General features: G+C 34.9%; 1 pseudogene; it reads left to right on the top strand.

The window, feature by feature from the left end:
• The first annotated feature begins 69,937 nt into the window (after positions 1-69,937).
• LOC131039714 (phosphoenolpyruvate carboxykinase (ATP) 1-like) lies at positions 69,938-103,959 on the top strand (annotated as a pseudogene).
• Positions 103,960-144,179: the final 40,220 nt, after the last annotated feature.

The following is a 144,179-nucleotide window of genomic DNA, read 5'->3' as shown; positions in this document are numbered from 1 at the left end:
TAGAAGGAATGATTGCAGGGTGCCAATAGGAAGCTTCGCCCTCTGCGTTATGGGCCATACACAATCATCAAGCAAGTTGGTGATAATGCTTTTGAGCTTAATTTACCCCCATTCTGGGTCTTCATCCAGTCTTCAATGTGGAACTCTTGAAGCCATATTTTCCTCCACTATTAGATGTTGCAAAAATAATTTCCACTACAAAATTGAATCCAGGTGCAACTTCTCCATTCCAATGTGATCAGATTGTGGACACCATGGTGAAAACACTCAAACAACAATAGATCTATCTATACAAAGTGGTTCGAGCAGGGCATATCGCTCAAAAAGGAAAGTGGTTTACCAAGGAGCAACTTCAACTCTGTTTCCCTCATCTCATTCTAAGTGTTGATGCACTAGAGCCCATTGCTCTTGAAGGGGGGAGTAATGATCATAAGCAAATTTGAAATATTTATATATATATTTTTTAGTTTTTCTATATGTTAGTAATTGTCATTTTTGAAGGCCTTTGGGGCATTTTCAGCCCTTGAAAGTTTGGCTTGTCCTTTTAGAACGTTGCCGTAATTTCGAGTCTGAGTAGACAGTCATGCCTAGTTAAAGTTAGGACAAACTTTCATATAGTTTTTTGAAATTTTCATAGTTTTAGATTTTATTATGTAATAAACAGATGTGATTGTTGGGTTTCAATTCTCAAGGGGTTTTTGTGGCCCTTGGAATCTCATGAACTACTATATGTTGAATTTTTGAATTGAATAGATCACTTTTTGGCTTGCTTCAATTCTGTGTTATCTTGTTCGTCCACAATACCGCAGGTTCTCACTTCGGTGTTGTCGTCCGAATCCATAATTTGGATCATTCTTTGTGTTATCTTTCTTTTTTTTATCTTTATATTTTCTTGATTCTCTTCACTAAAATAGAATGGGATAGTTTGGGATATGAAATGGATTTTGAGTAATAATCTTCAAAAACTAATTTTTCTAGTAAATTTTCTTGTCTCTGATTTTTTTTCTTCTTTTAGCTCTTTACAATGCCCTGGCATTTTACAACATCATTTTTTTCTCTTCAGAATGTCTACATTTTCATTGTGAAGCGTCTTACTCTACTATCTCCAATATTTTATGTATTTGGACTCTTTGTATTTTCAAAGCAATCCCCAAGCTTTTCTTTTAAGAATTGTGGATTTATTTGTTAGCATATGCATTTTCATTGAATCTAAAAATACTCAAAACCTTGAATTTTTTGTTATATTTTAACTCTTTTTTGGAAAAGAAATAAAACCTCTTTCCATTGCTTATTAATTTGAATTGAAATCTATTCTTATTCTTAGTTATTAAATACTATTTTCTTGTCATCTTCTAGCCTACATTTCATAAATTTTAAATTTCTAAGGGTTTGTTGTGATATATTTATTTTGTCATTTTCTATACTATTTTGGTTCACTAACATTTATAAATTTGTTTTCTATTCTTTCTTGGTTTATTCTTAATGATTCCCTTTCCTCCTTATAGGAAAGATAATACTATTGTCTACTTATATATTCTCTAATAAGATTTGCATTCTTTCTTTGGCACATTGGAGTCTCAACATATCCTTATTTACCATCCACACACTTTAATAGAAAATATATTTTTATAGACTAGATGTATATATATTTTTATCACATAGAAAATTAATGATAATTATTTAGGTCTAGTTTAGTGTTAGTTGTGACAACTTTTTCCTATATGCATTTAGGTTAGACACATGGAAATGTAATCATATGTATCCATATACCTAGACACAAATAAGATATACACATATGTTCCATTTTGTTTTGACTTCATGTGGAGTTTGAAATACAAATATAGAGGCTTGATCATTTTGGCACACTCATATGTAGTCACCTCTTTCCCCCTTATCCTAGATGTAGGATATTTTGTGAATCTTCTTCTTTGTATTTAATAGTTTTCTATTTCTATAATTCCCTTGTATTTTAGCTACATTATTTAATTTAATTTAATACATATTTATATTGTGTAATGTTCTATTATTCTAGTATTTAGTTTTATACCCCTTATGTTTTCACCATTTCTATCTATGGGATTTTCGATCACTACTTGTTCATTTTTATTTTCTTCTAACTTCATATGAAAATACAACTATGAGACCAAAACAATGACAATTTATTCTACAACATTGATTTTTTAAAAAATATTCTATTGCTTTAATTTCTACATCTTCTCCAATCTTATTCCATATTACTTACATGTTCAATGCTATAAACTTTCTTTTTATTATGTATTCAAAATTTAAGTATCTTAATCCATTTTCCATTTCTATAAAACTCAACTCTCAGCTTCTATTGTGTGTTTAATTAAATTAATTCATCACAATAGGCATGTGCTGCAATATTTCTCTCTACTAGTGCACAAGAGAATCTTTATAGACATAAACTTGGACTTCCATCCCATTTTACATGCTCATGAGTACATCAATAGCATATTTGGTCAAATTTTTAGAATCTATTAGAAGCAAAAATGCATGGCCTTGTTTTGCCTTGTATATACACCCCATTTTTTTTCAAAATGTGGAGCCCCTTTATTTTTTTACTTTGATTTTTATTTATTTTTGATCAAGTTCCTTCCTTCATCTTGTTCCTTCCCTTAGTCATGGAGAAATGTACTTCAATACTAAGCAATAGCTAAGTTCCACATGTTCCAAATTTTTTGTTATTTGTAGGATGTTTGACCTTTTTTTGTTGAAAGAATTTCAAATTTTAAAATTTTGTGGAAATACACATGTATCAAGAAGATCTAGATATCACGTCCTAATGTATTGAAATCCTAAGGTATTTTCCTTTCCTACAATCCCCCCTTTATTTGACAAGTGTTCAAAATCCTTGAGAGGCAAATTTTTGTAAAAAAATGATATAGAATCAAACATCAAATGTGCAAAAATTGAACATCTAGTCTTCATGCTCACTTCCACGTCATTTTCCCATAAAATGAATAAATATCCTTAAAAAAATTATTGATGTAATTTTAATGCCTTACTAGACATTAAATTTATATATCTAAAATTATCTTAAAATCTAATCATTTCTTGAAAAGTTTTCTTATTTCATGTTAGTTATTAAGACCTAGCATTGAACTTGACTTGTTTATCCTTGATTTTCTTAAAGTCTTGTAGGTTAGCAATTAGCATGTCTACAAAATCTTGAACTGATCCAAATATGCAATGCCCCTATCTAAAAACTTGAGCAAAAATACTATTATAAAAAACAATTTAAAACTAGATACAAATCAAAACATTACTTGAATGACCACTAAACACAACTTGATGACATCAAGTTTACCATGCCATCACTATTACACGAAGAGGCGTCCTCTACAACGCCAACAAAGAGATTGAGAGTTTGATCAGTTGTTGGTATTTTCTATTTCAATGAATTGTTCCATCTGTAGTTTAAGCATTTCGATGATTTCTTGATAATATATCGCAATTTTCTATATACATATTTATTTCAATAGGTCGCTTCAATATTCCATATTCTCTAGTAATCAATTCAATTCTGGTTCACTTCAGCATGTAGTTAAATAGTAAAAATGGACGCGCAACATTAATGATGGCTCCACTATCTGTATTGTTTCCTACTTCTTGATGGAAGCTTTTTTGCTTGCTTTCTGAGACTGCACATAACTCTCGCACCAACCTAAAGCATGCCCATTCATCTTCAACCAAAGCGTAAAAGAGATTCTTCTCATAAAAAACAAAACCTGTCATGAGGTTTCTAAGTGCATTCTCTCCAAACACTGCATACCCAAAACAACCACTAAGCAAATAGATCGAAGAATGCAAATCTTTGTTAGAGAAAACATGGAAGCTTTCTTCACAATTTTGTTTTCTGGAGGTTCTGATTTTAAAGTATCTTGCATGATAGTATGATAAATCTAGAATCATTTGTGCGAATTGGTCAGTCTTAACCACACTAGAGAATGTCAGTTAATTTTGAGTGTTTAACACTTTTAAGTGTAGAAGTGTATTCTTTGTGTGACTACACACATTAAACAATATATTAAGTCTAGAAAATGTCAGTCAATTCTAACTGTTTAACACTTTTGAACTTAAAAATGTAAGCTTAATATGTATGATTGATTTAAACCATTCCGTACAAATTAAATTGTAAAAATTTATTTATTTATTTATTTTTTTGACAATAATAGAATATAGATATCCAAATACTATGTTGCCAATACCTTGGACGACCAACCAAGCTTTCTGTGATGTGGAAATTGTTGTGCTCGAGCTTATTCCAGCATACTTACATAAAACTTTCCATTTTCTACAATTTCCAAGATTTTTGAGTCTCGTGAGAAACGGACAAGGTTAGCACATCTAACCTGGTCATATAGACTCTAATAAAATAAGAGAGTATGATAAAAAGAATACCAGCTACTTTTTCCATGCCAAGATCCAGTCTTATTGTTGCGTAGAAGGTTGACATTATTGAAAGAACCCAAAATTTATGAAAGTTGTTGTTTGAGATAGGATAAGTTGTGTCATTTCAAAAATGATCATGAAGGTGGTTTCTGAAATTGGCATGGATAGTCATATGTCCATTCTTGTGATTGCAATTGGATTTATTGATTTCTCTCCAATGTTAGGATCCAATTAGATCAGCTGTCAAAAAAATCACAAAGTTCTGCTGGCAAAGTGTTAAGTCATTACGTTGCAGAAATGGGCAGTGAAAATATATATTTGAGAATATTACTTAGATAAAACAACACAGTATACATGTTACCAAAAATGTGACTGCAAGTGAAAAAAAAAGTAGTAGTAGTTTGAATAGAGTAACAATACACAACATTATTTTTTTTTCAGCTTCATTGTTGACAGTTAATAAATAATAATAAAAAAAAAAATCGTGGTCCTGTCTTACTGTTTCTATTGTTCAGAGAAAAAAAAATTAATATGAACTTCTGGATTTGATTGTGTGAATTTTTTTGCATCAATCAATCACACTCTGTGATCCATCATCAGAATGAAAGTAAAGAAAGAATACAAGAAGAAATTAACCGGAAAGAAGTCCATATCCAGAAGAGGCTCAAACATATCGAAATGGTTAGTTTCTCATTTTTAAGGATTTCTGGATAACACCTGTCCGTCTGCACTTGTGGTTTTCAGTTTGTGTGGTTTGACATTTTGTGTGGTTTGACATTTTGTCAATCACTTGACATGCATTCATCATGTAGTCTAATTTTTTCCTGAGTTTATATTTTATGTTTGTCTGATTGCAATATGGGTTCTGAAATTGTTTGCCTTGATCTTGTTGTTCCAAATATAACAGTGAAAACCACGATAATATTGCAGCATATAATAGCAGAAAAAATTGAAGAGTTTGTTGATAATTTGTTTTCAGACAGCATAAAAACTGAAAAAATCTGTTTCTTTTGTATTCTCAACATTGTATCACAAAATAATGTCATTACAACATACCCCAATAGTGCAGTACATAACAGCAGCGTTGCTGGTCCATGTGGGCTTTCTAACCCTAGTCACCACCATGAAATCTTAGTCTCAGCTTGACCTCCTTAAATGCTATCTCCAGCTCCAAAATCGCAAAGTCTTATAGATGCCAAAATCTCCTTAATATCCTGCGATTCCTCCCAACAGCAATGGCACCTGGTATTGCAGCCACAACTACTTCTGCGATAATAACAATAGTGCTCTCCCACCGTGTAGATGTAACAACAGATTCAACTATGGGTAGCCAGCATAAGAATGTTATGACCTCTTTAACTGTCTATCCTAATCAATGTAATACATTATACTAACAAAGGATAGACGTCTTCAGCTATGAACAACCTCCACAGTGATATAAATCAGACATTCACTACTCTGAAAAACCCTTCAACACATACCAAGTAGTAACGCCCAGCTCACACCCTTGTCTCAGAATAGTAAATGAACTTATTTGAAGGTCCTGATAATGTATTTCTTAAGAAAATTATTTGAGTTCACACATATTCAAATTATTCACAACTTATTTATCCAGCATAAAAGTAGAAACTATCTAAATCAATTCAGTTTGATTTTTATTATATTAATTTACACTTTTAGATTATGTATTTTTATATTTATTATATTTATTTACATAATTTATAATAATTAATTGCGAAAGCCTGGAAAGAGATTCGAACCAAAGACGCTCGTGACATTACCGTCACGCTGCGGGGTGAACCCTAATTAATTATTATATTTTTTATTACCACTGTTTTATTGTAGAACAATTAATTATTATATATATATTTATTGAGAGACTTGTGTACATGGTATGCAAATATTGGATTAGCAAGAAGAGGACTAAGACATAAACTAATATTTGTTCTTTGAGCAAAGACTAAATTAATTTCAAATGCTCAAGCCTACCCCATAATAAGTTGCCTCATAATATTAATTTTTAAAAGCATTAAAATTAATTTTAAAGAAGCATTAATTAGTTTTAATTAAATGTTACAGTATTTATTATTTTTTAAATAATTTTAAATTTTTATCAAAATTTTAGAATTATTTACTATATATTTCTTTTTATTATTCCTTTTCAGACATATAAATTGAAAGCACATTTATCAGTTTTTAATAGTCTATAATGGTGATGACTGCTTTTTATCATGTTGTATGAATTATTTAATGGTTCATTTATTGCTAGAAAATGGCTCAATTGCTTAAATTTGTCTAAACCATTTTTTTTTTTTAATGGGCATCTCTAATTTTTATTTTTTTTACCATGTAGAAATTGTAAAAAAATTTCACATAGCCAAAAAAATTCTTCATTTTTTCATCAAAGAGGGTTTTGTTGCACTCTAAGGTTCGTGAATTTCTAAGCTTTGCTAATATGAATGTTTATTTCAAATTAACAAGGCAATGCCAATTCTTATTTGGTAGGAAATGCTGCCCGATGGATACGATTGAGATTTTCTAAATGAACATAAAAAAAATAATGTTTATATATAATCTGGAAGGCAATACCGCCAAATGGATGTACTTGAAATTTTGCAAATGAATATAGAAAATTAGAATGTCTTCTATTTCTTATGTGGAAGGTAACATCGTGAGATGGATGCAAATGTAAATTTCTTATCTGGAAGGCAATGTGGCTAGATGGATGTACTTGCAATTTTGCAAACGAATATAGAAACTAGAATATTTTTTATTTCTTATCTCAAAGGCAATACCACCAAATGGATGCAAATGCAAAATTTTTATCTAGAAGACAATGCTGCTAGATGGATGTGATTGTAATTTTGTAAATAAATACATGAAAGTAAAAATAAATAAATAAATTCTTAACTATGTTGCTTTTTATCAATATAATTGTTAACCTTTTCTCTACCATTGTATGCTCTCATCTTGCCCTTCAACCCTAGATCTCGATGATAAGAAAGTGTTAGTTAATAAGGGAAGCAAGTCAATTTAGTTTTTTAAATTCAAATTTCTTTGATACCAACTATGGTGCAACTAAGACATAAGTTTGAATCATAGGAGCAAAGAAGACAACATCAACAAGTATACCAAATATATTATCAAAGAGACTATCGTAGATGACAATGAGAACAAATGACAGGTGTAGAACAAGGAAAAAGACACAATGAAGCTAATAGAGAGAGATATGCTAGAAGAAGGGAAAAGATAATAGTGGAACAATTGGAAGTTGAAAACAGAGATGAAGGAAACATGCATAGAAATAGTCATCAAACAAAATCTGAACAAATATCTCATTCTGAAACACAAGAAAGACAACAATCAAGTGAGAGACAAAATCATCCATCTGACATAAATATTGAGTTGAATCTTAAAAATGAAAATTCAAGATCAATAGAACATGTTCCAAAAACACCACAACATCAGAGTCAATTAGAAATGAATGTAGGTGTTCAAGGTAGTGTATAAAACATACCAAATCCAAATGGTTTACTTCAATCTGAATTCAAAAGATTCTAAATGCAGTTTAGACATCAATTAGACAGATTTAGAACCCCAAACACGTGTTACATTTATCAAGAATCTTAGATCTTGGAATCAAAGTATCTCGAACCTCTGAAGGTCTTATATGCAACAAATGTTGACAAGAAAGAGGAAATCATAGGTTCACCTTGAAATAATATGGATCTCGGTCCACAACCAAAGGAGCTTGCAAAATTGACTCAAGTAGAGAAGATGTTGATTGCATGTGTTAGCCTAATACTACTTGAGTTACACATGCAACATGTGGTCAATATAAATATGAAGGACACACTATAATTTTTCCCCAAAATGTAGAGCATATTTCAAATATTTTACCACATACAATAGATCATTTTCCAATTATTATTGTTAGAAGAAGGGATCAACACGACACAAATTATAACTTTACAATCAATAGGGATCATGTGTATAAAGCTCTCAAATACAAAGTAGAGAATACAAATTTTTACTTAGATGTTAGAATTGATGAAAATGCTCTCAATGAGTTGCCAAGGAATTATGATGAAAACATTTTTAACAAATTGAAAATAGTGTAGATGGAATTTGGTTAAGATGTATATGAAATCATATTTGTTGGTCAGTCATGGAGATATATGAAGTCAATATATATAATTGAGCACGTAATGTCAATGGCTTCAAGACCACCTCATGCCCAAACAGAAATAGAATTAATCCATTCATGGGTTAATAACCTTGATGCAAATCCAACTACATTGATTGATTGGCCAAGTATTGGTGCATCTCCAATCAATGAATATGTCACATTAGGGTTACTTGATATGGCATTTCCAACATCGTTTCCCAATGGTATATGTGACTAGATAGAACCAAGAATGAAACAAGTGCATCTACATGAATTAGCGAAGAATCTATTGTGGTATAAGGATCATCATTTTGGTCAACATCCAAGACTTAGATATTTTATGATGAACATGATAATGATACACCATGCACAAAATTCATTTGCATTTTTTACAAAAAAAAGAAGTTTTGGAGACATGCTTATCACTAGTTATGTTAGCATATGGAAAACATGCCACAGTCCCATCTAGATGATATGCTGATGCGGTTTGGAACAAAATTGAGGGGTACCAGATCATAATGGGCAAAATGTCATGCATACTTAAAATACAGTGCTTCGCCAAATTGGCTCTCCCACAATAATCTTCATATTAAGTGTAGCAGATATGTATTGGCCTAATTTGCATGCATCCCCAACTACTTCACAAGAAGCTCCAAATTGGAGAGAGAAATTTTTTATTAACTATCCTTATATAGTTGCACATTAAACGCACTTAAGGCATACAATATTCAGAAAATAAATTCTAGAAAAAAGAATGAATGTCAAAGATTATTGGTGTAGATATGAGTGGCAACATAGGAGTTCACCACATGCGCATGAATTTGTATGGAACCACATGTGCATGGATTCATATGGATCAATGGAGTACCCAATATGGACAACATTGACTGGTCAAATGAGGAGGAACAAAAAAGTGCTAAGACATATTTCCATTATATTTTTCATGCATGGAATCCTAAAGAAGATCCACATCAACGAAATATATAGGCATGTTCATAAATATTTATATATACATATCTAATCTTATAAGACATGAGATATTTATAGCTAATGATATAATTGATATATCAATGTTTTCTATTTTCAATTGTAGGCATTCCAAAATTTTCCTCAACATCCATGTCTCAATTTAAATACAATACAACTTGTAGATATGGATATTGATCATGACTATGAAAAGATACTAAACTATGTAGAAAGACACATAGTCTGTAGGAGGGTGCATGCTTATGAAAAAAAGGAAGGATTATTTCCAGGTAATTATTTCATCAAGTAATATTTTTATATCAAAATTATATATTAACTACTTAAGCAAGGAAATGAAATATATGATTAGTTTATATTAATTATAGGTATAATGTTCCTTGGCCATTGAATCCGAGGGGAACAAAATGTTGGATATTGTTGGTCATTGCTGCTGCTAGGATATGTTGTTGTCATTGATGTCAACATATTCCTGAAGATTGGGAAAATCCTATGATCCAATTTGCAATGTTGTTTTGTTGATAACTGTTTTGTAGAGTTTAGTATATCCTCCGATATATTCTAGTGTGATAAGATCTTGTGCTGATATTTTGGGATATTGTTTGGGATGGTCTTATGTATCTTTTTTTCAGATGGATCGTGATTTTGTGCTCTGCAAGTTATCTTTCTTCGTGACAGTTGCTGATTGGTTATGTTCTTGAGCTTTCAGACGTTGAAAGATGAAGATTTGATAAGTGGTGTTGGTGCAGCTATTCTTGATGATTCTAACGTGCTTGTTGGTGTTTCCTAGTTGTGTCCTATTTGTTTTTGTCATCTGTATTGATTGTTGTGCGAGTTTTTGGTGGTTTCTATGAACCGATGATGATTTTCATGTTATGCGGTTTTTTCCTGGTGGTGTAGCGTGTTGCGGTTGATCTTGGCATGATTTCCGGTGGAGTTGTGTGTTTGGAAATTTGATTTAGGTCCATGCTATGCTATGTAAATCATTATATTGGTTTGGTGGTTGATCTTTGTATTGTGTGATGTAATTTTGTAATTGTGGGTTGAGGGTTTAGCCGACCTTATTATCAAGGTTGATGAACTATATATATAGGTGTTATATTCATGTAATTTAGGTGTCGATGTTGTGTCTGCGTTATCAGAGAGTGGTGTATGTGCGATCAAGAGATTTATCCTTCGGTGAAGTGTTGAGAAGAGATTGGTGTTGTAGAGCAGACAATTGTGCTTAACTGAAAGTGTAATCAGGCATTTGCAGATGCTATTCTTTCAGTTCATTTCTTTCGGATTGTAGTCTGAATCTTGTTGTAAGTTAGTGAGACTTCCTTGAGGGTTGTAACCTTCTGGGCCATTATCTTTTGAGTAGTGAGCTCTAGGCAGTGTGACTGAATGCATGTGGATTCCCCATTGTAATCTTTTCACATACTACTGCAGAGTATCATCTTACTATGGGTAGGTTCCCACCTTGGTTTTTCCCTTAACCAATTTTTCCACGTCAAAATCTTGGAGTTGTGTGTTGTGCCTTCAATTTTCTTATCTGTCTTATTACTGCAGTTTATTTGATCTATTTTTGTAGTTAAATTTGATGATCCAGTGAAGACTGATTCACCCCCCCTCTTAGTCTTTCTTCTTGGTTGCTACTAACAATTGGTATCAGAGTTAGATCCTCTGGTAAAAGCTTAAGCGCTTAAGGAGATTGGGGATAACAACTCAAGGTGTTATCTTTAAGAAGGACAGTTCGAGATTTGATGGAAGTAACTATGTTATATGGAAGAACCAGATGGAAGAACACTTGAAATGTCTTGGAGAAGATTAGTGGAAGATTACAAAGAATGCTTATACTGTTCCTCCGAATGGACCGACTACTCTGGATGAGATCAAGGAAGCTGAACATAATATTAGAGCGAATGAATCATTGCTTAGTGCCCTGACTGATTCTGAGATGACAAATGTAATGGGACTTCAGACCACACATGAGATTTGGGAGAAGCTTGAGATCTTGTATGAAGGTGATAAAGAAGTGAAAGTTGCTAATTTTTAGAGTTTAAAAGGAAAATATCAGATGTTGAAGATGGGAGATGATGAGAACATACACTCTTTCATGGCTAAGGTGAATGATCCTGTCCTAGGTATCAAATGTGCTGGTGGAACCATTGAGGAAGATGAAATTGTTGCTAAGGTGCTGAGATCTTTGCCTCCTACTTATAAACATAAGGTTGCTTCTATTGATGAGATCCAAAGTGTGACTACAATGACAAGAGATATGCTAGTTGGAAAGATTGCTGCATTTGAGATGAGAAAATTTGGAGAATCACATGGAAAGTCTGAGACAAAATTTAGAGCATCTACATCTGTATCTGGTAAGTAGAAGTATGATCCTGATGAGTGTAGAATATCCATATATGAAAGAGAGAGAAGAGAGATGGAAGAGCAAGAAATATAGTTGGATGAGCTTGAAGCATTGATTGCTCGAAGATTGCCTAAAGGAGCCGGTAAGTATGATGGAAAGTTGCCTTTGAAATGTTTCTCTTGCAATAAGATAGGTCAATTTGCTTCTAGATGCCCATAGATAATGGCTAAGTATGACATGCATGATAAGCTTGATAAGCATGATAGGAATGATAGATATGAAAAGTGTGAGAAGTATGATAAGCCTTACAAACCTAACTGGAAGTATAGGAATCAAAAGAACTGTTATTATGCTACTGATGAGGATGTTACAGATGAAGAATCAGAAGGAGATGAAGTTGTGTTTATTGCCATTAAAGAAGATAGACCTGTACATGTTGATTCCACAAGATACACTATTAAGGAGAAAGCTTTAGCCGCTAAAGTTGAAGAGAAGGATGAATGGGTAATTGACAACGGTTGTTCACATCATACGACCAGTGGTAAAATAAAATTTGTGAGTATGGAAAGAGATGATGATGGAATAGTCAGATTTGGAGATGACAAAGCCTATGTGATCTGTGGGGGAGGTTCTATTTCTTTTGATGGTAAGCATAGCACTGATGATGTCTTGTATGTTGAAGGTTTGAAGCATAATCTTTTGAGTGTTGGACAGATGGTTGATAAAGGTTATGATCTACAATTCAAGGATGGAAAATGCAAGATCCTAAATGCCTCTAGTATAGAGATTGCATATGGAACTAAGACTGAAGGTAACATTTTTCATTTGAATGTTGGTGAAGAAAGTTGTTTGATTGCTTAGATTGATGGGAGTTGGTTGTGGCATAGGAGAATGTGTCATGTAAATTTTGATTCAATGATTAAGATCTATTCTACACAAGTTGTTAGAGATCTACCTAAGATTGTTAAGCCTGCTAATCTAGTATGTAAGGAATGCCAGTTGGGTAAGCAAATAATAATTTCTTTTAAGAGAAAGCAATATACATCAGATAGACTGCTAGATCCTGTGCATATTGACCTATGTGGACATACAAATGTCAGAAGTGTGCAGGGTGATAGATATTTTATGTTGCACTAATTGATGATTATTCTAGGATGATGTGGGTTGCCTTTTTGAAGGAGAAATCAGAAGCGTTGGACAAATTCAAGATATTTCAAAGCAAAGGTTGAGACTGAGTCTATATTGATGGTGAAGTGTTTGAGATCTGATAGAGGTGGAGAATTATGTTTTGGTGAGTTCAATACATTATGTGAGAAGAATGGGATTAGAAGACAATTATCTTCTCTTAGAACCCCTCAAAAGAATGGAGTTGTTGAAGGGAAGAATAGATCTATCTTGGATGCTGCAAGGACAATGTTGATTGAAGGAAATGTTTTGAAGATCTACTGGAGAGAAGCCATTAGCACTATTGTTTACACATTCAACATAGTTCATATCAAAGGTGATACTAGTAAGACCCCTTATGAGCTTTGGTTTGGTAATGTTCCTACTATGAGTTATTTCAAATTATTTGGTAGAAAATGTTATATCAAGAGAGATGAGGATATAGGAAAGTTTGATGCTAGAAGTGATGAAGGAATTTTATTGGGATATTCTACAAAGAGAAAAGCCTACTGGTGCTATAATAAGAGACTGAGAAAGATAGTGGAAAGTGCAAATGTGAAGGTGGATGAGAACCTTGGGAAAGAGATAGAAGCATGTGGTTATGATGACATACAACATGTTGTTTTAGCTCCTATTCAGATTGAAGTGCCTAAGTAGAATGATCCGGTAGAAATAGCTAACTCAGATGTTGTTGCTGCCGGTGAAGAGGTGCAGGAACCTGAAAATCAGAACAATTAGAAGACTTCAAAGTATGTAAGATTGAATCATTCTAAAAATTAGATTATTGGTTATACGAATAAAGGTGTAATGACTAGAAGAAGGTTAGTTGCTGAAGAAGTATGTTTGATTTCTAAAGTAGAACCTAAAGATGTTGTCGAAGATTTTAAAGATGAAAATTGGATGAGAGATATGGAAGAAGAACTAGATCAAATTGAAAATAATAACACATTGGAACTTGTGCCTAGACCTAAGGATAAGAATGTTATTGGTACTAAATGGGTATTCAGAAACAAATTGAATGAAGGCGATGAAGATGTAAGAAATAAAGCTAGATTGGTTTGCAAAGGATATTCTCAAAAAGAAGGAATTGATTATGAAGAGACTTTTGCTCTGGTGGCCAGACTTGATGCTATTAAACTATTACTTTCTTATGCTGCTTATAAATATTTCAAGGTATATCAGATGGATGTCAAATCTACCTTTTTGAATGGTGAGCTAGAGGAAGAAGTCTACATTGAGCAACCTGATGGATTTTCATTGTCAGATGATGGAGACATGGTATGTAAGTTGAAGAAAGCTCTTTATGGATTGAAACAAGCCCCTAGAGCCTGGTATGCTAGACTAGATAAGTATTTATTGAAATTGGGATTTAGTAAAGGTGTTGCTTATAGTAATCTATACTTTAAGATAGAAAGTGATAACATCCCGATTGTTGAAGTCTTTGTTGATGATATTATCTTTGGAGGTGATGATGACTTGAGCATGGGTGAACTCACAATAATGGTTCCCATTTTTTTGCCACTTTTGACACTGAGATGAATGTTTTAAAAATAATCTTCAACTTCCAAAAACTATAACTTTTAAACTATTAATAATTTGAAGATGATGTAAATTAGTGATTTGTAGCATTTTGTCTGTAAATTCTATATATATTTTTTTCAATTTTTAAATTTTTTTTTCCATCTCCCTTGAAAAGTAGTTTTTTACAACAAACTACATTTTTTAAGAGTGATGTGCCTCTCGAAATGCATAACTTTTATTCTATAAATGATAAAACCTCAATTCTTTTGAATTTTGGTTTGTAACATCAATATCCAAGGCTTGCTATTGCTTTGATAGTGATATGTTGAATATTTTTTATTTTATTAAGTTTTGAAGTTCGACTAATTATATTTTAGATATAGGTGTACATTTCAAGACATAACTTGTTGTATATATATATTAAAATTCATTTTTTTTGTTAGAAAGAAGACATCAATACCTAGGGCATAGATATTTTTCAGAATTTTTTGAATTAGTTTACTATTTTTTCCAATGCGTTGAACAAAGAAATTCATGTTTGGGAAAATTTCTTCAAGGATTACCATACTAAATTTTGGGTTGTCAAGATCATTCCATTTTAGCCTTCAACCAGAGGTTTGAAGGCCTAAAATCTGCAAAAAATTGTAGAAAGTTTCAGAGAAGTTTAAAAAAAGGGTTCGAACAAAGGGGGGTTCAAGCGAACCCCCCCTTTTTAGGGGTGTTCAAATGAAGGGGGGTTCGAGTGAACCCCCCCAATATAATTAAAAATTGACATAAACAAGCGTTAAAGACGGTTCACTCAAAAGAGAGGGTTTGAGCGAAGTGGGGGGTTCGAGCAAACCCCAAAGGGTAGTTCATTTGAACACCCCCACTTCGCTTAAAACCCCTTAGAAGTTTTTTTTCTACCATCACATTTTTCCTTTGTGGGTGAAAGTGGGAACCATTATTGTGAACTCACCTGCATGAAGTTTGCCGGTGATATGTAAATTTTTTTTGAGATGTCTATGATTGGTGAGATGAAATTTTTCTTAGGTTTGCAGATTTCACAGACTGAAAAAGGTATATTCATATCTCAAACTAAGTATGTGAAGGAACTGCTGAAGAAATTTGGGTTAGATGACTCCAAACTGGTTGGAACTCCTATGGTGACTAGTTGTAAATTGTCTAAGAATGACAAATCTCTGAAATCTAATTAGAGTTTGTACAGATCTATGGTTGGTGGATTGCTATATCTTACTTAGACTAGGCCGGATATTATGCATGCTATGTGCATGGTTGCTAGATATCAAGCTGATATGAAAGAAAGTCATGTCACTACTATGAAGAGGATATTCAGATACCTAAAAGGAACTGTAGATTATGGTTTGTGATATCCGAGGAATGATGATTTCATACTATGTGCCTACACTGATGCTGATTGGGCTAGTGATGTTGATGATCGAAAGATAACTACCGGTGGATCATTCTTTTTGGGTAATAAATTGGTTTCATGGGCTAGTAAGAAACAAGATTTAGTGTCCTTATCTACTGCTGAAGCTGAGTACATTGCTACTACTAGTAATTGCACTTAGGTAGTTTGGATAAAGCAAATGTTGAAGGATATCAAAGTTATCTATGATGAGCCTACTATTATATAATGTGATAATTCTAGTGCTATTAACATGTCAAAGAATATGGTGCAACATTCAAAGACTAAGCATATGCCAATCAAATATCATTACTTGAGAGAGCAAGTCAGTGAGGAGAAGATGAAGCTGGAGTATGTATCTACAAAGGAACAAATAGTTGACATTTTCACTAAGACTTTGCCTATAGATACATTTGTCTATTTGAGAGACAAGTTAGGGGTATCCACCCCTCCTGATGAGAACTAGGTGCATTGAGTTGTCTCAATCCGGTGGACTTCACTGTCTTATCCTTTTATCCGGATTGATGACTTGGTGCTACTCCTCTGGTGGAGTAGTATGTGTTTTAGGGGGAGAGATTCATGTGATTCATGTTTCTATTCTAAGAGAGAGAGAGTTTGGTTTTCTATTTTGAGATCTTTGGCATTATTGTCAAAGGGGGAGAGAGATCATGTGAAAAACTTCTTTATACATCTTGATTTTAGGGGGAATTTGTTGGAGATATCTTCTTACTTTGCATTTATTGTTTTTCACATTCATATGTTGCCATCAATGCCAAAGGGGGAGATTGTTTGATATTGTTGGTCATTTCTACTACTAGGATATGTTGTTGTCATTGATGTCAACATCTTCCTGTGTATTGCTCTGATGTGTGCAGATTGGGAAGATCTTATGATCTGGTTTGTAGTGTTGTTTTATTGATCATTGTTTTGCAGAGTTCAGTATATCCTATGATATATTCAGATGTGATCAGATCTTGTGCTGAGATTTTGGGATATTGTTTAGGATGGTCTTGTTAGTCCCCACCGATGCTGAGAGGAGAGGGGTGAATCGACACTTAATCAAAATTTCACAATTTAACTTTTATCTTAAATCTTCATTCATCTAAGATCCAACAATATACTTAATCATTGAAGTAAAATATGCAACCACGAAAAGTTGACAGTGACACCAAGGAGTTATCTCGTGGAAACCCAATAGGGAGAAAACCACGGTGTGAGTAGGAACTCACAAAATTTGCACTCTTCTAGAGTCCGCCCGGTTAAGAGCCATCCCTGTTAGGAGATTACAAAGACACTGTTAGGTAACACTCGGTTAAAGGGATTTATGTTGCAGTTGTTAGAAAGCAACAAATGGATGATCTGTTGAATTAGCTACTAATAGCTTGATCAGACCTCAATATGCATTCCACTCAATACACACTGGTTGTGTCTTCTCTGCACAACACCGGTTTCCTTCTTACACCTTCGGCTATTCACTCAATCAGTCACCTATCCCTCAGCACTGCACTCTGCCAGTCCTCTAACCTTTGGCTCTGCACTCTGTCAGTCCTATATTCTTTGGCTCTACCCTCAGCTGATTCTCTATCCTTCGACTTTGCACTTAGTTAGTTCTCTGTTCTTTAGCTCTGCACTCAACCGGTTCTCTGTCTATTGACTCTGCACTTAGTCAATCTACCTCACACACACACTCAACTGTGCTAACACCTCTTAGCACTTCCTTTCACTCTTATCTTCACCTTGGATCGCCTTCAACAAGATTTTCTTGTTTCAAATTTCATGATCAAATTTTTTTGAAAGAGCTCAAGAACTCTTTATACATTTTCTATTGACACCTTTAGGCATATCCTCAATCAAATCAATCAAAGATTCCAATTTCAAAATCTCCCACTCTTTCTCTACGTGCCTTGCAGAAATTCTGCCAAGTGTTCAACCAACTCTACCATCGCATCTCCCAAAGATAGAAACTTCTGAGTCATGTTCAAAACTGAAGAATCCACATGTAATAATGCTTGACTACATGATAACTGAAAGTTAACCTTACCAACAAATGTTTTGGCGTAGACACAAGCTTACCAACTCATCCTTTGCCACCACAACTGAATAACTGATCACTGCTCCGAGATTTATGGTGATCACTTGTCTTCCTTCTATCATTCATGTGTACCGGTATGCAACTACACTTCTTATATTACCGGTTCATCTTTTGATTGCCGGTTTGTTGTGCTAGCACCAAGTCTCTTCCCCTGTTTACCAGTGAGTTATCGATTGGTTAGAGAAAACAATTTTTCTTGCCTGAGTCACCTTTTGTGACTTCACCATCATCAAAGTGACTGATCTTTCTGAATGATAAATCAGTTGACTTACTTTATCTTTCCTTGAGTTGAAGTACCCTTTGATCATTCAATACCAATGTTGTTTCCATTCATTATTGCTTACTGAAAAGCAACACCACTTTACCTATACCACTTCACCGATTAAGTGTTGGACATCAATGACAAACCTTAGCACATATACCGGTTTTGTAGATTGACCGGTTTGTCAATGCCAACAATCCACCAATCTCCCCCTTTGGCATTGATGGCAAACACTTTAAAATTTGGCTAGTTAGATGCATGATTATTCATCTTTGTAATAGTTGAGTCATTCTTCCCTAAGTGAAGAATATCTCCCCCTGTCACTGATATCTGCCAATGCTCAAACACTCTTAATATATTCTGCCAATGCTTAAACACACTTAACATATCTCCCCCTTTTACAACAATGCCAAAGAGTCCATTCTGAACACTTACAAGATTGATCCCCCTAACTGGAATAGTTCACACTCATCAATCTATTTGTTTTCATTTAATTTTTTTTGAAATTATACCATATTGATGTAGAACCCTGTTTGCTTACTTTACTGAATGGAGGGGCATAACCCCAAGCTTACCTCTGAGATAGTCAAAGGTGTCCTTCTATAGTGGCTTGGTGAATATATTAGCCACCTTCTCTTTTGTTGGTATGTACTCCAACATCACTTCCTTTTCTTGAACTTGTTCCCTTAGATAGTGATATTTGATGTCTATATGCTTCATTTTGGAGTGCATCACCGAGTTCTTAGATATGTCAATGGCACTGGTGTTGTCACAATGAATCACTACCAGTCCAACCACCTATTCTTAAATTCCTTCCAGCAGTTGTTTGATCCAAACTATCCGTGTGTAGTTAATTGCAACAGCTACATACTCAACCTCAGTTGTAGATTGAGATATGTAGTTTTGTTTCTTACTTGTCCAAGATACAATCCTTTCTCTGAGAAAGAATGCTCCTCCACTGGTTCTCTTCATGTCATCGATGTTTCTAGCCCAATCTGAATCATTGAAGACACTTAAACTAAAGTCTCCTTTATGTGGATACCAGAGACCATACTCATCAGTCCCCTTTAGGTATCTGAATATTCTTTTGACTGCCATCATGTGAGTTTCTTTCGGATTTGCAAAAAATATGGCAACCAAGCCAACAACTTGTGCTATGTCCAGTCTGCTATGTACTACATACTGTAATTTACCAATCATGGACCGGTAAAGTGTCTCATTCACTTCTTCAACCTCATCATGTTTAGATAGCTTGCAACCTGTAACCATTGGAGTTCCAACAAGTTTGTAATCTTCCATTCTGAAAGTCTTAAGAATTTCTCTTATGTACTTAGTCTGACTGATAAAGATGCCATTCTGTAATTGAGAGACTTGTAGGCCAATAAAAAAACTTAATTTCACCAATCATGGACATCTCAAATTCTTGCTGCATTTGTCCTGCAAAGCCTTTTCTCATCTCATCATCTCCCCCAAAGATGATGTCATCTACAAAGATATCAGCAATTAGGTGTTTTCCTTCAACTCCACTCATCAGATACAAGTTATTGTTATCACTGGTTCTTTTGAACCCAATGTTTAGCATATATGAGTGTAACCTCTCATACCAAGCTCTCGGTGCTTGTTTCAGCCCATACAGAGCCTTCTGCAACCTGCATACCATATTCCTCCCATCTTTAGATGCAAACCCTTCCAATTTCTCTATGTATACTTCTTCCTCTAACACCCCATTTAAGAATGTCTATTTGACATCCATTTGGTATACTTTAAACCTTTTATAAGCAGCATAGGCTAGCAAAATTTTGACCCCTTCCAGTCTGGCTACCGGTGCGAAGGTTTCTCCATAGTCCAAACCTTCTTCTTGAGCATAGCCCATACAGACCAATCTTGCCTTGTTTCTTATTACCTTACCAGTTTCATCCATCTTATTTCTGAACACCCACTTGGTGCCTATTACATTTTAATTTTCCGCTCTGGGTACTAGAGTCCATGTATCATTTTTCTCTATTTGCTCAAGTTCTTCCTCCATTGCTTTGAACCAGTCATCATCTTTCAGAGCTTCCTTTGTTGTTTTGGGCTCAAAAATGGAGAGAATACACTCATTCTATCTTGCTCTTCTTTCGGTTAGAACTCCTACATCCTTGTCACTGATGATATCTTCTGTAGAGTGATTATTTCTGACATATTTATCCAATACTGGTTCACTCCTTGGAGCTTCTTCTACCGATTGTGTAGGTTCTATTTGATAGGCTTCTTTATTAGCCGCTTCAATAGGATCTTCTTCAGTAGGTTCCACCAATACATTGTACTTGAACCCTTTATAGTCCTCCGGTTCACTCTTACTGTCCTATTCATTTTTCTTAGAGTACTCATCTACTCTGACATTTGCACTTTCCACAATCTTATCGGTCCTTTTGTTTAGACACTGATATGCCTTGCTCTTTGTTGAGTAACCTAAGAAGGTTCCCTCATCACTCTTGGGATCAAATTTTCCAGTGTACTTGTCCCTTTTGATGTAGCACCTACTTCCAAATACTTTGAAATAGTAAACATTAGGTGAGTAACCACTCCATAATTCATAGGGAGTTTTGTTTGTCCCCTTCTTTACCTATATCTAGTTCAGAGTGTATACAACAATGCTTATTGCTTCTCTCCAAAAGGTATGTGGGATATCCTTCTATATCATTAGAGTTCTGGCACAATCAATGAGAGTTCTGTTTCTTCTTTTAGCAACTCCATTTTGCTGAGGGGTTCTGGGTGTAGACATTTGTCTCATGATTCTCTGTTCCTTACAGGAGTTCATAAACTCTTGAGAGGTGAAATCTCCTCCTCTGTCTGATATTAGGCACTTCATATTCTTACCGGTTCCTCTTTCTACTCAAGCCTTAAACACTTTAAACATGTGAAAAGCTTCTGATTTTTCTTTTAAGAATATAACCCACATCATTCTTGAGAATTCATCCACAAATAATATAAAATACCGGTCTCCATAGAAACTCTTGGTTCTCATGGGACCACACAGGTCTATGTGAACTAAGTCTAGCACACTTTCATATGAGAAATTTTTATTGTTGAAGCTGGACCTAGTCAACTTCCCTAGTTGACACTCTTTGCACATAACATTTTTAGGTTTTACTATGCTAGGCATACCTCTTACAAATTTTGCCTTACTGACTTTAGCTATGCTATCAAAATTAACATGACACAATATTTTGTGCCATAACCAGCTGTCTTCTACCTTAGCCACTAGAGAATTACCTATGGTGGTGTCTAGATGAAACAAATTGCCTCTTGACTGTTTACCAGTGGCAATTAAACTTCCAGATTTGTCATTTATTTTACATATCCCTTTATTGAACTCTAACCAGTATCCTTTATTGTTAAGTTGTGCAACATTTAATAAGCTATACTTTAATCCTTCTACCCAAAAGACCATCACAATTTGTCTTATCATTCAAGGCTATAGACCCCTTACCTCTTAGTGCACATGGGGCATCATTTCCGAACCTCACTGTTCCTCCATTGCAATCCTCCATGCTGAGGAATTTTTTTCTGTCACCAGTCATGTGATGAGTGCAACCACTGTCGATCACCAATTCTCCACACCAGTTTGTGCTAGAAATCAATGCCATATCTCCTTCCTCTGTGTTGTCCTCTTTGACTACCACAAAAGCAATACCATCTTCATCAGATCTCTCTAATTCTTCATCAGTGACTCCTTCTTCTGCAAGATAACATTCCTTCTTGCTCTTGTCTCTGTAACTTCTGAAATTGTCCTTCCCATCTCTATCATTGTCAGGGCATCTTGAAGCAATATGACCTATCTTATTACAGGAGAAGCACTTTAAGGGTAATTTACCTTTGTATTTACCTTTACCTCTTGGAAATCTTCTTGCCAGTAGAGCTTCAATTTCATCTTGCTCCTATTCCTCAAAGAGAAGATTGTCACTCTCATGGGAATGACCAGTTCTGGTAGTAGAGCTACTACCAATTTCTTTCCTTCTCCATGTGGAAGCATACATCATGGATGCTTTGAAAGCAACATCAATCTTTGATATGCTGTTATCATAATTTCTCAATTCAACAGCGGTCAATTTACCAATCAGTGAGTCAATAGTTACACTGATTGTTCCCAAGGATCTAAGTTTCTGGATAGCAGAAACCCTTATGGCATATTATGGTAGTAGAGTTCTCAGGATTTTTCTAACCACATCATCCTCCTCGAGTTTTCCTCCTGCAATTTTAATGGAGTTTACTACATCCTTTATCCTCTTACTGTACTACTCTATGTTTTCACTTTCTTGCATTCTCATCTCATCATATTTTCCTCTCAAGCTGTCTACTTTGGCCTTTTGAACATGGAGATCTCCCCCATAGAATGTCTTTAGCTTATTCCATATCTGAAAATCTATTTTCAAATCTTGTACTTCAACAAATTCATTATCTGAAAGAGTGCTAACAATCAAATCCATAGAAGAAGTATTATCTTGCCTTTCCTATATCTGGTCTAGAGTAAGAGTCCCTGAAGGTTCATTGTATTCTGTGATCACATGGTTCCAGTAGTGTTCACCTAGGGATCTTATATATAGTTTCATTCTTCCACACCATAAGGTGTAGTTCTCCTTTGAGAACTTAGGGCCCTCCTTACGCATCATCTTAAGCCAGTTAAGCTTCTTTTGATTCTAGGGACCTGATTCTCTAATACCAATTGTTAGTCCCAATCGATGCTGAGAGGGGAGGGGTGAATCAACACTTTCCAGAAGATTCCAATTTCAAAATCTCCCACTCTTTCTCTGTGCGCCTTGCAACAATTCTGCCAAGTGTTCAACCAACTCTGCCACTGCATCTCCCAAAGATAGAAACTTCTGAGTCATGTTCAACCAAATAAATGCGAACTAGAGAATCCACATATAATCATGATTGACTGCATGGTAACTGAAAGTTAACCTTACGAACAAATTTTTTGGCGTAGACACAAGTTTATCAACTCATCCTTTGCCATTGCAACTGAATATCCGATCATTGCTCCAAGATTTATGGTGATCACCTATCTTCCTTCTATCATACCAGTGTGCTGATATGCAACTGCACTTCTTATATTACCAGTTCATCTTTTGATTGCCAATTTATTGTGCTAGCACCAAGTCTCTTCCCCTATTCACTAGTGAGTTACTGGTTGGTTAGAGAAAACAAGTTTTCTTGCCTGAGTCACCTTTTATGACTTCACCATCATCAAAGTGACCGATCTTCCTGAATGATAGATCAATTGACTTACTTTATCTTTCCTTGAGCTGAAGTACCCTTTTATCATTCAATACCAATGTTATTTCCATTCATTATTGCTTACTGAAAAGCAACACCACTTTACCTATACCACTTCATTGGTTAGTGTCTTCACTAGTAAGTGTTGGACATCAATGACAAACCTTATCACATATACTGGTTTTCTAGATTGACCAGTTTTGTCAATGCCAACAATCCAACAGGTCTTGTGTATCTTCACTTCAGATGGATCATAATTTGGTGCTCCGCAAGTTATCTTTCTTCATGACAGTTGCTGATTGATTATGTTATTGAGCTTTTAGACATTGACAGATGAAGATTTGATGTGGTGTTGGTGCAACTGTTCCTAATGATTCTAACGTGCTTGCTGGTTTTTCCTAGTAATTTCCTATTTGATTTGGTGATCCGCATTGATCGATGTTCAACTTTTTGGTGGTTTCTATGAACCGATGATGATTTTCATGTTATGCAGTTTTTTCCTAGTGGTGTAGCGTGTTGTGGTTGATCTTGACATGATTTCTGGTGGAGTTGTGCATTTGGGAATTTGATTTAGGTCCATTCTATGCTATTTAAATCATTATATTGGTCCGATGGTTGATCTTTGTATCGTGTGATGTAATTTTGTAATTATGGGTTAAGGGTTTAGTCGACCTTGTTATCAAGGTTGATGAACTGTATATATAGGTGTTATATTCATGTAATTTAGGTGTCGATGTTGTGTCTACGTTATCAGAGAGTAGTGTATGTGTGATCAAGAGATTTATCCTTGGGTGAAGTGTTGATGAGAGATTGGTGTTGTAGAGCAGATAATTGTGCTTAACCGAAAGTGTAATCAGGCATTTGTAGATGCTATTCTTTCAGTCCATTTCTTTCGGATTGTAGTCTGGATCAAGAGATTTATCCTTCGGTGAAGTGTTGAGGAGAGATTGGTGTTGCAGAGCAGACAATTGTTCTTAACCGAAATTGTAATCAGGCATTTGCAGATGCTATTATTTTAGTTTGTTTCTTCTGAATTGTACTCTGAATCTTGTTGTAAGTCAGTGAGACTTCCTTGAGGGTTTTATCCTCCGGTCCATTACCTTTTGAGCAGTGAGCTCTAGGCAATATGCCTGAATGCATGTGCATTCCCCATTGTAATATTTTCACATACTACTGTAGAGTATCATCTTACTATGATTAGGTTCCCATCATGGTTTTTCCCTTAACTGGGTTTTCCATGTCAAAATCTTGGTGTTGTGTGTTGTGCCTTAAATTTTATTATCTGTCTTATTATTGCAGTTTATCAGATCTATTTTTGTAGTTAAATTTGCTGATCCAGTGAAGACTGATTCACCTCCCCCCTCTTAGTCTTTCTTCTTGGTTGCTGCTAACACAAAATTATATGAAGGCATAGAAATAGGTGAGAAAAACTTTGAACCTGCAAGAAATGATGTTGTTGGAACCTATAAATAGCATACACCTTTGCAAGTATTATGCTTAAGTTAATATGGTCCTGATAACAAAACAAAAAAATTGATATATGTTCCTTAAAAAAAAACAAAAAAAATGATATATGATCTTGAAAAAAGAACCAAAAAAATTGATATATGATCTTGAAAAAAGAAAAAAAAATCCAGATATATGGATCTTGAAAACAATAAATAAATAGTAAAGAAAAATCATTCACCCTCTTGTGAAAAGTTGGCAAACAAGCACATTGGGTAAGCATCGTTGTGAAAATCTGGCAAACAGATGCCACATGTAGCAAGTCATTGCTCCATCATTTATCGCCATTCTATTTGAATCTTAATTATATCCGTGATAAATTTTCCATCCATCTTGTAAGTTAACTCCCTTTTCATCCTACTGTCATAGTTTGGAACTAGTCGATATTTAATTATCTTTTATAATGCATAAACCAGTTTTGTATATAACCTCTTTCGGTCATTGTATATAGTTTCATGTAGATTGGGGGTATCTTTTTATCATGATCAATAGATGGAGTATTTTTCTTTCTATTTGAATGGGGAATGACACCTATACATAACTTAAAATGTCTTGAAAAATCCTAAAAATTGTAAAATATCTTGAAAAAAATCCTAAAAAATTGTAAAATGTCCTTAAAAAATGTCATGTAAAAATTACCAAAAACTTTCAAAAAATGATCCTGAAGAAATCTCCAAAAACATTGAAAATAATCAAAATCCAGAAAAAATAGAAAACAATAAAAAAAATCCAAAAACAATCAATTTTCAATCCATCAATAAACTCGTCCTTTGCAACAGACATATATTTTAAGCAAAAATAGATGGAAAACTTGTAACACCGTGCTTATCAAATCACATATCAACATACAATCTATCAATCAGATCAACATGTCAGACATATCAACTTGTCGCATCTATCGATCAATCAACCTATCAACTTGTCCTCTGTTTGACTACCATTTGTCTTATACAGCGTGCAATATACTCGAAACTAGATTGTGTCAATATTATACGACGTATTTCATTCCCGAAACCAAACATCATGATCATCCTATCAAACACAAACACAAACTATCAACTTTGAGAACAAGATCATAATGGATGTTGGCTCGCTTGGTCTAGTGAGCCTTATCTTTTCTTGATTTATCTATGGTCATGTTCCTATGCTACTCGAGGATATCACTAAGTGATGAGAGTGGGTAGGATGGTTTGTGACCTTTTTTATTATTGTCTTATGTTTGTGGGATGTTGTTCATGATGTTCTAAAACATGTATGTCTTGGTTGTTTTTGTTGGTTCCATCACTTTGTGACTATTGCACATACCTCGATCCTTGACATGCAAACCAATTTTTTAGAGCACACCATGGAGGCATTCCTTGTCTACAATGAATATCTATCCCATTTGCAAAAGGATAACATTATCGCTTTGACCATATATATGTCACAATGAGATGTATATGTTTTTGCCATATTAAAATAAAGCTCTCTATTGCCAAAGGTGCACAAAAGAAAGAAAAGTTCCATCATTCTATCAATATTTTTTTTGTTTGATTCTTTCTAGACTAATCTTCTCTTCCATCAATCTAGTCAGTCTCTCAATCATGTACTCTAGTACCCAAAAATCTTTGAACACAAAAATGCATCCCGCATCCACAACATGTTAGTACACATGCATATCATAAATCAATCATTCATTTCATTTTTCAAACATATGTTAGTAATATTTTTCATAGAAAATCATAATGCATCCAACTATCAAAACATCACAAAACATATAGAATTTGCATATGTCATATATATCATCAAAATGTATCAGAGTACATAATCCCAATGTCTATCTCAAAATGAGGCTCACAAGATCAGTATAACATCAAAAAGAAAAAAGTTTCTACAACGAGAATACCAATTATCAAAAGGAAAGTCTCATAGGGTGCTCCCTTGATCCTCCTGGTCTCGTCTCTTTCCTGAGTATGAAACTCCTCTTGTACCTTGTCCTATTTGTCTAGCTAGTCCTACCACTCCTGTGTTGCTTTGTGTCCTACGCGAATGAGTGCTTCTCTGTGATCTCCCCTAGCTTTGAACTGCTACCAAGGATGGTGCTCTCTAATCTAATGGTAACACTTCCTCATATAGGAACCTCCAATAACAGATCTCGTTAGAGTGATTCCTCATCTGGGCAAAAGCCTTGTGCATAGTCATGTCCTGTAACCCATCAATAAAATCATGAACTCTCTCATCTACTCTTTGTGCACTAGTTGTCACTGTGTCTCAATAAGCTACCAATGAATCTCTCTCTGCTGCCCACTGATCCCTCTCTACCTTGAGCATATCTCACTCTACCAATAGTATCACTTTGTTGACACTCAACTAATCCCTCTTTATTGTCACTCTCTCCATGTTTGTTGTCATAGTTGTCCTCTCGGCATCCCAAGCTGCCCTATCCTACTGAAAAGAGGCTATGCATCTCTCTAATCCTCCAATGTGCTCTCACTGATAGATCTAACCTCTCCTCACATAGCCCCATCATCCAAGATATGCTCAACATCATCTCCAATTGCTACATCCTGCATTGACTCATTTGACACTGCTTGCATGCCATCATACTATTGATTTGGCTAATCCTCATCATCCTTCTCATAATCCTCATTGTCGCCATCATCATCATCTCCTGGCTCATTTCTCCCCTCTATGTCGGCTCTGCGACCACGTCTCCTTCGATGACGACCTCAAACTAGAACCCTCAGAATAGGAATTTCTGAATGTGTCAAAGGAATAGGTTTGTACTTTGTAAACCATTTGTCATATGCCTTAGTGGTACCTGCATCTATCACATCCACACCTGCACCCCACTGCCTAGGTTGTAACTTCTCAAACTCTGAATAGGATACATGCAGTAGGATAGCTAGCCCCCAATCTTCTATCTCTCTCTTGGATCATGCATAGTAGGCCATACCTGTAGGAATATCTCGTCTCTCCCCAAACTAACTATTGGATTTAGGGATCACTGAGAGGGGAGGGGTGAATTAGTGATCTACCGGTTAATAGATTTTCAGACAAATTTTAACCACCAGAAGCAAACACTTAAAATTGAATCGCAAAAACATGAAGCAAACAACCACAAGATCATTACACCAAATTTTACGTGGAAACCCAAATGGGAAAATTCACGGTTGGATTTGAACCCATGATATTATTCCACTATGGTCAGTAGAAAAACAATAATACAAAATGGGAATGCACATGCATTCAGGCACACCACCTAGAGATCAATGCTCAATTACAATAACCCAGAAGGCTACAACCCTCAGGGAAGTCTCACTAACTTACAAAGTTGTTATAGTGATGAATTACAATGTATCAACTCTGAAATAACATTTACTATGCCTGGATGAGTTCTGGTTAAGTGCAAGACACTGACTGGATCACCTTCTTTGTTCTACTCTATTATGCTCTGTACACTGTCTCAGTCAGCTACCAGATCAAGAATGCGCATGTGAAACTATGCCAAAACGGATTCTTGATCTCCTCTCACTTGCATACAATCACATCATACATAAAAAAGATCACCCATACCAAGCTTATATACCGGTACCCAAAAAAATAGATCATACATCATGTCGGTTTGAAGTTGTAATGTGTAGTCATAGGTTGGCTTGACCGGATCCAAAAAGATAAGTGTAGATCACCAAAATAGTGTGTCTAAGTCGGCCCAATCAACAACAACACAATTCAATGCACCACAATCACCAGAATGCATCCAGACCCAAAAATGCTTAGTTCTTCTTGGAATACCGATTAACACCTACTTCCGTATAGGAAGAATCATGACCACCAGAATGAATCTCCATGAAGAGTTGCCATCAATGACAACCCTAAACCAAAACTCAGTCACTGGAAACCACCAAAGATCACTAGATGAGTGTCGATTGCCAACAATCTCCCCCTTTGGTATTGATGGCAACACTCGTGAAAAATGACTAAGTGTTGAGCACTGAACATCGGTTCAAAAGAATCATAAGAATATTTAAGGCTCCCCCTTAGACAAATAATTCCCCTATCCAAGACTGTACATTTTTCATCGTTGCTCTCCCCCTTTGACAACAATGCCAAAGATGGGGTGTTGTCTAAAATTGATATATAGATGATAAACACTTTACAAATACTTGAAGAGGTTAGCATAAACATTCTTCAAAAATCCAAGGTGAGTATCCCACCCACTCTTTAAGTTGTCCAAAACGGTGATAAATGCATTAAATACAATAGCATTAATTTCTAGCTCTCTTAAATTTGATGATACAGGTCGTGCCATCTCCTTCATACAATCCACCTTATTACTTAATATAGTGTCTAATCAGGTGGCAATCAGGTTCCAGAGTTCACCTACTTTTCTCAAAATTTTCTCCTTATCCGCTTGAAGGCTTGAGATATGATCATTTAAGGCTATAATTTGTCCTTCAATACTCTGGGTTAGAGTTGCATTGGGATCAAAGGACTAAGAAATGCCAGCAAGCTTGCCCTGGCAAATACCTATTTGCTTATCAACATCAATAGTGAACTTAGGCAAAATGAGACAAGATTTATACAATTTACCAGCTTCTGACAATGCATCATAAATAATCTACAATCTCTTATTCATTGTCACCCTATCATCTTCAATCATCTTCCAGAATGTTTGTTTCCTAACATCCTTGAACTTATCCAAAACTTTATGTGAAGCCGTCTTCTCCAAAGAATAAAAACTGGTATTTACACTGTTAATTAACTGTAACAATTTACCGGAGGGGCTGTTATTTGAATCTATTTGTACATTAGGGGTCACCTTCTGTAAAACATCTATAGACATCAAAATTATCTTTTTATCTTAAGTCTCTGATTTCACTAGATCTTGGTTGGCCTGGGATTGCACAACAACTGCGAGCATAAGCTTCTTAGCAGGAGACATCTTCCCAAGATCAACAAAACCATCAAGATTAATGGGAATTTGAGGTGGGGTCCCTATAAATGGAGGAGTGACAATTGTCAGAGTAGCTATACTTTTGACTTTGTCAACCTCAACAACCTTAGCTTTTGCTGTCACATCATCCTTCTTTTCTCCCTTATCCCCTTTATCTACTATACCGATGTCGCCACTTGGTGCAATATCAACCTATTAGATCTTAGGGGCTATAGAGCTATCTACCACCAGAGGAGCATCACCGGTCTCTGCATCAAGTAGTGTATTATCTTGGTCTTCCAGTTGATCCTTAGTCTAAGTCTCAACCTTCTGACTTCCGAAAACACCTTGCCTATCTATAGGCTGAGATGGCTTGAATGCATCCTTGTACAGAGGGTCATTTGCAATTATCTTCTTCCATATCTCTTTTGTGTCTTTCCTTACCTCCTCTACATTTCCAATCATCAATCTATTGATCCTGTTTTTACTTCTAAATTCCCTTTTATCTACTTCTTCAATAAGCCTCTTTGCTTCATCATGAGTAATACAAGTACATACATTTACTAGCTCTATATCCTTCATTTTCCTATCAATCTTGCTTGCAGTCATCCTTCTAGCATCTATCAAACTATACAAATCCTTTGGAATGGTCTTTTCTAATTCAATTAATGTTTTACTAAAATTGTGCAAGTACAACCATTTCCTCAACTTTTCTCTTATCTCCTTCATCAAAATTTTCAAAGTATGCTCCAAGATTCTTCAAATTGCCATCCACTATTATTTCATCTATCAACTGATCTGCTAATAGTGGAGGAGAAATTGTGTACCTACCTTGTATGTTGCCAGACTCAAGGTCTTTGTTGAGCTGAATTTTGACCTGTCTACCTCTTTCGGATCTTCCGGTAGGAGCAGGATCAAATTTTGCTTTCTTGGATTGTTTAGCTCCACCAGTCTACGGCTTCCTCACCACTCTCACAAATTCTCCTTTCTTCTTGGCCTTTCCTGCCTCCTCCTCAAACTCAGTTTCTGAGGCTACTGGAGATACTACAACATAGGTTCTTTTTGGCTTCTCCTTTTGCTTTAGCACACCTTTTCCGGATGGGCTAGGTTTTGCAGGTTGTTCTACCAGAGTAGGAGTAGACTAAGTCTCCTTCTGCACATATTTTTGCCTTTCTTTCTTCACTTCCTCCTTGGTGAAACCCATATGAGCATCCACGTCCTCTACCATCTTAGTAACCTTTCTTTTCTGGGCAGGAACAATAAATTGCGTATGCAGACTGAGGTCTTTCTCCTTGTATGTGCCAAATCTCCCTTCCTTGGGATTCACTGATTGACTCAGAAGGTGTTGAGCATACACCTCAAGTGTAACAGAGTCAACTTCATACCCCATGGGCATGATCCATATTATTCGGGGGTCCACTGCTTCCTTTAGACATTGATCCTTGTCTACTATGAAGCAAATGGTTTGCTCATATTTTTCAACTACCTCCTTAGTAATCCTTTCCTTTCTCTTCATTGCAGCTTGGAAGGTTTTGAAATATACCCAGAGGACAAATATCCTCATGGTTGCATCTCCAAATCCCCATAGTCCTTCCTTGATCTGCATGGCCACCGGCTATCATAGGCCTATTGGACCTTACCTTTGATACTAGGTATCTCATTCAAGAAGTACAATGTTAGGTAAATAAGAAGTGTTCCATATTTGTGTGCTTCTTTTCCTACTTGATCTTTTTTAGATTACTCAACAATTCATTAAGAAGTGCAGTGCATAGTTCAAACCTTTTATCATCCTTGAGCATTTGGTACACAAAGTAAATAGCAATACCAGATATAAAGTTGTACTAGGTGGACTAGTAAACCTTGTATCCGACTACCATTGATGCAAACTTCACATCTAGTACGCAAAGTAAATAGCAATACCAGATATAAAGTTGTACTAGGTGGACTAGTAAACCTTGTATCCGACTACCATTGATGCCAACTTCACATCATTCTCCAAAATATCATTAACATTCATGGTCGTGCTGTTAAATTTGGATCTTGTGGTGGCTTTGACGGTGCCATTTGACACATTCCTCAAACTGGGCACATCACCAATTTTTGCTAGACCAGTTACAATACGAATCGTCTGCTTGGTGATTTTGTGCGGCCTATCAAGCCAAATGAACTCATCATGCACACACTAAGAATGTAGTGGATCCATTCAGTCTCATCAAACAATGAAAAATGCATGAATTGTGAGAAACCCTTGTCTTGAAGAACCTTGAATTCAGATTTGAGATTTCCCAAACCGTCAACCAAATGCTTGGTGTATAAGTCCAACATGTCTGCGTTTCCAACCTCTTCAAGGTCACTATGAATATAGACCCTGATATCCTCGTTATGCAGCAAGCCGTAGGGCACTGATGAAAATGCACCTTCTAGATTGTCCTCAATTAATTTTAAAGGGTGTTTCTTGAAGACTGGATGAGCCCTATCCTTAATCTCAAGTACCAGAGGAGTCACAATACCAGAAACTAAACCCATTTCAAATCCTAGGGTTTGTGAAAATTGAAAGTCTGAACAGATAAATACCTTTGCTTCACAACCGGGGGCTAAAATTCACTTGGGAGTCGTAGAAATCGCCAAATTGCTTTATTCTCTTCTCTGCTCTACTCTCTTGATCACATTGTGACAAATGAAGCTTCAAAATGCATTTTTATCCTTCTAAAACCTAATTTTCCATTGTAATAAATGCGGCAACCAGTTATCATGATCTTCATGAAATTACACATCGGAGCACCAAATCTTTCTGAAACTGTCGGATACCATCTATACACATGATTCAATCCTTTTGCAACCTTCCTGAATCAATTGTAGATGACCAAAGAGGGGGTTCTTATATTCTGCTTGAAAAGCTCCCCCTAAGGCATAAAACCCTAGTTACCAGATGAAGATCTTGCACCGGATTCGGGTGCAGACCAATTGTCACCTCTGGATTCATCCTTTCTTACCCACATCTTCTCATGATTCTCCTTGATCTCTTCCACTTTCACTTTTCCTTTCTCATTGGAGGTACTCCTGTCTACCAGAGCACTGCTCTTGCTTCTGTAGTACTTTGCAATGTGACTGGTTTTGTTGCATGCTCAACAAACAACATTATTTTTCTTAGGGATGGAGTTCATTTGATTTGGTCTTATCCCGCACTAGTTAGAGATATGCTCAAACATTCCACAAGCATAGCATCTTTTGTTTTGAAAATTATTCATTACTGCTCTACACACATTTGACTTGTGACCAAAATTATTGCATATGAAACACTCACCGATAAAGGTAGGAATATTATTCATGTTGTTCATTCCATTATTCATCCTACTTTTGCATTGATTCACCATATGACCAAACTTGTTGTAAGTAAAGAATGTACCATTGAATTTATGAGCATTAGGTTGTCTTATTGGAGGATTCTTTCTTTTCTTCTGATAAGGTTTTGTATTTCCTTGTCCAGATCTAGAGGATTCACCTTTCCCAAATTCAAGTCCTCGCATGTCCTTTCCATGTCTCTGATTTTCCAGCATTTCATCAAGCCTTGTTGAGATAGCTTTGAGTTTGTCTTTGTATTCATTAGCAATAGAAAGTTCATCCCTTAAGGTAGCAATCTGTCTTTCAAGTTCTTGATCATTATTCATTGACCGTGTCATCTCAAGCTTCAATTGATCATTCTCATAGGTAAGTCTGAAGCATTCATATGCTCTTTCTTTCAATGATAGTGCTAGATTCTCTTCATTCTTCTTCCAGTCCTCAATTTCCTTAGTCAACCTCATCACAATGGATTGCATCTCATTCTTCAAAACAACATTCTCTCTTTCAAGCTTGTCAACTTCATAAGCTTTATCCTGGTATTCCATGATCTGATCTTCTTTCTCCTTTAACTTGTCCATTAATTCCTTCCTCTTTTCTCTAGAAACATTTGCTTGATCCTTCAGGTCATTAACGAAATCATCAGCAACATTCAGATTCTTCTTCAAGGTACAAATCTCATTTCTAGATGCATCAAGATCCTCAAGTGCCACACCAAGTTGTCTCTAAATACCAGAATCCATTGAATCAGTCTCCCAAACCTTCCTCAAGCGGTTAGGCTTCTTAAGAGGAACTAGGATCTGATACCAATTATTGGATTTAGGGATCACTGAGAGGGGGGGTATGAATCAATGATCTACCAGTTAATAGATTTTCAGACTTAACTTTTAACCACCAGAAGCAAACACTTAAAACTGAAATGCAAAAACATGAAGCAAAGAACCAGAAGATCATAACACCAGATTTTTATGTGGAAACCCAAATGGGAAAAACCATAGTGGAATTTGAACCCACAATATTATTCCACTATGGCTAGTAGCAAAATAATATTACAAAATGGGAATGCACAGGCATTTAGGCACACCGCCTAGAGCTCACTGCTCAATTACAATAACCCAGAAGGCTACAACCCTTAGGGAAGTCTCATTGAATTACAAAGCTATTATAGTGATGAATTACAATGTATGAACTCTAAAATAACATCTACTATGCTTGGATGAGTTCTGGTTAAGTGCAAAACATTTATTGGATCACCTTCTTTGTTCTTCTCTGTTCTACCCTGTACACTGTCTCAGTTAGCTACCGGATTAAGAATGCACACGTAAAACTATGCCAAAATGAATTCTTGATCTTCTCTCACTCGCATACAATCATATCATACATAAAAAAGATTGCCTATACCAAGATTATATACTAATACCCAGAAAAATAGATCATACATCATGTCGGCCTGAAGGTGTAACGTGTAGTTATAAGTTGGCTTGATCGGATCCAAAAAGATAAGTGCAGATCACCAAAATAGTATGTCTAAGTCAACCCAATCAACAACAACACGATTCAATGCACCGCAATCACCAGAAATCACTACCTCTGTACCCTCTCTAGTATTTGCATCTCAAAGACCCTTTTTCTCATCATCACTCACCCTATCAATTACCTCTCCTATATACAATAAGGAAGATGCTTATCATCATCTAACCAACCCTCACACTCTCTGTAGGGTCTCCAAATGAAATTTCTTAAGCACTGTAATTGATGTCTCTAGAATAGAGTAAATCCTATTGGTCCTTGTGCTAAGACCCATCATAGCAGTATACATATGGTAACCTAGGTCTTACATGCCTCTCTAGTATAGGCCAACTTATCGCAATGTGCTCAAATGCCCACACTTGTAGTAGCGTCATCCCATAGTTGAGTTTCAACATCTCTCTGTATACTATTTGATGCAGATAGAAGTATAACATGCCTAACATGCATGGTCCCCAAGGAAATACCATTACCTCTAGCACCATGCACTCTAACACTCATCCCCATCCATTAGGAAATCTATGTCCTCTCTTGTTTGGTGCAACGAAACCTGCTATAATCACTCTAATCGCAGTCACCAACCTAAGATGCTGAGCCACCATAGTCTCCCATTTGATCTCGTAGTCCACAATGCATAACTCATCTGCATCTACCTCAAATAGACAACTCAAATCCTTTCTACCTTTAGCTGGCTCATTCATTGCTAACACTCCATGAATAGAAATCCTTAGGATGTATCACACATCCTCTAGGGTAACTGTTGCCTCCCTCGTTGGTAGATGAAATGAGTTTGAGTGCCACTTCTTTGCTAATGTTGTAATTAGTCCCCTATTTACCCTTATTACAAGCATGTATGTGATATGATGTAACCCTATACATAACAAACACATCCTCTCCCATTCCTCCAGTTGATGATGTAATGCAAGACATGAAGGACGACTCTCGTGAGTCTGCAAAGGTAGTAAGTCAACCTACATCATGATAGTAGTAGAATCCATTTTCAGTTCTGTTGGATCCCCTTTCCTATCTATCCTTGTGCTAAGGTTGCATTTTGACCTCTTATTTGGTCCCATGGTGTCGCATTCATCCCTTCTCCACCCATTGACTTGCTTTGACCTGGTTTACCCGTTATTGCTTGGTTTTGCCCGGTTTATCCTAATTTTCTGATCTTCATTTGAATCTTCTCATTTTCTATCAAACCTTCCCCTTCTTTCCAATTTCACCTATTTTGACCCAAATTGACTTAATTTGACCTACTTAAGGTCTTCAAACGTCAGTTTTACTAATTTGTCTTTTTTAGGTTTAATTAATTCTTTAATTAATTGCCTTCCCTTTTTGCTAATTGTTCTTCTTTAATCTTTCATCAAACCCTTCCCCTTTTTATATTTATCCCCTTTAATTAAATAATTTTAATTAATTAATTAAAGGTTCATTTCATAACCTATAGCTGAATAATTTATTTAAATTATTCAATTATCTAATTATGTCTTCGAAATTAAATAAATATCTTTATTTATTTATTTATTTAATTATCTTCTCATATGAGGATAATATCTTCTTTTTTCAAATTTTAATTGAAAATATCCTCTTGATTTTTGAAAATGGCAATATTATCTCAAGATTCGTCTTTGATTTTTAAAAGACTTGATTTTTGGAAATATCTCATTATTTTTCAATTTTAAATTCGAAAATGAGGTATGCATCCCCCCAAAAATATGCTTTTTTCTTTTTTATCACTTTTTCCTTCATCTCCTTCATCCTTCCTTGAATGGTAGCTCTATTGTGCGTTCAATCTGGTCCGTCCACCTGATCAAAAATCTTTTCGATCTTGCTCATCTGTCGAGTCTTCGGTTTTCTATAAATTGATACCTCTCCTTTAATCAAATCATCTAACTTTTGAGCAATTTCATTGTATCAATTTATCAATTGATCTAGTTTTCAAGTAGTTTCATTCTGTCAATTTATTTAGCAATCATCTAGCTTAATTACTATTATTTTGGCGAAACAATCTTTCAATTTTAATAATTAATATTGCATATTCATGCATTCCTAGTAAATCTAGCACATCAGTTCCTTGCTTTCATCTATTTCATGCACCTGGAACAATGAGAGTGACATAACATCATTAGAGATGAAAATAAGAGCAACAGGGTTTCATTGAAGATTCGAGGTTTGCATTTGTGTTTTCATTTCATTTTTTTTTAATGGTCCTATTGGTTAGATTAGGAAGGTTTTAGCATGCAATTCTAGTTTCGTAATTAGCTTAGATTCAATTGTGTGCGCTTTGGTTTTCAAACTAACTAACCCTCTCTTTCCTACGTCTACATGTATCAATAAAGGTATCAATGGAGAAGTGATAGCTTTAAATCATCTATGCATATATAGTGAGATAGAGTGATAGAGATATAAGGATATGTAGAGAGAGGGGGAGAGGGAGATAGAGATAGGAAGTGATATATAGAGAGGGAAAGAGAGTGATGTATATATAAAGAGAGATATAAAAATAGGAGGGAGAGGTATATATTGGAAGACAAAGATAGAGGGATCAAGAGTGTGATAAAATGATATAGATAGGGAGGGATAAACAAAGTGTGGATAATGAGACCATAAATTGTCTCATATTTAACCCATTAAAATCATCTATTTCTTCTTAGTGGATTTGAGTAATGATTGAAAGTTCTTTAGCTTGTTTAAGGTAGAATATTTAAAGTAGATATTTGATTTATTTTTAGTAAATAAATGTGATTCAAAATGATTCTAATATGTCTCCATGAGTGTGGAAGATGTTACAATGCAGATGAATGAGTTATTAAATAACTCATGACAAGAAGAAGCTTCAAAAACACTTGCAGCAGAGGGCTCCAAACATCAACTCTAGACAACTCCAAACATTGTAGAAGGATTTGAAGATATTAAGAGAAGAATCTTGAAGACTCCCAATATACTCCATCAATCATGCAAAATCATGGAGCATCAGTCATTCCTAAATCAATGGGCAAAGTATTTATTTCCTACAAGTTGCAGTTGCACACTACACTATGTTATCTTTCTCCAGCAAAGATAACTCAAGTTATCAAAGCACTCCAATGTAATTTAATTATTGTAGAATATTATTCATGATGATATAAAATTATTGGTCAACTGAATTGAAGAATAATTCTTTCATTCATGTTGAGAACTTGAGACTTCCTAAAAATCAGGTGCCCAAAAATTGTGAAAAATGCAGTCTTAGTAAAATAACCATATCTCCCTTGTTTCTTAATGAAATTGAAAAATTCAAAAGGTTATGGAAAGTATACTTGAAGGGATAAAACCACTTTTGAGGGTTTGACAAGATTCAGAATAATGAAGGAGCAGTTTGCTTCAGAAAGTGACAGACAGATTGGCAGGATGAAGGACAACAGTGTTAGTTTTCTCAATGTTTTGTAAATGCCTCGTTCAAAAGTGGATTTTGGATCCACATTCTTATTGGATTGGTTGGGTAGAGATGAAATGAAAATTCTATAAATATATTATAATCAATCAAGCAAATGGGGGGGGGGATTAGAAAGGCTTGTTTTAGCCTAAGGAAATAGGATAGTATAGTTTCATTTCCAACAATGTATTTTCTAGAATTTCTTAGAGTAAATTTGAATTCAAGCAAGTATTTTATTTCCAAAAAGTGTGAATTAGTTTATCTTTTTCAATTCATGCAAGTGTTCCTTAAATTAGCCTTTCCTTTCATGCAAGTGTGCCTTAGATTACCTTTCCTTTCCTGCAATTTAGAATAGACTGTCAAATGAGTTTTCTCAATTCTATATTGTATATAGCCATGGACACTGCCTTGGATTGATAAATTAAATGATGAGGATTACAACGACCCCATCAGTGTGTGTGTGTGTGTGTGTGAGTGAGAGAGTGAGAGAGAGAGAGAGAGAGAGAGAGAGAGAGAGAGAGAGAGAGAGAGAGAGAGAGAGAGAGAAACATGGTGTATGTGTATGAGAGAGAGATATTGAGATAGAGAGATATATATATATTGAGGGGAGAGAGAGAGAGATAATAATAGAATTATACCGATGATGATTATTGTACTTACTCACTATTATAGAATGAAATAAATAAAATAATTATAATAATATTATTATTTAAAACATAAATTTACATTATATAAATACAATTAAAATATACAATAAAAAATTATTTATATAGAATTTAATTATTTTTTATTTATTTAAATAATAAGATATTTTAAAAAATATATAAAAAAATTAAATAAATAATAGTAATTGTTATTCTTAAAACTTAAAATTTAAAATCAGCATTGTTTGTAAAATATTTTTTTAATACTTTATTGTAAATATACTTATAAAATGATTAAATAATTTTTAATAACATGTATACAACCTCATTTTAACATCATAATTGTATTTTACATATAAAATATTGTACGACCATCAAATTTAGACCCTATTTCTTCTTTCAATAAAAAAAAAATATAAATTTAGACCTTGTTCACCATCACAATTTTCTTATGAAAAAATAATGAAAAGAATATAAGTATAAACATAATAATATGATCATTGTTATGAATTTTAAATAACAATTTTATTAAATAATATTTTTATTAAATTTTTCACATATATATATAAATAAAATAAATTATTTCTATGTTATAAATATTCTGCTTTATAGTGCTATTGCCTGGTGATGGTAAAAAATAGATTATCAATTTCATATAAAAGAACATCTTCAATGTAATTAATGAAAAATTATTTATTTTTTCTATTTAATAAATAAATAATAGTTGTATCCAAAATGAAAAGTAAATAATTAAGACACAATTTTTTTATATGTTGCATACCAAGAAAAAGAATAGACATAAATAAACTGGCCAAAAGAGACAGGAAATACAATATCCAATTGGCCAAAAATTTAAAAAATCCAATGTGACCAACCCCTCTGTCATGGCTGTATCCTCTGTCACCACCTCCACAACCACTCGCCCTGGTGTCACTGAAATAAAATATATATCTGTAAGTAGACTACACAACAAACTGAACAGACCAATCTCATTAACAATTTTAAGATTGTTCCATTTATCATCATAACAACATATTTTGTTGAATAGAAGGCAACAGAAACATAATCCAAGCAGTTGACAGAATTGATTTTCTTGCTAGTGAAATTAGTGCTAAATTCATTTGAAATATCTTCGGAACTTACGTAGAATGATCATTGTTTTTGATAGAGGTAAGTAAGAGGGCTGTAATTTTGCTGATGTTCTGCTGACAGTTGGCTTGCCACTGTTTCCTTGTTCTCTCCTGGGTCAGGCCCCTTGTTTTAGCTGCTACTAATATCAAAAACATTGTGTATCATCAATTTTTCAAGTTACTTGTAATAGTTGGTATAATTTTTTACTGTTATATAACATTCAAAAGATTGTTTATAGTTCTGTATGTTTTCATATGAATGTTTCAAATTATATTTAAATATTTAATTTAATGATAGATCATTTAATCTGATTTCAAATATCAATCTAAAAACATATAATTGATTCCAAAAAGAATCTTTTGAATGCTTTATGTTGATAAACTCAAAGTATTCGATTAATAATATACCCACACCTTATGTTTGCCCAATAGAATATGGTAAGCATTAAACTAAATAATTTTGGATTTGCTTGGAATGCAATTAGATTAATAACACATTGGAAAGATTAATAGTTAGTATAATGAGTATAATCGTAATGAAGGAAGACTTTGATAAGCTTTGAGATCATCTAGGTGTCATAAAATTTATGTGAAGCAAGTGATTTTCCTGTTGTGTTTCTGCGTGCTTTCACGTGTGTAATGTTCCAGACAAAAACAAAGTAGCCATTCTTAAACTGGCTTCTCTGCAATATTCCCAGCTTCTGAAAGTATTTTAAAAGCAATATGGCAGTTACAAATTCCCAAAAAAATTGTCGTGCTTGCACATGCAAAGCACAGTCGAACAGAGAAAAGAACTGACATTTAAACAGAGAAAAGAACTGACATTGATGATCCAGTAAGACAAAAGACAGAAATAATCATAACGACAGCAGAGTAGTTGTGTTATCAGACACGACCAAGGGTAAAGAGCATGAAAAAGGCCGCCTTAAAGTTATGTTCTCGTTGGATTTTATTATAATAAGTGTTTTTGATCAGAGTTATGAATTGGAAGGGGTTTTGAAAGGATTCTAGAATCTTGAATCGCTGAAAGTCATCTACAACATGGAGTTAGAATCAATAACAAAACTGATCAATAAACTAGAAAGGTCATTGAGAGACAATCAACAGCCAAACCAACAATCAAATGTTTGAATCCAAACCTCTCGAAAGAACTTTGAAGAGGAGTTAAAAGCTTGATCAATTTGGATCCTTCTAATTTTTTTCAAAAAAGATTCAACCAAACTCAAAGCTTTTGGTTTTGTCTTATCCTTATAGGGAGAACCCCTTAAGACCCCAATGGGCCTAACAGTTGCAATGTCTAACTCCTTACCTCTTTTCAAAGGACTCACAACACTTTTGCACTTTAAGGAAGACCTTTGAGTTTTTCCTATAGGACTCTTAGTTGTAGAGCCCCAATCCTTTCCTTTGTTCCTCCTTGCAAAACACACGAATGTGAAAAGTGCCCAACCATATGGCCCTGAAGAAGATCTACGAGGAGGACTCAAACTATTTTTTGCACATAGACAACAAATTTGGAGCATAATTTAATAGTTTTTGGTAAACAAACACACAAATCTAAAAATCAAACATTTAATATATTTCATGACATTATCAATAGCTAAAAATAGACCAAGAATATCAGCAATACTTAAAAAGACCAAACACTTAGAAACTGACCAAAAACATTCCATCTCGTTAGAGCCCAGTTTCTTCTAGTTGGTTATGAAAGACTCACCATTGAAATAAAACATAATCAATTTTGATAGAGTAGGAAGTGACTATTGATAATATCATGCATAGCCCACAATAAATGTCATGTATTTAATTGTAAATCATGATGAAAATTAGGATTTGAGTTAGAATCATTATACATTAAAAATGAAATGACAATTACAAGGGCACAAATAACACATTATTTGTATGAAGAAAATATTCTGGTAAAAGCCCCTCTAATGAAGAAAAAATTGTTACCTTTGAATTTTTCCTATTGCATTGACAGAGATGGGAAAGCATACTAATTTACTTGAATTTGAAGTTCAAAATGAACAAACTAAATTAAAAAATGTAAATAGAAAAGAATAAGTACTTGACACCAAAATGTTGGGCTCATTGGCTAAGACACTATCACAATGCTCTATTATCCCTCTCATGCATTGATAGAGATGGGAAAAACAATGCTAATTTACTTAAATTTGAAGAACAAAATTCACAAACTAAATTAAAAAATACAAATAGCAAAGAGTAAGGAACTTGACACCAAAAGATGGAGCTCACTAACTATGATAGACGTGAGAAAGACAATGCTAATGTACTTGAATTTAAGTATAAAATTGACAAACTAAATTAAAAAATAAAAATATCAAAGAGTAAGGAACTTGACACCAAAAGATAGAGGCCACTTGCTAAAACACTATCACATTGCTCTATCGTCCTTCTCATGCATTGTGTCCCAATCTCATGTTGTTATTCAAAAAAGTTGTGAAATCTAAAATTTCTATTAAATTTCAAACTTACATACACAATACAACATAAAGACAACAAAAGCAACAAACAAGAGGATACTTAATAAGATGAAATGATGAAAATTAATCTAATCTATGTATTATGAAAAAAATGACAACAAAGGAATTAGATGATGTAAACAACTATGTGAATTGATCCCTGAGAAACTAGTAAGATCAGAAGAGATAAGATTTGGTATTGCTAAGGAGATTTAAACAAATGGTCAAGCCATTCTAAAATCTTTTGGGCTCCATACCTAGCCAAGATGTAGAAAATGAAAAACCATTGTGTGTTAAGTGTGTCTAGGAATTGAAAGAACAATGATAATAAAAAATGGTATTAAAAAATAGAGTGATAGCAACAAGGAGAATTTATCCCAATGTGCTGGGGACACTACAAAAAGGTGTTGGAAAAATGTGCAATATGTTGTCATTGATGTCAACCTACCATTGACGACAACCTATCATTCTTGTATCTAGAGATGGATTAGTGTAGTTGAAGAGGTTGAGAAATGGTTTGAGATTAACATGATTTATTGATATGGTTTGACACAAAGGAAGACATGGAATTAGTAGCATGTTTGAGAGAAATGGTTTGACATAGATAGAGACATGAAATCAACATGATTTAGGACAAGCAAGATAGTCTTAAAGGCCAACATATGTACATTCATAACTTAAGATTACCGTAAGATAGCTCGAAAGCATGGTATGTACGTGGTTAAGCTAGTAACACATAGTTCATGCTTTGGATGAGTGATTCAATCACATTAATTGGTTTTTGCATGATTCAAGTTAGATGAATGACAATCGAGTCTTTGTTCATGCTTGTGTTGTTGAGAGAATTTGTCTAAGGCATAAGCAATGTATTTCCTATGACAGAGTATCTAATTTTTGATCAGCAATTGTCTACACTATAATATTTGGCCCTACAGTTCTAGATTAAGCTTGTAGGTCATCAAGGAGGTTATTTCTAGTTTTTCAAGTCACAGTATCTTCTACAACAAAAGTTAGGAATGTCTATTCTCTGGATTGCTAAAACAAAGTTAATTGTCTCAGTTTAGCTTATCTGAATGCTCTATGTTCCTCCAGAATAATAGATATGGTTGTGCGGACTTGGGGATATGATCAAGGAGGTATAATATTTCACTTGTGCAATTTTTAGATTATTTGTTGTACCACAAAAGAATATCCAAAGTGTTAGTAAGTTACAATTAGACCGGAATGCTCTTTTTTCATTAGTTCAATGGGTTTCTCTACTTGTGCAAGAACTTTATGATCGGATACTTCAAGAGATGGTAGTAGTGATATTTTTCATAGTCTACAATGCTCACATCTTGATCCACATGATGTTTTTGGTCTCTCCTTGGTGGAACAAAGGACTATAGTTGATAGTTTTGGGAAAGTTGTTGTACTTGGGCCAATAGCCCTATTTCTTTCACTTGTAGTTTGATCCAGATCAATTATATTTGCCTTGGAGGATATGAACTATAATGTTTTTGGTCCATGTTATGCCTTAGGGTTGATTTGAAACTCATTCTATTTCATTTTGTATGTGTTTGGTGCTGACCTATGTAGTATCACATGTTTCATCTAAAGGTCATATTAGGGCCAACCTAGTTGGAGTTTTGAGATGATGCAGAGGGTATATATTGAAGATAAAATCATTCTATATGTATTTCAATCAACTTAGATGGACTAAGTGTGTGAAAAAGGGACTGCAACATCCACATATGACAAATGCATTCCTTATAGTAGTTCAAGTTCATGTTTTTCATTGTAGTCATGTATACTACACTGAGATAGTGAATCTCTCTAGCATGTCTTTGTATATTGCTCAACAAGTCCATCAGGGAGTAGTGAGCTTCCTTAGGTGGTGATCCTTAAAATAATATCATAATAAACTGTTCATATAATGTAAGTTTATTCTCACTGTGGTTTTTCCCTCACTGGATTTTCCATGAAAAAACTTGGTGTCCTTGTGTGCATTATCGTGGTACATTCTTTGCTTTTAGTTCTTCCTTTCTAAAATATGATTTGAAGTTCAATTAACAAATGAAATTGTCTAAGTTTATGTAAAGACCGATTCCCCTCCCAGTCTCCAGGTGTGTTCAACAATTGGTATCAAAGCAAGGTTCCTAGATAATAGTCTAACAACTGAGGTAGATCTTGCATTTGAACACGTGGGAAATGAAGTAGTGTTGAATGATATAATTATTTCAAAATTAGATTTAGAGACAATGAAACCTAAAGGTTGGGACATTAATCCAAATGATTGTGAAGTAGATCTTGAAGGAGAACTCCAATCTTCTCTTGAAGACGTGGACATTGCAAGGGTAGAGTAAAAAGAATACAAGATCTAATTCATTAAGGTGGAAAAGATAATTGTTAAAACAAAAGCTCAGATTGAAGGAAGCAAAAAAATGTGAAGACAAACTCAAGAAGGTAGAAGATGGAGCTCTCAACCTAAAAGTTCAAGTTTAAGAAGGCAAGAAGATTGTTGTCTATTTGGATTCCAAGCTTCATGACAAATCTACAAAATGCACTAAGCTTGAAGAATAAGTTTTTTTCCTAAGGAAAGAATTAGACGAGATCAAAGCTCAGGTGAAAAAAGTTCTACAATACAAAAAGAGTACTGACATTCTTGATGAGATAATTGGACTTCAAAGCCTTTAAAAGACATGGGTGGTCTTGGTTTTGAAAAAGGGGAGTTCACTCTAAAACAAATATGGCTGAAAATATGGTTGAGAAGGAAGAAACTAAACATGATTAATCAAAGAAGATAAAAGGAGGGAAGAATAACATCACATAAGTCTAGAACTAGAGCAAGAACTTTAGAAAACCTACTCCTAAACAAACTACTCCAACTAGGTCCTCTCAATATTTCAATAGTAATTCCTATTCTTGTAATAGGAATTTTATTAATGTTCTCTCTCTTTTTTTTTCTATGCATTATCTCATTACTTTCCCATGTGACTCAAAATATCAATTTTAATATCATCCAATAAATTAAAGGTAATTATCACTTGGTGACTTATGTGGTAGAATGTGAAGCTTGACCTCCAATCCCATGATATGCCCTAGTAGTTCAAGACCTTGAATAGATTCTCTAATTTTTTTTTTGAATTTGCTTAAAACTCAAAGTGGAAACATCACATTCACCAATAAGATCAAGATCTCCCATATAGTTGTTGTAAAGGAGGGGATTCACTACTCTCAAGACAAGGAGGTCTCAAGGAGAAAATAGCCCTTGGCTTCCTCAAATATTTTACCAAAATGATTAAGAGAACTAATTAAAGAATGCTTGTACAATTAGATTAAATCTACACCAAGTTTAAAGCAAAGAGTAAACTAAATTTTCTTAATAACACATAAATATAATAAGATATATATATTTAAAATATAGTTTAAAAAAGTACAAAAACTATATATTTTAATACCAGATAGTTTTTCTCTTGGTCTCATATGCTAGTGTGTCATGAGAATATATGTGTGCTTGTGTTGCCATTTTGACAAAGATAACTAGTAAGATCCCATACAATAGAAACTAGTCCGCCAAACTTGTTCATAGGGGTTTGGTTTAGTCAAACCATCGCTTTGATGTTTCCACCTCCATGGAAATGACATAAAAAAATAGATGTATGATAGAAACAAACCCCATTGTAGAGGAAAAATCTATTATGATAAATAATAGATAATAGATGAGATCATAAATAATAGACAACAAATGAATAGCAAGAGAACATTAGCAGTAGCCTTTGGCTCGTCTCTTGAGAAAATAAACTTGATGAGATTACAAGTGAGAGGAATCTTGACTGTTGTATCTAAGACGTGAGAGAAATTTGGTGGAGCTTCACTATGTGAGAGAAAGAGAGAAGAGAACCAAGAATTTGTAAAAATAAGGAAAAGAGATGATTGTGTTCAACCAAGTGGGTAGGAGGAGTCATTGCAAGTGCATTTGGTTTCTATGATACATGTAGAGGGAAAACTATGTGAAATATTCCAATTTGATCGAGACGTTAGCGCGTCACACAAACATTTGAATGTTGCGACTCTGCCCAACCAAATTATTATGAAAATAAAATTGTAGTCTACTAACAGTTTATCATTGCCACCTATGGGATCATAATCATGAAATCTTGATCATAGTTTTTTCTCATAAGTGCAGCGGGTGTAATGCATAAGTGTGAAATTGACATAGGGTGCAATTTGTGACTCTAAAGTTATCTTGAATATTTTTGTTTGATTCCAAATGAGTTTTCCTAGATCATTGAAGACTAAACAAGAACATATGCATGAATTCTTCCAATGCATCTCCCTCTTTTTGTGACATTCAAAATATCTTCTCTAACTTCCTTAGTTTTGTAGAAATCTTGATACTTTTTCAAGAGCTATTCTTTATGTCATCTCTATTTTTGGTCGTGTTTTATTTAGGTCCCATGAACAAACACAATGTTGAACCTTTAAGCGTCTATGAAAAATTATAAGCATAATTTTGATAATCATATCTATGAACAATGCATAGAATTTTAATTAAAAAATTGGATCTTTGATTAAAAATTCATAAAAAATTGAAGAGTTAAATATACAGTATTCTTCATAAATGTGTTTTCTTAAGGGAAATTAATCCAAATTTTGAAAGTTATTAAGAAATTATTATTTAGGGTTGTATTATCATGGTTTGATTAAACTCATGTTAAAATATTCTAATATTTTTCAAAAAGGATCAAACGCCTTTGCTAAGGGTGGTAAAAAAATTCATGGAATGTACTTGGTTTTTTCAAATTTTTCAAATGACAACCACTTTGGATCAAGCTTTAATGTTGCACATCTAAACTCATTTCTAAAATATAGAATCTATAATTTTTAACTGTCTTCTTGAATAATAATTTAAAGTTGATCTCTATTATCAACACATTTATTATTTGTAATTCTTCTAAAAAGGGAGAATAATTTGTGAGCGAAGAATTAAAACCTTCTAAATCATACTCTTATTCATATGTCTTGTCCCTAGACGATTCAAATGTTTCGATAGTATCAATCACACACTTAAATAGATCTAGTTTATTTGGTTCCTTTTATATTGTTCTAGAGCAAGTTGTCTTTGCTTTAATACTCTTAATGGATTTCTTGTTTTTGATGTTATTACACCATGACTAACAAAATATTGTTTGATCATCTCTGGCATGAACATCCATATAAATGAGCCATGCTAAACAATGCAACCAAGAAATATATACCAAAATAAGGTTAGTCATAATCTGTATTTTATCTTGGACTACTAATTCTAAATTTGTGAAATTTGCACTTTAAGTATTCGACATCATCTATGATAATTAAGGTTAAATTATTAGATATAGGTATGAATTTTATTAGTTATACCTTAAATTGAATAGATCAAAAGCTAACTCAAATATCTAGAATTTCAAATTATAAAATAAATGTGGCTGAATAGAATCCTATGTTATCTCGAGACATAACCCATGATTTATCAAGATAAAGTACATGCAAAAGAGCCACATGTAATTGGACTAGTGCATTATCATGAATGTAGCTATAGAGCTTAATAATAGACATAAACAAAAATAAAGTTTTACAAAAGAATACATATAAAAAGTTGCAAGTAACTAAAATTAATAATATTTTGCAATCACATAATATAATATTATGCAATAACCTTTGTGCGACTATGGCATAGCGCGAGCGCCATGGGTTTGGTGTAAGCACTGGATGAATCAGCACGAGCGCTAGGGAGGTTTGAAAGATGAAGAATTTGATAAGTATAGGTGTAGGGAATGGCATAGGGGGTATCATGAATGCATTGAGAATAGGATAAGGGGAGGGTTAAGAAGAATGACGACAAGGGATAATGAAGTGGTTTGCATGAATACAGGCGGATTCAGGACCGTTGGCATCGAAGGAGCACTGGCCAGCGACTATGAGGCTTTACAGGTGGTTAGGGGTAGACAAGCTCAAGATATTGAGCGTTGTAGGATTGCATTTTGTCGGCCAATGACCGAGGATCAGAGTGCATACCACTATGATGACTGTGCTAGTGGAGAGGTGGGATAACATGACTTGTACCTTCCATTTGCCTACATGAGAGGCGACAGTGACACTCTTAGACGTATGGAGGATCTTGAAGACCCCATTCACGACGTGATTCTCGAGTACAGGCTAGATGCGACAGACTTCTATCTTCGGGAGGTTTGCGAGTGGGACACACTGCCTATGATGGATAGGAGCCAAATGCATTTAGGTAGAGTGATGGAGATCTGACACATTCCTCGCTTGGTACTTGTGATCAGTGGATTACTGAATGGATGGGTGGTGCCTAATCTGGGAGGGCATGGATTTCCTATTGGGTGGAGCAGGTCTTTATATTATATGGTACATGATTGCGTGGAGTATGGCTGGGGAGCAGTGATGCTTGCTCAATTATATCATGATATGCACCTTGTTGTATACAAAGATTATGCAAGTCTATCAGCAGGGGTTACCTTACTGCATATATGGGCGTGGGAGCACATTGCAGTGACTCAACCACTCGAGGTACAGGACATACGACCTCGATGACCTTACATTGACCGATATATGGTCCTGCTTCATTATACATGGATAGGAGCTATATGGTTTTGGCGCTACATTTTTTATGAGCTCATGGAGTTTACATGGCGACCATTTTTGGATAGTGAGTGGTGGAGGGGAGACTGGTAGTTGCATTGGGTAGGTGTGGAGATGTAGCTTTTTGGGCGGTCAGTGTATGTGATGGAGTATTGTGCACCATATAGGGTAGCGTGACAGTTCGGTGAGGTATATGATATAGTAGGAGACATACCATTATATTTGTGAACTACATAGGAGGTGTGGAGGTGGGGGCAGACAATGAGTTCGCTAGAGGGGAGGACTAGTTTTTAGATTGCAGCTTACTTGGTATGGGATGAGCGGAGGGGTGCGGGGGAGGATCCAAGCATGACAAGGGGATATAGGAGTTGGTGGGAGGCACACAAACCAGTGTGGTTGACCATTCCAGGGGTGTTGGAGGATGATGAGGTACAATCGGCTATGGACAAGATAGTCAGAGGGGAGGAGGATGCACTTGGGGATAGGGCTTTGGCGGGAAGAGGCAGGCGTGTCATGAGGTAGAGGAGAGGGGTGGTACTAGGGAGGGGGCCACAAGTGGCCATTCCAGCATAGGTATAGGTGGCTGCAGCAGTGATAGGACAAGCTACAGGGGAGGGGGAGGTTGGAGGAGATGAGGCAGTGCTGATGGATATTCCTGATATGCAGGCATAAGATGCAAGAGTGGAGGGTGGTGGCGGAGTTTCTCAGTCAGATTTTGACAGGCTACTGTAGGAGAGGGATGCTGCCAAAGTGAGATTAGACTCGCTTGTGGATGAGCTACAGGTGGAGAGGGTGAGGAGGGAGAGTTTGCAGGCAGAGGCAGGGAGGTTACAGTGGGAGGTTGATGATTTGACAGAGAGCCTGTAGACGAATAGAACGAAGGTGGATGATTTGTGGAGGGAGGGAGAGGAAGTAGAGAGGATGTTGGAGGAGGTGAGGACAGGGACTGCTATTGGGGACCTATAGAGAAAAATACAACATCAGGATGAGGATCTAGAGGGGCTGCGGGTGAGGGTACATAGAGCAGAGGCAGATGTTACTTGCTTGCAGGGGGAGAGGGAAACAACACGATAGATGCTAGTCCTCGTAGGGCTAGGACATATGTATTTTGATACTATGTAGTAGCGGGAGAGGGTGGAGAGGGAAGGATGGGAGGCTACATATTATAGAGGATTATATCATGGGGTGGTCCTAGCAAATCAGAGATCAGCATCATACATAGAGAGTGTACGTTCTCATAGGACCCACAACCAGCATTCGACACAGAGCCAACATACAGGCAGATTGGTGGGTATGAGACTACCTAAGACATGGGGAGCAAAGGGATCTAGAGGAGGAGGAGGGGATGAGGAGGGTGCTGGAGAGTTAGGAGGGGAGAGTTAGCTCCATTTGTTATCATGTTTTTTTTTACCCTTCGGGGTGGCCATTGTACTATGGCTGTTATATTCATTTTATGAGAGGCATATATATATGATTTTGGCAGCGCTTATGCATGCATGTACTTTATTATGAATATTATTTATTGTTTTATGATGTGATTCATTGATGATGATTATGAATGTATTGTGTTGACCTATTTGTGATGTAGGATGGATGTTTTTGCATGCGTATATTTATGATGTGTTACTGACACTTTGGTGGATGTAGGATGGTTATCGATATATGCATATGTTTATGATATATTACTGTAAAGTGGAAAATTGGATCCTAGTGACTCCCCACCTAGGAGAGAAAGGAAGCCACTAGGATGATTTTTACTTGGGATCTATTTTACATTGGGAAACAAGGATGTGAATTCTGAGTGGATTGCAAGTGGTTGATGTGTGATTTACCCTCTTTTGTAAATGAGAAAGTTGACTTATTGACTATGTGGAAAAGAGAGAGGAAATGAGTGAAATGAAGTGCTACCAGTTCAGGATTGCGTTGTAACTTTGGATCTGAGCTAATTAAACTGATGCAGATCTGCCTTACAAATTTGGAAAAAATTCGTCGGGACCGTGGCAGGAATGTACATGGTCTCCCACAAAATCTGCGAAACAAAAAGGGTTCTTCCATCTCTGCAAATGAAGCCCAAACCCGCAATTACAACTACGCACCTGCAACCTACACACATAAAAGAGAAGAAAAGGGGGTTGTGGATAGGGGTTTGCCTCAATCAAACCCCGGTTGAGGAATCAACCTAGAAAGAAAGCAATTGCAAATGCTTGAAATTAAACAATGGAAATGTATACCTTGTAGATCTACAACTTGTTGATGATGATTGCTTTGCTTCTTGAATGTAATAATAAATGTTGTATGAAATGGCATGTGACATGACAAAACCCTAACACACACACATACTTTGCAAATGAATATTGTAATGTTGCTCCAATGGATGAATGAAGAAGACTTGAATGCTTGATGATTACCTTGAAATCTTGTATCTTCTCCTTATGCTCTCTATCTCTTATCCCTTGTTATCCATCTATCTATCATCCATCCTTGAATGAGGGTATTGAATTCCATTTTATACATTCCTTAAGGATTAAATTTCAACCACCAAAGGCCGATAAAGAGGAATAACAAACCCCAAAGATAAGAGATGCATAGGAGATTGGGCAGCTCGCACATAGGACCACCCTAAGAGGTGGGGACAGGGGCACCACACACTGTCCTAGGTGGACAGGGTCACCACGCCCCTATCCTGTCCTATTTCAAGGCCTGGACAGGGTCTAAAGTAGACACAAAACATGAAGGAGGAAGAGAGAAGGGTTAGAAATGCAGAAATAGGTCATGGTTAAGGAAGGAGATGTCGTTGCCAAGGCGAGTGATGCAGAGCATCATGAAAACATCAACCAAATAACCATTATCAAATCTTCTCCATATATCATGCATTAAAATTGAATGATTTAAACCCTTCATCTATTCATTTCTTGCAAATGAAAACCAAGAATTTGTCCAAACTGTGAAATTTACTCTATTCTGGTCATGAAATTACAGTCATGAACAATCATTAATAAATCCTAAAATATAAATCATCCAGACAATCGCGCCAGTCAGATTCTAGAAATGGTAGTTATAAAAGTTTTCTCCAAATTATAGAAAGATCCAACGGTTAAATACGAAGTTATGATGATTTTTCCAAAACTGGTCGCCGTGAATCAGGGTTTTGGGTAGTTCCAAACAGTTTTCACCAAAACATTCATAACTTTCTCAAAACTGAATGAAATAAACTCAAACCAAAAGAAATGGAAACATTATTCAATATAATACACTATAATTATAGAAATACACTTATTTCCAGGCTTTACATGGCCGTACCAGGCCTGGAAACAAGAGAAAAACTTCCAAGATCACAAAACAAGAGATTGAAAACAATGAAAATATGATACCAAAATGTTTCCAATGCTTTCCAATTCCTTCTCCAACTTTTACATCCACTTATGAACGACCATTATAGAGGTTTTATAGCCTTTTAATCTTCACATGGAATTTACAACTACCCAACTTCCTCTTATGACCATACAACTTCCTATTTTGATCTTTTTACAACTTTTGAAAAGTTGCATTTTACAACTTTTACAACTTTTGACTCAAATGACTTTAAACCTTCAAAATAACCTTCAAAACATATTAGGATGGAATAATAATGTATTTTTGTCACCATTTTATCCCTCCAAGGATATTTTATACAAATTTTACCAAATGACTAATTCAAGACCTTATTAGGACAACTTGGACAACTCATTACAATGGGCTCTTTTAGCCTTACATATTGATTCATATTGACTCAAAATGACATTACAAATGAAAATGTAATTGAATACTTATGAATTGATTTTTATCCTCTTATAGACTCTTTTTATGCCTTTGTGTTAGGTGCTCCTGCACCAGCGAGGACCCCAAATGTGGTTAAAATTGCAGGGGTCACAATTTTATGACACTACAATTATTGACATTTTGATGGATGTAGGATGGTTGTCTATGTGGATGCATATGTTTTGGGATTTATGATGTATATATATACTTGTATGATGTGTTATTTTGTATTTTCTGATGATTTTGAGAATACATAATGTGATTTTAATGGATTAATGTATAATGCATATACAAAAGAATCTATAATGAAATGAGCATGTACACTATAATGGATAACCTATAAAATGAGAAATGCAACAAAATTTGGAATGCAAACTAGGTGATAAGCACACCGTACAAAATAAAAATGAATAATGCCACAAAATTTGAAATATAACCTAAATGATGGATAAAAGATGAATAATGCAATAAAATTTGAGATGCAAATTAAATGATTAATGATGGATAAATGATGGATAAGAAATGATTAACATAACAAAATTTAAGATGCAACTTAAATGATGGATAAAAAATGAATAATGCAACAATCACAAGATTAATGAGTAATGCACCTATATGAATAATGAAAAATTTATTTGAGAATATGCCAATCATAATAGAATGACCTTAGGTAGGATAAAAGAATAGGGGGGGGGGAATTGAGGACTCCACGGGAATGCCAGATGGGGAGAATTGAGGACTCGATGGAAATGAAAGATGGGAATGATGGGAGGGGTTTGTGCACAAAAGATGTGGAGATCCAACCTAGTTTAATATTTCCCTAGGTAACCCACATCATTGATTATAGGAACCAAGATGCCATGAGAAACCCAAGGCATGGACTGACTTGCAGACAAGCGGGAATTCCCTACACACAACTATGCAACTGTTGAGAAACATAAATACAAAGTTGTGGGTACATGCAAGGAAACCTTTAAAAACATAGATATCCCTTGTACATGACAAGGTAAGTGTTGACAAACACTAGTACCAGGTCGCAGGTTTGTACAAGAGAGATCCCAAACATGTCATACTATGAAAACATGCCCCACTATACACCCATCACAAACCTACCAGGATATGGATGATCCGGGCAATCGAAGATAGGAGTAGTCGTAGGGAAAAATATGCAAGTTAAAATAAAAACCCAAAAATCAGACAAGTCACGCACACATGACCAACTAACACCTCTTACGAAGAGTAGGATCAGGTTAAAGATTAAAATTGCAGGCAAGGGAAGGATTCATCCCAAGGGCAGAGGATAAGATGGATAATATTGACTAGGAAATTGACCAGATAACCATGAGGACTAACCTACAGACATAAGACTAACACTAAGACTTGATGAAGCTCATATGGAGGCACAAGATTAGAATGCGGGGAAAAGATCAGTGTGAGGGGATAGCGATCAGTTTGATGGGCTAAAAGCTCAATTTAATGGGTTGATCCTTATTCATGATTCAGGCAAAGAATCATCATCATGCATGTGATCATTCTATTGGGTGTGGGTGAGTGGATGAGGGGATGGTGTTCATGCTGGGATGAAGGGGAGAACTGGTGACAGACGAGATGATGGATGCAGAGGCAAATATGGATATATGATGGGTGAGCGGTGGAGACTGAGTCTGATCTAATAGATGATGGATCGAAATTATTTACCTTGACACCTGTGCATAGTTTTTCACCAAGGTACTTGCCCATAGTGCCACAACGTGTTTTTCACTGATGGATGAATTATTATTTTTCTTTTCTTTTGTCCTTTTTTTTTTGTATTATTTTTCTTGATTTTTTTGATTTTTTTGATTTTTTGATTTCTTAAAGACAATTGGCGACCTTCTGAGGACTAGGTATAGAATCTATTCAGGTGCATGATGTCATAGGCTCATCTAGGGGATCTCCTTCGGGAGTAGCCAACTGATATGCCCTTGATCCATACTTTGTTGTGATTACATAAGGTCCAAGCCAATTGGGCTCGAACTTGGCTTTCCTCTCTCTCTTTCTTGGAGGTTTTTCTAATTTTCCATGAGGACAAGATCACCAACTTGAAATTCTTGGGTTTTGACTTTCTTGTTGTAAGTCAAGCGTAGGTGATTCTGATATACTTGAAGATGGTTTAAGGCCTTGAGGCGCCTTTCATCCAACAATTCTAGCTCTTGCAGTCTGGCAACTCTATATTCCTCATCGGGGAGGATATTCTACAACGACACCCTTAGGGAGGGGATTTAGATCTCAAGAGGGAGGACAAATTTAGATCCAAAGATGAGGGAATATGGAGTGGTGCTTGTGGGTGTGCAGATGGAGGTACGCTAGTCCCACAGAGCAGGATGGAGTTAGAGGTGCCAATCACGACCAACTTCATTGACTGTCTTTTTAAGGATTTTGATTAAGGTTTTATTAGAGGCCTTAGCTTGATCGTTACCTTGTGGGTATTAGGGAGTGGAGAAGTGGTGCTGGATATCAAACTTCTGACAGATCTCTTTAACATCCTAATTTTTGAAAGGTCTACCATTATCTATGATAATTGTAGACACCCAAAATTGTCATGTCTAATTAAATAAATATTTTATTTATTTAATTATCTAAGCCTAATTCTTCTATTAATTAAAAAAATCTTTATTTATTTAATTAATTCATTTATTCTCTTCTAGCCTTATTTCTCATTTAAATAAATACATTTATTTATTTAAATTATCCTTTTCCTAAATTAAATAAATATTTTTTATTTATTTAATTATCCTACTTCTTCTATTAATTAAATAAATCTTTATTTATTTAATTAATTCATTATCTTTTTCTACACATGACACATGTCATTCATCTCTTAATTCCTACACTACCTACCTCTTTCATTATTTTGGAATTTCTTTTACCTACCCTCTAATCCTAGCCGACCTCTCTTTTTACACCTCTCAATCTTATCCCTCCATTTCATATTGTGTCTTCTATTTAAGAAGATGCTTTCTTCATTGTCAAACCCTAATCACTCATGCTAATGACTAATCTTGAAGACTTGGCTACACTACGATCCTACTTGCAACCACATTCCGTTCTTTGTTGAGCTCTTGTGCATATAAAAATCTGAGAGCAAATATATCAAGCAAGATCAATGGAGATAGGAAGAATGGAGATCAAAACCCTATTGGACATGTGATGGTATAATCTTTGTGATTTTGAGTTATTTTGCATTGTCTTAGGTAATCTTCATATGTTATGGTGGATCTTTGTTGATTGTTAGGCTAGGGTTTTGTGGTTGGATTCATTTAGCCTTTCAATATTGTTATTATTGTTGTCCATTTTCACCATATACAGATCTCTTTAACATCCTAATTTTTGAAAGGTCTACCATTATCTATGATAATAACCTTGGGGATTCCATATCGGTAGATTAAATAGTTCAGGATGAATTTAGAGATCTGTTTACTAGTGGTGAAGGTAAGAGAGATGGCCTCCACCCACTTGGTGAAGTATTCAGTGGTGGTAATGATAAATTTATGACCATTGGAGGATGCAGGGTGGATTTTGCCTATGAGATTAAGCCCCCACTGTGAGAAGGGCTAAGGTGTGATAAAAGGCTGCAGATATTGTGATGGAGCATAGATTTTCTCGCCATGCTTCTAGCAAGGGATACATTTCTTCACATAATTATATGAATCTACTTCCATTGTAGGCTAGTATCTTGTTCGCAAGAGTTTTTAGCCAAAGTGAGACCACTTGAGTGTGCGCCATAGATACCTTTGTGCACTTCATGTAGTGCCTATTCAGCCTCTTGTTTGTCTAGACACCTTAAGAGGGAACCATCAAAATGCCTTTTGAATAGGGTGTCTCCAAGGATAGTATAGTGGGTACATCGAAGGATAAAGGTTTGTTGTTGGGTTTTGGTGAGGTGTGGGGTAATAGTGTTATCTCTTAGGTAAGCAAAGGTCTCCTGATACCAAGGGGATTCGAGACCAATGAGTTTGCACAACATTTCAGACTCTGGTAGGTCATATGCCAGTATGAAGAGTTGCTCGACCAAAAACTCACATTTGTGACTATGTGCCACCATTTAAAAGAGGGAACCAATAGACACCATTGCATCTGCAACTTTGTTGTTGGTGCGTGAAATCTGATCAAATTTGATTGTTTTAAAATGTGGCTTGAGGTCCTCAACCATCTCGCGATAAGGAAGAAGCTTGTCATCTTTTGTTTGATATTCATCATTAACTTGTTTAATGACAAGTTGGGAATCTCCATAGACATGTAATTCCAATAACTTCCATTGGATAGCCAGACAGAGTCCAGTGATTAGTTCTTCATATTCTACAATATTATTAGTGCATGCAAAGGCTATCTTGTATGATTTAGGGATACAATCTCCTTGGGGTGAGATCAATAGTATGCCTACCCCCGATCCATTTTGGGTGCAAGAAATTTCAAAGTATAACTGCCATGTGGAGGATGTAGTGACAGTCATTATGAATTCATCTGGAAATTCTGTGAGGATTGGGTGATCACCGAGGAGCAGAGCATCAACTAGTTGGTATGCTATTACTTGTCCTTTGATTGATTTTCTATCCACATATTCAATGTCAAATTCACTTACTAACATGAACTATTTAGTAGTTCTTCCAGTGAGAGTAGCCTTTGATAAGAGGTACTTGAGAGGGTCGATCTTAGCAATCAATTTTGTTTTATTGTTAAGTATGTAGTGTCAAAGTTTTTATGTGATGAAGATAAGTGCTAAGCATTCTCTTTCAATGGGGGTATAATTGAGATCATACCCTACTAATGCACGACTGATATAATATATAGCATGCTCTTTTCCCGGATCATTTGTCTGTGCCAACAATGCCCCCAATGCCACTACATTAACTGATATGTATAAAAGAAGTGGTTGTCCTGGAATAGGAGGCATAAGAACCGAAGGTGACGTAAGATATTCTTTGAGTTTCTCAAAAGCCTTCTGACATAGGCAGTCCCATTTGAATTTGGTATCCTTGCATAATAGATGTGCAAATGGATGACATTTGTCTGCAAGCTGTGAGATGAAGCGCCTGATGGATTGAAGCTTTCCTTGGAGGCTGCACAACTATTTGAGAGTCTTTGGGGGAGGCTTTCCATGATAACTTTCACCTTTGTAGGATCAACCTCCATTCCTTTGCGAGAAACGATAAAACCTATTTATTTCCTAGATGTGACGCCAAAGACACATTTCTTGGGATTTAGGCGCAGCTTGTATTTTTCCAATCTCTCAAAAATTTGCCTTAGGATAGGGATGCACTCATGTCTTATCTTGGATTTTCCTAGAAGATCATCTACGTAATCCTCCATGATTTTATGCAAAGGTCATGTAAAATTATTGTCATTGCTTATTGGTATGTAGCTCTAGCATTCTTGAGACCAAAAGGCATGACTTGATAACAAAAGGTGCCCCATGGTGTTGTGAATGTTGTTTTGTGTTGGTCTTCCTCTGTGATCCTGATTTGATTATATCCATAAAATCCATCCATAAGTGATAACATTTCATGTCCTGCTGTGAGGTGTACAATCATGTCTATGTTCGGGAGTGGGAAATCATCCTTAGGGCAACCTTTATTCAAATTTCGGAAATCAGTGCAAATGTGGATGCCCCCAGTAGGTTTGCCAATAGGTACAACGTTGGATACCCATTTAGGATAGTCTATTGGTTTTATGAATCCAACATCCAACATATTTTGAGGCTCTGCTTTGAAGAGGAGTGTAATGTGTAGATGCATCTTGCATAATTTCTACTTTAATGGTTTCGCATCTGGATGGACAACAAGATTGTGAAGTACCAAGCTGGGATCTAGGCTTGGCATGTGAGCATATGACTAGGTAAAGTTGATCTTTGTTTCTATGAAAAAATTGATAAAGTTTTGTCTCTGTTGATCCGTCAAGGACTTGGCAATGAGCACGTTCTTTGGGGTGTCTTCAATGCCCACATTGATAATGTTTGTTTCCTCTATCAGTAAAGTTGACCTATCTTGTTGAGGAGGAACAATGGTAGGGAGGTCAAGTCCCTCATCCTCAAGTGCCTGATCTAGATTTTCACTTTCGGATACGCCCTTTGTTTTTACTTTTTCCTCATCCAAAGGTGCCTTGGACAGGTTTTCACCTAGGGAATCATGATTTTCCTTTTTATTATGTTTTTTGCGACTAAGGGCATTGACCTGACTACCTAAGTATCATTTTTCATGTAATTGAATCCCATGAACTTTGTTGTGGTCTTCTAAGTTGCACATAGTCAAGATAGTCATGAGAGAACTGTCATCGACACAGATGTCTAAAGCGGGTTTGTCTCGTTGGTCCAAGTCTATAAGCTCGGGATGAACAAGTTGTAGCTCACGTGGGGTGGAAAGGGTTACAAGGGTGATGACATTGATGTGGGTGTCTAAGAAGATGCCATCTTCGTACTCAAAAGGCATTTCATGGAATTCCTCTTCATTAGAGTCTTCGACATCCAAGGAAGGACTTGAAGGGGTGCCAGTGATAGTGATATTAGGTACTGGAGTATAACCCAAGCCCCTATTATACTTGTATGAGATGGGATTTATCGGTGCTTTGATTCCTTTCTCTTCCACCCCCAGGATGTGTCCTTTATAATCCATCTTCTCCACTATGGCTGATGCTTTTGGATACATCTTCTTGGGTATTTTTTCTCAGTCTTCATCTTCTTCACGGTACAACCATGAAGAAAAATTTCTCTCAAGGCTTTCCTCATCAAGTGGACCCCATTGCTTGAAGGTAGTATCCTTACATTGTATAACAGGTTTCTAATCTTTTTTGATTTCTTTGGGCTTTCCAAATGACTTAGGAGACAAGGGGAGATTGGCTATTAACAAGACATCCTCAAGTTTCTATTCTCCACAACCATTGTCTAGGATCTTGACTTTGGGCTCTATTTGAGATGAGGTGGAGGTGGCTTTGGATGCATCAGATGGGGGAGTTGGAATGGGTAATGGTATGGATGTTTCCCTTCTAGGAGCTTGCAATACTGAAAGGGTTGTGGATCACCTTTGATAGTGATTTCTCTACCATTGAAGTGAAATACAATGCATTAATGGTAAGTGGAAGGAATGGCTTGAAGGGGATGAATCCACGGGCATCCAAGGAGAATGTTATAGGGGAGATCAAGATCCAGAATTTGGCAAGGGGTCTCAATTGTAATAGGGCCCACTTGAAGAGGCAAAGTGATCATTTCTTTGGAAACCCTTTCTTCATCACCATAGGCTTTGATTGTGATTCATTATGACGTATCAACCAAGTCCTCAGAAAGCCCCAATTTCTTTATTAACTTATATGTACAAAGATTGAGTCCAGATCCACCATCTGTCAAGATGCATTTAACCTTGTCTTTCTGGATAAGGGCTTCAATATGCAATGGTTTATTATGATCATCATCAGCAAGAGCGTCATTAGAGGTGAAAAAAAGGTGTTGTTGGGTAGCAAGGTTTTCAATGAGTGCTTGGAATTGGGAAGCATTGATGTTCTCAGGGACATGTGACTCAAGGAGGGATTGTTCCAAAATGTCCTTGTGGATAGGGGAGGTCTTGAGGAGCTCTAGGATGGATATGTGTGTGGGTCTTCCCAAGATGGTGAAGGAGATCATATCGATAGGTGGATGATATGGGGGGAGGGTTTAGTGGAGGAGGGGATCCTTTGATAGTTACTCTCCCACGACGTGTAGTTACATTGCAGCCATTCTAAGAGTGGGAAGTGAAAGGTGTGGTGCTTTGAATGACTATCTTAGAAGGGTTATGTCTGCTTACTAGTTGAGGAGGGGCATGATCACCCTGAACAATGATCCTAGGTCTTCTTTGGGAGGGGGGAGGATTAGTTCCCTGGATAGTGATGACATTGACATGGTTATCTGCAGGTTCAATGCAACCCACCAATAAGTCAAAGTTGGTTATATGATTGGTAAAATCGTAGTTCACAACATTAGATGATGAGACCTTGCCTTTGTCATGCTTGGGGAAAGGTTCCTGGTACATCTTGAGTTTGTCATTATTGTTACCAAGATTTACTGTTGCTACCTCAATATCACCCTTATCAATGAGCTCTTATATGTAGTTCTTCAGTTTCATACACTTTCATGTATCATGCCCATTGATACGATGATAATCAAAATACTCATTCTCATTATACCACCTAGGTTTGGGTTGATTAGATCAAATGGGTGAGTTATTGGAAAGATGACCACACCTGCCTGGACAAGCTTTTGGAACACAACCTCAATGGGCTCAATAAGGGGAGTTTACTCTCTTGGAGTCTGATTATTAGACCGGGCTGGTCACCCCTAAACCGAGACATTTTTGGGAGGCCTCTGAGATTGATTTTGATTGTTTTAATGAGTATTGAATTGATGATTAGTGGTGGTGGGCTTTGGAGGAGCAGCCACAGTATGAACCTACTTTGCATTAGTGACACCATTGTTGACTATGTTCTTGTTTTTAGACCAAAATTTTGGTTTGTCATTGTGATAAGAAGTATTCTGACTTGATTTTTTATAATTATTTAGGGTACCTTCCTCTAATAAGACACGTTCAAGGACTAGGCCCTTATCAGTCAAATTTTGGAAATACTTCATGCACTAAGATGTCAAGGGTTTTGCTAGTTTAGGCACTATATTTTTTGAAATAATTCAATTTGGTGTTGTTTTGGCATATCCCACTAGAATTGTTTGATAAGGTGTTGCCACCTATGTAGGAAGTTAGCAAAATTTTCCCTAGGCCTCTGTTTCATGTTACAAAGGTCCATCATGGAAACATCATTGACAATGTTATAAGCATAGTGGGCCACAAACTTTTCTGCTAAGTCCGGGAAGGAGGTGATAGAACCTCAGGGCAAGGACAAGAACCATGCAAGAGCATCTCCCGTGAGACTCTTAGGGAAGAGCCTACAAAGATATAAATCACTATAGGAGAATTCTTGGCATAAGATATGAAACTCACGAACATTGTCTCGGGGTTCCCCTTGATCCTCATACTTTGTGAACTTAGGCATCTCAAACCCTGGTGGGTAAGGTGCAATTGATATCGAAGGATCATAAGCACAAGGACAAAATTCCTCAAACGAATAAGGTTTTCTCTTGTTAGTCCCTTCATGTTTTTGATGATGTTTTTCATGTCTTGAATTTACTTGATTATATCATGTTGCGGATCTTGGACATGATGGACTATGTTTTCCCTGAGTATCTAGTGAGCCATGGGAGGTATACCACCACCATTAATATATTGATATGATGCATAAGCGAGAATGTGAGTTGTGATGATCGATGTAATGGGGACTTGAGTGATGATTGGTTGCGACCCGCAAGTTGTTGTGACGAGAGGAAGTGAAGCATGGATGAAATTAGTGGCATTGTTGAGAGGAATGGATGATTGTGGAATAGAGACATGTGGTCGGGTAGAAGAAGATAGCATAGAATCATGTTGGAGAATAGACATGATCAGATTGGAAAAGGGTATAAATGTCAAGAAGGAAGAAGGTTGGATGGAAGCTATGAGGATAGATACCATGCACACTATTGATTGGGGTTGAATGATAGGCGGAGGTGCGATTGATTAGGGTTGAATGATAGGCATAATGATGTGAGTAGGAGCAAAGTCTCATTGTAGTTGTTGATTGAGAATGGATCTATCGAAGGGTGAAGGCAAGCTCCATTTTCAATAAGAGTCTTTAGAAGACCACTAGGATTATGTCGGATGAATTTATCCATCATTTCTTGATTGTAAGAATCTTCTAGGAATGTTCACACTTCCATGGAGAGGTCATCTTGATCAACCATGTTAGGGTCCCCTTGTGGTTGTGGATCTTGGATATAGGGTTGCACACTTTTCCCTTGCATAGGATCTTGATATAGGACACTAATGTCTGACATGCCATATTGTTGTTCAACCATCTTCTTCTTTTGAGATCGAGTTGTGACGATGCAAGAATAATCTTGGGAAAATTTATTGGAAGAAAGGTTTTGATGAAAGGACTTAGCTAGGATTTTGGATTTTTATGTGATTTGGATTTGATGAAGTTGAATAGAATGATTGATGGGGTCCTTGGATTAGGACAAGTGTTTGATTAAGATTGGACCTTAGTCCTTTGATGAGGATTTTAGGTGGGGGATGTTGATGAAACCACAAGCAAGGTGACAACCAAGTTGGGTAAAATTTAGACCTTAGGATAATGATCAAAGTCTCTCTTCTACTAAGGATTGACTAATGATCCTAAGAAAAACAAAGACATAGGATAGGAGTCTTGATCAACTCAAAAGATGAGGCAAAGGTACTTGGGAGAGATTCTTTCCTAAGCACCAAAACCAAATGATTAATTGATTAAAGATGAGGTCTAAATAAAACTTCACAAGGTATAAAACCTTAGAGTGAGGTTGATTTGATTGAAGGATGATTGATTAAGGATTGATTTGATTGAAGATGATTGATTAAGGATGATTGATGTGATAAGTCCTTAGAAAGTGTTAGTGATGAAAGATCAAAGGAGGCGATAATGATGACTAGAAGGACTTGATGATTAGATTATCCTTGGAATGGAAATGACTCAATAAGTGATAGGTTCGGATGGAAAATTGTATGAAGGTATGCGACCACCTCGATTTTGACAATAGTTGGTATTGAAAGACAAGCCTGATCCTTGGTGTAGGGTGCGAACTCTTAGTTAATCACTAGAATCAAACTCATTGCTATGACCATGAATATAATCATGATATCGGTTCAAAAAGGTCCTATGTTTGAGCAAGAGTTTGCAGTTGGTATACCAAAACTTGAATGACGTCTAATGAGTTGTGCTTGTGTGAGATTCTTTTTCTTGATTGGATGCGAAAGTGACTTCTTAGGATGTTTATACAACTTAGGCGTGTGATACATGAGATGGATGAAGTTTCAATGTAGTTTTGACTTGTTGGAAAATTTGGACTTGAGTGTGACTTGGACTTAACTAAGGTTGACTCAAAATTTGACTAAGATATGAATAAGACAAAACTAGGACATGACTAGGATGACAACTTGTACATGATTCGGGTATCACTAGGATATGACTTAAGGATGACTAAGGACTATGACTTGGAATATGCTTGAATTGGATTATAATGTGACAAAGGTTGCCTTAGGCTTGGACTATAATGATGACTAGGATAGACTAATTCTACTCTTGACAAGAAGACATAGAAAACACATTAGCCATTGATGCAAATAGAGACTCCAAGCACAACACGCTATCCTAGGAATTTGGTTGAGGAGGAAAACCTTTGCTTGCTGACTTAGGTACACACCCAATATCTAATCAGAATACGGTCTTTGAGTCTCACGCAATAGATTCTCAATGTCGTATTAGCAAACTCCAAACCCTAATGTGGGCACGATATGACAAGTCTCTTGAGGGACTTACTATCTCCTTGCACAAAGATTATCCACCTTTCAGAGGTGAACTGGGTAGCTTCTATTCCTAGATTTCTTAGTAAGGGTTTCCGTTCGAAGAATAACCTTTGTAGTAACGCAAGCGTGATTGAGGCCTATAGCCCAACAAAGTATCAAGCACAATAGTAGTCACGCAAGTGTGATTTAGACCTCAATGTCCCTACAAAGTGCTTGATATGAGAGTAAACTCATATAGCTCTGTCCTCTGAGATTTTCATCTAAAAAGGTGATTTGATCATAGTGAGTTGGAATGCTCGGGTTCAGCTGTACTCACTTGGGTCATTCCCCTCTCACCAATGCCTATGATAGTGTGCCAGGAAAATCGAGAGGGTAGGCCCGCTAAAGGTAAAAAGCATGCAAACAAAATGAAAATAAAACATGGAAGACAAGTGGTTAATTCCTTTAAACAAAACCAAGTGTTATCTAACTAGAAAAAAAATGCACACAAGAACTAATCTAGTGGGAATATTGTCTTCTATACAATGTCCTGCAAAGAAAATAGATTAGTAGTCTTAAGTTAGGCCTTGGTCCGCTCGGATGAAGTCTGCAAAACTCAAAAATCTGATCAGTAACACAAAATTATGCAGATACAACACTCATGTTGTTCTGAAGACACTAGCGCCAAACCGCTCGTGCTTGCACTAAATCAGAGATAGTGGAAAAATCGACAAACAGTAAACAAAAATAAAAATTTAGCAGACATAAAGTAAAACCAGCAGTCACGCTGTTCTGCAGTTGGTTGCACGCTAGAGACAAAAAAATGTTAGCGATCAACAACAAATTTAAAAATTCAATTTTTTAAAAAGATGCGGGAGATTCTCTAAGGCGCTCATGCTATTCGCAAAGCTCTTGCGCTAAAACAATCTTAGCAAAAGAAAAAACTGAACAAAACAGGCTAACTAATTTTTATTTTTATTTTTAGGTGAATTTATCCTTTTTATATATTTTTTAATAACTAGTTAGAAAAGAAGAAAGGAGAATGAGTGAAAATAAGAATAGGGAAGTGAATGGAGTGAGGTTGTAGGCGGACATGCTATTCCCACAATGCTCACATTGAAATAAAGATTGTTTGAAGGAAAATTCAAATTTGTAGGTGGTCACGCAACCTGAATCACTCGTGCTAAAACTGTATCACTCGCACTAATATTTGACCTTCCACAAAAAATCACAGAAACTTCAAAAAATATGTTAAATTAGGGACGTGGGTCCCACCGGGCATGCCAAAATGAAGCAAGGTAAAATGGTGGAAGGAAATAACACAATTAAAGAGCAACAAGAACACACAATCAATCAAATAACCAAGTTATACCTTCATCTTTACCTTCTCCTTCAAATAGAGTGGGATGAGGTTGAAGTAGCACCCCTTCCCCAACTTGATTTGATGTGCTCCTTGATTGAATGTGGTGGCTCTCCAATTTTGCACAAAGATGATTAAAAGGGATGATGGGATGAATGTGTTGAAGATGAAATGGAGATGCAAAGTGGATGTTGAAATGACTAAGTGGTGAATGGGTGGAAATTTTTTTATAGTCTAGTTGCTTGGATGGATTTTTGGGCTCAAAATGGGAGCATAAACTTACTAAACTTGGAGACGATCAATGAAGGGGTGGAGTCCCCAATTTATAGAAGAAAGGGAGAAGAACTGAAGGGCTAGGATTGATCCAAGATGGAGGGCCAATATTGCATGGGAGCCCACAAATGGATCAAGAGAGGCTGATATGACAAGTGTGGAATCCAAGAGATATGTCATAAAGACATTTCTTGTCTCCACACTCCTCAAGGTTCATTGGGAAGGCTTCCCAATGCACCTAGGAAAGACAAAAGGAATAAAATATTCCTAGGATGATGTGAAGGAGGATTTAAAATTCTCCAAAAGGGGAGCATGGGGATTTGAAGAATAAAAAAGAATTAAAAATTCCTTGGGTGAAGGGATACATAGAGGAATATAGGAAAAGAACATTTAAGGAAGGTAGTTGGATGAAAGGATAAGGAGATCTAGCCTAGAAGGGCTAGGGGTTGACTTTGTGGCTAATCATGGGGATTAGCCACTAGCAACCCATTAGAAGAGTGATTAGAAGAGATTAGAAGAGAGATTAGGTGGGATTAGAGAAAATGGGATTTGTGGGAGGATTTGACTAGGAGAGAGAATGAGTAGAGATAATTAAAAATTGAGGAATAATGCTAAGTAGGATTAAAAGAGTTTATAGAAGAATTAATTAGACTAATGATGGATTAGAAAAAGGCGATTTGTAGGAATCACAAGGATTAATTAATTAATTAAAAAGGGGGGAATTAGGAAGAATTAATTTTGATTGCCTTAGAAGAAGAATGGAAAAATGATTTATTAAATAAATCAATCATTGGACTATAGTGACAACATTAATTAGATTAAATTTAATTAATATTGAGAAGAATAAGGATTGACATAATTAAATAAATTAATTATGTGGGAGAGTTAAATTAATTAAAATAATTAATTTAAGTGTCTACAAACATAAATACCAATTGTGACACTACAACATATTCAAATGTTAATCCATAACAATCAAAAGAAATTACAAATAAATTTGTCAAACTATCTGCATTCATGTTTGAAATCATCAAATCTAAGCTAATTAGGCTAAAATGAAGAATCACAAAAATCCTTAACTAATCAAGCTAATTTTAAACACAAAGGAATGAAATAAATGAAAGAAGTGAAAGAATTAAACTAATTAAACTCCCTATTCTCCATTTGTGCTTCCATTTTTCTTCTCCATTGTTGTTGGTGTAGGTGGCTCTCAGGTATTGCACCTGATTTCCTGCATAAGATGGACAACAATTTTGAAGACTATGATTCTCTTTTTTGGATTCTAGCTTGAATTGAGAAAATGAGGTTGAATTTATAGATTTTCAATACAAAGGAGGTGAGAATCTGAACTCAAGTGTTGATTGATAGACAACTGAAATTGATTGACCCGTTAACTCATTATTATTGATCTGTAAGCAGGGTTGACTTGAGGAGTCAACTAGATAGATTGGCTAGTGAACTGAATAGACTAGTCAGTTGATTGAGTTGATGAATCAAATGACTGAATTGATTGGAGAGATAAGTGGATTGATTGATCAGTAGACTGAATAAATGGATTAGTCAGAAAAAGGTGATTTGAGAGTTAAAAAGGGTGATTGATGAGTTCATTGAGTTAACTGATTAAATAACTAATTTAATCAATCAGTTCTGATTTTAGCATGTGCTGTAGGATTTTGAAATTGAATTTGATTTTCATTTTCAATTTGGATTTGAATTGGGACTTTCGAATGCTGAAATGCACATGAAATTAACTGAAATTCACATTTGGTGAAATGTTAATTTGGAAGAAATAAAATTAATTGGAATTAAGTGAAATTCGAATTTGGGAGAAAATGAAATGAAATTATAATTTGGGGATTGGAAAAATTAAATTAAATAATTTAAATGAAATTATTTAATCATAGGAAATTGAATTAATTAAATAATAAAGATTATTTAACTAAGGAAAATGTCACAATTATTTAATTAATATTTGAGATATGGTTAATTGATTAGATGATGAATTGATAGAAATAGAATAATCAGAAGTGCTAAAGGGTGATGATTAGAAGAAATAGTTAGTTTAATCAAATAATTAAAGAATTACTTAATTAAATAGATGAATAATTAGCATAGGATCAATGAGACATTTTTAAGTGTCTACACTATCCACTCAAGATAAATAGAATAAACATAAATTAGAGGGTGCTTCTTAATTGGTTGACCCAATGAATGGGTCATGTCTCACTATTTAGTGTTATAAATTCACTTACATATAAAGGGCTAGAATAATTTCACACTTTCATATTTTTTTCCATACATATATAAAAAATATTATAATGTTATGCGTATTTTTATCCTTTCTATGAGGTTTTCTGAGCCTCCAAGGTTCTCGTTGAAAACTAGTTCAACCTTCATCATCAAATGATTTTAATTCAATATAGTTAGATACTAATGCAAAATATTCTAGTACAAGTAAATTTAAATGAGTAAATCTTATTTTTTACTAATTGTTTTCTTATAAACTTATTAAGCATATCATAATGCCTCTCAAGCAATTCTACTAGCATAAAAAGAGCTTTAACTATGAAGTAAAAGAAAAAAAGATTAGTTCAATAAAAAGGAAGAAAATAAGATCATTTTGGAATTCATCATATGGAAGACACACATACATGCAATGAATCTATATGATTAGAAAAGTTGTGTTTGAATGTTAATTTCTTGCAAAAGATTGTAAAAATAGATTATGATAATCAGAGCGCAAAATCTTTAAAAAACAAATCTACTTATCACGATTGGACAAAACATTTTGGTGTAATATTATTTTTTTAAATTCATGATTGAAAATAAAAATTATTGTTATAGAAAATATATTGCTTTGGTGAAATTGTTGATTCATTAATGAAGTTTGTTTAATATCAATAAGTTTTGTTGTTATAGGAAATCAATTGAAATATCTAAATTTACTAATTGATTTTATTTATGTAATCCATGAAAGTATTGAAATGGTAGATTGTTGGGTATGTTTGGTATAGGTTACATATTCTATACCCTTTATAGCCTATGCACCCTACCACAATTGAGGTGTAGTAGGAAAAGTAGGATGGATAAAAAGAAATGGTTTATATGGGTATTTTTTTATTCATAAAATTGTTTTCACTGTATTGTAATATCACATATTATTAGTTCCTGCTTGCAGGAAACTATAGCGAAGGCATCTAATGGTAAACAATGATTAATCTTTCCCCTTTCACCCAATCAACATGCCTGAAAACTTTGCATAGTTTTATTTTCCATTATGTGCTATCAAGAAGTTGCTCATTTTTTAACGAAAATTTTTGTGAAATGTATTTTGGCAATCTCTGATTCATATTGCACACGGTTGGAAAATGCATTCAGAGTTATTCATAGGTTCCCATAAGAGAGAACCCACGATTAACAAAGGCAACAGATCTTGGGGTATTCACTTCTGAAAATTACAGGGCAGGGAAGATGCGTGGCTTGCATGCAAAACAGAATACATGTCTTATCTATGTTTTCACATTTTCTATTATAGTTATTAGATCTATTAAAATTCCTTTGAGACTCACCATTTTCAGTGGGTAGCGGCGCCTCTAAGACATAGTAAGAAACTGAGAATGTATATTATCAGTGTGGTTAATTGATTCGGTCTCAGCATCTACTTATTATGGCGAAGGAGGAAATGGATGGAAGGCAACCTCTGCAACCTTGTACAGAGACTCTGATGCTCTCGACATCATGGGTAAAAAGACATAAATTCCTTTGGTTTTTTTATTCATATTTAGTGACGGTCTTTCCTGGAGACAACAGTTTCATTGAGGCATTCTGTCAAACAGTTTACATGCCCTGTCAATGCTTCCACATTCTGTAGAGGTGTTAAAATGTTTTATGTTATGTCGTATGCTATTCAGTGCTTCTCTTGCATCCCTGACGAGGGAAAAGGGGCCCCAAATGATTCATGGAGATCCAGAAACGAAAAAGGCAAGAGGACAGCCTCTCAAGTCCTTAATTTCTCCCAAACCCACCATTAGTGACAGTTCTCTAAAGCTCACCCATGTTCTCTATAATATTTCTCCTCCAGGTGAAATTCCATTTATTTGTATTAATTGTTTATTTAGATATAAGATCATGGATTAAATAAGTTATTGTTGACAATTTGTGTGTGTGGGATTTGTGTTGTTTAATAAAACTTTATGAGCAGGCTATAAAGTATGAGAAATGGTCCTTCATCACTTGTACTGGTGCTCAAGCTACCATGTTTGGTGCAAAAACATGCAGATCACCAAAAGACAAAAGGGTTGTGAGGGAAGAGACATCTGAATAGGGTCTATGGTGGGGAAGGTATAAACATGAAATGATGTTTTTTTATATTTATGTAGAAATGTTCTTTTAAAAACTGTATTTTTATCAAAGTTTTGGATGACACACTTTGATCTATTATTATTGATAGAAAAAAAATGTTTAACAACTTTTTTACACAAATCCAATGGCTATTGTTATTATTCTATGATGAATGTCATTCCAAAGGTTGATATAAAAATTTATTCTATGATGACTGTCATTCCAAAGGTTGATATAAAAATTTCTGCAATTTTTAAAAAAATTCTATATGGAGATTAAATTTTGTGGAAAAAAATTACCTTATGATGGATCAGAAGTGCAATTCTCATGTTACTCAAAATGTTTTGTAAAATCCTATCAGATTTGTTTATCAATATTTTAGGTGACATTTTATGGTAAATTATTAAGATAATAATCACAAATTTTATAGCCATTATTTTGATGATATATTTTGATATGTAATTCAAAATATACTTTTATTTTCATGATGACAGTTCACAAAATGTAATCGAAAATGTCAATTACAATCATCTAACAAATAATGAACAAATCTCATCATTCTTAATGCTGATGGTCGACCATGATATACAATGCAAAACATTTTGTTATCTATATGATGATAAAAAATGAAGCATGATCTATTAGTTCATATTACTGAAAATCATATTTTGATGAAAATCTTATGTTTCTTTTCATCGGTCTATTCAATTATCTGTTCTAGTGATTATACTGAATATATTGAGCATTATAACATGTCTACTCTTAGAAATTTTTGTATTACAATTCTACTATATTATCTAATATCTTATGCTTTTAGTGGTTCTCCAAACATTGAGATGGATGAACAAACATTTTTGGTCAACAGAGGGAGAACTGTTGATTATCTGAATTCATTGGACAAGGATGGGATTGTTAACTAATTAATGCATTGAGTTCAATCTAGGAATTTGATTCCTCATGGAAGATTTCCTAGGCAATGAATGCTAAGGATAAATGTGATTATTTTCTCTTTGAATCAGGTGTTTGTGAATGATCATTTCCTCAACTGGGATCCAGAGCACAGGTTAAAAGTGAGGATTATCTTTGCAAGAGCCTATCATTCCCTCTTCATGCATAACATGTAAGAGTCCAATGCAGTGAGATGATTTTAAAATTGCCCAAAACAACTCCTTTCAAAGATTCATTTAAAAACTATTTAGACTTTACCTCCATACAGTTGTGAATATATAAAATATTCTTTGCTTTCATGCAGTTCATTCTAGAATAGCTAAATTTTACCACCATATAATCATAAATATATAAAACAATTCTACATGGCCATCTCTATTGTGGCTTAAATATAATCTCCTAAAATTGAACTATCTTGGATCTTTTGTTCTAATCTAATCATCCATTTACATGTTGATCTAATTGAATGCATGTCTAGGTCAATTGATTGCAAAGAAGGCCTTTAGTTTGCATTTTTTAAGAATTAGAATTTTGATGTTGTACTTGTGCTGAGATGATATATTCAAGTGTATCCGACCAACACCAGAAGAATTGGGGAACTTTGGTGTACCAGATTTCACCATCTACAATGCAGGTCAATTCCCATGCAACCGATACACACACTACATGACCTCATCCAAAAGCATAGATCTCAACTTGAAACGTAGAGAAACGGTGATCCTTGGCACTCAATATGATGGGGAGATGAAGAAGGGCCTCTTCTCAGTCATGCACTACCTCATGCCAAAGAGAGGGATACTCTCATTGCACTCTGGATGTAACATGGGCAAGGAAGGAGATGTTACACTTTTCTTTGGATTGTCAAGTATGTACATATTTTGTTTAAAAACCTCATTCCCTATGTACTCTATGATTTAATAAACAAAAGTCTAGTGTTTTGTATTATCAAAGTCTTCTAGTAACCGAATTTACTAAAATATAGTGGTTCTGTAATATAGGAACTGGAAAGACAACTCTTTCTACAGACCATCAGAGGGAACTCATAGGAGATGACGAGCATTGTTGGAGTAATAATGGTGTGTCTAATATTGAAGGAGGATGCTATGAAAAATTCATTGACCTGTCAGAGGAGAAGGAGCCTGACATTTGGAATGCCATTAAGTTTGGAACAGGTAGCATACTAATCCTACCAAAGATTTAATGAAGGCTTGATGTTTCTTATTCTAGTAGGTTGATTAATAGCATAGGCAAAAGAGGATTCTGACAAAGGCTATGGAATTTGGATAACACCTGTCAGTTGCATAGTTCACGTGCTTTGTCTATGCTTCCACATTTTGCATTCATGTCTACAAAAGAAGTTGCAACTAATAATCCCCCTTCATGTTCTTGAAGCACCCATTTTGGCAGAGGCAGGCTGCCAAGGTTCTTAAAAATAGAATAAACGTTGCAAGAAGTGGGAAAACCGAGGTATAAAATGAAATTTATGAAATATTTTTATTATGGTATAAATTTGAATCTTTTTATTGTGGTGATCTAATGTGTGAAATTATTTTATTGTGATTTAAAATTTTGAATCATTCATTTTGAAACTTTGATAAGCATTTACAGTCATAAATTAATTGAAAGCTGAGGGTGATTTAATTGAATGCTTGTATACAATCTGTGTCATTTGAACTTGTTTGTATATACATTAATAAGTAAGGCCTTGAAATAGAAAACTTTACAATTGAGATCTAAGCATACACATACATTCTAAGTGACAACAAAAATGCTTTTTATGTGTTGTTAATGGTAAGTAACATGTTTCTTCAGGTCTCTTCTAATAAAGCATCAAAATTACCTCTTACAAAGGACTTTCATTTGGAAGATATTCTCTTTCTTTAAAATCAAAAAATAAATTTAGGTTTCTTTGTTTCAAGAAATTTGTTAGCTTACATTTTGGTTAAATTCTGTTTTGAATCAAGAACACGACTCACAGAGCACCAAAAATTCGCAATGGTGTTGTGGCTATGTCTATAAGTTCAAAAGATGATTTTACTATTGAAGTGCTAAGATCCACATGCATAGAGTCCCTTCTATTCTTGATATTAAAAAAAGGAAATTGCCCATACTACAGGTGCAACTCTTATCAAACAAATTTTGTGTATATGTATTGAGTAGATATTGCATATGCTGACATTTGTCATCTTCCTCATTAATTCTGATAGTTGCATTTATAAAATAAAAATCTTTTTGATCTTCCTACTGCTGCACCACACCAAACAAGTACAGTTCTGGCCATTGCTCGATAGGAACTTCGCTGCTTGCAGCTCTTGTTTTTCTATATCAATTTGTTCTTATCAATATATATGTGCATAGATACATGTTAAGCATTAGTATCAATTATATTATTGCATAGTGACTAGTTGGGTTACCACAATATGTGTATTTTTTTCTTTAGGTTTTTCAAAAGTATTTTCTACTATAATTCACTTAAAAAAAATAATGGTAGTCTCACAATAAAAGAGCATTCCAAACATATAATATTGTTATGTGGTGAAGTTATCCTAGACTAACAAAGTATTAACCTAGGTCAAATCCTTATCCCATACAATACTAGAAATGTAAGTGGGCTTAGCTATTGTCTAGGAGGAAGATCTAAGATGACTTAGAATTCATATCTTTGTTGTGTTATTAGTAGTTGAGGATTTGGTTGGGTGTATGCAATAAGCTAGGCTAAATAAGACTAAATTGAATAATTTTAACAAAATGCATGAAATACAAAAAAAAAGTATAGAAGAGGAAGGGAAATTTACAAATCAAATAGAAAGAACTTGATGCTGAAATATAGTGTTGATTGGGTAGGAAAAAAGTGTCAGGTGCTAGTTTCCCAAGGCTATTTTGATTAGAGTTAGTGCCAAAAATAGAATCATTAGGGATTTGGGTTTTTTTCTTCAAAATTTTGGGCAAAAGTTTCTATACACTAGCTTATAGCTCTAGTGTCACCATCTACTCTATCTGCATGTGTTGCTGTCATGATTAAAATATTTTAGATATACACTTGTACACATCAAAGAGGGAAAAATGTTATATTTTCTAGGGGCTTGCTTTAGTCAAACCCTATGTTGGTGTTCCTACATCTAAAAAGGTAATAATGATGATGATAACAATCATATGCTCCTTTAGGACCAGAGGTATGGAGATAATAAAAATGATAATGATTACCTTAGGCATTAAGCCATTGCTTGAATCTCATGCAAGGTGATGGTGACTTTCTCTCATGAGGTATTGCAATAGGTTAGTACACCATGATAATAATGATAAACCATAAAAAAATAGATGACAATTGATAGAAGATCATTGTATGTTTGATAATGCCTCCATACTTCTTAGCTTGATTTATCTTAAATTCTAGGGCTTGAGAGAGAGATCTTCTTAGAGGGAACTGTAAATGAGAAAGGTAGTTGCTTTTATATGCAACTAACAAATTTTCACAAATAATTATTTGGGAGAGGCCAACAACAAGGTCATGTTCGTTAAGGGCATAAAGCTGACATCGAAACTTTCAAAGTTATGTCCAAATCAGGAGGACACTAGCACTGGGTGAGCGTAGTGTCCTACCCTATTTTACATTTCAAAGGTAGGAACTATAGGATGTGACCAAGTTTGCTAATCAAGGCACAAGACATGCACATTTTCTCTTGATCAATCACACACACTAAAATAGGTGCTAAACATATCATGAAATTATGAAGGTTAATATTTTTATGATGGTACAAATATAATTTATGTTAAACCGAATCCCAATTTTGAAAAAGACTTGTACATGTCTTTATGTGATAATTATAAGTAAAATAATAATGATTCTATTTAAGATAATTAGATGTTTAAAAATATATTCTTTAGTAAAAATTATTTTAAAATACAATAAATTTCATATTTGATTGTACTTTAATGCATTAAATTAAAAATCTTAATACTCACCTTGATTCTATAAATATATAGATCCATCCATCTTATAACTCAAGTAAGAAATTTTCATTTCTTCTTCACTTTCTTATTTTTCTTACCATGATAACACCACATAAATGAATCTTAAATCTTTAACAAAATGACAAACAAGAATATAATATCAACAAGGTTACCAATAAGAAAGAAACCTAATATTTATAATGGGCAAACCTCTAAATTCCATCATAATTGTAAATGATACAAGTGAACTTAATCATTATCATACCATGCAATAAATGAATAGCTTATAAATTCCTATATTCTACCAAATATGGTTAATAATAACTGATCGATAATACATTCACAATTGATAAGGTTTTGCTAGTTTTCCTTTGTTAATGATCTAATAAAATGTTCCCAAATTGTTAGGTTACTTGGCACATCAATGTTATGTAATGAATGATGAGATAAATGTTTATATTTTTTAAACAAATTTAAAGCAAATGAGTTTACAATTTAAACATTTGTAAATTATATCAATAAAAAATATTTCTTTCACTCTAACCAAATGTAGAAAAAAAAATATGGTACCTCGCAAATCTTTTTTTAAAGAAAATTATTGTTCATTTATATATGTGAAGCAGTCTGAAGGGGCAACGCAACTGGTTAAGGGCTTTGGGTTCATCCCATATAGGTCCCGAGATCGATTCTTTCTGCTTCAAGTTAAATGGTGTGTGGTTCGTTCAAGTCAGGCTGCCACTTCCAGTGGAGTAGTCTCGCCTTAGCTTGCCTCCTCCTCCCCCAAAACCTAGCAAAAAAGTAAGACCAAGGCTAGGGTGGTGGAGATCATGGGGCTGAGTCGCTAGTCTACGCGACATTCGATATAGTTGGGGACACCATTGGGTCACAAAAAAAAACTATATATATATATGTCAAGTAAGATCTTTGTATAAAATAAACTATAATAATTTCTTATGAGTTTAAATCTTGATGATAAATTAATCGATGACGATTCTAGTAATATTGAAAATGGCAAAATTATATGACCTAAGTTTGTATAGGGTCAACACCCTGATTTTGCTACTTTTATAATAAAAATAATGACAATGCTTAAATTTTACATGCTTTAGAGAAAGTCAATTTATAAGACTTGAGTAAAATGTTATTAAAAAAAAATTATTACACCTTTTTTCCATAGTGTAATCTTATAATTGTTTTATCTATTAAAAACTTTTTTATCTTTAAAATATCCCCAACCAAAAATCTCAAAAAAGAAAGTAACAAATCAATGAAATTTTAAAATAGTATATAATTAATCGAATAATCCAAAATCATAAAATTAAAAGAAATAATTTTTAACACTTTATTTGTTCAAATATAATCTAAATGTCAAAATATTGTATTCATGTTCCTAAAACAATTATTGTGATGAACATTTGAATTCTTTATAAGATCTCCAAAATTTATTTAATTAATCTTTATTTTAAATCTCAAAAACCTACTTATGATTTTAAATATCTATGTAAATACATATGATATTGATATCAACAAAAGAAAATAAACTTTGTCTTCCACTCCATTTAAAATAATATTGTTTACATTATTTTTTCAAATATTTTTAAGAGTATCTATCTATCAACTTCATCATCCAAAATTCTACTTAACAAACTCATATACAAATAAAGTACAATAAATCATGTATGTTTTCCTTAAAATAATGAATACTACAACCTTATAATAATTATTCTTAAAAATGGTAGGTACTAAATATATCAATATGTTTTCAAGAAATATTAAATAATGTTATACCATAATAATTTGTCAATATAGAAATATTTGACATTAAAATTTTTAATATTCTAAACTTAAAGTTAATTTGGCAAATTAGTCTACCAAAATCATTTCGATTATGACTATAAAGTAGTATATCAATCTCTAGATTTTTATTACAATAACGAAAAATTATAACAATCATGTACAAACACTATAATCTTATAATAATTATTCTTTAAAATAGTAGGTAATGAATATATCGATATTTAAAAAAAAAAAGTATTAAATAATGTTGTATTACAATAATTTGTCAATATAAAAGTATTAGATATTAAAATATTTAATATTTTACATTTAGAATTAATTTGGAAAATTAGTCTACCAAAATCACCTCGATTACGAATGTGAAGTAGCATACCATCTCAAGATCTTCACTAAAATAACAGAAAACCATACATATTGAGAATTAATTTTACATCAAGAAAGAGATCAACTTTTATAATCTTACAAAACAATACAACAATACCTGATACTTCCTATAAACCTACATAACAATACAATAAAACCTTATCTATCTCATCTATTATATATAAATATATAACCTACTAATATATTACAATATATATACAACTAATCTATTTATTAAAAGATATATAATATTATTATTGTTGGTATAATTCCATTCCACCTACCTATGATGAAAATCTTTTATAAAATAATACCACCCTTTTGAAAATAAATAAATAGTGCTAGGTGTCTAATTCAATGATAAAGCAAGGGCATGCTAAATGCAATGATTAAACAATGGCATCTTTTGATGATGTAACACTCCCCATTTATTTATGTATTAGATATCAAATCTTTAATGGAATGAGATAAGATAACATCCTAACAAATGATAATTTATTTTATAAAATATTAAAATCCAAGAATGTTAAGTGACGACTAAAAGAGAGAGGTAGTCACGAGAAAACTATGTTAAAAAGTTTACTTGAAGTAATAGATGATCCAATTTGATAGGTGAAGTGTTTAATGTTAAAGGCAACTCTAATAATGAAAGCTTGTCATTTTGTTTAGATACATGGTTTGATGGGTAACCTTTTGTCTTTTACATGGGAATGCTAAGACTTCTCACCATACCATCAAAGCAAGCAACATTTCATTCAATAAAGTACAAAAAGAGATGACTCTATAAACCCATTTCTATATATTTGATACTATTATATTTATATACAATTTTATACATTTGCTTCTTTCTTTGATATGGTCTTCTTTTTAGTTAGTTCATTTTCGCACTTTTTAGGATTGTTGATCTAACTTCTATTAGTCATTGTGAGGTACTTAACATGTTTGATGATATCGGTTTTCCACAATCTTTTAGGATTCTTGCTGCAATTTCTGGATTGTATATTTTGCATCAACATTTTGAATTTGTGCTATGTGATTCATCATCGGGATGATAGAGAGCTCAAGGAGTAGAAAGATGATGAATCACACAGTATGATTCGAAATGTTGATACAAAAAATATAAACACAATCAAATCGAGAAATTGCAATAAGATATTTAACATGTGCTTATTTAAATTGTTGTTTAAAGACATTTGTTTTAACAATTAATTAATAGATGCTAGATAGACATAGAATAACAAGGAGAAAGCATAAAGTGTATTTTATTTTTCTAAGTGACAAGCATAATCCATATTAGACTCATGTAGGCCATTTCCAAGTCTATGCTCAATCATTTAAAATCATACAATCAATCCATATAAAGGCTTGATCTAAGAGAACTTGACCCTAAGAATCTAACAGTCTCTTGACACATATATTCAAGTATAGGGAATTTGTGAGTCAAACAATTTTTCACTAGTTCAAGTCCATGCAACCAAGTTCATTCTCACATATCTAATCAAGGATACAACACTAAGGGGCTCAAATTCGAATCCTAACGAATTAAATACATCTATATAGAGCTTGAAACATCTTCTAAATCGTGAGAATGATATTTTGTGCATGTGGCGATTGATTCAAGAGCTACATCAATATTATTAAGATTCATAGTCGTTCCCAAAGCTAAGTACCACTATCCATTGCATTTAATTTCTAAAAATAAGATTTTCTTTGTTGATCTAACTACATGATTATTGTTCATATTTTTTAATTAGTTCAAATAAATATGTAAAATGGACTTAATTATTCCCTTACTTTTTCTGTGAACTTAGCTACTCTTACACCGTTGTAGAGTTTTTCCATATGTATTTTTTTTTCGCAAGTAGGGCTTTAGATTAGTGTTTTAAAAAAAAGAAATATTATCATGTTTTCAAATCTTATTACGGTTTATAATCCTCCTTGTTGGTGCTTTATAGTTATATCTTTCTTGTAGGTTTTTAACTTTATTAGGTGATTTCAACCTTGTCCACCCTTATGTCATACTATATTTTTATTTTTCTACATTTGAAAGTGATTTATACTTTCTTGTTTTTTCATCTTTTACAATCATATTTCTTTATTTATGTCATGAGTGATCATAATCTTACTTCGTAAATGGGTTCTCATCTTAATCCCACTATGACTACCCAATCAAATAAAAAATAAAATATTTTCTAATGCTAAGAGCCTTTTTTATGATCATTCCAAAGAAGAAGATTATGATCATGATGCTCTTGTATCTAAACAAGATTTTTCAATTGCTATATAAAAACTTATTTATGCACTCACTTATGTTGAATTTCCTCCTCAACTAGTTACTATGTTACATAAGGCATTGATTGATGCCCCTTTTGGTACATTTATTTTATATGACATTTTATCCTTGATGGCCTCTCTTAGTGGTGGTCCTTCCTCTTATTTTGAATCTCCCAACCCTAGTACTACCACTTATATAGCTACTACTACAAGCATTGCCACTTCTAATGTTAATCTTGCTATTTTCATACCTATAATAAAGACACATGAAAGAAATACAACCTAGGATGGAAAGTGGATTCTACTTGTTGAATCCCCACTTGGATTTATCCATATACCTAGACAAAGCAGATGGATAGAGATCTAGTAGCGCTAGCTCCCCCACCATGGCACTCATTTCTTGGGCATACTAGAATCTCATACCTTGAAGATAGAGAGATCTTATGAACTAGAGGACATCTATCTCTACTTGGAATGATAAGATGTGGGGTGGATTTGGAGGTCCAACCTCCTATACCAATAAGCATATGGGATTTTGGTAATTAGAACAAGTTATCTACTTAGTTTCTGAGGGATCCCGGTCCAACAATGGATTCACAAAGCAAGCCACTTAAGACTTTAATTGAGCTTATCGATGCAAAGAAGGCCTCTACATAGCTGAATCCACTCAACACTCTGGTTGTTTAACCAATGTATTTGTATAGGAGGTCGAAAAACACCACTTGAGATCTCAGTGGGTGTTGTTAATTGTTGTCACAAAAGTTTATACCCTTGTTGAACACTAATGCTTAACAACCTTGTGAAACATAGAAACAACCTCCAAGTGTGGGACCTTGCACATGTGAGGGTGAATCTCCAAAGAAGGTTGGGTTCCTTTCCATTCAGGGTGCAATGTTAGACCAACCCAACACTTCTAAAAGCCTATTCTACTAATCTAGAGGGAAAAAGGGAGAAGAAATGCTAAAAGGAAAAAGAGGCAATACACCAAGATTGAAGGTTGATCCTCCCTGCCCATAATTGTATAAGGAACCAATAGAAACCACCCAAAGATATGCACAATTTCATATTCTAATCAGCTCCCAAAGAACATGCAAAGATTAGAATCATGCAAGATGAAGAGAGGAATGAAGGCAATTCACAGACAACATCTATAGGGGTGTTAACACAATCATATAATTTGAGAACAAAAAAGAATGCATTTAGACAAAGAGCTAAGATACCTTACATAAAATGTTTGAACTGGAAAGAGGCAAAACAAACAGTTTTATTGATGTAAAGGCAAGGCAAATCTTAATATTGTGCTCTATGATTCATCATTGGGATTATAGAGAGCTCAAGGAGTAGAAAGATGGTGAATCACACAGTATGATTCAAAATGTTGATGCAAAAAATATAAACACAATCAAATTGAGAAATTGCAATAGGATATTTAACATGTGCTTATTTAAATTGTTGTTTAAAGACATTTGTTTTAACAATTAATTAATAGATGCTAGATAGACATAGAATAACAAGGAGAAAGCATAAAGTGTATTTTATTTTTCTAAGTGACAATCATAATCCATATTAGACTCATGTAGGCCATTTGCAAGTCTACACTTGTTGTCTTCAATCATTTAAAATCATAAAGTCAATCCATATAAAGGTTTGGTCTAAGAGAACTTGGCCCTAGGAATCTAGCAGTCTCTTGACACATATATTCAAGTATAGAGAATTTGTGAGTGCAAACAATTTTTCGCTAGTTCATGTCCATGCAACCAAGTTCATTCTCACATATCTAATCAAGGATACAACACCAAGGGGCTCAAATTTGGATCCTAATGAATTAAATACATATATATAGAGCTTGAAGCATCTTCTAAATTGTGAGAATTATATTTGTGCATGTGGCAATTGATTCAAGAGTGACATCAATATTATTAAGATTCGTAGTCGTTTCCAAAGCTAAGTACCACTATCTGTTACATTTAATTTCTAAAAATAAGATTTTCTTTGTTGATCTAATTACGTGATTATTGTTTATATTTTTTAATTAGTCCAAATAAATCTGTAAAATGGACTTAATTATTCCCTTACTTTTTCTATGAACTTAGCTACTCTTACACCGCCATAGAGTTTTTCCATATGTTTTATCTTTTTTTTGCAAGTAAGGCTTTAGATTAGTGTTTTTTTTAATAAATATTATCATGTTTTTAAATCTTATTAGGGTTTATAATCCTCCTTGTTGGTGCTTTATAGTTATATCTTTTCTTTTAGGTTTTGAACTTTATTGGGTGATTTCACCCTTGTCCACCCTTATATCATACTATGTTTTTTTATTTTTCTACATTTGAAAGTGATTTATACTTTCTTGTTTTTTTAATCTTTTACAATCATATTGCTTTATTTATGTCATGAGTGATCATAATCTTACTTCATAAAAGGGTTCTCATCTTAATCCCACTATGACTACCCAATCAAATGAAAAATGAAATATTTTCTAATTCTAAGAGCCTTTTTTATGATCATTCCAAAGAAGAAGATTATGATCATGATGCTCATGTATCTAAAAAAGATGTTGCAATTGCTAGATAAACACTTATTTATGCACTCACTTATGTTGAATTTCCTCCTCAACTAGTTACTATGTTACATAAGGCATTGATTGATGCCCCTTTTGGCACATTTCTTCTATATGATATTTGATCCTTGATGGCCTCTCTTAGTGGTGGTTTCTCTAATCCTTCCTCTTATTTTGAATCTCCCAACCCTAGTAATACCACTTATATGGCTACTACTACAAGCATTGTCACTTCTAATGTTAATCTTGGTATTTTGATACCTACATTTAGTGGTCCCATTTCCTTTGGTATTCCACTTACATATAACCATTCCTCAAACATAGATATACAATTGTTATACCTTTCACTCACATCACACCATCCCTAAGTCCTATCTTATGGCTTGTATTTTTCTCATCTTTCACCCAAGTTGAATCCTTTTTACAATATGATCTCATACTATTGAAACCCTTATTACATCTCTTCTACAATCTCACCTAATTAATTAAACAATATTTAATTATGTTGAACCCATGGCAAGACTTAGAGGGGGAGGGTGAATTAGTTTAGATCTTTTAAAATACCGATCTATCAAACTTTAAGCAATGTTTAACTATTCAACAACACTAGTGAAAGCATCAACCATCAATACATGAGCACCATATATCTATGGAAAACCCAACAAGGAAAAACCATAGTGAGAATCACACTTACAATATAAATAAAATTGATTACAATGTTTTAGGCTTACTGCCAAGGGGCAACATGCACCTAATGGACTTGCAAGGCTAAGGGGCACAACCTTAGGGCAAGATATAATGACTTGTACAATTGAAACTCACTACTTCAGGGCAAGATACAAAGAGCTGCCAAGAGACTCACTGTCTTCTAGCAACAAAAAGTGTAGACACCTATTTCTGTCCACTTAATTAAATGAATTTCACATTTTGTTTAATTATCATTTATCCAACTATTAATTAAATTCAATATTTGATTAATTAATCCATTTTCACCCTTCTACTATTAATTAAATAAATTATTTAATTTATTTACCTAGCCAAATTCTCCTATTAATTGAATAAATCATATTTATTTGATTAAATCGCCTTCCCACAATTAATTAAATTTACATTTGATTAAATCAATTCTTCCATATATAAATAGATCAATATTTATTTATAAATCCCCAACCTATTTGTGTTTTCCTACAAATGCAAGTTGCAACATTTAATTGAAATAAATTATTTTATTTTAATTGAAAATCCCAAAATCTCTCCCACTTGCATTCTTCTACGAAACCCACTTGCATGCTAATCATTCTAGTAGAACCTCCAAAATCCCTCTTAATTAACCAAATTCTATCCTAATCATTGTCACATTCCTAAATATGAAGAGGTCACTTCTCAAAAGCCTCCAAAGTCTTCAATAACCATTAAAGGCTTTATGTCTTCAAATGGTTAACCTCTAAAGTCTTCCAAACCATTAAAGGCTCTTACATAACCATTAAATCAAGCTCAAACCTGGGTTAGATATCTTTATCATATCATAGCTTATCAATATCATATCAATAGATCTTAGTTGAACTTGCATTTAGATATTTATCAATTCATCCCTCAGTATTTAGGTAGTCATTCTAAAGATCAAGTGCTCAAGCAATTTGAGAACAACCTTGATTTGAATAATCCTTGGAGATAGAGAACAAAGGAACGGTTTTAGGAGACTAATGATTTAACTTGTTTTGTTCATTTGATCTCTCTTATATAATGTTTCGTTGGTATGAAGGTTGTTTGTGCTCTTGATCGATAAATCCTCCTTTCTTGCATACATTTTTGGCGCCTACCATTTAACAAAAAAATTCCACAGGTTTCACGCAACCCAAAAATGCAGAAGTTCTAGCACATTTGACAGATTTTCTAGCACATTCAAAATATTCAGTAGCGTATTTTAAATTTTTTTGACGCATTAGATCTTTGTTCTAGCGCCTCTGATTCATTCTGTAGTGCATTTGATACATTTTGTAGTGACTTTGATTCATTCTGTAGCATATGACAATCCCTGTAGCGCCTTTAACCTTTCCTGTAGCGCATTTGTCATATTCTGTAGCACATCTATTCTCTATTCTAGCGCATTTGCAACAGACAACATAAAATATGTGTAACACAGATTTGAAACTTAGGCTTGTGAGTCCACCCTTATAACTAATTTTGTTCACAAGTTTTTGCAGGTATGAACACTTGTTTGCAGGGTCCAAGGAGGTAATATAGAATATTAGATTTATTTTAAGTTTTCTTTTACAAAAGGCTTAAAATGAATTCATCTTTTATTTTTGCAAAGGCTTAAAAACAAACTCACTTATCAATTGGTGCTTAAAAAGAATCTAATTTGTTCTTTGGTGCTTAAAAAGAATCACAATTTCTTTCTTGTAAAGGATTAAAAAGAACAACAATAAAAACTTTCTTTTATGCAAGTAGATCACACTTACTTTGGTGTATTGTAAAAATAACAAGACAACTTTGTTTTCAAAAGGGATAAAAGAAGAAAAGCCACATTTCATTTTGCAAGGTAAAAAGAACCTGCCATTTTTCCAAAATTCAAGTTCTTGTTGAATTTTTTTCCAAAATTCTCAATCAAGGTTTATCGTTGCAACTTTGGATTCATGATTTTATTTTGTTGACTAGGTTTTATTTCCAAAAAAACTTTTCAATATTCAAACATTGTGATTTTGGCTTAAAAGGAACAATTCATCATTTCTATATTGGATAAAAAGAACACCATGTTTGTTGGAGCAACATCTCCAAATAGCAATTAGATCACCATTGCAATAAAGAATTAAAGGAACAACTTGTATTCTGTGTCTCGAAAGTGATAGGTATATGCTCTCCCCTTAATTGGGAGACCAAAAAGCCAAACTCACTATTTATTTGTTGTCTTTCATTTCTTGCAATAAGATAAAACATTTAGTAGGCCTGCCCTCCTGAGAATACCATAAGGCCGGTGAGAGGGGAACAACCTAAGTGGTGAATGGCTAAAGCCAAGCAATCCAACCCACTATAATCAAATGTGGATGTAATGAAAATCATGTCCAATGATAGTTTTGCATTGATAGCCTTCCCCCAGTATCCTCGAGATATGCAAAGCCTTTGTTCTAAAGGTTGGGAGGCCTCCTAAGGAAGTTTATCTTTGATGCACCGAACAAAACCCTTTCTATGAACCTTAGAACTAGAAGCCTTGCCAAGGCAGTTATCCGGACATCCTTAATATCATAGTGCAAGGGTGGGGAAGAATCCACCCCCAAGACACTCACCACATATCTCCCAAGAAAATGATCCAATTGAGAAGCATTTCTCTTTGGTTCAAATTATAGAAAAAGGCAAAAAAATGGGTGCACCTTAGGGTGTGACAAGTCTTTTTGAGCTAACAGCGTATCAAGTGTGGGCTATGGTATTATTGATGACCCTTGAGATTAGCAAGTCTGATTGATGTGTATTATTTTTCAAAACTAGTGAAAACAAAAGAGGATTTGAAAAGATCCTTAAGAACATACACTCAATTTTTAAATTAGAGACAAATATTCTATTGTTTTCATGAGTGTTTGCTATGTCCTTGTCAGATATCACAAAAAAATCTTGCTAAAATTCTAACAAAATAAGAAAATCCCACAGATTGGTGCCTTTGACCATTTTTGTGGCGCATTTAAGGAATCCTCTAGTGCATTTGATTTATCTATCGATGCATTTAAAAAAAACATTAGCACATTTAATCAGTATATTAGAGCATACAACATTTAAAGTAGAGCATTCAACATAATTATAGCGCATCTACTTTGGCGCATTTGAGACAAGGTGTTTCTAGGCTAAATTTGAGAATTCTAAAAATTAATTCAGATACCCTTTTAAGTCCTTTCTCAAATTCAATTATCACAAACATAATTTCTTTAAATAAAATCATAAGATATCAACTAGTGATCTAAGTTTCACAATTTCAACCAATACCAACATCAAATACTTAGCTAGTTATCCAAGTTAGTCAAATCAATCTAGTTTCCAATATTAGGATAAATTATCCTCATTGGGGAACTTCATCATTTGATGCACTTAGTCATATTAATATGGGATATCGAACCCTCTATTTGACTTAGTAAGCTTGGGTGTCAAAACAAGGTATTTATTCTCAAATCAACTTATCCAAAATTGAAACTTTGATCACTCATATGACCACCCCTCGACACTTAAAGAGGAAGAATCTTCATGAAAAGACTGATTTAAAAAGGAAAGAGCCTAGTCAAAAGAAGCTCTTGAAGAAAAGGAAGTTTCTCTTCATAAATTGCAAACTCCTTCTAAAGCATCACACTTTCTTGCATCATTTCTGTAACTATCTACATGGTCAAGGGATTGAGTTTGACGAGGGATCCTTGAAAACACATACCTCCACACAAAGGTCAGCACTATCACAAAGTCTCAACAAAGTAGGAAAGATCAATTTGGCTTATCTACCTGAAGTTCCAATGACTTATTGAAACATGTTTCACATAGATAATTCACATGCCCATCTATACTCAATCTCAAAAGTGTAAGGAGCAAGAAGCAAAATTTGAATCAAGCATGGGGTATAGAGAAGCCAACCCCTTCTATGAATATCTACATACTGATGAGGATGAGATTATTGAGGACCTCATTCAAGAGGCCAAACAACACACCAACTTCCAAAAACATGGAAAAACTCATAGAAGCCGACAAACAAAAATACTTCCTCATGCTAGCAAGCAAGGGTGTTAAAATCCCTACAAATTTTGACATAGAGAAGTTAAGGCAAACACATCATGAGACAAGAGAGGAACTAAGAACACCTCACCATGATAACTAGGATGAAAATGACCCTATGGCTAACATCACACAACAACTCCAAGCTCTTCAACAGCAGATGCAAGACATGCAACAAGGGAAAACAAGAAGATATTTCTTAGAGGATATTTTCCACTAACCATTCGATAGAAGCTTGAACAAGATACCATTTCCACCCAACAGCGAAATTCCCAAATATAACAAGTGTAATGGAAAAATTGACCCCTAAGATCATGTAAGGGAGTTTTGTACCATGGGTTTGGAATTCGCACATAATGACAACTACATGATGAGATTGTTTCCAAGAAGTCTAGGTGGACAAACTATGGAATGGCTCTAAAAAATCACACCGACCCTAAGATCATTTGAAGAGTTAGTGAACAAATTTGTGTCAAAATACTCATACAATATCCAACATGCGATAACCATTCTCAATCTTTGCAATACCAAATAGAAAAAAAATGAGTCATTCATGACATTCCTACAAAGATGGAGATGATTGATTTCTAGATACCCCCATCCAGTACCTGGAAAGGAAAAGATGGATTTCTTTATGGACAATCTTAGTAGCGAAATGAGTTATCGACTCCAATTGCAATGTCTACCTAGCTTCTAGAAATTGATTGTTAATGGTATCAAAATAGAAGAGACCTTGATTAAAAGGGGAATCTTAAAATTCTCTAAGGAAGGTACCAGTTTTTCAAACAACAACAACTACAATAAAAACAACAACAACCCTGACAAGTCCAAATTCTGGAGGAAGAACAAGAATATTGTCAATGATGGTGTAGTAGATTCTCACAATGTGAAAGAAAAATAATAAATATTAAACTTATCAAGTACTACACCAACCGACAATCAAGGAAACAATAACACAAAACCAACTCCTCCACCATATCGAAGGAAATTCACACCTTTGGGGCAATCACTTGAATCAACATTCAGAGAACTTTTGGAAAACAAACTCATCACATTGCCAAACATAAGGGATTTTGAACCACAAGTCAAACCATCATGGTGGAATGATGCACATCATTGCGAGTATCATAGAAGCAAAGGTCATCAGACCAATGATTGCCTAAGGTTGAAGAACTTGGTTCAAGATCTATTAGACAAAGGTGACATAACAGTAGATGGACATAAAACCAATGATGATCATGAAGCATTTAAAAATCCCCTCCCCAATTATGACAAGGGAACAACATCATCCTCAAACAACAAGGGGGCCCACACAAATCATGCGTATAACAATGTCATCAATCACATATCGGTATGTGACAATCAAGTCAATGTCATTAAGATCAAGGACAAACAAGAGAAATTCCCAATAAATGTGACTACATGGGCCCAATCCATGTATGTATTGAAAGGAAACACCTCCAAAGCGTCCACTCCTCCAAAAAATCAATACAACTTGGTAGATCAATTACATAAAACACCAGCCCAAATATCAATACTAGAGCTTCTCAAGATTTCACCGACACATAAGGATATATTAGAGAGAGCTCTCGTAGACACTACAATTCCTAACAACTTGGATATTGATCGATTCCAAGCCATGGTGGGGCACTTAACTGTGCCCCATAATCTATCATTTTTTGAACATGATGACGTTGTTGGCATTTTTAGTTTGTTGACACTTTTCATATAGATTTCATTAATGATATGTTGTCATTGATGTCAATTGAACCATTAATGGTATTCATGTTATTGCTGATATTGCTGATATTATTGTTTTTGATATTGGCTAGTAACCGGTAAGAAGAGATTTGTGGAAGATGTTGTAAACTTGTATGTAAAGTTTGTGAGTTGAACCAGTGAACCACTGTAAAGGGTTAAACCTTTCTATGCAATGTAACTAGTAAACCCTATTAGTTGTTAAACCCTAACCGATCAAGTTTGTTGGTTTATTATCTGATGAACGGTAATGAAGGAGAAATGTGTAATCATTGTATGAGGATAAGTTCAAATTGTTTTGGCACATTTGTTTATTGTCTAGGGAAGGAACAAAGTGGATTGCATCTAATGCACAATGCGTGATGAGTTACAAAGTTCGATGGAGTGGTGATCATGGAGCGGTTAGAATTTTCTTGAAGAATGTGAAGAGATTGTCATGATTTCTAACGGTCAAGATTGTACCAACTTGTTTGTAATCTTGATGATGAGAATTAGGTTTTTTTTGTGTTATCGATCTAATTGATTTTTATTTAAGGTCGATGAAGTTGTTTGTAAAGGTTGTTGGCAAGATTAGCATAAACCTGTTGAGTGTGTTGTTGCCTAACTAGTGAATGGATCTACACTTTGAGTGAAGGTAGATTGAATCTTAAAAGGATCTTATCAAGAAAACAAAGTGTTATTTAGACAGATCAAGAAAACCTGTTGTTTGATGAATACTAAGAGGGGGGGTGAATTAGTATACCAAAAAATACTGAACTCAAACACTTAAACATTTTACTAGTAAACTGGTATAACAGTTTTACTAACAAACCAGTTAAGACAAATGCAAACCAAACAACAAATAAGGCATTCACCAACAGGAGCACAATCACCATAACACAAGAGATTTTGACATGGAAACCCAAATGGGAAAAAAACCATGGTGTGATGAAACTCACAAGTAACTATCTGTAGAATAGTAACCAGACCGGTTAAGGTCATACAATGTTCTTCACCAGAACATATCCTGTTAGGAATCTCAATATCTGTTAGGAGATAAGTTTGATTAAAGACTACCTTGTGAGAGGATTTCAGATCCATAGCTGTGAAACACCTTGTTAGAGGATTTATAAAGGCTTTTCCAGGCCTACCCGGTTAAGGGTTTCAGACTTGTCAAAGATATGAGTAATCAACAAGTGAGTGATCTAAATACTAGCACAATATGCTTGGTTAGATCCTTGATAGATCATTGTTAATGCATTTCAACATTACTTCAGTCTTCAATATTTCCACACTTTGTTTCTTCACATAGACCTAATCTATTTCTGTGATCGCACATACAAAAACCTCATCAATTACCTAGAACCCTAACAACACCTAAAACCCCAGACATGATGTCCTTATAAAGGAATCTGATTTCATGTCAGTCCAATAGGATTACATTGCAAGTTCCTAGGTTCAGTGCATCTGGACACATTTGGTAACATGACACAGAATCACCACCAAAGTGTCGGTGGATGATAACTCATTACAAAAAAAAATACCAGTTCGTAACTCATCACAGGGTAATACCGGTTCATACATTTAACCGATTACTGGTTCACACATTTTACCAATTACCGGTTTGTCAAAATGAAGACTGGGAAAAATGATAACAACTGCTTTGTTCCTTCATACCACTTTGGGATCCTCGAACCGTTTGAGGTCTTCATACCGCTTGGGTCTTCATACTGCTTGAGATCGGTAAACACTTTCTGCAAAATACTGATAGTCTAAAGACTATAATACATAATATCGGTTGGAACAAATACCGGTTGAGCATAACTCATACATACAAAAAGTGATCTCAAAGAAAGTGTGTGTCCATCAATGAGAATCACAACATCATCATCAAAAATGCCAACATTGTTTTCTAATAATTACAACAGAAGTGGAATCCCTTAACCGGGTAATCTCTAACAAGCTTGGTTACTCATTAAATCCTCTAACAAGGTGGTCCATTAGCTTGGATTCTTAAATCCTCCAACGAGGTTACTCCTAACAGGGTATTGTTATTTTCATCAAGGCATATTTGTAAATCCCTTAACTGGGTGATTCCTAACCGAAATTAGTTCTTAACAAGACTTATTGTAAAGAGTTAGCAGGCTTGGCTCCTAACAGGGCAAACTTCAGAAGAGTTCAGATATCTATCCTTGTGAGTCTCATCTCACTATGGTTTTTACCTATTTGGGTTTTCCACGTATAAACATTTGTGTCAAGTGGTGAATGCTTTTGTGGTTGTGATCTTATTTGTTGATTTGATTAACTTCTGATAAGGCATGATAACTAGAAGCATTGAGAGATGAATATGTTGAGTTATGATTAAGCATTGTTGATGTTTACACGATTAAAGTTGTTTACTGTTAAGTTGTCATAACAGTCAAACCGGTTGATGTCAAGTATTCTTATGAATATTGATCTTGACTAAGGTATGTTTACTTTGTGTGATTGAATTTGAGTTTGGGAACTTTGTATCAGTTTTTCAGTATACTAATTCACCCCCCTCTCAATATTCTACCAGATACTTATTCTTTCATCATACCATCACATGTCTCTTTGATTCATCCGCATAATACCCCGCTCCATATCAAATTTTTGGCCTATAAACATCAGGTAAAACATGCAATAATAGATGGAGGATCTAGCCTAAATATAAGTACTTTAAACTTGTATGTGCATTGGGCTTATCAGAAAAATCTATTGATCCAAAGAAAAAGATAACCATAAAAGCATATGATGATGAAGAAAGATCATTAGAAGAATTAGTGGTACTACCCATCCAAGTGGGACTAGTTTAGAAAGACACCATCTCTCAAGTATTGGATATAAACTTGTCTTATAACATACTTTTGGGTCGTACTTGGATTCATGAGATGAAAGTAGTACCATCAACATATCATCAGTGTCTAAAATTTCCATACAATGGGCAAGAAATATCCATATCAACAAACACCAATCCCTTTTAGTACTACAACAACCTTAAAATAGCTCAGAATGTCCTAGTACCACACAAAAGGGAAGCTCTTTCTTCCACATCATCAAGAAACATGGATCAACTCAACTCTTTGTCCATAGATTTTGAAAAGAAGATGCAATTAAAGGACAAATCCATGGGAGAGTATTCTTTTGAACCATCTCTATGTCTATCACAATTGCCAATTTCATCAAGGTCTCATGGACAACCATTAACATCAAAGCAAAAATCTATACAACCCGTCAAAATTTTTGATGGCACATTTATCCAAGCAGACACATTAGTAGATGAAATGGAAGACAAGGACATCCTAAATTGGTTATACAAGGATGAAGAAGAAACCATAGCAACAACTTTAGATGTCATAATCCCCATAGAACAATATGGCAACGGATTTAAGATCACATAAGAGATAAGATACAAAGGCAAAGGCCCTATTGGCAAGCATCAAGAAGGAATCATAGAACCAATTCAACCTTATTCACAACTCTCCAAGGACAAATATGGACTAGGATATGGGAAACACAATCAACCACATCAACAACAAGAATCCACAAGGTGACAACAACAACAGGAAGTAACACAACAACAAGAAGCAGAAGAAGCAATCCAAAGACAATAGGAAGAGGAGTATGAACAAAAACAAGAAGAACTTGCCATCAAAAGGGAGGTAGCTACTCATAATCTCTATGAATAGATCCTCATATTACAAGCTAGTTCAGACGTAGACTCAAATGAATGGGAGTGAGATTCACCTACACAATTTGATTGGGACTTGGAGGATGTTGAGGTTGATGCAGTACACACATATACACCCACACCTGATGAAGGACAAAGCTCAAGGTCTAGAATATTTGAATTTGGACAACTAAATATCTATGAGGCTAGCGAGAATGAGAAGATTCGATACAAGACGGGAAATCCCAAGGAGAATATTGTCATAGACCTCGATATTCATATTGATAACTTTGACAATGTCTCTATCATGACCCTTACAACATCAAACCTTAATCCACCTAACAATTCCTTACCCCTCATGCATCCTAAACTCATAGACTAGGAACAACTTGAATAACTCAATATACCTATCTTCCCAGATGATGACACTATTGTTCATTACCTCTATTCAGTAAACCCTGAAACATGCTCCACCAATGAATATCATAATGATATCTTCAACTAGGGGAGTGCCACGTCTTTCAGTTGCAAAACAAATAAAAAACAAAATAGATCTAATGGTGAAAACCATCTAATGACAGTATTAGATCATGAAAAAGTGAAAACAAAGGATGCATCCAACGGTGAAAACCTCTTTGAGGTGCTAAGGGATGAAAGAATTGACACTCTTCCTAAGAACTATTAGGAGAGATCACCAATATTGATTTAGCCAACCCAATCAATAAATATCGACACAACGAAGATAGCAAAGACTTTACATCTAGCTCTATCTTTAACAGATCAAGAGAAGCCAAGTTTCACAAGGTTTTTCGAAGAAAAGCAAATCAACTTTGGTTGGTCATATGAAGGTATGGAAGGAGTAGATCCAGATCTGATCATGCACCATTTATCCATAGCTCTAGGAGCTAAGCCTATCAAACAGAAGCTGAGAAAAATGAATCCACATGTGCCACTGCTAGTCAAAGTAGAACTAAAGAAACTATTGGATATTGGTTTCATTCGACCAATCAACTATGCAGAGTGGATCTCCAACATAGTACCTATTTCTAAACTAGACAAAAGTACCAAGATATGCACCAACTTCAAAGATTTGAGCATGGATTTCCCTAAGGATGATTTTCCTTTACTCAGCATCGACAAAATTATAGATTTAACAACATGACATACCATGTTATCACTTATAGACAGTTTCTCAGGCTATAATAAAATCAAAATATCACTAGAAGACCAAGATAAAACAACATTTACATGTCCATGGGGTACCTACTATGGAATGTCATGCCTTTTGTCTTAAAGAATGCAGGTTCGACCTATCAATGTGTGACTAAACCCCAAAAAGTGTGTCTTTAGTGTAACATCCAACAAACTATTGGGATACATAGTATCAGAAAAGGGTATCGAGGTGGATCCCACAAAAGTACAAGCAATCATGGAGATGCCACCTCCTAGAAATATCATACAGTTAAGATCTCTACAGGGATGACTACAATCCATCAGAAGATTAATCGCTCAACTAGCCGACAAGTGTCTCCCTTTCACTCACCTACCCCACAAGAATGTTCCTTTCAGATAGGAGGACAAACATGCAGAATCATTCCATGAATTAAAGCAGTAACTAATGAATCCACCCATATTGGTGCCGCTGATAGCAAGAAAACCTCTACTTCTATACATATCGGCCACCGAGGTATCTTTAGGAGCTTTATTAGCACAATAAGATTCAACAGGCAAAGAAAGAGCAATCTACTACATCAACAAAACATTGAATGGATATGAGCTCAACTATACCTTCTGTTGGAACCCTAAAATTTTCAAATTTTAGAGTTCCATATTTAGTCAGAAGGCAAACTTTTTCCATGTGATTGTGTGTATTGCCTATGATTAGCCCTTAGGAACCTATTATGCAATCAAAACTTGAGGTAAGTATGTATTGCACAAATTCAAATCTTGAGGTGCACACTCTCAAACCCTAATTGTTTTGTCTAAAAGTATGATGCCTTTTAAATTTGTTCATATTCAAGTAATTTAATTTTAATATTCACTATGTCTTTTGAATAAATCCAAATGCAATTTATTATGTGCAATGTTAATTTTTTCTCAAAATCATGTTATCTAGACATTGAGCGGTTTTCTCCTATAGGGACATTACACTGATTGAATTCCATCACAATATTTTTTTTTTTTTACAACCAGTCTTAATTATATTAATTGGAGAGTGTTTGAGTTTAAAAATATTATTTTTTATCCTCCAATTAATATTATATTAATTAGAGAGTGTTTGAGTTTTAAAACTAACACAAATGTTGAGCTCGTGTGATGTGTGGGAAATCAAAGATTTTGTGTTTGATCAAATGAAATGATCAAACACTATGTAGTTGGTTGAAGGAAATAAAGAGTTTATTTTCAAAGGAAATATATAAATACTCTAATTTACACATATATTTAAATCATTTAAATAAATGATTTAAGGGCATATTATGAAGAGCATACTTTGAATCTTTTAAATAAAAGATTTAAAGGTATTTTAAGGGAGGTAAAAGGTTTTTTATCTCATAAGGTAAAGTAATTATGATTTTTTGTCCAAAGGCATTATTATAGGGACTTCTTGATCTTGAAATTTTATTTATTTTAGGTGATTTCCATTTTATAGATCATTCTTGAAAATCTCCTAAATATTAGGAGAATTTTGTGAGGGTTTTATTGCAATAAAAATAGCTTTGCCCTAAAGGTTGAGTTTTGGTAAAATACATTTCTTAGGGTAAATTATTTTTATTAATGGTTTTATGATTCTAGAAAAATAAGTAAGTCATTGGGGATCGACATAATTAAAAACGTGCTACCCCAATAGAGTAAGTTACACTGATGAACTTCCAGGAGGTGAAGGTAATGTTATTTTAATTTTGCTAAGGAACTAACTCTGTTTTTTGTGTGCAGGAAGGATACATTTGTTCCTTCCTTGGCATATATCTCACATGAAGTATTCCTTACCCTAAGTTGGATATAATGTTTTATTTATCATCTCTTAAAACACAGTGATTTTATTTCTGCCAAACTTACTTTGGTAAGAACCATATTCATTTTTAGTTACCTTTTGAATAATTATAAATGAATATATCTTGTCAAAGGGAAATTGCATAGATGCTTTGAGGTCGAAGTACCTATAATATTTCTTATCATTTTTTCATAAATATTGACACCCTAAATTAATAAATTGAATAATTTATTAGGGTAAAGTTAATCATTTGGCATTGTATCTTCTTGGTGATATTCTATAATTAAGGAGTGATATGGTTATATCATATAATAATGGTTTGATTGGTTCCTTGCAAGTGTACATCCCATATAATAAATTACTTCCAAGGGAATCGAAGTTGCCCTATTAAGTGAAAATGTATTCTTATGGTATACAAGAGGGAAGTATATTCTTTTATCTTTTTACATTATGTTATCATTTGAATATACATTAGGGTAAATTATAAAGAGATTGATTCACTTTATGATGATATGTTTTCCTAATCAAATTGAAAAGTGAAAATATATTATTGCAAAGATGGAATATTTATCCAAAGCGATTATTTCCAAAGGGAAATTTATATGTTAATGTTACTTTTGAAAAGTAAATTTAAAAATAATGTGAATATTAGGGATTATTATTTACGTAAACATTTGCCCTAGAATTTTTAGGAGCAAATTATTAAATATCCCTAGCAATATGAGTTTTTGATAAATCAATAAATTGATTACATTATTTAATGTGTAGGATGGTCACATATGAAAGTTTACATTTATTCCTAAAAGCACAACACATATTGAGGAGGGAGTATTTCTCACTAACAATCTTTATTTACTTGCAATAACATTATGAAAAGTAAATATCATTTATAGCATTTGACATAATTATTATAATATTTTATTTTCCTTTGAGGAATTATAAAGATATATATGTTTTGCCAAAAGGAAAATTGTATTACATAATTAATATTATTTTGATGTATTATTTATCATTATTTCTACATTAATATTTTTACCCATAAATCATTAAATTGAATACATATTGGGGAAAGTATTATGTTTTATTATATGGATGATGCATTTAAAGATCAAAATATTATATTTTTTGATTAAGGAAAATCAGGTTTTAAGGGACCCAAAACCCACTTACATAACGTAAAGATAAGCAAGAAAGAAACTAGAGAGAACACTACATAGAAAGAAAAGCTACAAAAGACCAGCAGAAAAAATAATAGCTAGGGAAAAGGACAACAAAAAACCAGTGAGAGAATGGCAAACAAAGACCAGTATTACATTTCAGATCAAAATATTATATTTGGACCAGAAGAGAAAATGTGTTTTATTTTGAAGAGTTCTTTTTCACCTTGAATAAAATGGACTTATATTGCATATGCTTATTATTTGCCCTAGGTCATAAAATCAAATGTCTATATCAAGGTAAATTATTATTTTATTATGAATAAATATTTACAAGTGTAAAGTGCTTTGAGTTTTATGAGGGAATAAAGATTATTAATACTTCAAAAGCAAAACCTAGTCAAGAGTAATATATGATTTATCAATGAAATTGATTGGTTTAATTTATGTACAGGATATTTCATCAAAGCTTGATGATGAGGAATATCAAAGAATGCATAAATGGAAATGGAATTTTATCAAAGTGAAAGATTGAAAAGAGTATTATTAAAGTTTCTATTTAGTATGTATTTAGGGTTCTTACTTGTAATTATTTTTCAAACCAAAGGGTGTGTCCTTTGGGAATGCAACTATCTGTAACTCCCTCTTGTGTATGAAAGGGTGTGTCCTTTCATATATGCCTTTTCATGGACATACTTATAGGGAGTAATTTTGTTTGGGATAGAAGAGGGAGATTTGATAGAACATCATGCTGCTGTAAGGATTGAAAGTCTTCTGTATTAGGGAAGTCTATAGGAAGAAGAAGTATCATTTTGTGCAAGAAAATTGTAATGAAGTATCTCTAAGTGTATCTTTTGTGTGTTGTCAGTTCTCAGAGATTAATATACAAGGTTCGTTGTTTCTACTTCAAATATAGTGTATACTTCTGTGTTGATGAAATATTCTTTGTCCTCTTGATAAATCTATTTAAGAATTTACAATAATGTGAATCACATGCTGTTACATTAAATGTGAGATTGGGTTCTTATTGTTTATGTGACACATACTGAACCTTTATAGTGATGATTAACATTGTCTCTTGAGTTGATAAAGTTATTTTTCCACAAAGTATCATATATATTCTTGGATAGAGGCACTGGTCTGTTATTCATTCTCTGAGATTCTAATTTGATACACATAAGGTCCTTGAGAGAGAAACATTCTTCTAAAGCCTTTTGAACTAATCTATTGCATATTTCTTGTATGTCCTAAAATTATTTTATTTCCAAAATACTAAAATCTCTATACACAATTTGTTGGCAAATGCACACTCCAATGAGAAATTGTAGGTGATTGAAGGTATTGTCATTGATGGCAACCTTGCAATCATGTGATACCGATAGGATGACATAGGCACTGACATCAATAGACTCTACACCGGCACATAGAACACTGACAACAAAAAGGAAGAATACCAGCATCCTGGCCGAAAACAATTTTGTATTAATGTATTTTGTAATTTATTGTAAAATCTTTTGTAAGCCAAGATGGCAGATTGTAATATGACACATATATGTATGAGATCATTGTAGATCATTTTGTAGACATGAGATAGGATGCGAAGTATGGAAAAGTAATAGCAGACCTAATATGTGAATTATTGGTTAAGGGTTTATGTTGTAACAAAGCTTAAACTAGTACTGAATCTGGCATAGCAGATGCTTATTTGAAGCAGTACAAGACATTGGATTAGTATAATCCATTTTTGTAAGTCAGTGTGACTTCTTTTGTAATTGAGTAGTGAGCTCTAGGCACTTGGCCTTCCTGCACGTGTAGGCCCCTATTGTAAGAGTAATATTCCCTTATTGGCCAGTAAGCGAATATTGTGGGTCACAAATCCCACCGAGGTTTTTCCCACACCGGGTTTCCTCATTAAAATACTGTGTTATGGTGTGCTTCTCATGTTGTTGTTATTGTTCTTATTTACTGCATTATTTTTGGTTTACCGGTACTCAGTTTTAATATGCTTTATGTGTTTTAAATCAAGTAATTTGATATACCAGTTAGATACTGATTCACCCCCCCTTCCAGTATCTTTGGGAATCCTAACAATTGGTATCAGAGCCTGTCCTCTATTTTCAAAAGCCTAACAACTTGAGGAAGATCTTGTCATCGGTAGAGATGTAAAACTTGAGAAAGCAATTGTAAACAACTCTTACAGACTATGATGCAGAAAAAGTGAAGAATATAAAACTTGAGGATGATCTGAAGGCTGCTCAGGATGTTGTTCAAGCACTTCAAGAAAATTTTACTATTGCAAGGAACAAGAGGAGAGAACTTTATGAAAAGATGTAGAATGAGGAAAATGAAAAGGAAACTCTTAATGATTTGGTAAACAAGCTAAGACAAGAAATCAATACAATAAAGAATGAGATGCAGGATATGACTATTAGATTTTGTAAAGAAATTGACGACATAAAGAAGAATGAAGAAGACTTGGTTAGAAGACTAAATGATGTTGGAAATGAAAACACAAGACTCAGTCATGAAAATGATATGTTGAAGACAGATCTAATGCACACACAAAATGACAAAACTGAACTCATGAGACAGAAAGGAATCTTGGAGAATGAACTGACTATTGCAAATCAACACAAGGAGAAATTCAAGAAAAGTTCAGAAGAACTTGGTGACATGCTGAAGAATTAGAAACCTAATGGTGATACAAATGGCCTTGGCTTTGAAGTTGGTGAAAGCTCTGGTACTGCAAACAATCATGATCATAGCAAATCGGTAAAACAACCTACTGCTTACAAATTTAATGGCAAATGCTTTAACTGTAACAAGTATGTGATAACTTAATGATGAATGAATAGTACCAAACCGGTACTAAGAGGGGGGGGTGAATCAATACCAGAAAAAACTCAACCTTAAACCGGTTTGTCAACTAACACTTATGCACTGACAGACAAATAGCAGCACCGGTCCTTCAACAGAGTTCAACTGGCAAAACCCAGTGTAACTAAGACAAGCAAATACCAGTTGACACTTATCTTCTCATATAATCTAACTCTTCATTCCCATTTCACTCTAATGCATGAACATGCAATCTACCATCAAAGATGTACATATTACAGCAAGATCAACATGCATCACCACTTAATCAAAAAACAATCATAACATCACATGAAGAAAACATCACACATGACACATATTTTTCACGTGGAAACCCAACTAGGAAAAACCACGGTGGGGATGAATACCCACAAGCTTGTTTTTGAACTCTTTGGAAGTCCATTATGTTAGGAGCCTTGTTTAGTTAAAGACAGATACAATAGGCTCTGTTAGGAACCGATCCTGTTAGGGATCACCCAGTTAAGGGATGGCTACAATACCTGGTTAAGGGTTAAACCCTGTTAAGGGTACCTTGTTAGAGGATTTCAAGAACTCAATAGCTAAAGGATATCAATGACTCAATAGCTTCAAGTTACCCTGTTAGAGGATTTTCAATAAGTCGGTTAAGGCTACCTTGTTAGGGGATTTCACAACTGTTAAAGTAGTTAAGATCAATAGGTATATGAATGACCTGATAATAGCACTCAATGCCAATGCAGATCCGCTTAAGCTCCTCTTCACCTTCTACACTTACACTCTTCAGATACAACTTCTTTCCTCTGGTCTGGCAAGAATCACGTATCTCTTCTCTTAGATACACACATAAATTTTGCCAACAACCTCTAAAAGAATCATAACATCGACCTTATAGGATAACAGATAGGTTGGTAGCATAAACCCTAAACCCTAGACCTACTAGGTTAAGGAATTTAAAGGGTTCAATCCTGACCATTGATCATACTATATTGAATGCAACAGTCTTGATCCAATCTCAAGACATTCTCCATCGTTTGTTTTCCATCGATTGCATGGCGGCTGATAACCCATCACACGTTATCACCGTTTATAAACTTCGCACATTCCCGAGGTAGATAGGAACACTCTTCTTTATGCAAGATCCTTCATGTGCACAAGTCTTACATGGCAACACTATCTGTTCTTTGTTATCATGCTAACTTCATCACATAAAGATCACTGATTGAGTCACACAGGCTTGAGATACTCCAACCGAAAATCCTAAAGTGGAAACTACCTACCAACCTGTAGTCATACAATGCTTCCATGTACCAATTCCCATGACTACATGCTGGTTCACCTTGACATGCCGGTTCACCTTGAACAAATATACCGCTTTACTTTGGCATATATACCGGTTCTCACATATGCCAGTTCTCTCTTCATATTACCTATTGACATCAATGACAACATACAATATCATTATGTCCTCATACCGGTTCACATAATGCCAACAATATGGTCATAGAGAAAATAAGTGTAGATCCAGAAATCATCAGAATACTAATACACCCACCGGTCAATGTTCTAAATGCAACAAAGTTGGTCATAATTCAGAAAATTGCAGAATGAATGTAAGATGTTATATTTGTGGAAGATTTGGACAATTATCTAATCAATGCAGAACACATACCAGTATAGGATATGGGAAAGATATTCAGAAGAATAATGTGACTTGTTATGCCTGTAACAAAATTGGACATATTGCAAAATTTTGTAGAAGTAAGGCATCACTAGAAAATACCAAAGGTCTTAGTTTGAAAGATAAAGAAAAGGTTGAAGAGGTAAAGAAAGAATTCTCAAAATAATGGATCAGAAATTCAGATCAGAATGTTGAAGGGAATACCCCTCCACCGGCAGAACAGAGTAACACTCCACTGGCAGGAGACTCTTCATCTAACTAAAGGAAAATCCTTTGGGGGTTTAGCAACAAAATGAAAAACATGTTATTATTCCCTCGGTTGATGGTGAGAAGTTGAAATTACTTCTATACCGGCAGATGAGTTAAGTTGTGACTTAACCGACGAGCATTAAATGTGGTAGTTGGAGAAAATAACATTATAAAGAAAATGTTTTGGCTCCTTTTTCATTCATCGAGCATTCAAATCTTTGAGAGTGCAAAAATTCTTGAGCGAAGGCAAAACAAGCGAAAAAGTGAAGCAATCCATCAAAGAATTCATCCTTAAGGCAAATTGAGGTATTTATAGCTATGGAATCTTCATCCAATCCTGAATTTATTGTAAACCCTACTATTGTTGAAGTTGTTAAGTACCCTAGACCTGTATTCCAACTGGTTCCCAAAATTGCAAAGAAAGATGATAGCATAGGTGCATTTTCTCAAATTCCTAAGAGAGTAGTATATGCTAAAGACCCTAGGATGTATATACATTGTCATATTGAGGAATTAGGTGATGATGAGATCAAGAATATGTATAAGAATATGATTTGTGATGAGTCTGGAAATGTCAAGCCGGAACATAAAATAGTGGAAACCCTAGGTTTTACTGAAATCCTTAGTATCCTGGATTTTCCCAAAGATATCATAAGGATTGTGTTAAGCAGAGTACATGGTGAATTTTTCTGGTTAGATTCAATTCATAAAATCACAAAAGAAGCAGTAAAAGTTGTAATAGGGTTACCTTCCACTGGTAACAGACCCGACAAAACAAAGAAGGTCTCAAATGACATAGTGATAAACCTAACCGGTGCAACATTTGATAAAACTCTTTAAGGGTAAATGATGTAGAAGACATAAATGTCAGATTTATCAGTATGATCTTAGGCTATAAGGCTACACATGCAAATAGGTTGAATTTAGTTTCTAGCCTATGTATCAAAAGTGCCTATGATATGGTTAATGATAATGCAAGGATAGATGTATGTGAATGGCTCAAAGATGAGTTGATAGAAAATCTAGGAAAGATTAAAAGAGATAAGAAAGGAACATTCAGATTTGGAAATTTGCTTGTTTGTCTGATGTTGTACATAACAAAACAAGTACCCGATATTGGTGCAAGAGATTTTGGTTTTGACATTCCGGTAGGAAAACAACTGTTGGATCTATTGAACAATATGGGAGAAAACTGAGAGAAAAACCTAAACGAACATTTTCAAGCATTGAAGACTCAAATGAAAACTATAGTAAGACTGTCACAAGCTATTGTGGATAAATATCAAAAGGAAATCTATTTTGTGATCAAGAAAGATGAAATCTGGATGGAGGTAGTTGTTCCTAGAACTATCTGGGTAACTGAAATGGGCTATGAAATAGATGACAATATCATTGAAACTTATGCAAAAGCCCTCCTTGAAGAACCCAATGAACCTATTGAGGAAGTTTTTGGAAATGCTGAAACAATAGAAAGTGGAATTCAATCAAGGAAAAGGGTTAAAAAGGTTGAAGCAACTGTAAGGAAAGGAACCCGACAGGCTAAAGAAATCAAGGATGATGTTTTGAGACAAACTGGTATAAGTGAAGGTGAGTTAGAAGCACCTCAACCGGAAACTCATCTTTCATTGGTTGGAACTTCTTCTGAGAGTGATATACAGACAGTATTTAAAAGGGTAGAAAGGAAAAGAAAACCCACACCAGTACCCTCTCCTACACCAAAAAGAACCAGACAAAAAAAATAGGAAGTAAGGCCTCTAGCAAAGAAAATGACTCCTAAGCAGAAGAAGGTAAAACAAGATATCACTCCAATAGACAAACTTCTTAGTGAAATTACAGAGGATGGTAAGCTGAAGAACATCAACAAAATATACAATACACTATCAGCTGATGATAAGGAAAGCATAGAGAATGGTGTAATCTTACACTTAGATATATACAAGAAATTTTTGATGGAAGTTATTGATGAAATTCTAAATGATCTGTATAGAATACTTGAAGATAGAAGGTTAGCCATCGTTGAGCTGGACAAGAAAATTAAGATTGAAAAACTACTTGCAGTACATCCAGTCAACTCAACTGATGAAATTGATAAACTAATCAGTAAAGCAATCTGGAAAGTATTCTCTACTGCTCATCGACATGTAGCACTGATGGCAGGTAGAGTAAAGGAAGTCTTTGAGGAAACAACAGATGCATGGGATATATTCTTTGTGGAAAAAGAAAAATAGGAAGAATTAATCAGACCAAAAACTATTAAAGTATATCAAAAGGACAAAGATAAGGGGAAAGGTAAGGTAGGTGGACCTCCAATACTTAAAATAATTGACAATATGCCCCCACCTCTTTCAGATACTCCACCGGTAGATACTACTGATAGTCAACCGGCCACAAAGAGTATGAAGACTTCACTAGAGGATACAAATCCTGAGTCTGAAATTTTGTATACTATGAATGTAGACACCCAGGAAGTAAACGTTGTGGTTGAAAGAAAAACCATTGAAGATAAGGAGGAAGATGTGACTACTGAGTCACTGGCTGTAGAGCTTAAGATAAGCATAGAAAAACCTACACAGATAGAACAACCGACTTAGGATACCACTGAGAAACCGGTAGAAACAACTGAAAAACCATTTGAAGAACTAACAAAAGAGAGTTCAGAGGTACAAACTGAGACTACATCTGAGAAAATGACAGTTGAAAGCTCAGAAAAACCTTCTGAGGCACAGATAGAGAAACCGAAATAGGTACATGTTGAAGCACAGGTTCAGACAGAGATAGTGCCATCGACCCAAACTTAAAATCATAAACCTTTGTTTGTAGAAATGTAAACACAGACTGACCTACCAGAGGTTGAATCAAGTAAGGTGATTACCACAACCAATAGCATGGCTATTGTAAAGACTATTGGAAAAACATTTGGTACATCTATGGCAGAATTCATACCTACAAATGTAACAGAGGTCTTGTTGGATTCAATAAAGAAGATCACAGAATGTAATGCACAAGCCTATAAAGCTATTGATGATACAATTCCAATTCTTAAATTGATAGCACCAAAGTGCATTGTTGATAATAAGGATTCTTTAGGTCAACTAGACACATTGTCTAAGTTCATCACCAACAACATATTGACTGTTGATCAAATAAATGAGGATACATTTAAGGAAAGAATGATTAAAGAAAAAGAGAAATTCTTTGAGGAAATTGTGAAGAAGAACAAGGAGAAAATGGATACCCTATTACCGGAACTTGGAGAAATAATTTTTAACTTCAAGAAACTGTACAGGGACACTTGTAAGACAAATATCTTAACAAAAGACCTTGACAAAGAAATCAGCAAAGCACAAGACAAGATTAACAATATTTCTGACAATCTGATAGGATCATCAGATTCATTTTTGGAGATAGAAAAGAAGATTGCAGAGCTAGAAGAGAAAATCAAGAAGTTAGAGAATGACAAATAGAGAATAAAGGATAAAGAAAAGGACTTGAAATGCAGACTTGGTCCAAGACTAGAATACCTCATTTCTTTGAGAAAAGAAATATATGAGGCTTTGGTTCCCAGGCTGAAGACACTGAAAGATCAAATGCACATACTCACTGGTAGAGTGCAGAGAAAACAAGAGGAAATAAAAGACAATAAAACATTCAGTAATGGTATAAATTTGATTTTGACAGATATCTTTAAGATTGTAAGCCACCGGTTACAAGAATCCAGGCAGGACTCCAGTGACAGCGAATGACAACCTTTGTGATTGATGTCAAAGGGGGAGTAGTGTGATGAGAAAAATGGTCAGAAGGAAGTAGAGATTATCTACTCAAGGGGAGAAAACATTTTTGGAGAAAAATGGTCAGAAGGAAGTAGAGATTATTTGCTCAGGGGGAGCACACATTTTTGGACATACAGTTTTTTGGCAAAGATTTTTTTTGGACTTCAGTTTTCGGATGCACTCTTGAATTTTTCTCATGAGTGTTGCCATCAATGCCAAAGGGGGAGATTGTTGGAAAATGCACACTCCAATGAGAAATTGTAGGTGATTGAAGGTATTTTCATTGATGGAAACCTTGCAATCATATGATACCGAGAGGCAGACACAGGCACCGACACCAGAAGACTCTACACCGACACACAAAACATCGACAACAAAAAGGAAGAATACCGGCATCCTGGCCAACAACAATTTTGTATTAATGTATTTTATAATTAATTGTAAAATATTTTGTAAGCCGATGTAGTGAATTGTAATATGACTCATATATGTATGAGATCATTGTAGATCATTTTGTAGACATGAGATAGGATGCGAAGTCTGAAAAAGTAATAGCAGACCTAATATGCGAATTATTGGTTAAGGGTTTATGTTGTAACAGAGCTTAAACCGGTACTGAATTTGGCATAGCAGATACTTATTTGAAGTAGTACAAGACATTGGATTAGTATAATCCATTTTTGTAAGTCAGTGCGACTTCTTTTGTAATTGAGCAGTGAGCTCTAGGCACTTGGCCTTCCTGCATGTGCAGGCCCCTATTGTAAGAGTAATATTCCCTTATTGGCCAGTAAGAGAATATTGTGGGTCACAAATCCCACTGAGGTTTTTCCCACACTGGGTTTCCTCGTTAAAATATTGTGTTATGGTGTGCTTCTCATGTTGTTGTTATTGTTCTTATTTACTGCATTATTTCTTGTTTACCAGTACTTAGTTTTAATATGCTTTACGTGTTTTAAATCAAGTAATTTGATATACCAGTTAGATAATAATTCACCCCTCCCCTCTCAGTATCTTTTAGAATCCTAACACAATTATCTTTACATTCAATTTTCAATTTCAAAAGCAGTCAAATAAAAGCACTCAACAATAATAGGAAATTATTGCCATTCTTGCAAAGAGCTATCTTAGCAAAGTTTAAATCCACTTTAAATAACTCTTTTTGTGCTTGAGAGGGGGAGGTATACCCACCTAGGTTCAGTGGAGCCTAAAGTGCAGAGGGATTTAGTCTTTGACTATCCTTGTTCGTTGGCCAAGGTTGATTGGATTGCTTGAGGATTGGGCAAGTCTTTTGGTTTTCCAATTTGTGGTTTTGGGAACCAGCACCTTCATTGAAAAATCTTGTTTAGCTGTGGTATTTGCTTCCCAAACATTTTGACACTATATGCTAGGTCACACAATCAAGATAATAGCAAAGATAGACCCATTAAAGTATCTACTCAACAAATATGCTTTAACAGGAAGACTAGCAAAATGGGTGATGATTTTGAGCGAGTTTGACATTTAGTACATAGATAGAAGAGAAATTAAGGGTCAAGATATAGAAGATCAGTTGGCAGAGGCACCATTATAAGACAATAATCCACTGCATGTTGAATTTCTTGACACAGATGTTCTTACGGTCATAGCATAATTATGGGTCTTATACTTTGACGGATCGTACACACAACATGGATCAAGTGCCGACATCCTATTTGTCACCCCGCAAGGACACACCATCCCAAGATCTTATACATTAATGTTCCCTTGCATGAACAACATAGCTAAGTATGAAGCCCTTTTGTTGTCGATTTCAGCTAGACTAAATCGTGAGAAAACCCCTACAAAACTTATCCATTTCGTATCTCACATACTCTAAGATTGGTCGACTTTCCTCATAAGTCGTGCCCCTTTTGCGTCTTAGTTAATCATCTTTTGATTTTTAAGAGTTACCTTTTTGTTTTCTCTTTTTATGCCTGTCGGGTTTTAAAACCCGAATTGCATGTTTTAGCCTTTGAGTTGCACATCAGGTTTTGAATCTTGGTGTGCAAGTTTGCTATTTTTAATGGTAGGTCGGGTTTTAAAACCTGACCTGTTAGTCTGCAATTGTCACTGATTTTAGCTGGACTGAATTGTGAGACCCCCCCTACAAAACTTGTCCATTTAATATCTCACGTACTCTGAGATTGGTCGACTTCCCTCATAAGTCATGCCCCTTTTGCATCTTAGTTAAGCATCTTTTTCTTTTTAAGAGTTACCTTTTTCTTTTCTCTTTTTATGCATGTCAGGTTTTAAAACCCGATTTGCATGTTTTATCCTTTGAGTTGCACATCGGGTTTTAAATCCCAGTGTGCAAGTTTATTGTTTCTAATGGCAGGTCAGGTTTTAAAACCTAGCTTGTGGGTGATCTTGAGTGTAGGTCGGGTTAAAACCTAACCTGCTCGGTGCGCTAAGTGTATTGAATGCACTTAATTAACCTTTGTAAATGAGTTTTGTTATTCATTTTTATCATTTGTTATTGAGTTTTTGGCATTTTGGTGCTTTGCATTGTAGATTTCTCCTGAGCGACTGCATCTAGGGTTTAGGTGTTTTGGGAGGTCAATTTCCTTCAGTTTTTGGCAGATTTGAGGTAAGTTTCATTCCTTTTTCTTTATTTTATTTTCTACAGGTTAGGGTTTTTGTTTTCTTCAAGTTTCTGTGGTTATTTTGTTTCTTTTTCTTTTGTGCTAGATTTTTGTGTGTTGGGATTTATTTCCCGACACTCTTTTTACCATTCATGTCATACCCCATGTCGAGTTTTCAAAACCCAACACTATTGTTTTACCCTTGCTCAGGTCGGAGTTTGAACTCTGACTTATGCGTATCTTGCCTTAGAGAGCAAGTTAGATTTCAAACTCTAACCTGCACATGACTTTCTCCTTTGGGAATGTCGAGATTTAAATCTCGATGCCGAGTATATCCTTTCCCTTTTGGCAGGTTAGAAAATATTTTCCGATCTGCCATTTGATCCTTTACGAAGGGTAGGTCGGGAAATATTTTTGACCTGCGAGTTTGTTTTACCTCAAGAGGCATGTTGGGTTTTAAAACCTAACATGCCTTTTGTTTTGCCTGAGGATGCAGGTCGGGAATAAATCTCGACCTGTGAATTGAATTATCCCATGTGCAGGTCAGGATGCCTTTGATCTACCCTTAGGTAGGTCAGGTTTTAAAACCCAACTTGCCAACCATGTCATACCTTTGACATGTCGGGTTTTAAAACTTGACATGTCGATTCATTTGTTTTATCCTACAAATTGGGTTTTAAAACCTGATATGTAAGGATGACCTTCCTTTGTGTAGGTCAGTTTTTAAAACTGACCTGTAGTTTTTGCTATTTTTTCTTTCTAAGGCATTTTTGCCTTTTGATTTTGATTCTGATCAATGAAGATGCAATTCTGATGATGTTGATTCTCTGGACACTAATTTTTGGTGTTGAAATGCAGCCTTTGGAAAATGTTTGAGCACTCTCCTAGCAAGTCCACATAAAAGAAACTGAAGTACAAGTACGAAAAGTACTTGACCTTTTCTAAAAAATCTTTGTCAAGTCAAATGTGGACCAGATCTGAGATACCAAAATAGAGAATGTGGAGATGGAGGAGTTTTTGAATAGGGTTCAGGAAGCCCCTTCAAGAATGACTCATCTTATAGCCAGTGAGATCCATAAATATGCATCTTTTCCAGTAGTAGCTCATGATCCTGACTTTGTATTAGCAGCAACAGAGTGTTTTGATCTCAGTACCAGACATATCAAAGATGTAGATGGGAATGCAGTCATTCATCTGGATAGTGAATACTTTAATAGTATTTTCAAAGGTTCTTATGTAGAGGAAGTTGTGGATGTTACTCCAGCAAGTGCACATAAATGGTATGATGAAAATGAAGATAAGTGTAAGAAAATGATCAATAATGTTTTCTTACAAACTGCTAGAAACTCCACAACATCTTGTTGGCCAAAATTCTTTCACAGGAGTGACTTCACTGAGGAGTATAATGATATTGTCACCTTGTTGTTATTATTAAGAGGGATTTTAGATTCTCATATTTTTCAAACATGGATGTGCTGGTATATGAATATCATCAGGATAGGGAATGATAAAATAGATTGGGGTGAGCAAATCAATGATGCGATTTGTGAACAATTGAAGAAAGTCAGAACCATTTTGAAATTTTATATGACTTCCTACCTTGTGTATGCAACCTCCTCCATGAGGCAATTTCCAGGATTGTCTACGAAAGGTGATAGAAGGAAAAATCCAATCTGGGATTATTATTCTCAGTTGACCATTGCAAATTGGAGAAGTCACTTCCAAGGGTCAATTATGCCTTTTTTTTGTATGGAAGTGCTTGTTTGACAAAGAGTTGAAAAAAAAGAGGCTTTTTGATGCAACATGTAATAAAGTTTGTGAGTATGGGTGTGTCTTTTTATAATTTCCAACATTCACATACATCAGTATAGGTTGCTTCACTAGCAAATTTTTTATGCTACCCAGGTATCCATCTGATAAGATTATTGTGATGGAATTATGCAGACAATTAGTATATGTACATGAGAGGAAGTCTTCTTCGCACAAGACTGGTCTCAAGTCTTCTCAATCTATTGGCAAGCATTTAGTATTGACTACTCCTAAAGCCAAGAACATGGAGGAAGAAATGCAGTGGGTGACCATGAGAAGATTTAAAGTCTACAATAACTTCGACTTCTATGGGATGAAAAATAAGATCCATCAGAATTATATACATGTACATCGGCTAGAGGATGTTTGGGCAAATTGTAGAGATGATGAAGATGTGAGGAGACTTGATTTCAGTCACCTCACACTTGAGAAAATTGAGAACATGAATTTGGTTAAAATCTCATATACATGGGAGGATACTACTGATAATGTTGTGGACCCTATTTATTTCAAGAGCAACACTTCCAATACTCCTCTTCCACCTATACAATGGTCACAAAAGGAAAATAAATCCATTTTTGCAAGATTTGCCCCCATCATGGAAAATACTAATGCACGACTGTTAAAAAAGGGCATAAGGATGAAACAACTTCCTACAAGTTTAGGTGATGAGTAGGATGATGAAGAACCTATGGGGAAGACATCATAAATGAGAATTGAGAATAGACAGGACCCACATGAGATACCACCAATTTCATCTCCTAGGTCAAAGGGAAAGAAACCTACATAGAAGTTCACTATCAAAGGGCCAAAGAAAGGAGAATCCTCATCTCAAGGTGCACACAAGGATGTTTCTGAGGAACCAACATTACAAGAATCAGAAAAAGGACAAGAAGAGGGAGAGATACCACATGAGGGAGAAATGCAAGATGCGGGGGAATCACTTCCATCGCTAGTTACTACCATTTCTACAATAACACAGGTGCCTGCTTCAACTCATGTAACCATTCATTCTATTGAGTCTGATTCAACTGAAGAGGATGAGGAGCATAATGATGAAGGCTTAGATGTTAAAGAAGATGATGAAGAACTTGTGACTTTGTCAAGCCTTTCGAGTTTTGATGATGTACCTGCACCAAAAAGCCTATTTTTCTACAACTCTTTGTCAAACAAGCACTTTCATACAACAAAGAAAGCATCATTGACCCTTTGGAAGTGATTTCTCCAATTTGCAATAGTCAACAAAGAATAATAATTGTTGGCATTGCACACTCAAATGAGAAATTGTAGGTGATTGAAGGTACTGTCATTGATGGCAACCTTGCAATCCTATGACACCGATAGGCACCGACACCGGTAGACTCTACACCAATAGATAGTTTATTGACAGTGACAAAGATGATTACTGACACCTTGGTCGACATGATTTTGTTTATAGTATTTTGTATTTAATTGTAATATCTTTTTGTAAGCCAACAAGGCAAATTGTAATAGGACTCATATATAAGTATGAGATCTTGTAGATCATTTATGTAATAGGTAGATATGAACATGCGAATATTAAGGCAGATTTTGGAGTAAGGTTTATGGTTATTGTATGAGCTTAAATTGGTATTGAACCTGGCATAGCAGATGCTGAACTAAAACAATACATTATATTGGATTTAATTAATCCATTTTGTAAGTCAGTGAGACTTCCTTTTGTAATTAAGCAGTGAGCTTTAGGCAGTTGGCTTTCCTGCATGTGCAGGACCCTATTGTAAGTAATATCCATTTATTGGCCAGTGAGTGAATATTATGGGTCACAAATCCCACCGAGGTTTTTCCCATAGCAAGTTTCCTCGTAAAAAATCCTATGTTATGGTGTGCTTTCTATGTTGTGCTTATTGTTCTTATTTAATCTTGTGTACACATAAAAATTGGCTATGAGCAATTAAATATATATTTTATATTTATTTAATAATTATTCTTCTATTAAATAGTTAATTTGAAAAGATTAATTTATTTAATTCATTTTCATATCTTTCTATTAATTAATATTTTATTAATTAATTCATTTATCCTATTCTTCTAATTAATTAAATATCTAATATTTAATTATCCCATTCTTCTAATCACTCAAATATCTAATATTTAATTATCATATTCTTCTAATTAATTAAATATCTAATATTTAATTATTCTTTTAACCAAGTTAATTAAATATCTAATATTTAATTATCTCCTCCAAACAATTAATATTCATTATTTAATGGTTATTCTCCTATCTTATAGTCTCAAATATTAAATAATTCTCAAAATTATTTAATCCCTTATCCAACTCATTCTTCCATCTCCACTTCATCTTCCCTTTGCCAACTCATCAAACATGTGGCTAAGGAAATTAATATTTCTTAAATATTAATTTATCATTTATCTCCAACTTCCAAACTTAATGAAATTGTGTACATACACATATTTCATGACCATTTCCTATATTCTCTCCAACACTCCCTACATCTTAGGAAGGACTTGAGTCCACTTGTCCTCTCATGCCTAAATCTTCTCCAACCATCCCTAGATTCTCTCAATCAGCAACCCAGTCAAGGTGAGATGAGTGACACTTGTCTTCTCCTTCCCCCTTTCTCTAAACCTTCACTTTTTCTCATAGCCATCCAAATCTGTAGATCTGATCAGGATCATTGATCTAAGCCACATCATCTTATCCTCTCAAAGTCTATAAAATCAAGAGCTTCAGTTGAGAGAGAGTTAAACTTCAAGAGACTGCAAGTGCATTTTGCAAGCTAATCTTATGCATCCGTGAGTTTTTTAAGCAAATAGCAATATAGCAATTATCATATAATATCATTTAGCATAATCATTTTTAGCATAATCATGTAGTATTTGCATATCATAGTGTTAGTTAACTACAAGTTATCAGTCCATTCTTCATATGCCATCTTGGAAGCCAACAGTGCATTGTCTGAGAGTACACCATCTGCAACAAGGAACAGTGGAGTTAGGACACAATGAGACATAAGTCATGAAGGTAAAAATAATATTTTATTTTAGTATGTATTTCATGTAGTTTCATTGGTTGAATTTGGATTTGCTGTATGCATTTCTATTTGTATTTTGTGAAACTAACTTATTACAGGTAACATTCTGAGGATGAAATTCAAGCTCACACATTTTGGCTCCCACCGTGGGTCTCATAGACCTCGTATATACCTTTAAAAATATCACAAAAAGTAGAATTAACACATTTGTAATGCAGATTCACGCATGTGTGAATTCTGATAGCGCTTTTGTTCGACAGGTTAGCACATTTGCATCATAGGTTAGCACATATGTCATGCAAGTTAGGGATTTGTTTGAAAAAATTCACATTTGCATCATAGGTTAGCGCATATGTCATATAGGTTAGCGCTTTTGTCTTAAATTCTGCGCATTCACATCATAGGTTCGCACATTTGCATCATAGGTTAGCACATATGTCAAAGAAATCATGCTTTTGTATCCACAGAGCAGTGCTTTTGTAGTCTAAGTTAGCACTTTTGATCTGCAATTTAGTGCTTTTGAATAGAAAGATAACACATAAGTTAGGTTAGCGCTTCTATTTATAAAACTGACAAAATTTTCTTGTAGGTCCGAATGTCCAAGAAATCAGATTTTTTAGATTACTAACATGCATGTGCATGATGGCATTTAAGGCAAATTTTATGCATTTTATCATCTAGCTAATTAACAGTGTTCATTTGGGAAGTAATATATCATATCTTGTTCATCTAGTTTAACTAAGAGGATGAATTGACAGCATGCAACTTGCATTTTTGGTATTTTTTCTAAAATAGTTGCACATAGACTATTAAAAGGGCTAAAATGAACAGCATTCTTGTTGGAGCAACATCTCCAAATAGGACTTAGCCAACAATTGCTTTGAAAAGGTTAAAAAGAACACTTGTATTTCATGTCTCAAAAGTGATAGGTATATGCTCTCCCCTTAATTGGGTGACCAAAAAACCAAACTCACTCTTTTACACTTTCTTTACTTTCAAGCAATTAAAATCCTTTTAGAGGGTCTGCTTTCTCTAGCTGCGTTGAGGGGGCTAGTGAGAGGGGAATGACCTAAAGTGGAAACGGGCTAATACTGAGTCCTTCCAATCCACTATAAATAAATCGTGTTTGTGACAAAAGTCCCAAACAACATGTGCTGATAAGTTCATACCGACACTATGTTTGCCCATAAACCCTATGGAGCCTAACCTCTATAGGCTAGGAACCTTCTGTATTTATAGAGCTGAAAGTGCCGCATGTATGGCCACATGACCGGAAGCCTTTACTAAAAACCACTTGTACTAGTTGCGAAAATCCTTCTATTTGTTGGCATAGGAGGTTGAACTTTTGAAGCGGCTCACATACATACGGTTCCTAGTAGAGATATAAAGTTTTCCATGGGGACATTTCATGGAAACTGGTGCTTGGCTGCCCTGAAGAAGTGAGTGCTGAGGGTGGAGCCAGTGGGGTCAAGCATCTAAATATCCACTTTGAATAGCGTAGCCTTGGGGGAAAATCCACATGAGATTCAACAACTATTGTCTCAGCTTGCCATAGGGATTGTACTTGCTTGTGCATTTTTTTTATTAAACATTGTGTCTTCTGTCTATAACATGTTCCAAATGGTCAAAAATTGAAAAAAATTATCATCTACTAGTGAGCAAAAATCCAACAAATTTCTAAAAAAGTTTGATCAAAAGGGTAATATAAAAGCTTTCCAACACTTGAAACACTAGATCAAAATCAAAGTGTCAAAACATCAATGTCAAAATAATTCTTGAAGTAGGTTTGTCTCTAAACCATCACGTATTTTCAAACTAGCTCAAACAACTAGGTTGCTAATCCAACGGGTTATACTCAAAAGGTTTTGTAAACATCAACATTTAACAAGCTATCGATTCAACCATCTTAAGTGCAAAAATCATCATCTTTGTCAAGTTTCTCATCAGGATAATCAAATCCTCTATCACGAAGCTTGATCAAATCTATACTAGGTTCCTAATCTTGGATATATCTTTCCTATTTTGAACCTAGGTTATATCAAAACCAAAATCGCACCAACTCTGGAATCAAACAAACTTGTGAATTGTCAAATGCTTGTATGACTTTTAAGTATCACCTTAAGAAAAGAAAACCCAGTTATAAAGCTACTCAGAAAAGGATAAGATTCTTGTATATCAATCGCAAGATCTTATTGAAACATAGGACATTCTTACACTGTTTTCGTCACTACTTACGTGGCTGCGGTACATAATTTGACGGTGAAACTTTACAAAGATGTGCCTTTCAACAAAGAGATGCTTTATCCCAACGAACAAAAAATAGTGGTAAGATCAACAAAGCATATCTTCCTAAACCAATAATCACCTATTGACTTTGTCATTTGAAACTTTCAGCAACTTTGAAATAAACACATGCTAGTTTGGACTAGAGCCCAACACGAACAACTTAGAAAACAACAACAAATGGAGGAAGAAGATACTCCTGTATTCCACACTTTTGGATTTACTGATGTTGATGAAGAAGTAGTCAATAGCACCATTAGATACCATGAGCAAGATTTCAAATTTGATAGGCTAATGGAAAAATTATTGGCAAAATAAAAAGAAAAATATCTCTTGATGTTGGCAAAATCTGGAGCTAAACTACCACAAGACTTTAACATGGAAATCTTGAAACAAGATGTAGAGACAAGTAACACCCAAAACATAGACGAGCAAAATAATGAAGATGTGAACAAAGAAAGTAATGAAGAAACAAGGAAAGAAAGGGATGATAAAAGAAAAGAGCGCAGTGACAAAAAGACTCACAAAGAAACAAGGAGAAACTATGTAGATAATCCCTTATCAAACCTTACTCAACAAATACAAAATCTTCAACAACAAATACAAGACATGCAAAATGGGACAAGCTCCAAGAAATATTCATTAGAAGATATATGCCCATATCCTTTTGATAAAAATTTGAATATGATACCATTTCTGCAACATTGCGATATTCCTAAATATGACAAATACGATGGAAAATATGATCCTCAAGATCACATTAGGGAGCTTTGTACTATGAGCATGGAATTTGCTCACGATGAAACTTACCTTATGCATCTTTTTCCTAGGAGTTTAAATGGACAATCAATGGAGTGGTTTTCAAGATTGCCATCCGGAATCAAATCCTTTGAAGAACTTGTGAATAGGTTTATTTCACAATATTCCTACAATATAAGGAATGAAATAACAATGCTAGATCTTTGCAATATTAAACAAAAGAATGGTGAATCCTTTATGATTTTATTACAATGATGGAAATGCATGTTTAATAGGTATCCCCGAGATGTACCTGATCAAGAAAAAATGGACATATTCATTGATAATCTTATTAGTGAAATGAGTTATCGACTAAGGATGCAATGTCCTCCCTCTTTTGCCAAAATGATTGAGAATGGTCTAAAAATAGAGAACGCAATGGTAAAGAAAGGAGAACTAAAACTTTACAATAATTCATACAACAACAACAACAACAACAACAACAACAACAATGACAAACCCAAGTTTTAGTCAAAGTATAGGAATGTCAACAATGAAGGGAATGACGATAATAGTAATACAAAACAACAACAACCAATTTTCAATCTATCAAGTCAAAATCCAAGCAATAACAATCCAAAAAATAACAAAGCTAAGTCCTTTTTCTCCAATCCTCGAAGAAAATTCACAAACATTGGAGAATCTTTAGAATCAACTCTAAAAACTTTACTTGCTAATAAATTGATTGTTTTTCCAAAAACAAGAAATTATGAACCACCAGTCAAGCCCAATTGGTGGAATGACAATCATTTTTGCAACTATCATCGGAATAAAGGACACCTAACAAATGATTGTCAGAGATTGAAACACCTTATCCAAGATCTAATCGATAATGGAACCATTACAGTGGATAGCCATAAAATGAACGAATCACACTTGGCTTTCAAAACTCCACTCCCAAATTATGACAAAGGAAAATCGTCCCAATTAAAAGATGACAAAGAAAAAACCAAAGTGAATTACACTTATACATATGATGATGTGGTAAATGTAATCATTGTTAAGGAAAATTCATCTTCAGAACCAATCAATGTTATCACAAGAAGCAAAGCAAAGGTTACCTTTCCAGGTGTAGCAAAAGATCCAACACCCAATCCACAACAATACAATTTAGTAGAGCAATTACAACGAATACCTGCTCAAATATCAATTCTGGAACTTCTCAAGATTTCACCTATGCATAAGGAAATTTTGGAAAAAGCTTTAGTGGAAACAACAGTTTCAAAAGATTTGGATGTAGATCAGTTCCAAAACATGGTAGGACACCTTATCTCTCCTCATTGCTTGTCATTTTCAGAAAATGATGACGCATCCTTACAACATCCTCATAATGCTCCCTTACATGTTGAAGTCTCTATAAATAAAACTCATGTCAAACATATGCTCATATATGGAGGAGCTGGATTAAACATTTGTGTGTTAAGTTTGATAAAAGCTTTGGGATATTCAGAGAATGCAGTAGATCTGAAAAAGAAAATAACTATCAAAGCTTATGATGAAGCAGAGTGTTCTTCTAAAGGAACCATTGTGCTACCAATAAGGATAGGACCTGTGGAAAATGATACAGTGTGTTAGGTTTTAGATTTGAACCTCTCTTATAACATTCTTCTAGGAAGGCCATGGATTCACAAGATGCAAGCAGTTCCTTCTACATATCATCAATGTGTAAAATTTCCTCATGAAGGAAAAGAGATCACTATAATTGTAGACTCCAGTCAATATTGCAATAATTTGAAACCCACACAAGATACAAGGGTTCCACATAATAGAGAATCGGTATATCCTACCAAATAAATTCAAGCAAAGTTATGGGAAAAATTTGAAGAAAAGCTCAAGTTAAATGATGAAGGAATGGGAAAGTATTCTATGCAAAATTTTCCACTTTCCCCTAAGTCATATGGGAAACCTACATATATTCAATCAAAGGAATTAGGAAAATCAAAACATATGTTTAAAGGAACCTTTGTTAGTGCTGGAACTCTTGAACAAGAAAATGAAGACAAAGACATTCTTGGTTGGTTGTACAAGGATGAAGATAAAACTATAGCAACATCAACAGAAGTCAATATTCCCATAAAACAATATGGCAAAGGATATGAAATTATGCAAAAGATGGGATATGAAGGAAAAGGACCAATTGGTAAGCAACATCAAGGTATTTCAGAACCCATTTGTCCACACTCACAATCCACATAAGATAAATCCAAGCTAGGATATTTGAAGTCTAATCAAAAGCAGCATAGTCATCAACAACAAAAATGGAGAAAGAAATCAGTTTCTAAAGAAGAAAATTGGCAAGAAAAGCTGCATCAAGCAGCCGAAACGGTAACCAATAAGAAAAAGAAGCAAGAAGAACATGAAAAGAAAGAAGAAGAGACTACCATCAAAGGTGAAGAAAAATCTTGTCAACAAGTTCTGAAAATACAAACAAAGGCAAAATTCGAACAAGATATTCTAGGAGCAGTAAAAATAGAGATGGCAGAAATCAAGGAACTTTTTGCACCATATGACATTCCAGTATGGTATAGTGGAGTAATCTTAGATCAGGATTCAGAAATAGATTCCAATGAATATGAATGGAGTTGAGATACCTTATCCACTACATCAAGTAAGGAACAGAATGAAGATCAAGCAACTATCATGAAAGAAGACTTGTCTATTGTAGAACAAAAGATGAAGTTAGAAAGAGGACAAGAGAAACTTAGAATTCAGAGAAAAGAGGCCTATGCAAAAAGAAAAGGGAATGCCAAAAATAGAGAAGCAATGCTACAAGAAGTGAAAACAAAAATCAAATATGGAAGAACCATAGGAGAGCTAAGAGATAGTCAAGTTGGACTAACTATTAGTCTAGAAGAAGTTGAGTTTGAAAGGAGACAAAATCTATTAAAAGAATCTACTTCATCATGTGCACAAATATGTCAACTTCTAAATGCAAAAGAGGTTAACCAAGAAGGAATTTGTAGCATCAAAGATGTGCGTGTGGATATAATCCATTCATTTGAGGGACAAACATTAGTTGAAGAACCACTTGAGTGTGAGCTACAAAATGCTAATATAAATTTTGTTAAGACTAATTCAGAAATGCTTGAGAAAGACAATTCTCACAAACATTTAATCTATGACAATATTTATTCTATGCCAAGCTATGATCATTATGTCATGAACATTGAAACACCTAATGATGACAATGATTATGATTTACCCCTTCTACATCCTGAACTAATCGATTGGGATAATTTAGACAACCTCGAACTGAATGTCTTTTCCAATGATAATGACTTAGCCATATACCTTAACATTGTTGAACCCATCCATCCTAAGATATTTTCCATTGCAGAATCAAGTGATGTTTCTCGTAATCAGGAGAATGCCAAACTTTCCAGTCGCAAAAATGAAATAAAATAAGGAGAGAGACCTATTGTTGAAAACCATTTCATGGCAACATTAGATCAATCAAAAGAGAAAACAAAGGGCGTATCTGATGGTGAAAACCTCCATGATGTGCCAGAAGATGGAAAGTTTGACATTCTTCCTGCATATTTTCAAGAGAGATCTGCTATCCTGATAGAAACAACAGAAGCAGTAAACACTGATACATCAAAAGATCCTAAAATACTTCATTTTGCTGCCTCATTATCAGAAAGAGAGAGGAAAGAATACATGGAATTCTTTAAGTAGAGACAAATAAATTTTGCTTGGTCTTATGCAAAAATGCCAGGACTTAACCCAGATCTTATCATGCATCATCTTAATGTGGATTTGAAAGCAAAACCTGTTAAGCAGAAGCTAAGAAAGATGCATCCGCATATTGCTCTCCTTGTCAAAACCGAGCTCAAGAAACTATTAGAAGTGGGTTTCATAAGACTAGTTGCTTATCCAGAATGGGTCTCAAGTGTCGTACCAGTATCAAAACTAGATCAGAGCATAAGAGTCTGCACAAATTTCAAAGATCTAAATAAAGCATGTCCAAAAGATGATTTCCCGCTACCAAACATTGATATCATAGTGGACTTATCAGCAAGCCATGAGATGTTTTCATTAATGGATGGCTTCTTAGGATATAATCAAATAAGAATTGCACCTGAAGATCAAGAGAAGACAACTTTCACCTATGTGTGGGGAACGTACTGCTGGAATGTTATGCCATTTGGGCTTAAGAAAGCAGGAGCAACTTATCAAAGGGCTATGATGACAATTTTCCATGATATGATGCATACATTCATGGAAGACTATGTCAATGACATACTTGCAAAATCTCACACAAGAAAAGAACATTTGAACATTTTAAGCAAGATTTTTGACAGGCTAGAAAGATATCAATTGAGATTAAATCCAAAGAAATGTGCATTTGGAGTAACCTCTGGAAAGCTCCTTGGGTACATTATATCAGCTCGTGGCATTGAAGTAGATTCTGGAAAAGTTAAAGCTATCATGGAGATGGGGTCACCTAAGAACATAAGTCAATTACGATCTTTACAAGGAAGGTTGCAATCGATCAGGAGATTTTTTTCTCAATTGGCCGATAGATGTCTTCCATTTACCCATCTTTTACATAAAAACGTTCCATTCAAATGGGATACAAAATGTGAAGAAGCTTTCTTGCAAATAAAAGAATATCTTATGAGTCCTCCAGTACTGATATCACCAACCAAGGGGAAACCATTGTTACTCTATGTCTCAGCAACAAGTGTATCATTAGGTGCTCTCCTAGCTCAACATGATGATGAAGGAAAAGAAAGAGTAGTTTATTATATCGGCAAAACACTTGTTGGCTATGAGTTAAATTATTCCTCAATTAAAAAGATATGTCTAGCAGTTGTATTTGCAACCCAAAAGCTGCGACATTATATGTTGATTCATTTTGTAAAACTAATAGCAAAGATAGATCCTCTCAAATATCTATTGAGCAAGTCAACATTGACACAGAGACTAGCCATGGGTTATGATATTGAGTGAATTTGAAATAGAATATGTTGACCGGAAAGCTATCAAGGGACAAGTTATCACTAATCAATTGGCTGATGCACCTTTACAAAATAACATGCCTTTGCACATCGAATTTCCTGATGTAGATATCTTGATAGTAAGTATAAAATTTTGGGAATTGTACTTCGATGGTTCTTATACCCAATATGGTTCAGACACAAGAATCTTTTTCATCACATCTCAAGGACACACAATTCCAAAATCGTATAGACTCTTTTCCATGCACCAATAATACTGCAGAGTATGAAGCATTATCTATAGGGCTTAAAATGGCCATTGAATGGAATGTCAAAGAACTACATGTCTATGGTGATTCACAACTTGTCATAAATCAAATAAATGATGAATATCAAACAAAGGATGATAAGCTTATGCCATACAAACAGCTGATAGAGGAATTTAAAGGACACTTTAAAGAAATCACATTCATCGAGATTCCCAGAAATGAAAATAAAGTAGCAGATGCAATGGCTACAATAGTATCTCTCTTGCAAAATAAAGAGAATCAACAATGTTACGAATTTCTTGTGGAAGATATCTTAACCCCTACCATCCAATCCCAGCATACATATTGAATTTTCCATATATCAGGAACCAGTGAATCCTTATACAGTCAAACCTACCAATATTTGAAAGATCATATCCTTCCTCTGGAATTATCTCGTAATCAACAAAGAAAATTTATCTGTCAGTCCTCTTGCTATACCATTATTGCTGATATCCTATATAGGCATGGTCTAGATGGTACATTGTTGAGATGTCTTGAAAAAGACGAATTTGAGAGAGTTCTTAATGGCATTCATGTGGGTATTTGCAGTACACACTCAAGTGGTTTAACATTGGCTAAGAAATTTACTCGTATGGGTTAATTTTGGCCTACTATGGAAAGAGATTCATTCACCTATGCTAGAAAATGTAAACAATGTTAGATACATGGAAATCTAATCCATGCACCATCACAAGAGTTATATCCTATGATGGGATCATGGCCATTTTCACAGTGGGGCCTTGATTTGGTAGGAAAGATCAATCCCTCATCTTCTAATGGATATAAGTTCATTATGATAGCTACTGAATATTTTACTAAGTGGATTGAAGCAGTGCCTTTAACAACAGTGATAGGAAAACAAATATCATCATTCATTTTGAATTATATAATCTGTCGCTATGGCATTCCTATGACCATTATAACTGATAATGGAAGACCATTCAAAAATCAAGATGTGAAAGAACTATGTGAACAATTTCATATCCAACATAGGTTCTCTACTCCATATTATCCACAGGGAAATGGTCAAGCTAAGGCATCAAACAAAACTATCTTGAAAATCTTGAAGAATACAGTAAATGAAGCTTGTAAAGACTGGCATGTTCAGCTAAATCCTGCTCTTTGGGCATACCGAACTAGTGTTCGCACTTCAACAGGGGCAACTCCATATTGTTTGGTCTATGGATCAGAAGCTATATTACCTATATAAGTAGAGATACCTTCTCTACGTGTATCCTTGCATGGTCTTATACTAGAAGAAGAACAATGAGTCTCTCAATTCCAAGAACTAGAACTGATTCAGGAACGTTGCCAAAATGCAATAGAACATTTGAAAGTATACCAACAAATAATGGCAAGAAACTATAACCACAGAGTCAAGAAGCGTATTTTCTAGATTGGAGATATAGTTCCAAGGGAGAATCCAAGAAATTAGCAAGACCAAGAAAAGAAGGAAAAATTTGAACCAAATTGGCTAGGACCTTTCGTCATAGTAGCAACATATGGATCAGGAGCATACAATTTATCTACCCCTAAAGGTTATTAGTTTGATGAACCTATCAATTCTATCCATCTGAAGAAATTCTATCCTTGAGATATAAAGTCCTAAAAAATCAATAAAAAGCATATAAAGTCCTGAAAAAAATCAATAAAAAGCATATAAAATCCAAAAAAATACAATAAATTTAGATGGTGAAAACCTTGTAAACAGGCGCTATCTAAAATGTGAGTTCCTCCATCTATGAGATTGCTTTGCACACCTATCCACTTCATCCTATCGCATCTATCATTGCTATCTATCGCTAGCTTATCCATTCCATCTTTTGCATCCATTGCTCTGAACCATTTAGCAAGAAATATGCAGCTTACCAACAGCTAGCCAATCTTTGACATACTTGTCGTAGTCACTATCTTAGATTTTATCAGCATCGATCAATCTGCATTTGTATCTCGCCATGGTTTGGATCTTGATCAATTCATACATCCATAATAAATTTGTGTTTCCACTAGGGGCAAAATCCTAATTCCTTTTGCTAAGGTGATCTTTTGAATCTTTAAAATCCAAAAACATTCGAAAAACTTAGAAAATCAAAAAACATCTAGGGTTTTGAAATAGATAAAAAGCAACAAAGCAATGAAAATCAAGGCATTTAATAACAACTGAATCGTCAAACTTAGAAAATGAAGAATAAACCAACAAGCTATAAAGGATTATCAAAGATCATTCATTAAGATGATTATATTAGCTAATGACCATTAGAACATGTGAATGACATGCAAGATTCAATGTTTATATCTTGATTTTATTGCTAATCATGTACTCTATGCAACTCAAGGATGTCCATGACTAGAGAAGCTATGATGGGGCACAATTATTTTCTTTGATTGTTGTCTGTGGTTTATCTCTTACTACAGTATGAACTTGTCTCAGGATATGATCAACAAAAGATCAAGGAGGACATTCCAAGTCATGCATGAAAGGAGATAATCCTTGTCTATTCTGCAAGCAATACTCAGGTCAGCTTGATCCATTATATCAAGTTGCTTGTATTAACTTGCTATATAAAAATCCATGTAAGAAATACTCAGGTCATCTTGAATCATTATGTCAAGTTGCTTGTATTTTCTTACAACATTTTAAAGCTCAATGATGAAACCAAGCACTGTTACAAGATCACATATGAAGAATGGTAGTACAATTTTTAGTTAGATCATTTCATTAGCTCATTATTCATCTGCATTATAAGCATTCATTTTGTCAGTTACATTATAAGCATATCAATTCATTAACAGATCAACGGTCATAAATAAAGATTGAGTATACTTGGACAAACAAAAACAATTTGCATTTGATCATTATAGGTCCATTCATTTTTTAAGAATCATTTTAATCATTATTCATTTCATTTAGTTGCATTTTATCATTGCATTAATTTACATTCAAATTAAGTGCATTTCATTTATCATGTAGTGTGTCATCATTATTATTTGCATTATCATTTTATAACGATCATTTAGTTGCATCTTTGCACTTAGATTCATAATCATCATAAACATTACATATAAAATAAAAAACATTCCATATAGATCATTGCATTCATATCATTTAAGTTAGAAATCATTTCCATTTTGCATCCAAGATCATCGAAAATCAACAAAAGCATTTATCATTGCATCATTATATAAATTATCATCATAATAAAAAGAAAAGATCATATCATCATCCATATAATCACTGCATCCATATAATCAAAGCATATAGATCATCAACGCATAAAGCACCATCATCAAATAGAGTAACATATAAGAATAATAATAAAGATCATCATCATATAAAGTCCATGTCTGCATATAGATCATCATAAAACAATAAAAGTCCAAGTATACAATGATATCAGATAAACAATACAAATGCCTCATCCAATGCAAATCAAGTCAAGGCTGTCCTGTACCACTACCACATGAATTTGTTCATCTCTATGGCTGTGGGTGAGAAGATCCTCCATATGCTTGTCTCCTATGATCACCACTCCTCTTAGGATGTCCCATCACCCCACCACTGCTAGTATCCATCAACACGGTGGTATGACAACTACCTGCTCTCTGGCTCTTGGCAACTACCTCCTCATATCATCGTCGCAAGTAGGAAGTCTCCTTCCCAGCCCAAAATAATGCTCTAAAAGTGTCGGCCAAGAGAGTACCTGATCCAACCTGCTGAATGTGATCAAGAAGGCCCTGAGTATCCTGTTGTCTCTTAACAGCTATATCCTGCTCAGTCATAAGAGTCTGCACCTGTACTCGAATCTGATCAATCTATGCTCTCAGACTATCAATGGTATCATGCTCTGACACATCATGCTTTGGTATAACCACATCTGGCATATCATGCACTGGTGCAACTTGCTTTGGCACATCCTGCTGTGGTGCATGAATCCCAATCCCCTCACCACCAACCTGTCCAACTGCTAGAATCTCAGTCTGAGTAAATCTCTACACTCATCATCTAATTAGGGGAACATGATCCTCAGGATCCTCATCATCTCCACCATGCACTGCAATAACTCGAGGATCTGGCTGAATCTGTCCAAAATCAATGCCTCTCCCGCAACCCCCATCCAGTCCAATCACCCTGCCTCCTGTCAATGGCAACCCTCTCGGTGATCTCATACCAGTCCTGCCATGCTCTCTTCCAATCCATTCAACATCTCTCCCACGCATAGAACATGGTCTCTCAATCCTACTAGCCGGTCCAAATGGTCCTCCACGGACTCTCAATCGACCTCCCCTCCGTCTAGGTCTCCTACTATCACCACCTTTATCCCCACCATCATCTCCACCTCCCCCAGCCTCATGAGTAGCTCTAAGCTCTCATCTCTATCTTCGTCTCCTAGAAACTGGATCATCTAAATCATCATCCTCATCTCTTGAGCTGGGAGGAGGATCTGCTGGATCAGTAATGTGAGGAAAAGGATGCGCTAATATGTACTGGGCATAATCTGTAGTAACCCCGGGATCAATAATATGTAATCTCGTATCATAAGCCACTCTTGAAGTAGCAAAAAACTCTACACGAGCAATCTCAAATGACAACGACGGTCCCCAATCTCGCCTATCTCTATACCATCGAGCATATATTGTCACACCTATAGGCATAGGCTGGATGATACCAAACTGTCTCAAAATATAACCAATCAACTGTCGCTCAACAATAAAAGGTGTCCGCCCAATGAGATATCTACTCTACATAATACATGGTAATGTCTGTGCGTCATCCATCCATGGCTCATAATCAAGATATGGTCTCCAAGTGATGTTGTCCAATGAATCAAGCACCCAACGCCAATACTCCATCTTACCCAGCTTATGCTGAGTAAGAATACCTGCATAAAAATATACATATGGCTGCCTCTCTCCACAAACTTTGTGATGGATAGGTCGAGTAACAACAATGTGCTCCTAGCACCAGATCTGCAATAAAGTGCATCTAGTAGATAAACTCGCACTCTCATCATACACTACCTGATGAAGATCATGATATAAGTGTGCCAGCATGCAAACACCCCATGCATATCGAGTACGGTGCTGAATCATACTAAGGAGAATCTCACCCCATCCAATGGAGAAACCTCGTGATCTCCTATTAGGACATATAAATCCTCCAATCAAACCAGTAAGAATAATAGGAAGAGCCTCACAATACATCACCATATCTACCCATTGGATCTCTCCTCTACCAATGCTCTCATCAGCAAACACAACTCTGCAAGCCTTTGTACCAACCCGATCCTGATAATCATACTGCACTAGCTCGCTAGTCACTGGGATATGCAGAATCCTGTAGACATCCTCCAGAGTCACACTAATCTCACCCGTTGATAGGTGGAAAGTGTTATGCTCACTGTGCCATCTCTTGGCCAATGCTGTCAACAAACCTTTGTTATGCATAATCTCAGGCATATATAACAAATTGCGTAAACCACAGGCATCTATGTGTCTAATCTCAGCCTGGGTAAGCTCTGGAACTAAATGATGCACCGCTGGTAATTTCTCCCGACACTGGAGAACATCAAGTTTCTCCTATTTTGTCAAGAGAAATCAAATTGAATCATCAAATCTATCTATCAAATCAAATTGAATCATCAAATTATCTATCTATCAAATCAAATTGAATCATCAAATCTATCTATCAAATCAAAACTAAATCATCATCTATCTATCTATCAAATCAAATTGAAGCAACTTACGCTATCAAAACATTTTAAAACCTATCAATCATGGTTTTTTATCAAACACTGAGTTTACTCAAAGACTCTGCTAAGCTCTTACATCAGAAACTAAATTGGTTTCTTAGAGCTACTCAATCGATCCAATCTATCTATCAAGCTAATCAAAGCAATCAAATATATCGATCCAATCTATCGATCAAATCTATCAATCAAAGAAATCAAATCAATCAATCAACCTATCTATTCATCTATTAGGCATGCAATCACTTAGTCAAGTCTCAATTTTCATCATCACTATGTATTACACATGTTAAATCTACTTATCAAAGTGATTTTTAACTTTTGCACTTATCAAAAATATCAAATTTAAGCAAACGCGCTATCCTATTAAACAAATGCACTAAAACTAAATGCAAATGCACTAACTTAGTGCATATGCGCTATCTTTTTTAACAAAAGCGCTAAAACTATAGGCATAAACGCTAATCCATGCAAAAACGCTACCTTTTTGGGCATATGCACTAACAAACAATGCATTTGTGCTACCCTATGCATATGTGCTAACATCTTGAACATAAGCGCTAACATACAGAGCATATGTGCTAATTTATTCATTTGCGCTAATCCTAATTGCATATGCGCTAAAAAAATTGCATTTGCGCTAACCTAATGCTGAAAAAATTCAAAAACACACCTAAAACATGAAAATTTGAATGAAAACTTGAAAACAAGGTTCGAGATAAGATACATACCGGATATCCATGCTCGACAGGTCGCTGGTAACGTCGAACTTGCTCCAATCGATGACACTCCATCGGAATCACCATTTCGCCACCTCAGCAAGAATATTTTCAAAACAAGCTGACAAGGATAACAATGAAATTAAAATTAGCCTTGGTTAATTATATATTTACTATTTGAAGAGTAATTAATTTCAATGGGGCAATTTAATTTGTTTTTTTCAAATGAATTTAATTGACTAAATTTTTATCAATTATCATGAGATCAATCGTTCAAAACAGAATTTTTGACAATTTCACGATCAATCTCCTGATGGGGCACACAATCAGGATTTTCAATCTCTATCAGACATTATCGAGACTTGATTTAATCTTTAAAACAATGTTGTCTCGACATCATTTCAAAGAGGGGCAAAATGTATACACATAAAAATTGGCTATGAGCAATTAAATAAATATTTTATATTTATTTAATAATTATTCTTCTATTAAATAACTAATTTGAAAAGATTAATTTATTTAATTCATTTTCATGTCTTTCTATTAATTAATATTGTATTAATTAATTCATTTATCCTATTCTTCTAATTAATTAAATATCTAATATTTAATTATCTTATTCTTCTAATTAATTAAATCTCTAATATTTAATTATCCTATTCTTCTAATTAATTAAATATCTAATATTTAATTATCTCCTCCAAACAATTAATATCCAATATTTAATGGTTATTCTCCTATCCTATAGTCTCAAATATTAAATAATTCTCAAAATTATTTAATCCCTTATCCAACTCATTCTTCCATCTCCACTTCATCTTCCCTTTGCCAACTCATCAAACATGTGGCTAAGGAAATTAATATTTCTTAAATATTAATTTATCATTTATCTCCAACTTCCAAACTTAATGAAAATTGTGTACGTACACATATTTCATAACCATTTCCTATATTCTCTCCAACACTCCCTACATCTTAGGAAGGACTTGAGTCCACTTTTCCTCTCATGCCTAGATCTTCTCCAACCATTCCTAGATTCTCTCAGTCAGCAACCCAGTCAAGGTGAGATGAGTGACACTTGTCTTCTCCTTCCCCCTTTCTCTCAACCTTCACTTTTGCTCATAGCCATCCAAATCTATAGCCCTGATCAAGACCGTTGATCTAAGCCACATCATATTATCCTCTCAAAGTCAATAAAATAAAGAGCTTTAGTTGAGAGAGAGTTGGACTTCAAGAGACTGCAAGTGCATTTTGCAAGCTAATCTTATGCATCTATGAGTTTTTGAAGCAAATAGCAATATAGTAATTATCATATAATATCATTTAGCATAATCATTTTTAGCATAATCATGTAGTATTTGCATATCATAGTGTCAGTTAATTACAAGTTATCAGTCCATTCTTCATATGCCATCTTGGAAGCCAACAGTGCATTGTCTGAGAGCACACCATTTACAACCAGGAACAATGGATTTAGGACACAATGAGACATAAGCCATGAAGGTAAAAATAATATTTTATTTTAGTATGTATTTCATGTAGTTTCATTGGTTGAATTTGGATTTCCTGTATGCATTTCCATTTGTATTTTGTGAAACTAACTTATTACAAGTAACATTCTGAGGATGAAATTCAAGCTCACACAACTGCATTAATTCTTGTTTACCGGTACACTATTTTGGAAATAAATTTGTTTAATAAGATCAAAAAATCTATCAATCGGTTAGATACTGATTCACCCCCCCCCCCCCCCCCCCCTCTTAGTATCTTTGGGAATCCTAACAATAATCCCATACTGGAGTTTGCCTTCTATCACCTTTCGTAGACAACCCTGGAAAATGCCCCATGGAGGCGACTGCATACACAATGTAGGAAGTCATATAAAATTTTAGAGTGGTTCTAACTTCCTTCAATTGTTGGCAAATTGCATCACTGATTTTCTCACCCTAGTCTATTTTATCATTCCCTTTCCCGATGATATTCATATACCAACACATCCCTGTTTGAAAAATATAAGAATCTGAAAGCCCTCTTATTTGTGACAAGGTGACAATATCATTATAATCCTCAATGAAGTCACTCCTGTGAAAGAATTTTGGCCAACATGATGTTGTGGAGTTTCTTGCAGTTTGTAATTTTCTTACACTTATCTTCATTTTCCTCATACCATTTTTGTGCACTTGTTGGAGTATATCCACAACTTCTCCTACACAAGAACCTTTGAAAATACTATTAAAGTATTCACTATGTAGACAGATGACTATATTCCCATCTACATCTTTGATTTGTCTGGTACTGGGATTAAAACTCTCTGCTGCTACTAGTACAAAGTCAGGATCATGAGTTGCTACTAGAAAAGATGCATATTTATGGAGCTCACTACCTATAAGATGAGTCATCCTTGAAGGGGCTTCTCAAACTCTTTTTAGAAACTCCTCGATGTCCACATGCCCTATTTTGGTATCGCAAATCTGGTCCACATTTGACTTGACAAAGATTTTTGGGAACATGTTCAAGTACTTGTCGTACTTGTACTTCATTTTCGTTCATGTTAACTTGCTAGGAGAGGGCCCAAACATTTGCTAAAGGCTGCATTTCAACACCAAAATTAATTGTCCAGAGAATAAGCATCATCAAAATTACATCTTCATTTATTAGAATCAGAATGGAAAGGCAAAAATGCCTTAGAAAAAAAATAAAAAAAGAAAAACTATAGGTCGGGTTTTAAAACCCAACCTGCACAAAGGAAGGTCATCCTTGCATATCGGGTTTTAAAACCCGATCTGTAGGATAAAACAAATGAATTGACATGTCGGGTTTTAAAACCCGACATGTCAAAGGTATGACATGGTTGGCAAGTCGGGTTTTAAAACCAGACCTACCTAAGGGTAGATCAAATTAAAGGCTGCAGGTTAGAAAATAAATCCCGACCTACACATGGGGTAAGTCAATTTGTAGGTTGGGATTTATTTCTTGACCTACATCCTCATGCAAAATAAAAGGCATGTTGGGTTTTAAGACCCGACATGCACCTTAGGATAGGTCATATGGCATGTCATGTTTTAAAACCCGACATGCCTCTTGAGGTAAAATAAATTGGTAGGTTGAAAATATTTCCCGACTTGTCCTTGGCAAAAGATCAAACGACAGATTAAAAAATATTTTCCGACCTGCCAGAAGGGAAAGGATATACTTGGCATGTTGGGATTTGAGTCCTGACATGCCCAAAGGAGAAAGTCATGCATAGGTCAGAGTTTGAAATCCAACCTTCTCTCCAAGGCAAGATTCACATAAGTTGGAGTTCAAATTCTGATCTGAGTAAGGATAAAACAACAATATCAGGTTTTAAAAACCTAACATGGGGTATGACATGAATGGCGAAAAGAGTGTCGAGAAATAAATCCCGACACACAAAAACCTAGCACAAAAGAAAAAGAAAAAAAATAACCACAGAAACCTAAAGAAAATAAAAACCCTAACTACAAAAAATGAAAAAAAGAAATAGGGGTGAAACTTACCTCAAATTTGCCAAAAACTAAAGGAAATTGACCTGCCAAAACACCTAAACCCTAGATGCAGTTGCTAAGGAGAAATCCGCAATGCAGAGCACTAGAATGCCAAAAAAATGATAACAAATGACAAAAATGAATAACAAAAATCATTTAAAAAGGTTAATTAAGTGCATTTAATTAACCCACAAGTCAGGTTTTAAAACCTAACCTGCCACTTGAAAAGGAGTGACCTACAAGTCGGGTTTTAAAACCTAACTTGCCACTTGAAAAGGAGTGACCTGCAAGTCAGGTTTTAAAACCCAACCTATACTCAAAGAAGACCCGTCGGCCGGGTTAAAACCCATCCTACCATTAAAAACAACAAAGTTGCACAACCGGATTTAAAACCTGATGTGCAACTCAAAGGCTAAAACATGTAAGTTGGGTTTTAAAAATCAACATGCATAAAAAGAGAAAACAAAAATCTAACTCTTAAAAAGAAAAAGATGCTTAAATAAGATGCAAAAGGGGCATGACTTACAAGGCAAGTCAACCAATCTCGGAGTACGTGAGATACGAAATAGACAATTTTTGTAGGGGTTGTCTCATGATTAAGTCCAATTGAAATCGACGACAACAACTAGCTCTAACTGGGGAACAAATTTCACTAATGAAAGTTAATAAATCCAAAACTCCAAGTGCCTGTATCCATTGGGTTATAGAGTCGGGTGACAAAAGATGACGCAAAAAGACATGTATAAAAATTTACACATTCACATAAATTTACACAACTCCTCATTGAGTGAAAAGCTTAAGCTGTTCTCCACAGTGAGGAAGTGAGAATGGAGTTCCGTCAGCATATGCAAGAAAATAAATATGGTCCCCACAAACTTGATGAATAGTAAAGGGATCATGGTGTTCATAGAGAATAAAATTTCTTGTGCATTCATTTTGGTTCTCTCCTCTTATCCCAAAGAAAGACTTGATCACCTACATTGAGCTCACGAGATATTTTCTTCTTGTCAAATAACACCTTCACTTGACCTTGGTGAGTAGAATTATGATCCACCACTTCAGTCCTTGCTTCTTCCAACTAAGAAAGAAACATCAAGGAACTTTGGTAGGTTTCATCTTCAATAGTCTTGGGAAGCTTCAAAGCTGGAAGCTCCAATGTGATAGGAATTTCAACACTCATCCCATACAAAAGATGGAAAGGAGACATCCCAATTGCCTTTTTGGGCATGATATGATCCACCCAAAGTGCATCAAAAAGAGATTTGTGCCAAGTCCTTTGTTTTTTTATCAACAAGCTTCTTGATAATGGTAGCCAAGTTCGTGTTGCTTGATTTAGCCTGACCATTCCCTTGCAGATAATAGTCAGATGAATGTGAAAGGGTAATATCATGATCAAAATAAAATTCAATGATCTCATAAGATGAAAATAAAGAAGCATTATCAGTAACAATCTTACGAGGAACACCAAACCTTGAAACAATGTTCTCTTTCAAGAAGTGACAAACCACTACTGAAGTAGCTTGCTTTGTGGGAATTGCCTCCACCCATTTGGTGAAGAAATATGTCGCAGTGAGTATATACATATGAACTGAACTAGATGTGGGATTCACTGGTCCAACAAAATCTAGTCCCTATTGCTGAAAAGGATCCTCAATTGCTATTGGCTTAAGAGGTAAAGAAGCCAGCTTAGGCTTACCGACAAATTGCTAACATTGCTCACATTTGTGAACCTAGCTAAATGCATCCTTAAACAAGGTTGGCCAGTAGTATCTTGCACGCAAAATTTTGTGTGCCATGACAAGAGCTGAGAAATGTCCTCCACAATCTAGATCATGAAATACTTAAAGTAATCTAGCTTGTTGTTCCTTATCAACGCAATGTAAGAAATTGCCATCTATGCCTTTCTTATATAAACCATTGTCCCAAAGGAAAAATTTCACTGCTTTCAATTTCAAAGTACTCTTTTCATTGTGTGAAAAATGTGAAGGACACTCACCATACATGAGAAAGTATGATAAATTAGAATACCACTCATTAGTGGTACTGACAAACAAAAATTTAGGAAGATCATCAATCATTCCTTCATTCTCAAGCACAATTTCCTCATTAGACTTATTATTAGCAATTGACTAACATATTACCATGAACTATCTTAGTAGGCATTATCTCTATGTCATATTCCTGAATTTTTGCAACCCAGTTGCCTCTTTTGGTTCCAGATTCTTGTTGTGTTAAAATAGACTTGACAACAGTGTCAGGAACAAGAGAAATGACATGAGAATTGAGAATGTAAAATCAGAAATTTTTTACTACTTTTACTATGGAAAAGGCATGATTCTCCATTTCAGAGAATTTCAACTCGTGAGTTTTCATAGGGTAACTCATAAAATCAATAGGTGACTCAACATCTTCATTGTTCTTCTGTATCAATATAGTTGAACAAGTATGATCTAATGCATAACTGTACATTATGAAATCTTTTGTATAATCCAGACATACCAAAACCGGAGCATGAGCAATAGCTTCCTTAATTTAATTAAAGGATTTCTTACCTTTAGGACTCCATTTGAAAATAGATTTTCCTTTCATCATGTCAACTATGTGATGAGTATGTTCGGCAAAGTCTGGAATGAACCTTCACAAGAAGTTTACTTTACCAAAGAAGGAATGCACATCAGTTTTACTTGTAGGAAAAGAAAGACTTTGAATATCTTTAACTCTTTCATCATCGATCTTGGTACCTTCCTTAGAGACAATGTGTTCAAGCATCTTTCCCTCCGTAATCCCAAAAACTGATTTCTTGGGATTGAGAGATGTCTCATGCTGTCGACACTTTTCTAGCACTTGTTGTAGATGATGAAAATTATTTTGGCATTGTTTAGAGAAAAAATTCAAATCATCAAAATAAACCACAATGAACTTACCAAGGAAGTCTTAGAAAGCCAAATCCATTGCACATTGAAAAATTGCTCCTATATTTATCAACCCAAAAGGCATTCTGCAGTATGCAAAGGTGCCCCATGGGGTTGTAAAACAATTTTATGCTAATCTTACTTAGAAACCACCACTTGGTTATATCCAGATAAGTCGTCTAACATAGACAATATTTCAAACCCAGTAATGGTTTGCAAGAATTGATCCATGATAGGCAACAAAAATTTGTCCTTTGAGTTAAATTCCGAAAATCAACACAAATCCAAATTTCTCCATTTTTCTTGTGCACTGGCACAATGTTAGCTATCCGAGTGTATTGATGAATAGGAAAAATGATTCTTTCCTTTAACATCTTCTGAATTTAAGCAAAAATAGTTTCAGATATCATTGGGTTATACTGCCTTTGTTTTTGTCTAAAGGGAGTAAAACTTGGCTTGAGGGGAATTTCATGACGAAGTTCTTCAGGACGAAAAGACTTCAAGTCATCATAGGAATATGGAAGAACATAAAAATATTGTTGCAATAAAGTAACAAACTTTTTCTTTTCCTCACTAGAACAATATTTCCCAATATTAATCATTTTTGGAATATCAATTGTTCCTAAATTTACCTGCTCATATTCCATTGTGTTGGCAGCTATATTCTGTTGCTTCTTGACATAACGATCATATTTTTCAAAGAGATTTTGAAGAGATACAAGATCCTTGGGAATATTGTTTCCCTTCAACTACAAGAAATTCTCACCAGTTTGAGGATCAACATCTTCTACATCATCTCTTGAAGGAAATTGACTACCTTCAAAGTAAAGATCATCAAAATTATCAACAGTTTGCAAAAAATTAACAACAGGTTGATCATCATTAAACACTTGCCATTTTTTTAGAATTATCAGGAACACTTGGCCGAAAAACCATCTCAATAGTATACTTGGGACCTCAAAAATCCTTATGTGGAATTAGCAAGGTAGCAGAAATTGCTAAGGAATCTTCTCTATCATTGAATTTTCTTGGAATAATAAATATGTTAAAAGCATTAAAGGATTCTATAAAATCCCAAATAAGGTTTCAGTAGTGCTTCAACCTATCACTTCTTGTTTGATAGATACTTCTAACTTGACATACTATTTCAAATGCGACTTCAGGGCTAGAAAAATCCGAAATGCAAGCTATGCTAGCAAGGTTCAAGGAATTCCAAAAAATCAATGAGGGGGGAAAATAAATAATAAAGTGTTATCGACACTATGTAGTTTTCATGTAGTTGCATCATTTATTACTACAAATTTTCTTGCAGTTGCATTTTTCATTTTATGCAATAGATGTAGTCAAATAGGACTCTATAGTTGAATTAGTCAACTGCATCCACATTTTTCTCCACTCCTTTCCTATAAAAGGAGGAACCTCATTTGTAAATATTTATCTTTGATATGCTAAGAAAAAACTCTGCTGAATTGTTTCCTCAATTAAGACTTTTGAGCTTTTTGATGTGAAGATTCAATCAAGCAAATAAAGAGAGCAATTCCTTTTGATTCCAAACTTTGTGTTGGGTCGAAGATTGTTTATATGAGTGGATGTTTTTAGTACCCCTACTCATTTGAACTCATTAGACTCATATTTTATTATTGTTTGTTTTCAGTGGATACATTACCATGATGTGTTATTCAGACTTTTATGACATTATTTCATGCTTTATCTGGATATGAGATGCATAATTTATTTGCAGTATTTCAATACTTGTGATTTATGGCATTTTATAGATTATTGCTATGTACTGACACTTTACTATATCTATGCAATGTGGAATTATATGTTGTGTGTTTGAGAGTGTATTGGATGCAAGGGGACGATTTTCCTTCACTCATTTCGGTGAGACAGGGAACGTCACGATTCTCCTTCATCAGTGTGTATGTCATGCTTTCTATATTGTATATATGCATGTGTGGTTCAGTGATGCAGGATATTGCAGGTACAAGTACTAGGTAGGTACGGGGTATTGTCTCCACCTAGCTTCACAAGTCTAAGCATGCCTTATATTTTCTGATGGAAGTGGAGGAGATAGTAGTTGACCCTATTTTACTCATTTACACTTGTGTGAGTGTCGTTAGTTGGTCCTCCAGTCAGTTAGTTCGGCATTCGTATTTTGTTGTTTGATCTTTTTATGAGTATTTGCTTGAGATTTGTTTAGTTTGTGTGTTTTAGTGGATTTGATTAATTAATTAAGTTTATGGAGTTATCTCATAGTTTATTTATGTATGCATTGAGATTATAAATTTAATTAATTAAAAGAAGTTATTAAATTAAGTTTCAAGTTGCATGATATTAGAAATATATTTTATTTAAATTTTACTGAAAAATAAATTAGATGAACTACATTTATTGTTTCCTAGAATTTTAAATAAATAAAAGAATAAAAGAATAAATAAATAAATGAATAAAAGAATTAATTAAAAATTAAAGTATTGCTTTAATTTCTTTATTTAGAAAATTAATTAATTTGCATGAGAAAAGAAAAGAATGAATAACGATTTTTAATTATTGCATGTTGACTTATCCCTTTGTTAGAAAATTGGAAAAGAAAATAAAATTGCTTTTATTACTAAATTTAGGTTTTTGGAAAAAGATATTCAACCTAGAATTTTAGTTTAAAAAAGGAATAGGTCATTATTTTAGGATACACAGGAAACAGGTCAGGAATTTAGGTGAAGAAATTTATTGGAAGCTTGTTGAAAGGATTAGGGCTCTTCTACAAATTTCTTCCAGGAAAGCTATACCAGGTTGGGTGGCTTCTTTTGATTGTTGTTTTAAGAAAATAATTGTATTTCTTCTATCTTTTGAATGATGTGTGTGTTAAGATGATTGTCATATCTGGTTTGATTAATTCTATTCTTAGCTAAAGTCCATACCTGAAGTTAATTTCTAGTTTAATGGAAAGAAGTTATTTGTGAGTGGTGTGGATTAAATTTTGGGAGAAAATGGGTTTTACCAGATAAAATATTCCTTTGGTTTGGTATTGGATTTGATATTTTGCTATGGTTGTTCTTGGTATATTGGTGCATCTCTGTATTTTTAGTAGTATATCAAGTTTATGGGAAAATCTGTATTAATTAATTGGTATTAATTAGATTTCCTGGAAATATATTTTATTAAAAAATAAAATTTAATATTTGTTTGGGTTATTGAAATTTTAATATTTTAGGTTATTTAAATTGAATTTTATTGAATTTTTAAAAAAAGAAATTAAAAAAAATAAAAATAAAAATAAAAAAATAAATAAAATAATAAAAACGTTGGTAGCAACTACTGAAGGTAGTACAACTACCGAACAGTAGCAGTAGTACTAGCGGTAGTATGCTGGCGACGGTAGCAGTGGCTACCGTAAGGTAGCAGGCTACCTACGGTAGCAGTGCTACCGATGGTAGTACCTGCTACCGTACGGTAGCAGGGGGTTTGATTTTTTACTGTCCCCTAAACCAATTTCGTGCAAACCAAAAAAAAGTACTTTCGAATTTCTGTGCCAAAGGTATTAAATTTGGTTTTTAATTTAAATTATTATATATATATATATAAGTTTATTTTAAATGTTTTGGACATTATATTATTTTAGTATTTTAAATACTGTGGAAATTAATTCTGAGATGACATATATATTTTGGTAATATAATTATAAGTATATTTTATATATACGATGTATATATAGGTATTCATATAATTATATTATATATATAATTAATTTATAGTTTGGATGTTTTCAGAAAAAGCTAGTAAATTTAGAGATTTTATATTTATGCTTGGAGACATTAGGAGATTAATTTTTATGTGCTTGATTTAAACCTAATTGGACAAATGATAGAATTGATTTATTTGTATTAATATAGTTGTATTTTCTTATTTTCTGGAAAATATTTAATTGCAAGTTATTTATGCATTTGGCTGTTTTAAGGAAAGATTGCCTGTATTAGGATCTTGTGTAAATGGTGTTGCAGTCAAGCTTAATTCTATTGCAATTCTGGTTGAGTTGTCATTGTGTCCTATGTTATTATATCTCCTTGGTTAGGTGTTGTTGTATAACCTTATTGTTGTGGGCCATTGTGTGTTTTGTCCACAATGGTCAATCTTGGGTTAGTGATTGTGTATCCTTCACCTATGGTTTGTCAGGATTAGTTATGGTTGTCTATTTCGCCATAGAGTTCTTGTAGAGAGAGACCTTTCCTGTTAGTATCCTATGAGAGAGAGTGGCTTTCGAGTGGGGGCCGTGCCCAAAGTGGATGACAAGATAACCCATCGGAAGTCAGTTGAAAAGTGATAACCTAATAATTGATTAGGGGGTGGGTAGAATAAATATTTATTAAGATAATGTACCTCGTGCATAGGTGTAGTGCTTGTACATGGCTCATAATGTTACGAGAAGGCCTGGAATGGAAAACTTACCACCTTGTCTTCACGAAAGGATTGGTAGGGTCCACATGAGACTTAGTTGGAGCTGAAAGCAAGGACCTAGGAGGCCTACCATGGTAACCATCAAGCTATGTGATTACACTCTCTCCTTAGAGTCACTAGTGTTTTATGAGTTGAGTCACATGGATGTTTGCGGAGTCTTGTATTTCTTTTGTACTTGTCTTACTTTGCTTGCTTGAGGGTTTTCTACTATCTCCTAGCATGGTGAGGTGGTTCCATTTCGGGATCACATGGTCGGGTGGTAGTGCCACTTCCCATCAGATGTTTTGGATTGTATCTTCAGGCGAGGAAAGGGTTCGCTGGTGTTTCTTGGTTCATTGTTCATGTACCAGCTTATGTTCGTGATCATTGTTTAGTTGAGACCTTGTGGTCATTGTATCAACTTTGATGTAACCTTGATATTGTAACTTTGTATATGTGGCATTTTTGGAAGCCATGTATTTATGGATATTGTAATATTATGTGAGTGGAATGTATGTTAATTTAGTTCCTTTGATCTTATGTATAAATGATTTATGGATAAATTGAAAGCATTAGAATACTTTAATTTCTTCATTATGGAATTTAGATGTATGTGTAGCTTTGAACTTAAGTATTTACTTTATCTAATTAAATGGACAATTAGATTAACCATGGTGTTAATATAATCTACAATTAATCTTCATTGGTAACCCTTAGGAAATCATGTATTAGTCTTCTGCTGTGTTATTAGACGTGCAATGGTTATAATTAATGCACTTAATCTTAAAATTTTTTTTATTTCACCCTTTAGTTGCCTAGTTGTGTTGTTTTCCTTTAGGGTTCCTGGTGAGGCATTACATTTGGTATCAGAGCCCAAGTTTCAACACTGGGTACTTGGGTTTGTAGTGTGCCTTTCAGTTGACCATCTTGCTTAGGTCATAATGTTTGTATCTCTCTTGTCTTATCCTTGCTATAGATCTGAACCATTTTCTCTTATATGGTACCAGGTCATGGCTAGGAAAGTTAGAGGAGGTGGTCGTATGGGTGGTCCCAAAGGAGGTAGAGGTGGAGGATGGGGCTGTGGTTCTGACCATTACAGTCCTTCACCACCACCCACTCATGTGAGTGTTGAGGTGGAACAATCAATTCATTAGGACTGGAACAGTCTGTTCATCAGAATTCTCAGCATGCAGGAGAACAGGTTCCTGAAAGGGAAGGGCTGAGATAGATGTTTCAAGAGGTTCTTGCTAGGTTAGGCCAAAGGCTTGAGTTTGAGCAACCTATTCATGCTCAGGTTGAGGAGCTACATCAGTAGGTTTCAGAGGAGAGAGAGAGAGGGAGAGATCACCTAGGAGGAGGGAGATTCCATCTATCCAAGATCCACCTTCCTTGGCTCACATAAAGGACTTGATGAGGTCCAATCCTCCTTACTTTGATGGTAAGGGTGCTGGTCTTGAGGCAGAGACCTGGCTCATCAGTTTGGACCGGTGTTTCACTATGTTTCCATACAGTAGCAACACCAAGGCAAGATGTGCTTTTATGCATCTCAATAATTTTACTTCAATCTGGTGGAGATTAGAGGAGGAGAAGATCGATGTATGCATTAACACCATTACATGGGAGATATTTCTAGAGAGATTCAGGGCACAATTTCTCTCACCCCAGTGGAGGAAGACTCGAGCAAATGAGTTCTATGCCTTGCGCCAATATGGGATGATAGTGGACCAGTATGAGCATAGGTTCTATGAGATCAAACAATATGTCAGGATTGATAATGACGAAGCTATGCTTGTACAACACTTCTTGAGGGGGTTGAATGATCGTATTAGTGGAGGAGTGAGGGTGTTTGAGCCACCTTCAGTTGAGATAGCCATGGTGAAAGCCAGATTGGTTGAGTTGAACCTTAGTCGTGCACTTGGTGGTCAGATAGGTGTGCAGATAGGGAGTGCACCTTCCAGTGGGAATAGAGCTCGGGGAAATTAGTCTCAGTCAGCTACACCATTTAGGACTCCTCAGACAAGCACTAAGGGTGGACAATAGCAACAACAACTGTCGAAACCAAAACAGTTCTAGGGTCAGCAAGGTGGCAACTCTCAATATAAAAAGAATAGGAATTGACAAAAGGGCAAATAGGGCCCTACAGGGCAGTCCTCGTAGAATGCATCTTACACCCCTAGTCAGGGAAGTTTCCAACAATCTAGTGGGCCGACAGGTAATAGAGGAGCTTGCTTCTCTTGTGGACAGTTTGGTCATAGAGCCACGCAGTGCCCTTAGCATTTACACAATATAGGTAGTTAGAGGCCAACATCATCTGAACCTATAGTGGGAGATGTAGGGAGATCCCATAGAGTGTTTGTAGTGGTAGATGACCACCAAGCTGATCATTAGGGTACAGTCATTGAGGCTGCAGGTATGTTGCATGGAATCCCTATCTCTGTAATTTTTTATTTCGGTGCTTCAGATTCTTTCATTTCTTCATCCATTGTGGAGTGGTGTAGACTTACATCTGCTAAGAAGGTCAATAGGTGGCAAGTAGAGTTGGCTATAGGTGTTTGTATTTCTATAGATGCTTTCATTCCAAGTTGTAAGTTGGACCTAGGAACCATAGTTACCTCAGTTGACCTTTGAGTTATTCCTTTGGGTTCTTATGGAGTTGTATTGGGGATGGATTGTCTATCATCTCACAGTGCTCATGTATATTGTCGCAAGAAGACAGTGGAGTGTTTAGATGACCTTGGCAAAGTAGTGGAGATTATTGGAGTACAGAGGCCGATATCCCTACGTATGTTCTCAGCTATGCAACTTAAGTGGTGCATGCGTAGAGGGTGTCAACTTTTTGCAGTTTCTCTTGAGGATGTGGATGAGTCAAAGAGTCAAGAAATCACTCTTGATAGTCACCCTATTCTAGGGGAGTATGCTGATGTGTTTCCATTGGATATTCCTGGTATGCCTCTGAAGTGAGACATAGACTTTCGTGTCGATTTGGTTCCAGATGCAGAACTTATTTCAAGAGCTCTATATCAGATGACTACTCAGGAGTTGAGTGAGTTGAAATTGTAGATAGAAGAATTGTTGGCCAAGGGATTCATTCGTCCTATTGTTTCCCCTTGGGGTGCACCTATTATCTTCATTAAGAAGAAAGATGGTTCTCTTTGGTTATGCATTGATTACCGATAGCTGAATAAGGTAACCATCCAGAATAGATATCCATTGCCTCATATAGATGACCTTTTTTATCAGGTTAAGGGAGACAAGGTGTTCTCTAAGATTGACTTGAAGTCTCGATACCACCAGTTGCGCATTCAGGATGCAGACATTCATAAGACAGTGTTTCACACTTGTTATGGTCACTATGAGTTCAAAGTGGTGCCATTCGAGTTGATGAACGTGCCTTCAGTTTTCATGAACTTAATGAATGGAGTTTTTCATACCTACCTTGATCGTTTCATCATTGTATTCTTGGATGACATTCTGATTTATTCTAGATCTATGGAGGAGCATGAGGGTCACTTATGTTAGGTATTGCAGTGCTTGAGGGAGAATCAACTTTATGCCAATTTGGCAAAGTGTGACTTCTTCCAAACTGAGGTGAACTATCTTGGTCATGTGGTTTCGGGAGAAGGTATATCCGTGGATCCTTCAAAGATCCAACCCATTGATGATTGGCCAGTGTCGACCAACATTTTTGAAGTTAGGAGTTTTATGGGTTTGGTTGGATATTACCGTCGCTTTGTTGAAGGCTTTTCTCGAATAGGACACCCAATTACTTCTCTTTAGAGAAAAGGGAAGAAGTTTGTTTGGTCAGAATAGTGTGAAGCAGCTTTTAGGACCTTGAAGGAACTCCTTGTCAATGCTCCAATTTTGACAGTTCCTGATCCATCTAAAGATTTTATGGTATGCACAGATGCCTCATTGGAAGGTATAGGTGCAGTACTTATGCAGGATGGACGTGTGGTTGCTTATGAGTCTCGCAAAATCAAGAACCACGAGTTGAACTATCTAGTTCATGATTTAGAGTTGGCAGTTGTAGTTCATGCTTTGGTTAGATGGCAGCATTTCCTATTAGGGCATCAATTTGAGCTGCATAGTGATCACCGCAGTCTACAGTATATATTCACGCAGCCGAACTTGAATGCTCGACAATGGAGATGGAAGGAATTCTTTTGCAAGTATGATTTTGAGGTTCGTTATATTTAGGGGAAAGAAAAGGTAGTGGTAGATGCTTTGAGTCCTAGGTGGCATGAAGTTTCAACATTGTCCCTTGGAGTAGACTTGAGAGAGAGGATTCTTGGAGTTCTTCCTCAAGATACTTGGTATTAGGATGTTAGAACGGTGATGGAATCTGGAAGGCCTTTAGAGGGTATATTTTCTAGATATAACCTTGAGGTAGATGGACTTCTTCGTCACCAGGGATAGATCTATGTACCTCTTTTGGAGGGTCTTCATGTTTTGATCATGATTGAAGCCCATCGTGCACCTTATTTGGCACATCTAGGTGTCAAGAAGATGCACGCAAATCTTAGACAGATTTATCATTGGGCTGGTATGAAATGAGACATTGCTGATTTTGTGTTGAAGTGTTTAGAATGTTAGCGAGTGAAGGCAGAGCATCAGCACCCGATAGGGCTTTTACAACCTAATTTGGTACGGGATTGGAAATGGGATATCATTTCCATGGATTTCATTGTTGGATTGCTTGTCTCTTCATGTTGTCATGATGCTATAATGGTCATAGTTGAAAAATTGACTAAGGTTTCTCATTTTGTTCCTATTTGAGCTTCCTATACGGCAACAGTAGTGGCACGAGTCTTCTTGGAAGATGTAGTGAGATTACATGGGATTTCGAGGCGGATCATATCTAATAGAGATCCTGTCTTTACCTCAGCATTGTGGACCTCACTTCAGCATGCTTTGGGGACTCAGTTGAACTTTATTTAAGCTTATCACCCAGAGACAGATGGTCAGACAGAGTGAGTGAATCAGGTGTTAGAGGACATGCTTCACATGTATGTAATGGATCAGCAGTCACACTGGGAAGACTATATCTATCTAGTGGAGTTTGCTTATAATAATGGATATCATAGCTCCATAGGTATGTCCCCTTTTCATGCATTGTATGCTCATCCTTGCCACACTCCTTTGAGTTGGGATCAGCTAGAGGACAGGGTGCTTATAGGACCGGATATTCTTTGGGAGATGGAGTAATAGGTAGAGCGGATTCATGAGCATTTGGTAGCTGCACAGGATAGGCAGAAGAAGTATGCAGATGCTCATAGGGTAGATCGTCAGTTTTCTATTGGCAACTGTGTGATCTTGAGAGTGCATCCGTAGAAGAGTCTGATCCATTATGGAAAGGGTTCGAAGTTGGTGCCTCGATTTGTTGGACCTTTTGAGATTCTTGAGAGGATAGGACATGTTGCCTACCGTCTAGCCTTGCCACCAAGTCTATCTCGCATCCATGATGTCTTTCATGTTTCAGTTCTTTGACCTTATCATCCTGATGTAACACATGTTCTTGATTGGAACTCTTTGTAGGTCAAGGATGGGCAACTTTCCATGGATCCCGTGCGCATTCTTTAGCGTCGGGATTTGATCCTCAGGGGTCGCACCATCCACCAGGTAAGGGTCCTATGGGACCCAAATGATGAGACCTCGGTGACTTGGGAGGATGCAGCGAAGATGAGAGAGTTGTATTCTTATTTGTTTTAGGCTTCTAGGAGTAAGCCTAGTTTTGGGGGGGAGAATGTAGTACCCCTACTCGTTTGAGCTCATTAGACTCATATTTTATTATTGTTTGTTTTCAGTGGATACATTACCATGATGTGTTATTGAAAATTTTATGATATTATTTCATGCTTTATCTAGATATGAGATGCATAATTTATTTGCAGTATTTCAGTACTTGTGATTTATGGCATTTTATGGATTATTGCTATGTACT

The sequence above is a fragment of the Cryptomeria japonica genome, chromosome 6 (assembly GCF_030272615.1).
Source record: "Cryptomeria japonica chromosome 6, Sugi_1.0, whole genome shotgun sequence".
NCBI classification, from domain to species: domain Eukaryota; kingdom Viridiplantae; phylum Streptophyta; class Pinopsida; order Cupressales; family Cupressaceae; genus Cryptomeria; species Cryptomeria japonica.
Note: the sequence above shows the minus strand (reverse complement) of the source record. Positions and strands in the feature narration are given on the sequence as shown.